Source organism: Chamaea fasciata, unplaced genomic scaffold, assembly GCF_029207755.1.
Source record: "Chamaea fasciata isolate MVZ Bird 193981 ecotype frontalis unplaced genomic scaffold, bChaFas1.0.hap1 SCAF_2, whole genome shotgun sequence".
In the NCBI taxonomy this organism is placed as follows: Eukaryota; Metazoa; Chordata; class Aves; order Passeriformes; family Sylviidae; genus Chamaea; species Chamaea fasciata.
The window spans coordinates 84,360,455-84,504,633 of record NW_027094087.1 but is presented as its reverse complement, the minus strand read 5'-3'; the positions used below and the strand labels follow the sequence as shown (position 1 = coordinate 84,504,633).

Genomic DNA, 144,179 nt, shown 5'->3' with positions numbered 1-144,179 from the left:
CTGTTGCAAAGAGAAGCACTGGGTCTTAACATGGAGGTTTAACAAGTCCACAGGCACTGTCCAGATGGAGGCTGCCTTTTCAGACCTGTGTTGAAAAGGCTGAGCAGTTCTGTATCACTTGTGTCTCATCCACTTGGTGGGTTTGCTCCCTGGACCCATGCAGTTGAAATGACTGATGAATTAATGCAGTGCACCCCCCTTGGCTGTTGGGGAAAGAAATTGAAGGGCATTGGTCCTAAAATGGAGAATTCTATGAGAGACACTATTGAAAGTTTTACTAAAATCCAAAAAGTTTTTATCAACTGGCATCCCTTGATCAATTAGGTAACCTTGTCATTAAAGGAAATTGTGTTTGTTAACTAGGAGTTTTCCCTCATGAACCTGTGCTGGCTGTTCACAAGGGGAAACTCCTGATTAACAGACTTAATTTTTGGCAATAGAGTTCCCCTCAAGGCAGTCTGAGGACTGTCCAGCACACTCTGAAAGAGATGCCTCCATCTGGTCAGTGCAACTGCTCTTCAAACGTATGAGAACCCCTAAATTTAGGTGTCTTAATCTCTGAAGTAAGCAGCTGTGGTGGAAATGGTAGAGGGCAAGTTGCTGCCATCACTCCTGCTCACAGTTCACCTGGGATGCCAGGACTCTTCCTTCACATGAGAACTGGTGCAGGTCCCTGTTTCCACTCAAAGAGGAAAATTTTTGAGCAGCCCATACTCCTGTGCTGCTGGTGTTTTCCACCTCAAAATGCCTCTGAGTATTTTTCCAGCATAATTATGCTAATACTCAAAGCTTTTTGAAGCAGAATGATGCAGCTGACTTGTCATTGCTCTTAGGATGTGAAACAAAAGGTAAGGAAATGAAATATTCAAAATATTAAGGGTTCATAGGTTTAAGGGTATTAAATGCATTTTCCCATCAATCCTTTGCTCAAAAACTTTAGACCCAGAGCTAGTTCAGCAGACCACTGGGAATATCCCAAATGAGTGAGCCTAGTAGACCAGATCTAGTAAAACAAAATGCTTTTCCAGGACTGGGAAGTGTTTTTCAGGCCATGACAGCTCTGGTCAGATAGCCAATCAAATTCCTGGCCAGTGCTGTTGTAACATGGTCTCCCCTGTCTTCTGTGTGTCCCTTGGCCATGTCCTAGAATGATTTGGGCAGTCCCTGTCTGCTCCAAAGCTCAAATACAGCTCCAGCTGCTCTGACAGCTCCTCTTGGCATGGAAGACTTGTGGGGACTAATTGGAGGAGAAATTAATGGTGTTTTCTGCCAGGGGAACCATGCACAGCAGCCTCTGGAAGGGCTGTGCTGTGCTTGTGGAGTGGGATAGCACCCCTGATTTGCTTCTGCTGACAGGATGAAGCTGAGATTTGGGTCTTCTCCTGGTACTGGGTACAATGGTAGCTCTGATTAATGCTCTTGTCAACTCATGCATTGATCCTTCCAGCTCATCTCCTCCACTTCACCTGCTTGGCCTACTTCAGGAATCACCTGCTCTGCAAGAAAGCCTCCATCTCTCTCATATGTAAAATGAGACCTGCCCAGCCATGGTCTGCCCCACAGAGTGATCTGTGTTAGCTGGAGTCTCATGACATGTTTTTCCACATTTTTCACCCCATGACTCATAGGGGCTGGTTTAGCGGTCTGCTGGGGGACCACGGGGTGTCAGTGCTCACCTCCATAAATGCTGCTGACTGCTTTCTGAAGGTGGTTATTTGCTTAATTACTATAGTCTGAATAGCAGAGCCTCCATGCCCTTTCAGCACAGGGTACAACAGGGCACACTGCCTTCCCAGTGCAGGGCTGTATTCCTTGAGGAGCAGCACAAGAGCGGTGTAGGATGTGAAAAGGCTGAGAAGAGGGGAGTCACCACACCTCCACCCTGCCAGTGCCAGAGGCAGCGAAGGTCCGCTCTACCTTTTGGTAACCTATGGAAGTTACTAAATAGGGATGCAATGGTATTACAGCTATTGGGAAATTGTGATATGGATTTGCATGCTTTTAAATGATCCAAGATTGATTCCTGACATTGCCTGCTGTTGTAGCAAGACTATGAGTGTGGTCAGACAGCTAATGACAGAGGTGATGCAGACCCAGCACGCCTCCTCCTTCTTCCCTGTCTGGGGAGAAAACATTTCCACACCTGATACCCTCCCTGTCTGGGGCCTGTGGCACACATGATGACAGGACTGTGACAGCCCAAGAGTTGCCCTGCTCACACAAGGGTTGTAAAAGCATGGCGCGAAAGTGTCTAAGCTGTGCTGTGTAACAAGAGAGAACAAACCCAAGCTATCAACAAGGGTCTGCGTACATCCTCACCAGTTTTACTAGTGTGTGTGTACTGCCCTGTAAAATGTTATCTCAATTGTTTTGTTCTTCCAGGAACAAGAGAAAAAGTTTTTAAAGTTACCCAAACATGTTCATTTTATTAAAGGTAGAATATGTTTTTAGTAGAAACTGTGACCTTAAAAGAGCAATTTTTCACCACTGGATGGCAGAGTCTTCCGCTGGTCTAACAATCTAATGGCAGAACAATTTGCTAAAATTAAAGAGAAATTGGATCTGTCATAATCAATCCAGTGTCTGATCAAAGTGGAAGGATCTACTGGAAATGTAATTCCAGAGGCAGAAGTTATATATTTTAGAAACTCCTTTCTGCCTACAACACCTGACCTTTCAATATCTGTCCTGTTCACATGAATTACTGGGCACTTGCTCTTCTGAAGATTTGTCAGTGTCCCACAACATTAGTCACCTTGTCAACATGGTGTTTATATCTACACTGAATATTTTTTCTCTTGAACTCCATATTGTGCCACAATTAAATGTCTGAATTAGGGAAATCACTACATACTTGGGAGATGTGTTTAGGAAGATGCTGCAGTTGTTAATATTATATCCTCTTAAAAACACAAACAATAGTAAGTGCAGGTGCTAAAGTTTAAGTAATATAGTGATTGGACTATCAATGGAAATATTATAAAAGAAAAAATACATGTACAATGTCTATAGGGAGGATGTGGTATTTTTAAATCTTGGAACTTTTCAGGAGTTACTTTTAAATAGGGAAAAATAAATGTATTTATTCACCACTGCTTCTTTTACTTATATTATACACTGAGCAGCTTCATTAGACCATGCCTGAGATAAAGGAGAATATGGAAATTAATTAAGACTTTACCCTTGCCAAGTGGGAAGACAAACTTCATCCTTAACCTCAGAGGGCTTGGAATTAGTTTCCATCAAGCAGAGACTATTAGTTTCTATTAGCAGAGACCATTAAGCAGTTTTGAGTATTGTTAAGAATGTAAAACTTTGATTCTTTTCTATGTTCTACTTCTATGAGCATATCCATGTGAAGGTTTACACAGAGATTTAAATAACCTTCAAAATAAATCTCACAACACCTGGCAATCCTTCTTTTGAGAGAACTTTTTAAAGTGTTCAAGTGAAAATTTTTCCCCAAATGGTTAGCCTTTATGAAGAAATCAACAAGTATGTGGATTGATAAGAAAGGAGAAACAACAAGATGTGTCATAAACTAAGTTGTTTCAGTGCATGAAACATCCACTTCATATCATTGACTTCTGCAGCATTCTGTGGCAATGAGTTCAATAGCATCATTATATACTTTGTACGGAGTATATCTTTAGAAGTCTTTGTTCATAGTATTTTTACCCTTTTCTTTACAGGTCATTTATGAATTCTAAGCTTTTTGTTGAAGGGATTTTAGCTTAAAAGAGACAAATTAGCATTTAGACTGATAGGAGATGAAACATGCATTTGAGTCACTTTCTCAGCAACAAAATGCATATGATATCCTAGAAAAAGTAAAAGAGAAAGTAAGCGGGGCAATATGAGTGCAAATAAAACAGAACTCATGTTGACATCTCTGGAGGGATTGGGGACGCCAACTTGCATTTCAGTGAACCACGAATCTCCACGTGTATGGGCAGGTGCCCTGCTGGAGCAGCATTTCAGGAGACAGCAGTAGCTCATACAGCAAACCCCAGTGAGGTGCTGAGAAGTTGCTTATTTTCCCCTTTCTGGCAACTACCTCTTGGATCAAGATTACAGCTTGCCTTGATTAAAGCAACCTCCAGGATGACCTAAGATCCACCCCACCCTCCCTCTGTGAGGAGCAGCTCTCCTAGTGTGTTCTCCAAAGAGCACCTTAACCCTGAGCACTGCAGAACCACATTTCCTATATGAAGCACTTGTCAAGTTGTGCCAGAGGGTAAGAGGGCCTTGAGAACATCTGGATTATAATTAAACAGGAATTTCCAGTAACTAGACCTAAGTGGCTTGAACAACAAATTTACTGCTGATAAAGCAAGATGAATTTACCAGTGTAATCCTCCGTGTTTTCTTCTGTCCTGAATAAAATATAACTTTGTAATTTATTGTGAGGGAACAGTGGGAAAGGTTCGTTTTCACTTGAGGGCTAATTGCAGGCCCAATAAAAGACTTTATCAATGACAATACCTAGCAGTATTACAGTTCTCCTGAGTGCCAGGCTCATCAGAGAAATGTAGAATTCGAGCTGCCGATTAAGAAATGCAAAATGAGATTCAGGGCAAAGAAACCATCACTCATGATGTTTCAAAATATCCTATTAAAACTACAGTGAAAGTATAGAAAGAGTTTGCAGCATGGCCTGTAGTTTATTTTTCTAAAGACCTCCTCATTCAGCAGAGGCATGTAAGGATAAATTCCCGCTAGTCAGACTCAACACAGAGCGTCACGGATATGCATAATGTGATACTCATAACAGGGTAGGACATTGATGTTACTTTACACCTGAATTAAACACACCTGGGGCTGCTCTCTGGCATCAGGTCAGCAGGTCTAATCCAGCCTCAACATGTTTTTCAGTCTCTTCCTTTTGGAAGAGGAAACAAGAGGGGCAGCCAGCCTGTGCACTCAGAGTGGCTGCTGGAAGTGGCTTTCCCTGACCAAGACCAGATGGACATGTAAGGGTCTCTGCTGCTCTCCGTGTGAGACCCTGCAAAGAACAGGACATGCCTCTTCTGTTCCGTTTTCTTACAAAAAACATTGTCTACTTAGTCCTTGGCCTTTTATTTTTCCCTCAGCTACCATAGGGATGGTACAGAACATCATCTACACAGGTAGAAATTCCTTGAGGTCTCCTCCTCCGATTAACATCTGTAGTATTATTAATGCAAATATAGCACTTACATTTGCCATATCTCTGCTGTGTTACAGTTAAATGTGATTTTTGATGAACAGTAGGCAAGTTTTTTCTTAATTCATGGGGAACTGCTAAAGAGGGGGTTCCCAATACACTGCTAAGAGAATGTGAGGGTCTGAGTGGCTGATTTTTAGTACAGCTCTTGTCTGACATCACACAGCTCTCAGCTGCTGTGTCCTCATCCACTGCATCACAGATTTGCTTTGGAAGGAGCCAATGAACTAATTCAGCATGTCAAAACTAATGTTGCAAAATCCTTGGGTATATCAACGTTTCCAAGCACAGTCATAAATGTCAGCAACTTCAGTGAGGGAATGAATAACAGAGAAATTATGGTTTAACCTGTCATGAAGAGTAGGCTCTGAAAAATTAGTAATCTTGCCCGTGTTTTGCAATGTATGTCTTTGGCTGAGGTCACATTGAGAAGTCACTGCTGAATGTTTAACAGAATAAATGGTACACAGCCTGGTGCTTCAAAACTATTCCTTAATTTTTGCTTGTGCTTTGAACAGTTGTTTATTTTTCCCATTTCTTTTTGCAAGGCTATCCCTGCTGTATGAATGTGCCTATGAAATGCTGCTGTCTTTCAGCATTAATGTCACAGGTACAGGGCTTTGTCTCATTGTGACTGATCCTCTACGTGAAACAACCCAGCCAACCTTGGAAGATCACGAAAAAAGCTGTTGGTCCTCCCTTTATCAGTGTCACCCAATCCATTAATGAGATGCTAATTGAAAGGTCTTCACTTATGGGCTAACTCTGATCAGTAAGGTCAGGATTAAATGCAAGGGTTTCCTTAACTGAACTCCTCAGGGTTTATTCCTTTCCACTGGCAAAAGGAGTTGTGAGATGGGATTCTCACAAGCTTGATATCTTGGATGTGAGGAAGAAGTCCCAGCACTTATTTCTGACAGCTTTTTCTTTTTCTTCCAACAGTTCAAGTCCTTCTTAAGGCCATTCTGAAGGCTTAAGGGGCCCCTTTGTTCTTGTGCCAGCTCTGTGTGGATGCAAACTATCACCTCAGGACACTAAATTTTCTGGTTTGCCAAGGTGGAAATCTGCTTCAGCTTCAGAAAATGGGGTCTGATTTGTGAGGGCATTTGGGAAAGAATGGGAGGTGCTATCTTTGTGACTCACTCTCTCAGGCAAAATGCAAAGTAGGGTAAAGACTGTATAGCAGCAACAGGGAATAAATAGGTTTCTGTTTTGCATAGCTGTTATCCAGGGAGACAGGGCTAGAGCAAACATATTCAGTGATAAGGCTCCTTTTTTTGTCTCATCGCTGGGTGTAAAAATCACTGCTCTAAGCTTGAGCAGGAAGAATCTGATGCACAGCAAGAAGTGGCCAAAAAAAATGAAGAGACATGAACACGGACCAGGGTGGGTTTGTGCTGAGAGGAGCACCTGCAGTTCTTGTGAAGAGAACTACAGGGAAGTCTGCAAATCAAGGTACTTTATTTTTTATTGTAAGAAAATAGAAAACCTGTATTGCAGCGAAATGAAACTCCCCATGTCTCTCTGGAAATGGTGGTTCACACTCCTTCGGAGTTTCTTATTCCCTTGATGGTCTTTGAAGGGTAATGAGGTGATCAGTGGAGGACTCCTTGAGCTATTAGTCTTCCCTGGACTAAGTGATACTGCAGAGAATGAAAGCTCCCAGAAGACAACAGCCATTCCCACGATCTCAATACATTTTATTTCTGTAAGTGGAAGAAAGGCTACAACAGAATTATTCACCCTTCCCCCACTCCCCATAACTTCCCTTATTGCTGCTGTATAAATTAAACCTTGCAAGGGTTTTTCTCCTGAGCAGACTCTTAGGGCAAGTGCAGAACTCATTAAATGAAAACAAATGTTCAACCCTTCCCTGTTATTTCCCTCTCCATCTGGTCTGTTAAAAAAAAAAATCCTAAAACTGAAATAGAAAAAGGTAGGAGTTTCCTGTTTTGCTCACTAAAGGGAAAGGCCAAGCTGAGCCCTGGTGCAAACAGTGAGACCATCCACCCAGTCTTCAACTGGGACTGACCAAGACAGGAAAAGCAGTCTCAGAAGTGGGTGCAGGGATGCTGGGCCCTGTGATAATAAGCTGTGCACAACAGGAATGAGGCATGTATCTCCTCTTCAAAGCACAGCCCCAGGTGCAGACTTAGGTGCAGACAATGTGTCCACCAGCAGCTTAAGTTGGCCATTTAGTGACAGGAGATGCACTCAGATTGGCACCAGCCATGGTGTGATGGAGTGAAATGCCACAGAGATACATCAGCTTCATGGAAACATGCAGTAAGTTTGCCTCTGCAGTGATTAAATGGAATTGTAAGCAATGGAACTGCAGAAGGGCTTTGAAGGGGTAAAAGCAATGCCAAACAGAGCCCTTCACTGTTTCAAGTTATGAAAACCCAGTACCAATGAAAAATACAGTGAAACCCACAATTTCCTAGAAATTTTAGGTGGACTATACTGGGGTCCATGGGTGCTGAAAATAGCCAGATTTCTGAATGGTAACTTGCCAGCAGTGTTGGTAGGGGTTTGGTAATGACACCAGAGCCCACATGGCAGTTTTACTTTGCCCTGGTGTGAACTAATGTCTTCATAACTCTCTGTCAGTGAATTGTATTAGCTGCAGTTCAGAGCAATCAGTCTCTCGGGAAGTTACCATTTGACTTTCGCACTTGCCCTTACTAAGTAATACTATAAATCTTTGAATCATCTGGCTGCCTTTGATCTAGCTGCAAGTGTGTTGAATACTTGGCGACTGGAGTGGAGGAAGGAGGGAGAGAAATACCTCATTGCTGTGCTAAAGTCATTCAGAGTGCTGAATAAAAAGAGAGATGGATATGGCTTATCTTTCCTAATGAAATTATTTTAGTTTGCAATGTTGCAATTTCTGTTATCACACTTCAAAGCTGGGGAGGAATAATTATTTTTGTAAGCATATATTTTCTGGGGGAAAAAAAAAAAGAGATGTTTAGTTGTATCTTAAAATGGCTTCAAAATAAGATTTTGTCAATAGCAGAACTTGCAGGTTGTTTGTAAATGGCACTTTGATACACTATTTTACAAAATATTTAAACAAAACAGATTTAAGAGGGATATGCTACTTGCAGGTGGAGCATCCATGTCAGAATGTGGGGAACCAGATGATCCTGTAGTGTATGCCGCACTTGCAGCATAAAACCCCCGAGTCATGAGCCCAAGTGGCTGCAATACAGAAAAAGCACTGGATTTCCCAAGGGTGGGATTTATCTCATTAAGTTCAGGTCTTGCACAGTCATCTAGAGTCCTTTTAGCAGATAACGAAGAGACTCAGCTCATTGCATGTCTGCTGGAATGCAGAGCTGACCTTGCTTTTTGTTCCTAGTTATCCGAATGCTGCTGTTTGCACTGCCCCTTCACACAGGCAAAGGGGCAGTTTCTCATCCCCTGAACATTTGTTACCTATGTTTCTGTGACATTGTGAAGTGGGAGAACAGACCCAAATCCTGTAACTGACTTAGCATGGGCTGTATCAGCATTTGTAAGAGATATCATCTGGTGGGCAGCTCTCTTGGAGTGGATCAGTCATTACTAAGGAGCAGCACAGCAAGATGTGCTGTGGGAGGTGCTTTACTGAGAGGCAGCGTGGTCTGTTGAAGCTACATTGGCCTTATTACACCACATCAATGTCACAGAGACCACATTGCCCTGAAACCTGTTCAGAAAAATGAGAATGATAGCTGTGCCAAGCAATATACTTAAAAAAAAAGTAAAAGAAGCGCATTGTATTGAATATTTCCAAGGCCACCAGTCACATCTATCAGCAATCACATCTATTAACATGATTGCTATTGATAATGTACCCTTCACTTCTGAGCTTCCTTAATTTAAACGTTCATGGAACTCAGGTAGCAGCTGATTTTTTTTCCCCCTGAATATTACTAGATGAAATTATTAGCAATGATGAGGAATCTTTAAAAAACGCCTTCCTCTGAGAATTTAATTTTGGCATCCTTTTTTGGTAATATTTAATACTCTCTGGCTGTCTGCAAACAAGAGCAGAAATGGGAGAGAAATGCATACTTGAGCACATGTTCGGTGCTCAAATTCAGCTGCAGCACCAGATTTGAATGAGACAGCAAAGCAGGACAATCACCTTTCACTCCTGAATGCTCTTGAGGTCAAAAGGAGAAATTGCACCATTCAGCTATAGAGACTTCCAGTTTCTGAAGCAATCACTTATTTTTTGCTGTTATCAGCTACTTGTGTTATGGTCTGTTATAAAAAATGACTCCCACATCCTTTATATCCTTGTATTGTGCTTGTTTATGCAGTTCTGCTGAGCCACTTATGAAACAGAGGAAGCTGGAAACTAATCTTCCTATAATAGTACACATAGACAACATGTGTGAGTGCATGTGTGAATATATATCTATTTTTCTGGAGGCTGGTATAGTCAGGCATCCCTGGATACATTTATTTATCTCCTAAGAGAAAAGGTGTATTTTAGTATAAAAAAAAGTTTATCTATATCTATACCTGCACCTATGGCATGAAATCATAGAATGACCTTAGAGATCATCTTGTTCCAGCCCTTGTTCCAACGGGCAGGGACACCTTTCACTAGACCAGGTTGATCAGAGCTTCATCCAGCTTGGCCTTGAACACTTCCAGGGATGGGGCATCCACAGCTTCTCTGGACAACCTGTCCCGGTGCCTCACCAATCTTATAGTAAAGAATTTCTTCATTTTATCTGATCTAATCCTGCTCTCTTTCAGTTTGAAGCTTGGTACTGTCACTCTTGTAAAAAGTTCCTCTCTCTGTCTTTCTTGTAGGTTCCCTTCAGGTACTGGAAGACCTCAAGCTTCTCTTTTCCAGGCTGAACAATTCCAAATCTCTCAGCCTTTCCCTGGAGGAGGGGTGCTCCATCAACTTAAGAGGAATGTTATAATCCACAAAGTAGCCCTTCTGTGGACTCGCTTTAACAGGTGGATATCCTTTCTGTGCTGGGTCATACCCCAGATATTCCCAGAGCTGGATGATATCTATCTATTTCCACAAACACTGAAAAAATATAGATAAATAAATATAGAGAAAGAAATGGACACACCCCCCCCCCCCCCCCTTAATTCCTGGGTTCGAAATTAAACCATGTATCAAGGGCTCTGACTTGGGCCATGCAAAGTAGCAGTGGGATCCTTGCCTCAGACAGTCTTACATGGGTCCAAGCCTTGTGCAGCACAGAAAAGGAAATTACGAGCCCAGTCTATCTCTGTTATCACAGACATGTCCACAAATGTGAGTTATGCAGTGCAGTTTTCTGGTTACCTGCTCCTAAAAATGTATGTTGTACATAGGTCTATGATACCATAGATGAAAAAGAGCTGTATCCCTTGTGACTAGCTATCCAGTCCCTACGGGAAATATTATTTTCTGCTTAAAATATACCAGGGTTTTGTGGTCTCGAATTTCTCATGACAGAGGAAGGCTTTTGATTTTCAGAATGGAGGTTGACTGGAAAGCAAGTTTCATTGCATTTTAAAGGAAAAAATATTGACATTTTATTATATGTCAGGACGAAAGTATCCCCTTCCCATTTTTTGTGAGCAGTAGGGATAGCATATTTTGTGAAACACACTGTATTTATGCTTTGAGGCAGGTGAGACCCAGCACACTGAAAAAATGTGTTTGGTGAAAACAACAGGCAAGAAATCCAGGTGCCAGACTAGTGAGAATCGGGCAATGAAAGCACTTTTCTCTCCTGTAACAGAATCAGAGATGTAAGTTACAAAAACCACACTGTCTGCTTTCCTCCAATATGTGGGACTCAGCTCTGAAACTGCTCCAACATGGGACATTTGGAGAGGGGAAGGGTTGCTTTTCTTTGGAAAGGCAGAGAGTAGGTGTTGTGGTGCACTTCCTATCTGCGTGCTCTGGTTAATTCCCTCTGCAATTAGGAAGTGGTCCCCACTTCCCACATTTGCAGCAGAGCACACCCCTGGTGTAAAACAAGCCAGGGAATGCAACCTTCAGGTCAGCTAGCAGGATTAGCTCACCAGCCCCGTGCCAGTGTCTGAAGACAAAATGACAGGAGGAGAATGCATGAGAAATACTAATTCCCACTAATGGTTGAGAGTAGAGGCACGTGCAACAGTTTGATTTGATGCATTTTCTTTAGTAGCGAAGCAGGTCATCTTGGATCTGCTCCAGACAGCTTATTCTTGTCTTGTAATAGAGTCAATAAATATCACTCCTTGCTTGTAAGGCCAGGTCCAAGCAGGTGACTTTCCCCTAGGGAAGCTCCATCAACCCCTCCTCAGCTCTACCAGGTTCCTTTGATTAGGTTGAGTACATTATATAGTAATAACCCTCCTCATTACTTTGGAAAACCTGTATTAGAACTAGCAAACAGGGGGTGCATGGCAGTCTGGATGGATGGATAGCCTAGGTCTGATCACAGCAGCAACATCAAAAAGAGCAGCAGGATATCATGCCTTGGCAAATGCAGTGGCAGGACAGAAGTAAAAGTGAGTGAGTTCAAGGAAACTTAAACACGTCCCTGGAGGTTGTTGCAGCTCAAGCCCTTACATCTGTAGGCACAGACCACAGAACTGAGCAGTGGGAGTGATCAAACCCTAAGAGAAATGCCACCCACCTGCTTGCCTGGGGCAGCTGCACCTGCCCTGGACCTGCCTCTGCCTTGAAACACCCCTCCAGGGTGTGGCAGCCACCACACTGGGGCACATGCAGCTATCTCAAAAGACTAGGCATTTCTGAGTGTCCTTTTCCCAAGCTTACACAGACGTTCGGATGCCCCAGCATGGACATGCTTACTCCTGCAGCTCCCAAGCACAACCAGATTGCTCTGGGCTGCTGGCCCTCACATCACTAACTTTTTAAATGAAGAGAAAAATCCCCAGAAAATACGGAGCTTTTTCTTTTAAGCTTCACTTTATCATTCTACAGGAACAGCAGAGGTTTCCTCTACACTGAATAGAGAAGCCTGAACCTCTTTCCAGTACCTGTACTGCCTGACAAGAGCAAACCACGGCTCTGCTGGAAACAGTTACATGGAGCAATTTGCACCTCCAAGAGCAAGTGGAAGCCAAACCACTGCTGTGGTGGTCTCTTGGGGGTGCAGCATTTTCCTTGAAATCCCTTCAAGCACTCCTGATGGCCCCCTGGGACAGACCTTGAGAGCACCTCACAACCAGCCCAAGGGATGTCTGCCAGCCCTGGCACGAAGCCTGTGACAATCTTGTTTCTCTAACAAGGAAATCCTCTTCAGGAAAGCCTCTGGTTTGACCATGTGGAGTAATACTCATCATTTAGATCCTCATAAAAAGGATGAAGAGCTTTAGGCCTGGGATGGATGCACTTGAAACAAGAAACCTTGGTTCTATTGGGCGCTTACCTTGGGTGTGTTCTTGGTTTCTCAGTTGGGAGGCAGAGCCAGCAGTGTCTTGGAGGCTGGACATTTTCAGCCTTTCAGGGAACTTAGGGCTGACAACCACTGTGCTGACCAACAGCTCTCCTCCCCTTGACAGAGGGCTGCCTTCTCCACCTTAAAGATAATGAAGTGAACGAAAATCTAATTGAGCTTGGTCTGCAAACAAGGCAGGTTGTGGAAGTCTGGATCGTTGCCAGAGCACCAGATGATATTCAGGTCCAGGTTTAATTTAGAGCAAGTATCTTAAGTTTAACCATGTAAAAAGCCTCTGAATTATGTCTACAAACCAAATAGGTACCAAAAGGAATTCCTGCTATACTCTTAGATGAAAGCTTTCTGCTCCTTGTTGCTAAAGTCAAATATCTCTACATCTTTGCCGGACTTGTAGCCTCAAAGATCAAGAACCAAATCTCTTAGTCATATTTTTGTCCCTCAAATCCAGTACTCTGCTTTTTTGCCTTGTACCAGCGAAAGCCTGCAGTTTCAGAATGCAGTTGGTAGTTCCTGTACCTCTCTAGGCTCAGCCCCTTTCTTCTCCTCCCTTTTGTGTATGTGTTTCTTTCAGTTTACCAGCTCCATCAAGTAAATGGGTGGTTGCTATGATTATGCTCCATGTTGAGTTAAATGTTGCTAAAAGTATTAAAGGATTGCTATAGAATAAAATGCCCCTCTGTGTGAAAAATACAGTAGTTAAATGTGGAAAACCTGGGTCTCTGCATGCAGTCAAAATACAATTTAAAGCAGCCAGGTTTCAAAAGTGCTTTAGTTGGGCAAACATAGTACATGCTTTTGTTATCAAAATATATATGGATCAATATTGCTCTTTGAAGTCACACGGGGTCTCTGCTGAAAGACAACTGAAATAAAAATTACTCGGTCTAGGATTCACATTGGGCTTTTTTTGCTTTCATACTGAGAGAGAGGTTAGAGAAATGCTAATGCTCAGGGTACTGGGCTACCTCTGAAAGTCATTCAGCTTTTCTTTGGCGTTTTCTGGTCAAGGGATACAAGGCAATGGAAGTCAGGCATAGTATTTGCTACAGGTCCTGTTAAGTTGCAAGACACAGGGTTATAAAGATGTTATTGAGCCCTAAAATCAGGGTTTTTTTTTTGAAAATAACATTCATTAATTAGGATTCTCTTCTCACCTTGAGGTACTTGTACTTGGATTTCTGTTACCATCAACATTTCAAAAATAAAAAAAAATGGAAGTGTTTAATGCTTTGACACTGTAAACTTTTAAGGCCCTTAATTTTTAATTTTTTTGTGGGAAGGGTTCTTCTGAAAGAGTGCATGGTTTGCAAAAATCTAGTTGGAACATGTGGATATTGGAAAAACCCCATGTCATTTCCAATTGTTGAAGTCCCATCTGCCTCCCTAAGATTCCAGGCCCTCTGCAGTTTCTTATCTCATCTCAGTCTTGATGCAGCTTTTTATATTATTGCCCCTGCAGGGATGAAAACAAGCCCCACTGACAAATAACTACATGCACCACAGACATGCAGCTTCTGGACCAACCTCCCCATCTGTACCTTGGGCTGAGGGCCAGATGCTGAGAGCTGGGACCAAAAAAAAACCAAAAAAACAAAAAAAAAAAACCAAAACAAAACAAAACAAAAAAAAACAAAAAAAACAAAAACAAAAACAAAAACAAAAAAAAACCCCAAAAAAACCCCCTCTGATTTATTTTTTTTTTCTGTACACCTGCACACAAGAGGGTGCAGAATATCCTTGCCATGGTGATGCAAGTGCACAGGCTCTCAGATAATTTGAAGGCTGGATAATAACTGCCTAACTGCATTTTTTAAGGAAAGTGCATATGTTTTGCAGTGCCTCCTAACAAGCTGTAGAGGAGTAGCATGGAAATCGGCATTCCCCCTGCCCCTGCTGAGCCTAGAAAATGCTTTTTAGAGCAGTTTGTTTTAATTTTAGTGGAGAGATTTGCTTTAAAAGCCTGTACTCTCTATAGTATTATGCAACATATGCCCTGAAAGGCATGTTATTTAATCTGTTTTCTTGTTTGTGTTCTCTTTAATGCTAAAAGGAAAAAAGGGAATACAGAGGTTTTCTACTGTCCTCCCCTTAGCAGCTTTTTGAGGAGGGTTGAGAAGCAATACGAAGGGACATCCTATTTCTGTTCCAGGAAATACGGCACAGGATGGATGCATTTTGGGCAAGCAAGAAAGAAGCCTGAAGGTGTGGAGCCAGTCTCTGCCTAGCTCTGCATGCAGGAGTGGAGCTTGTGCTGCTGGTTAACGTAAACAGCACAGGGCTTGTGTGGTTCGGCACTTCACAGGCACTCCAGCCATTTCAGGGCATGGCAGCCATGTGTGTGGTACACAGCAGTACAGGTTCAGCTCTGCCTCCTCACATCTCAGTGATGGGCTCAGTCCAAAACTTCTCCCAGAAACTGGTGAAACTGGTGAAAAAAAAATCTGCTTTTTTAGCACAAATTAAAGTGCAGGATTGTTTCTGTTGCTGACCTCAAGAATTAATGGCTCAATAGGCCCTGTCTGTACTATTTCATGAAGAGAATCCCAGGACAATTCTTGCCATGAATTCCTGTTCATTTTGGGGCAGTGAGATGCTGCTCCACAGAAAGCAGAGGTTTTTTTTTTCTTGGTTATGCTGCAGGATTTCTGCCTGGTGTTTGGCTTCTGGCCTCATCCTGCACTTCTCTCATGGACTGAAGTGCAATAGTTACATTCTCAGAGGGCTCTGGGGAGCACCCTCGGTCCTGTGCTCAGACATAGCTGCTGAAACTTCCCCAGGGTGGTGTTTTGGGGTTTAAAAATCTCACCCTCAGTAAAGGCAGCTCCATTTCCCCACCTTTTGCCTGCAAGAAAATACAATTCTTTTTTTCCCAGGAAAGAAAATACATTAAAGCCCTGTTGGAGATATTTTCCCAAGGAGAGATTGGGAGGGCATGGGGCTGAGAGAAGGTGAAAAGGGAAAAGACTGTATTCAGTTTCTGGGCAAGTATTATACAGAAAAATTCTTATGCCACTATTTGTCTCCTCAGCAGCTGACTCTTTGCTGAGACACAACCCAAATCTTCAGGGCAGGAGCAACCTGGGTGAAGCCCAGAGATCCAGCAAGTTTCTCCCGACCCTTTCAGGAGCCCCATCTAAGGCTGCTACTTGCATGGAAGACAAGTAACAAATTATGATATTCAGATCGTGTAGGTTTTTTTTTTTTTTTTTTTTTTTTTTTTTTTTTTTTTTTTTTTTTTTTAGGCCCTTCATGTTCAGGAGAAGGGGAGGAAAGGAAAGAGACTTTTCAGTCTGGATGTGGGAGTCTTGGCACCCTTCATTCTGCACCTGCCCAGGGTGGGCTCAGGCCCTGATTATTCCCCAGAAAGGAGATCCTTTGGAGTTTTCTCTAAGGCTGTGAAGCTGCTCTAATGTTATGGCCCATGGTAGCTTTGCAGGAGTCAAAGACTCTCACAGCCCTGGATCAAGAACATTTCACCCTCCTCGGAAGCAGAATTATTCTTGGCTGTACTGTCACAGCCATACAAAAAAAAAAAAAAAAGAAAGAAAGAAAGAAAGAAAGAAAAAAAAAAAAAGCAGTGTTTCCCACAGACTTCCCCAGCTGCATGATGTAGTTGTGATCTAAATACCCAAGGCAGCATTTTCAGAGCTTCAAGTAAGCACACCAGCTAATTAAGGGATTTTTATTAGCACAAAGGATCCTTTTCAGTCAGTGGCTGAAGGAAAATAGGAGAAACCTGGACATAAGGAGGGGCAGTGCTCCAGCTCAAGCCTCCTAAATCCTTTATCTTTTGTCAGATGATCTGACTGCCACAGGTGACCATACTTTGAAAAACCCTTCTTGTCAAAATTTCTGATAGCAAAGTCCCTCTTTGATCTATTCTGAATCAGGCCCTGCTGGACTTTTTCTGGTGCCAGGGTATCCCAAACAGTGACGTTGCCCAGGAGGATGACAGGTTCATAAGAGTAATGGCAGCTCTGGTGAGGGAATGCAAAAATGATCCTAGATTTCGTTATATGCAGAGTGCTGCCCAGACGGATCAGAATTTTCTCATGGCAAGGCTTGGACTAGAGATTCTTTCCATGAGAGGGGAGAATAAATCAGGGTCCTCATTTTTTAAGAGCATGAGAAAGGATCCACTCCTCAGGCAGTTTTCCCTCAATAACTGAGTATGAATACAGACCCCCCTGCTGCCCCTCCTCCTCCTCTTCCTCCTCCTCCTCCTCCTCCTCAAAAAAAAAAAACCAAACAAAAACAAAAGGTGCAAAAGCAAAGGGAGTGGCCGGGCTAAAAAGCAGCACTTGGGGTGTGACGCTTCATAGTCATGCACTGCCATGTTCTGAGTTCTTGATCTACCTCAGGGGTGGGTTGTGGCCAGTAACTCTGGAAGTAGCTCAGTTAGAAAATAATAATTTAAAAAATGCACAAAAATCAGCTGGCACCTTCCTAAATCAATACAGCTTACAGCAATCAAAGAAAAAGTACTTGATTTTTGTTCCTTTTTGATATCTTTTAGGGAAACAAGCACTTTAAAAACCTGATGATATTTTACTGAGTACATTAATAAGTATGTGGTGGGCTGATCCTGACTGGATACCAGGTACCCACCAAAGCTGCTCAGTCACTCTCCTCCTCAGCTGGACACAGGGGAGAAAAACAAAAAATGGAGCAAAGGTCAGGATAAAGGCAGGGAGAAATAACTCAACAGTTACCATCACAAGCAAAACAGACTCTGCTTGAGGAAATTAGGAAATTATTTATTATAATTTATTATCAATCAAATAAGAGTAAGGTAATGAGGAACAAACCCAAATTTTAAAACACCTTTCCCTCACCTGTTTCTTCTTCCCAGGCTCAACCTCAGTCTTCCATAAACTTCTCCAGCACAAGTCCCTCCCACACAAACTGCTTCAGTTTGGGTCCCTTCCATGGTGTGCAGTCCTTCAGGAGAAGGTTACTCCAGAGTAGGTCCCACGCTGGAGCAGTTTGCTGGCAGGACCTGTGACCCAATGGGGTACCCACATCACAGGTCCTGCCAGGGGCCTGCTCCAGTGTGGGCTTCCCATGGATCACAACCTCCTTTGGGTATCCTGCTCTGGCATGAGGTCCTCCATGGGCTGCAGGGGCACAGCTGCCTCACCATGGGCTGCAGGGGCATCTCAGCTCCAGTGCCCGGAGCACCTCCTCCCTGTCCTGCTTCACTGACCTCAGTTTCTGCAGGGCTGTTGCTCTCGCAAATTCTTACTCCTCTGTTTCAGCTGCTGTTGCACAGGGTTTTTTGTCCATTCTTAACTCTGTTATCCCACTGTCCCCAAAGGGCTTGGCCTTGGACAGCAGCAGGTCTTTATTGGAGCTGGATGGCACTGACTTCATTGGGCACAGGGGAAGTGCCTGGCACCTTCTCACAGAAGCCACCCCTGTAATCCCCCACTGACAAAACCTTGCCATGAAAAACACAATATAAAATAAAAAAGAAACCTGACATTCCTAGACAAGCCCAAATTAATCAATTAACTTGAGAGAACGCAAATTAAAGTGCTGGTAGTTTAATAATAAAAAACCATATCAATTTTTATGAGTTGTGGAAAGAAATTTTAGAGTGTCCCCAAGTTAAGGTAGCCTGTGGGGTAACAGGAAAAAAAAAAGGATCAAGCTTTCCACAGCTAACTATATCTTCATTGCTTAATCAATGTGCCCTCTCAGGTTGGTGGAAATAGATGGACGATTGTGAAGAGGGCTGTAAAAAGAGGGTGTGTGGGTGTGCTTCTGTCTCCACAGATGCAGAGGCTGGATGCTGAGCATAAAAACTTCACTTTTAGGGTAGTCTCAGTCTGTGTGTCTACTTCAGCCTTTTTTTTCTTTTTTAGTTGGGCCACATCTCAAGCCAACAATCAACGGCAATCAACAATCAAACCCTGCTTTGATATCAAGCTTGTTACCTTCTTGGAGCAAGCACAAGGAGGAATAAACAAGAAGGGGTTGCTGTTGTTTCTGTTGGGTGCTTCCCAAAGGAGAATTTCTGTCTGCAGAGGTGGCTGGGAGTTTTTGGCTGGGGAGGTGGGAGGTGGCATGAGAGTCAGGACAGCTGCTCTGTGCCTGCTGGGTTTCATTTCACAGTTTGAGTGGGAGTCATCAGCCAGTTTTCCTCCTGGCCCAGAGGCTGAAACAAGCAGGGAGCCTCCATCCTGGTGGTCTGATAGATGATCAGTTCAGTCTATAATTCTAACGTGGGTCTTGAGGCAATTTACTCTGGCCTGCAAATACAAGATACAGCCATGCTGGGTGCCAAAATGAGATGTCAAGTTGCGCTGCCCTTTTCAGTGAGAAGAGAAATATGCCTCGGACATGAATGCATTCATCTCAGAGACCTGGCTGCAAACCCCTCAGCTTTTTGTATAAGGGAGTAAACCTGACATCAGTACACTGAGCAGACTCAAACAGGCCTCCATGCCCAGTTCCCCTGCACCTGCACTGGGCTTTCATCTATGCATCAGGAATTTACACAGGGGTGATGGCAGCTGCCTCTGCAGGGGTGACATCTTGTCCCTGCCAGTATCCTGGAGAGCCCACGGCAGCATCTGTGGCACAAGAGCACATCTTGTACTCCACCAGGTCCTGCTGCATCCCCTGGCACTCCACAGCATCCGGTAGCATCCTGCTGAATCCCATTACGTCTGTCAACAGCCCGCTGCCCTGTCACTGAGCAGAATTCATTTACTCTTTCTGGCTGTCCTGGTTCAGGGGAAAGGTGCTGCCTTCCTGACCAGCCCTCCCTGGCTCATCTAGAGGTGGAAGCCAATGTGAGTGGAATGGTTTATTCAGTTGTGGCCTTTGACTGACTGTATGTACTGGGGTAATTTAGCGTAGGGAGATGGCTCACTCCTTGGCCAGTGTATAAACGTGTCTCCTCTTTGGTTACAAAGGACTGCAGAGAGGAATGCTGAGTGCCAAGATTTATGGAGCCACGTGTTTATCAAGGAGATGAAAAGAAAAAAACCCACCTTACTAAAACTCGGCAGCATCGTGGCATCTTTTTTCTTTTGTAATGCTAGAAAAAAAAATTAACTGTCCCCGCTATAACTCTTTTTTCTCCTGGCTTGCACATTATTTCTTTTCTGGGTCTAAAGCCTGTTTGCTTGCCCTGCACTGCCAAGGATAAGCTCTAGAACAGAGCAGCCCTGCATAGGGAAACTCTTAGTGACTAGCGTGGGGCAGCAGACAAGTCTGCCTTTGTCTGGTGGCTTGTTTTGGAGGCTTGTCTGACACAGACAGGCGCTGGCTGTGCCCAGGCACCACCCGGCCCCTGGGTGTGCCCCATGCAGAGCCCAGAGCCCCTGGGGGCCTTTGGGCTGGGGACAGCTCTCCCAGAAACCCACACCCTTAAAAAAATGCGGGGAGGGGACAAAAGTAGCAATTGGGTGTAGGGTTAGTGAGCGGTGTGTGTGCTATTTTGGGAAGCTCAATTTTCAGTGTAGTATGGCTTTTTTTCCAGATGAACAGTGGTGTAAAAATATCCTGACCTTTTAAATAGTCTTCACAAACCTGTCTCAAACAGATTTCTTGAGGATAAGCCACAATTGAATCTGAAGCAAATATAATTGAAAATATTACAGATTTTATTTAACACTTTCTTTTTTTGACTTTGTAAGGAGCAAAGTGTGCTTTTCCTGCTTGGAGACCCTTGAAGCTATGCTTTTTTCTCAAGGCACCTAGTTACAGGTTTACAATCTCCACATTGCTTTCAAATAAATATACAGGGTTTTTAAATTAGCTTTTTTACCTCTCTCTATGCAGAAGCACTTTCTCTTTGTAGATAACAAGTGGCTGGAAATGAAAGCCAAGGGTGGGAATAGGAGGATACAAGGGCTTTTTGGACTTCAAGCAGGTGATTAAAAAGAAAAGGCCACAGTGTGGTAATATACTCCCTTATATGTCTTGGGTTTTTTTCCTCCTCCAAACAAACCCCAAACACAGATAATATAAATTGCTTCTCTCTTCAGACAATGCTGAATTACCTCTAAGTAGTGCTCAAAAGTCTATTATTTAAACATGACAAAGTCTGCATGTTTCCTTCTGCTTTCTTTGAAAAACAAAAGTGTTCACCTCTTCAAAACACAGCAGTGGGCTGTGACAGCCCTTGAGCACAGAGGATGGCCAAGGATGATGAGCTGAATAGCTGTTCCTGGCACAGGGCAGGAACAAAATTCCACACTCAGAGCAGCCCTGGAGAAGAGAAGAAGATGGGATGAATTCTAATAATTTTTTAAGCAGGTTTTCTCTGCACATTCCACAGAATGGAAAATACTGGTGGTGCACCTATACCTGTAAAATTGTCTATGTGGTAAAGCACCTCATACGCAGACTTAGGACTTGTGTCCCAGAGCTGTCCGTGGTTAGTTGCCCTTCCCAAAAATGGGATATTTTGCATATTATTTTTCTAAAGGGCCCCCAGGACAAGGGAAAAACCCTGGCTGCAGTACATGGGATGAAATTGTGGTAATGCTATGTGGAGAAGTAAAATTGGCTGAGGTAAGATCCCAGGGAATGTTTATATCAGACTAGGATGAGAACAGGGAGCTGTGGGGAGGAGAACAGTCCATGGATGCTTGTTTGGAAATGTATTCGGACATGACTTTCCTCTGGTTGTGCTACTGCCTCTGGAAAGGAATGTGTGGGGCCAGAAGATGCAGATTTGCCAGGGGCTGGGACAGTCCCCCACTGTGACCCCTTCCTGGGGACAGGTAGGGGCTGAGATGTCCACTGAGACCTCCCAGCATTTGGTGTGTCCCCAAAACCTCACAACAGGAGTCACCGCTCGACTTCCGTCCCGGATGAGCAGGAGCCATTTGGCAAGGGGGCGGCTGCTGGTGGGCTACTACAGCAGCCAACTGAACGCAATAAAACCACATGGGGTATTTTTGGAAAAGCTGACATCTTTCTTTCTCTCTTTAGCTCTGAATAATCCAAGAGCCTGGCTTCCTTGCACTCTGGGCCTTGCTCAAAACAACACTCAATGGGCAGGAAATGCTGCCACCTGTTTTTGATGGTTGCAGACACCACCAGTACATTTGGATATAAATGAATTAATTCACTCTTAATCTTCAAAACTCAGAAAACTTCAGAAGAACTGCAGGTCTTGGTTCCTTAAACTGATGGATAATTTCCATGGGCCCCCAGGGGAGAGGAGTCTGCCTGCAATGCCTCCCATTATGTCATCATTTGCCCTCAGTTTCTAGATGATGCCAACTCAAACTTTCTATTTACAACATCTTCCAAGGAGCTTTTAGCTATAACGGTTTTATTGAGTTCTTGAGTGTTAAGCAAAACAATTCAACTATGAAGTTAATTGTGTCTGCAAAATGACAGGGATCTTATAAACTGCAAACACCCAGCCCACTCGGGATAAAAATGGTTCATGCAGCTCTAACAGTACACACGGTTGATTGAGAGTTTGTTGGTAATTTGGGTTTTTAGTAAATATAACCCCCACATTTTCATCAGCAATTTGATTAAAAAAAGAAGGAAGAGCTTTGCATTTTCAGGTTTTTAAATTGAAAAGCTTAACATCTCCCTTCTTGCTCTCAAGCTTTGGAGCATTTGCACAAAAAGAATAGGATAAGAGGCAGCGTCAGGCCCTATAGTGGGCAGTTGTGGGGGATGTGAAGGACGTGCCAGAGAAAACGCCTACTAAAACAAGAGGCATCTCTGCTGTTTCCATTACCACATTTCTGCTTTGTTTCCAGATGTGCAAATGGTGAGCAATATCTCTGTCGTGGTTTGGGTTTCCGAAAGTCCAAGTAGATTTTTGTGGGCATTGTGTTTTGGGAAGGAAAGTTAGGAAGGGTGAGAAGGTAGGAACTGCATCCAAGCAAGTCTGGCTGCAGGGACAATTCAGTGCCTTCATGCACGTAAAATGGGTGGTCCAGGAATAAACTGGAGACTTTAAAACCTGCAGCTTTTGGAAAATGTGATGAACAAACACCAGCAATATGCCATGGGGAATTTTAGGCCAGGGAATGCTAACTTTAGCTACAGCAGTGCTGTGTTTAGGGGTTCTGGGGCCAAAGTAAGAGGCCCCTTGGTCCAGCTCTGAGTCAACACTGCCTCTGGAAACCTACATCCTGTCCTGACTAGGGGAACTGCCCAGATAATGTGAAGAGGAATTAAAGTCCCAGAACGTCTCTCTACAGAGGGAATGGGCACTCCACCCGGTTTGAGCAGCTTTTATTTGCCTTGGCCAGCTCTTCACTGACACTTTTCCAAGTCTCTCAGAAGGCTCTTTCAAGCATTTTGTGTTCACCAACAGACTATTTCCATACATTGTGCATTTCCATGCTGCAGCAACAGCCATGAGCAAGCTAAATGCTGATGCCTTTAACCTGCTTTTAAGGTTCTTGTTTAGTCATACCTTGCACAGGACTACATCACAGTCAGGTGCTATGCAAGATGAGCTGTTGAAACAGGACTTTTAGAGCTGGCCCAACTGCTCTTCCAGCCGCAGAGCTGGCAGCAGGACCCGGCTGTCTTTGCCTCCCCTGGTGAGGATATGCTAAACCTCATCTCTGAAGGATTTATGTAGCACTGCACTTCCTGTATCAAGGGAGACATGACTGCACGGAGCAAACACCTGTACTTCAAGCTACACAGAAACTGCTGCTCAAAATAGAGATAATTCCTCATGCAGCTATATAGAAAAACATTCCTAAAAGTTCATCTTTTCTTTTAACTGCTCTTCTTCCATGTACATAAAGCATAGTCCACATGCCACATGGCACTGTTGCCATTTTCAACAGCGGCTTCTAATTCTAGATTTTGAGGTTTAGGGGTGGCCAGGCTCCCGGGAAACCACAGGAAATTTTAAAGCACACAAAGCATCATGATCCCTTTGAGTATGTGATACACTACAGGGTTTCACAGCCCAGGACAGCTGGAAAACCCTTGTCTGGATATGAGTGTCCAGACCCAGAGACACTTGTAAATCTTTCCCTGTTGAACCTCTTAAGCCTGGGCAAAACATTTTGCTATTGCTTTTTTTCAGCTGAAGATACATGGGCTGTGACAACACAGAGTCTGCTTTGGCAGAAAGGACCCTCAGTGGGAGGCACGTGGGGTGACCAATGGAGCTGTTGCTACTGGCAAAAGTGCCTGTCATCCCTGGGGCAGTGGCCTCAGTGCAGGTGCTTCAGGGGCTGTTCAGGAGGCAGCAGAGGACTCCCCATAGCATCTTCCATTGCAGGAAGTGCAACCATCCCAGGGACTTTGTGATGGCCAGGATTCATTCATACTGGAAAGCGTGGGAGAGAAACATGTAGGCTCTTATGCAATGGCACAGGAGATTCCTCATGGAGCAGGAAGTTTCTGCCATGTTGTTTGTTGCTTTCCTTCCTGGTCAATACCAGGACACTGCAGACGAATTTGTGGTCTCAGCCTAATAAGCAGGGGAGGGCACTGGGGTCCCTTTGCTATGGCTCCTGCCCTGGTTTTCAACACAGGGAGGAGCTGTGGGATCAGTAGTGGGACCCGCCTGGTCCCTGGCTTGGGAGAGCTCCTGACCAGGGCACAGACAACACGTTCCTGTTTGCAAAGCAAGTGCCGACCTACCTCCATCTGAGTCAGCATTAGTTCAGTTCCAACCCCTTATCCATTCTCAGCTGCAAGTAACAAACCAAATTCACTTGTGGTACAGCTCCAGTAAAATTTAAGCTTAATGGAGTCAGGCAGAGAGGGCAGTGTACAGAACCTTTTCAAAGGCAAAAAAAGGCAGTTGGGAACCTCTGAAGATCCCCTTATCCTCTCTACCAGCCGTGGGGCTTCTGAACAGCATCCAGCAGTGCCTTTCCTTCCCCACTTTGCTACACCTGCATGCCTGCCTTCTCATGGTTTCTGCAGTGCCTTTGACACATACTTGTTACTGTGCAATCAGAGCGCATGGCTTTATCAGCATTGTTTTCAGAACTGCCATGTGTACTCCCTTAGAAAAGCACATGGCTGCATTTACTGCTGGACTGAAAAATGCCCAAGGCATAGATCAGTCTGGATCAAGAACCAGCTGCTGCAAAAACATGAGACTTTAAAAAATGTATTTATTTAGTTCAAGTTTTGATGCAGATTTATGTTTTATAAATTGCCACTCCCAGATGATTCAAGCACACACAGTTCTGACAGTTTTTTAAGCTGAACATCTCTATTTACTGAAACCAGTATTCATGCAGAACCCTTTTATATGGCAACTTGTATGAGTAAACATCCTCAGATCTTCCATTTCTTGTGTGTGTGTGGATCAGGCAGACAGTAATGTTTAGGATGGATAAGCCTGGAGTGGTGCAAAAAGTGAGCATGACACTAGAAAGGTGGCTCAAGGCACAACAAAGCAGTGCTTGTTGATTAAGTGGGTAGAGTCTTCAGGAGATGTACTGGGAGCAAGCACAGACTGCTGCCCTGAGCAGTGAATTGGGTGTGAATAAATGGTAAGTCAAAGTTCAATGCAAGGTCATGAAGGTAGTCATGTAATAGAAACAAGAGCAGTCTGAATAATCTGAAAAGATCTGAGGAAATTTTAATCAGGGTGTATGGCTGTGGTTTCAGTGCAGGAGGGTGGCAAGCAGATTCATGACTGGGCACAGATAACAGTGATGTATAGCTGGAAAAGCCTAGAAAAAACACTGGAAGGTTGTTTTGTTCCTGTTTTGACATTTATATGCCCAATTCTAGTGCACTGGCATATGTGTGAGATATAATTTCTGAGATTAGAGAGCCATTCTGATAAAACACTTCTGTCTGTTTCTAAAAGACCTTTATACATCCAGAAGGAGTTCTTGAAATGGGTAAATCACTGAGAAGTTGGTTCACATAAATAAGACCAAGAAGTATGGAACACTGTGATGCTTAATTCATAACTCTCTTCTTCTCAGCCATTAATTTCATCCAGACTACTTCAGCCAGCGACGTCAAGCAGACACAGAAGTGCTTGCAGAAATCAGTGCAAATACTTCAATGTCCAGGGGGCTGTTGTTGGTAAAAGACCAAACATGGGTATTGTTTTAATTGCCTTGTGGAATCTTTTCATAAATAGTTGCATGCTTTTTGTGGATTAGCCTCACGCATTTAAAGCTTTGTTTTGCCTGATATAACAACTGCTCAACTGCACCAACAGGAATAACTTTACAAGTTTATTCTATTTTATTTAAATCAATGTATACAGCTTCAGAAAGAAATTAGTATTTATTTAGCTAAAATGTTTCAAATATTAATAGCAGCTTCAAAATGTTGACAAGTCCTAAAGCCCAGCAAGTAACATGCTTTGATGTGTTTGTCTTCTGGCAGCCAAAGAGAGAACTGATTTAAAATGTAAATAATTAGTTTGCTTAATATTTTCTTTCCAAATGTGAAATCTGTTTGGGATTTTTTCTCCCTCCAAACTGTGGTTTAAATTGCATTTTACTGCTATTATTTTACAGTGTATCTCCCAAAAGAAAATGGAGACAGCTTGCTTGCTGACATCCAACTGACCTGGTTCTTGCCTTCAGGTAACTCAATGTGTGGGTTTGGTGCATGTTGGCCTCTTTGTGGCACATCTTCCTACCTATCTTTAGGCACACCACCAACCCTGCTGAGGCCACTGCTCCATTCAGGTCAGCAGGATTATTTGGTTTATTTAGGATTAAATTAATGCATTTTTGAAGGGTTGCTGCCACAATAAAGATATTTAATCTTTTAGTACAAAGGGATTAATTTACACCTTAGGTATTTCAAAATAAATCTGTAAGGATTTAATTTTTATTTTGCAGCAAAATAGAGCAGTTATGGAGGCCTGATTCCCAGCTGGGGTAAGTCAGCTTGCAGATACTGGAGATGCTGTGATGGTTACAGCAGCTGAGGATTGAGATCTACAGTTTCCCTAAATATATGATGCAGATGTACAACTCACACCCACAGTGGCAACTTAACACATCTATCTGGCACTGCATGAGTCTCAGTCCCAAAGGAACCCTTTTATCCCTTACCTACAGAAATAATCTTTGAAACACTGAGAGCACAACAACGAAACCAAATCTTGTACTGCAAAGGCACGGTCAGAGAGGAATTCAGGTTCTTTTTGAAAAGAGCATAATGAAATACAGCTCTGAGCCAAAGCCCAGTGATGCTCCAGCCCTTTCTGCTGCCAGCAAATCCCACAAAAGCCTGTGGGCCACCAATCCTGCTGTGAAAAGGAGGTGACTCCAGATGCAGAGTAAGCTCAGGAGATCCTCACCTGGCTGTTAGGGCTGCTGCAGTAACTTAGAGAGGGCACACACCTGCAACATCCCTGGCAAGCTCCTGCTATCAGCCCGTGACACTCTTAGACTGAATTGAACACCCTGAAAACCTAAGAACTCTGCCCACCTGGTATCTGACACCATGTCCTTCTGTGAGATCCTGTTTTACAAGCAGATGGTTTCTAACCAGATGGATTTACACATTCAAAGTGTCATTTGACTTCTCCTCTGACATTAAAAGACACTGCATCTCCACACAGATGAGTTATTTACAATGGCAATCTCTGCACAGGATGTGTTAAATACAGCCAGCTAACCTTGCAAAAAGATTACCTGCAAAGTCACCCCAGCGGTTACTATCAAGACTGAGCAGGCTGGTAGAGCAAGCAGAGATACCTGAACAGGGAGCCGTCTCCCTCAGCTAGGGACCTTTGCTAGGAGGTTTCTAGAGCTGAACTGAGTTCTGCAGGCTCCCTTGCCAGTGAGTGGAGAGTGCTCTGAGGGCATGGCATCTGCCCTGCTTCAGAGGGGTGTGACAAGACCCACACTCCTGGCTCATGTTGGCACTGACAGGGTAGATGCCCACCTGCCCTTGTGGAAACTGAGTGGCCACTCGAACTGCCCCATTTCTATCACAATTAATATAGCCGAGGAATGCCATCACGTTTTCAGCCAGTAACAAATGAGTCAGTAGGTGTGCTTTCCTCCACTAAACCCCATACACATAAACCAATGTTCCTCTAACTCTAAAGCAAAAGAAGTTCTGCTTCGGGTTCATTTTTTTTCAAATCAATCATATGCTAAAAGCTGTTCACAGGAGACTGCAATAGTGAGTCCCTTAGTGCCTTCCCCCTGTCCCTAGTCAATTCTAATCCCAGATGCAGTTTAGTTACTTGGAGATGTGTCATGTTTCATGAGGGTAACGTATTTACAGGCTGACTGCTCCTATTTACATTGCTTTCATTTCTTCCTTTCATTGGCATTTCACAGTATCATTTTATCAATTCAGCCTTTGGAAAAGAGGCCAGTGTACATAAATCTTTGAAAAAAAAAAGATTCTGAGTGGATTAGCAAGTGACAGATGGTAGGCACTGTGTCTTACCACGCTGAGGCAATCCACAGGGCAGGCAGGTTGCCAGGCACAGAGCATGGCACGAACAAGTTGCGGCCTTAGAAAAACTGATGGCAAGCAAAACAAAGGCCATGAAAACCTGCAATGAGGAAAAGAAGTGCAGCAGATAGTTCATATGTGGTCATGATGACCAGGTGTGAAAGAACCAAGCAACATTCCAGGCTAGAGCCCCTGGGATCCATCAGCTGGCACCATGCACCAGTGGCAGTCTGGGGTTTACAGCCATGTGAGGTCGGCTCAGAGAAAACCTCAGAAAGCAATGCAGCTTCCTGCTTTTGGGGCTGGAGATAGCCTGCTTTACACCAGGCTCAAATACCTCTGCTTAGCATGTACCCTCACAGCTGGTCATTCTGCTTCACCATCCCCAAGGACTCAATTTAACCAGGCTGAAACAACAGCAAAGGTGTCTCACAAAATTCCACTCGGCCAGTCCTTCACCCCAGTAGCAAGCAGAACAGACCTCTTCACTAACAGTGGCTGTGGTAGTGCTCCAGCACCCAAGATCACAAGCTTCCCAGATCAAACCTGACAACAGACATGAGGCACCAGTTCTTTGCCACCAAATCCTTCCTTACAAACAAGCAGCAAGCTTTTTGTACAGCACGATGTAAGGCCATGCCCAGGCAAACATCAGCTACTCCAAGGGAAGGGCTGAGTTATAATTAATGCCACACTGGGAAGTCACTTTGCAATATGGATGGTAATTTATTTATTGTTTTATCAGGACAGATCAAATGCTATGGCTGCAATATCAGAACATGGTGTCATTTATAAAGTATCAGTATTATTAATGTGGTGGTAGGATACTGTTAACATTTACAGAAGGTGTATAATAATTCCATAGCTTTGCCTCAGTGACAAAATACACTGGCAAGCAGATGATGGATGGAATATAGTCACACTTTATTATCATGGTTTTTCCTTCTTGATTACTGAATGGCCTATAATGATATCAATAACTGTTGCTGAATCTAATCCTTTCGAATATGGTAGATAGAGCCTTTGCTTTTACAGTATGTGTCAGAATAAAAGAGAAGAATCTGAAAAATAAAGAAAAGGCATTTCCTTACAAAATGAGATGAAAAAATAAAACAATATAAATGGAACTTTCAAGTGTTTCTTTTTATATTTAAAGCTCTTATTTCAATAAACTGTATTTAAACATTCTTAAATAATCATTCTGTACCTTTGATTTTCTGTTTCACCTTTGGAAACAAATAGAGTAATCTCACTATAAATGTGTGCAAATAGAAAATATATATAAATATATTTATGGCCCACGTCATAAAAAGGTGGTCTCGGAATTTTCATTTTTACAATGATCAGTTGGGGTTCCTTTCATTTTGTCCTGCAAGTTATTTGAGCTCTCTTCTTTTAAGCCTTTGAAGTCCACATGCAAAGAAGAGCCAAGCACACACATACTGTCCTGTGTTTCATTTTGTAAACTGCTTGATGACACCTGTAAAACAGTCCCAATGTGACTGAACAGTGGAGTTGATGTGATCCACTTCAGCAAACTGAAGTCAGCTTGGTCGACTGCTGAGCTCCAAGGGAATGCTGTTCCCACAGGCAACGACTGCGCCTCTGAAGTGCCACAACGAACTTCATGAAACCCCTTGGACCTTTCCAGACTACTTGCTGATGAGGGGAGCTTGTTTTCCTCATACAACACAGCACCCTGGGGAGAGGCAGCCGCAGTCTGATCTGTTTCATGTTCTGCCTTTGTGTGCTCTAGGAAAAGGGACTCCTTCGTTTGAGGAGAGGTTGGCAAAGGAGTGCTTTGGTTATTAGCCTTGTAACAATCACTAGCATTCGAGCCAAGGTTCAGGGAGGAGCTGTCTGCAAAGAGTCGTGTCTGACATATTGTCTCCTTTACATTCAACTCGGTGAGAAGCCGGGTGCGAGTCTCTGGGGACAGTTTACTCAGCTGGCGTCCAAGCTGAAGCTGGGTTGGGAACAGTGTTCCCTGAAGGGTTCTGTACAGGAATCTGCAAGAGGAGAATGAGCACGTGAAAAGAAATGAATGAAGGAAATACCCAATACGTTATTAAGGGAAAATATCCAAGACAAAAGCACAACGTAGAAAAATAATGCTCAAAAGAAAGCTTGCAGATGGACAGCTCTGAATGCCGTGCTAATATTTTGATTGATAACTTAATTAGGCAGTGTAATAAATCTGTATCTGTAGCCAGTGATCCACCTTGTGATTACACAGAGTCTCTTATCTTTCCTGATGAGGAAAGGCAATGGGGATAAGTCTGCAGAGCAAGCCTCCCACATCCACAAATAGGCAAATAGGTCCACAGCATACTGTTAGAATTTGGGTACTGTGCATTTTATGTGAGGATGGACTGAATCCAGAAGCATGACAGAAAACCTCACAGGGTAGCAAACCTCTGCATGGCCAGCAGGTTTGACCAACAGACTACAATTATCCCATTCCTGTGGTCCTTGGCCAAGAGCTGTGGTCTGTTCCTGTGGCCAGGAGCACAGAATAGGTTAGACAACCTGACTTTAAATAATCGGCTGCTGAAAGAAACTGAGTTGGCTGGTAGGGAAAACAAAAGATGTGGAGTGGAAAATGTTCTTGCTCTCCTTATCATATGCATAAAGTGCCTTTACATACAAGAAAAGACGTGAGAGAAGATACAATACCTGGGCAGCAATGCAACAACTGGTGATATAATGCACGTGAAATAGAACATGGGGTCTCCCATCAGCCTTTCCATGGTCCAGTATGGATTGGATGGAGGATGGCACACTGGGCAGGAAGCATTGTAAACCAGAGCCACAAAGAAAAATAAAATGATACTGAAGATGCAAGATGACCAGTGGAGAAAAGTCTAGAACAACCACCAAAAAAAAAAAAAAAAAAAACCAAACACATTAGTATAATGATTCTTTATATTCTGCGGAATTCTGAGGAATACTCTGAGTCAATTAAATTAAAACTTCTTAATTTCTGGAGTCAAATCCATGCACAGCAAAGAGTTTAGAGCCTTGTATATTTAAAAATTCTTATTATAAATATAACACTACAAGGCTGTTTGGAGATCATATTTTAAAATCTTTTCCATGCATTTTAAAAACGTCTGTTAAAAATAGAATGTGCTGAGGCAAAGCAACTATCTTATGTTTTTGAAAGGTGGCACTAAGAGAAGAATTATATCTATGCCAGTGAGTTTCTATGTAGGCTGTAAGTACCTTACCCAAGTTTTGGTTTCAATAGCCAAATGCAGGATGATGGTGAAAAGAGCTATTGTGGTTATGGGAGTTCCCCAAGAGAAGATATCCACCTCTGAATCATAGTAAGTCTGTAAGAAAGAAGACAGGATTTAGCCCAAGCTGTGTTGCCAGTTCTCCTCCAAATGCTTGAAATAGAATGGCTTAAACCAAACACTTACAAAATAGGGGATGAAGAAGCAAACCAGGCTTTGATACATAGCATCAATCATGTTCATCCAAAACATGTGTGGTTGGTACTCCTGTGTCATTAAAAAAAAAAAGTTAAGAAAATCAAATCATAAGGAAGATCCCATCTGCCAGGACAGGTATTTTGAGGGGCATATTTCTAGGGCAGTTTTAAGTGCTTGGGAAAACAGCTTCACAACTTTGCCAATCATTTAGCTACCCTGGGGGATGAAGCATGAACAGTCGATATGCAAGTCACTCTGTTCGGTAATAAAAGTATTTTGCCTTTTTTAAAAAAATTGTTTTTATTTGTTTTGTTTTTGTTTGTTTTGTTTTGTTTTGTTTTGCTTTGTTCTGGCAGAGAGTGTAATTTGAATCTGATATTCAGGCCAGGAAACATTTATGAAGGTGACCTATTTTATGCACTACAGTCAGACCACTAATGAACGTGAATAAATGGGTTCTACATCACATAAGCACAAGCACAGGGTACTTACTGGCAGAAGAGAAAACATAAAATGCACAGGTACTTAGAGAACATCCACAACAAAGGTCTTTAGTGGCAATTCATACAGCAATATATGCTATAAATATGTATATAAAACATAGATAGATATATACACACATATTTCTAAGTATGTGCATAAAACTGCTTGCTAAAACCAATATTAAATTAACATTTTGGTTTACAGAAATATACAATTCCAGGGGTATAGATGGTCATATAAGGGGCCTAGATACAAGGAAAATAGTTTATAAATGGCATAACGTTTATATAATTTTGGAATATATTCTACATCTCCAACAACTGGGTTCATCAGGTCTTCCTCTTTTTGTGGAAAATATCATTGCAGAATAAAAATGGGAATGGAAAGATGCTTAGAAAGAATTATGGTGTTACTTGGCCTCCTGAACTAACATGGTTAATTACTGCATCAGGTTGCTCAGAGGGATTGTGGAATCTCCAGTGTTGGAGACATTCAAAACTGGACTAGTTAAAGACCTTAGAAACCTCATCCAGGTTTGAAGCTGTTTTGATCAGGGGTCTGGATCAGATGGCCTCCAGAGCCATCTAACTATTCTATAATACTATAGCCCCTTTTTGAAAGAGATCCCACCTGGAACAGGATTTTAAAGTTTTTAAAATGTCTTTTTAGGTAACTATAAAGAGAATACGATCAATAGATTTAAAAAACTCCACAACAACAACTCAGAACAATCTCTGAGCTTCTCTATGAGAAATAACTGTTCTGTGAACCTGGGAGACTTCTCAGTTTGCTAGCTGAAGACAGGCAGACATAACCTCCCAACAAGCCTTAAGGCATTACAAGATTTCTATCATCCTAAAAATGTCCAAGAGGAAGGTATTAATAGTACAGATCTTTCAAGTGTGATATACAGAAACAGAAGAAATGTAGAAAACAGAAAACAACAGATGAAAAGGACAGAGTTTGGACTAATGGACTAAAACAAGTTACACTCAAATTCTCCTTTCATCTTTCCGTGAGAGTATCTAGCAATGCTGCAACATGTGTGGGGTTCTGAATACAGGTGTACACTTGGAGGCAAAAACCACTTACTGTGTCCTCTCAGAGGACAGCTTTGTAAAACACTTCTAAGAAAGCTTTTGCCTTCAAAACAACGTCCCCATGTAGACAGTTTTGCCGAACAGCAAGATTTTCCCACAGTACACTGTACCTGTAATTACCAGGAATGGTTTGGCCCAAATTCCTCCTGCAATTCCTTCTGTTTTCATAGTGCAATTCAAGCAGATGGGGACAAGGTGTTTTCAACAGATATTCAGCTGAATCTGTCATCTGTGACTACCTCCCTCAGAGACTAAGTTTATCGTGCTTACTACCAAGGCCATCTTTCTCTTCTTTTTGTAAAGGGCTGGGAACTGAAGTTTTGAATAAGTACTGTGAGGTTATTCTGTAAAAGCCTGCACTAGCTACAAGATGCAATCTGTTTTATTTTTATAGTTATTTGTGAGCCTGGCCCATGAAGGTGTTCAGTTCAGGTTGAATTAAATCATCCAGCTTTCTCTCCTGTCACATATTAAAAATATGGCTGGTTGGGGCTTTGTTTGTTTGTGTGTCTTTTGTTTAGGTGTACTTTTGGCATTTTGACTCAGATAAGAAATATCACAAAGTAATAACACTGACATCTCAGACTGTATCTACCAGTCATCTACCCTTTGGGAGCAGGCTGGTTTTCAGATGAAACTAAAGATGTTCAGGAAAGAAATTACAGTAATCAAGAAGTTTTTACCTCCATATTCTGTCCGCTTTTATAAAGCTGAGGTACAGCAATTAACACTTCAGCTGGCACATCCTTATCCAGCACACCAGTGATCAGTTGTGGAAGAGAAGAGAAGAATAAATTAAAGAAGATCAGATACCACTGATCAATCATTGATGAGCCAGAGAATCCACAGTAGAACTGGTACCAGAAGAGAAGGGCCACAAACATCTGAAACAGAAGAAGCAATGCTGTATATATAAAGATAGGGAGGACCACCTGTGTTCTGTAACCATTCTTACATGATTAACCATACCATGATTGCAGCTAAACATGTGAGCAATCCTTGTGAGGATACCTACTCTTTAACTCACTTCCTGATGCATGGACCACTTGGCTAGGCTGAAAACATCTGGCACACCTGCAAGTCTTTGTGCTGCTGGAACCTCAAACCTCGGGCATCACACAAAATTAACTTTCAGTTCGACTGAAACACTGAGGTGCAATTTAACTAACCGTAAAAAGCTCTCCCAACCACCGCCGACCTCTAGGTAAATGAGTACTGATATCACAGCACTACTGTAAGAACAAGAATTTCCACAATAATATCCTCTGCCGGCTGGAGATGTTTTGGGAGAATTTTGTAGTCTACAACAGATAAATGCAGAGCTTTTTTGCAAGACCAACATGAGATCAGCCGCAGTAAGGAAGGTGAAACTGCAAGGTCTAGAAAAGTTAACTATTCAATCCTTGTGATTTGACATTCAGCAAATTAGCAGTGCTATAAAGATTCCTCAATCTCCCTTCTTGAGCTCTAAGAAGAAATCAGCTGCATACACAGCTGCAGAGGGGTTGTTCATCTACTTGGGTTGGAGGCACCCAAAAAGAAAAAAAACCCACACAACTCGTTTTTTCTACAATCTCTTCAGCATGGAGAATCCAGAGGGCTCAGGAAAGGTGCTGATTTCAGATGATGATGAAGGATTTGTGGCCTAGAAAAAGATGGCCAGCTTCCTAGAGAAGGAAATAAATTCCAAGACTTGGTTCTCCTAAAAGCAAAATTTTTACTATTTTTTGTAAAGTGATTAAGACCAGAAAACTGTTGGAAACTGTTTAGGGTTTTCCTCTTTTTAACAACGAAGATGGGAAATGACATGACCTCTCTTTCACTTCCTCTTTTTTTTTTGTATTTTGTTCTCAAAAAGCTTTCAGTCAGATGGAGAATGTTAACCCTTCATGAATTTTAGATACACAGAGGAAAATACAGATCTGTTCTGTGTGCCCAAATGTGGTTGAAAATTAAACACAGGAAGAAAGAAAGGCTATGGTGTGCTTAGTCAGTGAAAGCTGCTTTAAGGAGAGTAAACCTGTCTTGTAAAGGGGAATTGCCACAGAATAAGAGGTTAGTCCTGCAGTACACAAATGTACATACGTGTATGTGTATATATATATATATATATACATATATATATATATATATATACACATGTATACATAAAGGAGATAAATGCTCAGGCAAAGTTTACATACTACATTGAAGTGGCTTGTATATGAGCAGCAAATAGCTGCTGTTAGTAAGCCCATTCTATAAATTAACCTAGGAAAAGTTAAATGGTAGTATTTTTGTAAGCTCAACACCTAGAAATGTTTCTGTAGATGTATTTCAAGAAAAATATCTTCCTCTGGCCCAGACAAGACTGAGTTACCAAAGCTTACCCTCTTCAGTATAGTTATCTGGGACATGGCAGTTTCGTTCCAATTTCATTCCAACACAACACATTTTGAAAATTATTTCTTTTCCACACCCAAAACCAAACAAAATTTCTTGAGTAATTTCTCAAAAAAAATAAATATGTGCATTTATGTACTTTTTTCTCACGGTTTTAAAACAAAATGCAGCTAATCCTGGACACAGTAAATTTTCTCTCTAGAGCCTTGCTAACCTGTCTTGAAAACAGTTAGACTCCAGCAAAAATAGGTGGTTTGATGAAAATACAGTCAACTGAAAATCTTCCTACCACCTCTACTATGGGTCTTAATAGTGTTGTTGAAGAAAGCTATGCAAATAAATGAGGCTTAAATCAGATTTTTTTTTCTCCCAAAATTTTATTTTGCATTAGACAAGATTTTAATTTTATTTCTAATGTTCTCTCTTGCCTCTGTGTATTTCCTCTTTGAAAAAGACAAAACAAATTTACATAAAGATTTTTCCCTTCTTCCCCTACGAGATCAGACTGTTTTATGAATGTGGTCCCAGAGACAATTTCTCAGTGAATGAAGTATATGTCAAAAACTTTTCAGGGCTGTCTTGCAGAGACAATGTATAAATGGAAAGAAGATGTGCATGCTTATGCAGGTAAAATTTTGTTTACATGAAATCCCTTTTCATCAAGTTCAGATATTTTCAGTCATGCTATGTTGTAATTTATACTTTACTTGTATTTCTATCATCTCCATGAAGCCAAACATCTTTTTGGATAAGTCATTTATGTTTCCCAATGGCTTGTGCAGCAATGTGAGGTTTAAATTTTAAATTAGATAGGTTCTAGTGGAGAAGGGAAAATTTCACAGTATGAACAATTAGGAAAAAAACCCACGTGAAGAAACAGAAAAATTGCAGAACATCTGCAGTGAAGCTATCTTGACTCTCTGTGGAGAATCATCCAGAATTTTCTCCTTGCAAAAGGTTCAGGTGCTCCTATCTTTCCATTTTTAACAATCTTTCCTTAAGGGCAGGCACTGCATCAGACATATTCATGTCTATATGCTGGATATCCAACTACAGTTTAGAGTCAGAAGCAACAAGTATTTCAAAGAAAGCTTTGAAGACTGCCAAAACACAGCCAACAAAAAGATATGTCTTCAGTTATTTTCTAGCCTTGAGGCAGTAGCTTCTGAAAATGTCTTATTAAAAATGGCATGAGAAATAATACTTGTAATCAAGGGCAGTTGAACCAAAGAAAATGGAAGATTTTACCCAAGCTGAACAAACGCATCGATGTATAAACAGCATCTCTGGCTGCTGATTGCTGGAGTGTCTTATGTGCACTACTTTTGTGTTTATTTTTTTAATTTTTAATGTAAGATGGCTATGCATGTATCTCTTGGAAGTTCAGACTTGATACTGTCAATGGGTATCTTGGAAACACCCAGCACTGGGGGTGGAAGTACAGATGTTCACCATCATTCAGGATCAAGCCTTAAAACTGATGCATCTGAACACCACATTTCACTGCTGTACCTCAACAGGTGGCTCTCCACTCAGTACAGCATCACTTAAATCTGCTTGCTATTTCTGACTCAGGCAGCAACTCAGATCACAAAGTCCCTTCATTCTTCTGTGTCTGAAAGGGCATTTGCATGCAGTCCCTGTTCTGACCCCAGAATGTATTTTAATATGCTTGTTTTGACAAAAAGACACTTCATTAATCCTTTAGCACCCTTAGGTATTCTGGTGACGTTCAAAATTTTGAGCAAATGATGGTTTTCTTCTGATAAAAACTGAGTATTAGATTAAAATCGGAAAGCAACTTCTACAAAACTGAAAGCCACTTTTTTTTTCTGATGGACAAAATCCAGTCTCCTGCACAGAATTCATACATTGCCCTCTGAGGCAAACAGAAGTATGAGAGCTCTAGCTCTCCTCTTGCTTCTTCATATGCCTTGCCCCCAAGGTGATTTGTAGCTGTTGCAAGTGCGGAAATATATGTGCCCGCCAGTGACTCCCACCCAGCTGGTGGTATTCTTGGTTTCCTTGTTAGGCTGTTTTCAATCAATCATCTTTGTACTCCCAGATCAATGCAAAGGGCCTTTGTTGAGGCCAAGGAGTTGAGCTGTTTCTGGCTTGATGCCCAGTACTTTATTGAGTTCTGTTACATACACCAGGGAGGAAACACAGACCCGTCGTCTGGTCTTTACCACCGTGTGTTTCCTTTCTAATGAACTCTTTTGCTTAGTTGGAAATAAGATAAATCAAGAAAAAAACCTTCCCATTCTCCATATCTGAGACACAGAGAGGACTCAAATTATCTCAAGTCACTAGGAAATATGTACAGTGATTCATAAACAATGAGGAGATACAGTCAGGAAGGGAAAACACACTCAACTGCTACTTGGGACCAATGCTGGACGGCTTTGGCATTGAAGGCTCCTGTATCCAGCCAGCTAAATCCTGCAAAACTGCTCTGTAAAGAAACTTTTCTTCAGCAGTGCTTGTTATTTGTGTTACTTCATTTGCACATTCAGCAGCACACTGTAGCTGTTATGGAGTGGGTCCCGTATTTCTGCAAATGGCAGCCAGCTGTCTTTCAGCTCTGCAAATTTCTTTGCAGCTTATTTATAAACCATTTGAAGGCTGACCTAATGCTCACTTAGCACAAAATAAACCCTGGAAACATGTGGTGCCATAAAGCTGCCAAGTCAAACACTTACTGCATTTTTGTAGAAGAAATACAGCACCATGTTGGCGAGTCGGGAATAACACCAGTGGCCATGAACAAGCAAAAGCTTCTCCAAATGCCTGAACCTTGGGATTGCAAAGTCACTCGCCATCACCGCCTTTAATGAAACAAAGGTTGGAATCGTTATTGTAAAGCACCACCCTCAACACTAACAATGAATCTAGTCATCTTCTCGACTCCTACAGTCAGTGGAAGTTGTACTCATGAAGAATGAAATTCATGACAGCGCTTATGAAATGCAGCTATTGCTGCATGGATTTGAAATACCCATGAGCAAACACAGCAGCCTGGAGGACTTGCAAGGCAACCCTGTCCTCACTCAGAGGAGATTACAGCCTACATTGCAGATGGTGACAGGCAACAACAAAAAGCAAGATGTGGGAGAATGGCTGGCAGTTGCAGTTGCACGAGTATGAAGGCTCAAGGTTCGTGTGGACCTTGGTGGCTGTATCTTTCTCTGTAAAAACTACAGCATACTTACAGGGCAAAATGAATTTCCAGAGAATAAGATAAAAACAGCACAATTAAGTGGTTGCATCATAATGATTTGACTTCAAAAGACAAAACAATAAAAATACTAGTTTTAATTTAATTTGCAGACCTGGTTTATACAGTTTTCTTGGCTGTCCTGAGATATCAGCATTTTGAGGGATTTTTTAAATCACACATTTTCTGTAACTATGTATGAGAAAAAATCACATTGCATGAGAATCCTCTGGGACTGTACAGACTGTCAGATGGCATTGACAAAATGAATCACAGTTTCCCTCTAATTCTGACTGAATTTCTGGGTACTGTACATCTAGATGAGAACTACTTGTGTTATCAGGGTCGTTTCATGATTTTCCTTATCCCTAGGATCACACTAAGATTTAATTTAATATTATTTTCCATTTCATTTTTTATTTTGGTATCACCTTTTTTCTCACAATTCAGTTCAGCAATAACAGGAGGAAAGGTGAAAACCTCCAAAGGAGCAGTATCTTCCTTACATTCTGCTGGGTATATTTTGGCTGTATTTTTCAATGAGAGGCATATTTCCTTTTAAGTTTTCCTAATTCTCTTTCTTGGTAAAACATCAAAAGGGTTCAGTTTTCCCAAGTAGGTGCTTGTAAAAGCTATTAAAATAAACTCTATAACAGTATGCAAGAGAAGGTGTAAGAATGCACTGCAATTTAAGCAGTAGATATATATATAAAGACTGAGACACTTTTAATATGTTGACACATCCTAGGATTTCTCAGGTACTAAGACACACTTGTTATTACTTCCCTGCACAGAAGTCTGATTTGTCTTGCAGACATACAGCTATCTTACAGTTTGAAGAGAACACAGCTATGCTATGTCTGCTTCCTTGTCCTCCACTCCATCTCAGCCTATTCCAATGTCAAAACAAAACCGTTAGCTTCATTTGTGCTTCTAACATAGTACTTCTCAGAAGACTGTGAGAAGTGTCACGATTTTTTTCTTTTTTTATTCCATTTTTATTATGGTGAGGAACACAGAGAGAAAGATGTGTTATCCAATTACATTTGCATGTTTACTTAGGCTCAAAATACCCACTGGATTTTCACATTTTATTTTTTTTTTCTTCCAGCTCCACATGCTTCCACAGAATGTGGAAAGAAAATAAATCAGACAGTATTGCTGTCTGAGGCATCTAAATGCTCAACGCCTTCTGAGTACCTGCATGTGTACAATTCTGACAGTTGTTTATAGTAAAGAGGTCTGTGCAGTTCCTTAGGACTTGCAGTAAGGGATGGGATCTATAAACATTTTCTACTCTGCTGAACTTTCATTTAGAAATAAAACCAGATAGTTTAATGAGGTAATGAGAAAATAGCTTTCAGACCTGGATACACTGGAAAAGCCAGGGGGATTTGAGGACTGGTTATTGCAAGTGTATGAGCTCAACTGAAAGTGGCATAAAGGGGCAAGGATTCAAAAAAAAATACTATGAGAAGTCTATGTCTGCATTAGAAAAAAAAGTGATCTGAATTAACACATAGATGACAGAGCTTATTGGTAAGTTCGTAAGAGGTGGTAAGACCCCAAAAAAAGTTTGCAGCAGACTTTTTTGAATTGATAGGTTTGGAGGGGAGCCCACAAAACCAGCTTTCTCTGAGCTCTCTGGAGCTTGGACTGCCTGCAGTGATACTGCAGAAGTTATGCAGGATTTGAAGGTGCATACATATTGAAAAGTGTATGATAAGTAAGAAAAATATCTACTGACTTTCGTCCAATGACCTGTCCTAGCTTCTGCTGCTCTGGAGTTCAGAAAACGCACAGAGTTGATACCCAAGTACATAGCTCACTAAATTTTTGTTTCATAAGTTTGTGTGTTGACCCAAATAAATAACAGCATTCATGAAATCCCATGAAATAAAACTCTATAGCTAACTTGTGCACTGTGTGAAGGAGGCCTCTCTTCCCTTTTGAGCAAAACATCCAGCCAATGTTGCAAAAAATGCAATTTGGGTCAGAGAACCACCCACTGGTAACTAAGTTAAGGAGCATGCTCATCTGCTCAGGTCCTCAGGATGGAAACACTTCCCACTTTCCTTGTAGAGCTATTTGACATATACTCAGCTACTCTGTTTTCTCATGCAATCAGCCTGCCCAAATACAAGGCAGGTTGTGGAAATGAGGTATCCTCATTCTCTGTGTCTTACTGCCACGTCTGGTCCTAACACTGCAACTGATCTGTGCTAGCAGTTGAGGAGGCTGAGATAATACATACATCCTATACATATTCATCCTGTCTTCTGGGGATGAGAGAAGTGCCTCTTGCACAGTGGTAAATTCAGTAATCAAAGGTGGAATACATCTAGAACACTACAGGGCAACCACCTTAATCCTGCTATTTCTTGTGACTGGAAATGTGGCCAAACCAAATAAGGTTTGCTATAAGTTGTTAGGAGCAGTCATTCTGCTAAGGGCCACAATTACTACTTTTTTTACTGTTTTGCTGTCTGAATAAGCTGAGTGAGTGAGATGTGGGGGTGTCTGGGCAAGGGTCACCACCACACCATGCAAATAAGCTACATCAGTTGTATTGGCCTGTGCAGCCACTCCATAGAAGTATTCCCAAGTACTACTGGAGAGAGGACAGTAAAAGCCAGAACAAGATGAACCTTATTTCCTAAATAATGCATAGCTGAGCTTCTTTTCTGCTTTAAACAATTATTTAGCTAATTATTTCTTTAGTCATATTGTTTAAAGGGATCTGGTAAGTTCAATTTTCTGAGAAGGCAGAGTGTGTGTAAACCCATCACAGATCTCAGAAAAAGTGTGAGCTCAAACTCAAGCTGAAAGAACCGTTATAAGACACAACTGGCACTCCTCAGCACAACTTGCTGCTTTTCCTTTATTTGTGCTGACTGTCCAGAGAAGTGTGAACAATCTGACCTATGGAAAGTGTTTGTTTCACACTCTCGTGGGAGTGCTTTCCACTGGATGAACAACATTACCTGCATGCCTTCTTGACCAGAGATCCCCACACCAACATCTGCCACTTGGATCATGCTGACATCATTAGCACCATCACCTAAAGATGAAAAAATGCAGTTTTGTTGTCATTAGCAGACCAACAACAGTTGGCAGCAACAAAACAAAGGAAAAACAGTTATTCAATGTTGGTTGAGTATAGTAAGAGAGATATTTACAAAGCGTTGGTTGGGTATGGAAAAAGATACACCTTTAGAATATAAGGTTCAAAGCTTGCAAAATTTCCAAGACACTCTGATCTTTTTAGACCTTTTTATCACAGGAAAGTAACAATAAAACAGATCCATCTCTTTTTAATAATACCTAAAATTCAGGTGTCAGGCCTGAACTGCACCAATAGTAAAACAGTAGAAGGCTGACAATAAGCATCCCCAATACTTCTGCTTCCTGATTAAGAGTCTGCCTGCAATCAGGAATGACTAAGAATTAAATGTGCAAGAAGCCCTAAAGCAAATGAAAATGTCTACACTGTAAAAATACTTATACAAGTTAAAAAGTAGATGAATGAAAGAAAAAGTCAAAAGAGTAGGGCTGACCAGTCCAAGATTTTTAACACACCCAAGACTGGTAGATTTAGTTGGAATGGTTGCAGAGTCACCATCCCCTACTCTGCTTCCAACCATGATACCACAAGTGATAGGTGCCATAGAAAGGATATCAGAATGAGATATGTATCTAGTTCTTAAGCTCTTAATTGTACAGCCAGTGTACTAATAGAAAATGATACTGTATCAGCTTATGACAAGACACTTGGTTTCAAACTTCAGTGGCTGAGGTACACACCACAGGTTGCCAGTTTCCCTGCTGTTGGCAGGTGTAAGAGTGGTGTCCGCCCACCAGACAAAGCCGATGTCTGTGACTGTGTGATACAACCCAAGTTAGCTCACGTTGGTTAAAAGGGAGGATGCATATAGCTAGGCTTTAAACCAGAGCAGGAGCTTAAGCTCAACTCGTAGGCTCAAGATGCTCCGAAAGAATGAAAATACAAGCTGCCCAGTCTCTAGTAGTGTTTTCTGGATAATTCAAGTTAACGAGCCAGATGTTTTTTACAAGATATGCAAATGATTATGTCCACAGTCAGTTAGCCAAAGATATAAATTCAGTAGGAGGGAGGCATATTTGAGCAAGATATATTGAGCATGAAGACTGTGATAATCAGCACATACTTGGTGATGTTGATGTCACACAAGTCTGGCAATTATTATATGTACTTAGAGTTTCTCCTGGGCAGGTCCCACCCACATGTGTTCCAGCTATAATTAACCAATACAGGTAGAAAGCAAGTGTATTTCCGACAGTATGTGCTGAAATCATATCTTCTAATGAAACATGAACCTAAACTTGATAGGGAAAGAAGAGCTGGTTGACTTGTGTAAAAATCATAGAAACATGGAATATCTTGTCAAACTTAAGACAGATGGACTGCCAAAATCTCCCCTTTGCCAATTGAGTGATTAGGTGGGAAGAAGTGTAAGAGTTGGCATGATACCAGCTGTAATCCACTCCCTGTAACAACAAGGCCAAGTCACAGCCGGTGCTGTATGGCTGACTTGTGATGATAAACACAGAGCCTTGAGTTTAAGCATGATTGGATGAAGCAACACTGAGCACAGTCTTTTTGGGTGTAATACAGTGATTGCAAAATGGTGTTTTGCACAGCATAAGATAACCCAATTCTTCACAACTGTGTTCAGACATGTCAAAACCTTTCAGCATAACTGGGTCCTGATTACCTAACTTCTGTAGGAAGAAATCCCTAATACTACTCCAGAGTTCTATCCTGGATTTGAGTAAATATGTTAGAATAAATATATTAGAATTGTCCAACATGTTTTCAGACAAAACTGGAAGGCTGTTTCAGTTGTGAGTCAGCTGGGAGGGTCCTACTGCATGTCAAAAAAATCAAAACTTTCAAGACATAGTATACATCAAGGCAGTGTAGTATAAACTGAGGTATTTACCTATTGCCAAGGTCATTGCTTTGAGTTTGTCTCTGACTAGTTTCACTACCATGCTCTTTTGGAGTGGGGTAGAGCGACAACACAGTACTGAACGGCATCGCTTGGCTAGTGTAAGAAATTTATCTTCTAGCGCAGGTTCCAGGGCATAAGCTAGAGTCCTTCCATCAATGACTAGGCCCAAGCTGGAAAGCACAGAGGAAGAGGGTGGATAGAGAGGGGTGAACCCAACAGTCATGTTTCCAGTAGCTCCATCTATTGTGTTTGAAAATTTAGACTCTACGCATTGCAGACACTGTTCCAGCAAGACAGCACATGTCTCCTGAAAAAAAATTCAAAATAAAAATGCTTGAGACAAAAGAACATGTATTCAAAGGCTTCTGTTTGCTGTATGTTAAGGCATAACTAATAATGGGGAATGTATTATTTTCTGCACTGTTAAAGTTTTAATTTCTAATAATCTTCTACTTGTTCTGAATGCACTTAATTCTTGCAGAAGGTGTGACAACAGTAAAGAGTAGAAAGGCTTAAAATCTAATTCTTCCTTAACATGCACTTTTGTATCCTAAATTAATTTCTTTTAGCTCCTTCTCAGAATAACAGTGCTGGGAAATGATATATAATTGGTACCAAGTTAAGTAGGGTGATGAACACCATTATGGTGATGAACACCATGTATACGCCCACAATTCAGATCAAAGAGTTATGCATTGTTAAAGGCCAATTAAAGGTTATTTAAGCTGAAATCTCTCTCCTAGCCATACTCAACTAGAAGATGTTATTGAGAATATACGAACATTTAAAAGAAATGCTCATGGTCTTACAGCAAAGTATGACTAAAAAGAAAAACCATAGAAAATTAATTTACCAGTTCAGTTGATACACCCAAGAATTCAAAATGCTGTTATCTTTTCTTCCTTTTTGAAAGAAATCGGAGCTGAATACTGATGGCCTACCTCTCCTCTGCTGATCTGAAGTCCAATTTTATCACCCCAAAAAAGGACTATAGCACTATCAGTCTGGTTCCTTGTATGTTAGACTGTATCAGTAAACTCTCTGTGACTGCTTGCAACAAGTTGACCAGAGGAAAGATCAGTAATTCAGAAGGATTAGAAAAGGTCTGTTAGGAAGCAAGGCAGTACTGTAGGTGTGGTTTTCTGCCTCTCACTGTTAGCATCAAAATTTAAATATTGCTTCTATCTCCAGAGAGAAAGCCACCTGAGAAAACATGAATGACTGAGTTATCTAAATACTACATTTCAGTGGCATAAAATAAAGGACAAATTCTCAGTAAGTTATCAATTGCTTTCTTTCTCAACATGTATTTAAAAACAGGTTGCTCTTTAGACCCATTAGTGCCAAGAAACAGAAATAGGGATGTTTTGAGAATGCATACCAAAGAAAGTGATTTATGCTGCTATAGCATATTTTCATTCATGGTAGAGTTCACTTCACACAGTTACATGTTTTCAGTAAGGTTATGATACATGAGGCTATGGTTTAGAAGCATGATTCACTGAAAAGTATTTAAAGACATGTCCTACCTGGAAATTATAGATGAAGCAGGAAAAGAAGCAAAAAAATAAAAAAAAAAAGAGGAAAAGGAAAAAAGCCATCAAACTTTTAATTGCTTTTAATTAAAACTTTTAATCAAACTTTCCACACGTTGAAAGTAAAGCAAAACTAGTTCATTAGTCAGCTTGTATATTAGATCTGCTTACTGGTGATTCAGCATTCAAGGTGATGATTTCTTCATCGTGATCTAGTAGCTTGCAGGCATATGCAATATTAACAGCTGTTTCTTGCTTGTCTCCAGTAAGAACCCAAATCTGCAACCCAGCTTTGCGCAAGCTTGCAATGGTTTCTGGAACACCATCCTGCAAACGGTCCTCTATGCCAGTTGCACCTAAGCACATAAAAACCCCAAAATATTCCATATTAAAGGAATGCCTAAGATTGCCCTTAAATTTTAAGCTTAGATTAAAAAACAAAACAAAACAAAACCCAAAACAACCAGCAGCCACTTTTACTGGGAGACAGCTAAACTACCAATGGTTGCAAGATTTGGGCAGCTTTTTGGGGGTATTGAGGAGGAAGAAAGGAAAGTAGCTGTGGTAAACAGTTGCATCAACAATAAACAAATCCAGAATTTAAAATGTCAAAAGCAACCAGATGCCACTCCTAGTCCCAGAGGTTCACAAGGCTTATTGCCTCTACGCTCTCTATCTACGTAATTTCTGCTGAATGTTGCTAGAGAAGCTATTGGTTCTTGGAGATCATTTCAGTTCCTGAAGTTCTTAACTGCCTTTTCTCAGGAAGAAGAGAGTGGGTCACTAGAAATTCCACTTTTGAAGGGGAATAACAGCTGGACTGCAGCTTGGCAACAGCAGATTAGACTGCAAATATGAACCTTTTTGTGCCTTGTTGCTGCTCTTTGCTCTTGCAGAAAGACACTGATGTCCAAATGAGATATAGCAGAGAATAAATCATAAATCTGTTGACCATGATATGAAAGTAAAATGTTTATTTTCATGCTTTCAATGCATCTTTCTACCTGTTATAAGAGACTGGGTATCTGTTTTACGCTTACATAAATCAATTGAATGAGACAAGATTTTCATATATATGGAAAGTGGCGAAACGCCACTCAGGACCAAGCTCAGTGTCACCACTGGTGCATTAGTGCTCCACTGAATGTCAGAGAGACTTCAACGTGAGGAAATGCAAGCCCTGCCACTAGCAGATGAGGAAGTAACGGACATGCAAGTTACCTGGAACAACAGGAAAAACAGAATAAACTTTTCTTAGCTAATTGTTTCTTTTATGTTTTTGTCTTGGAAAAAAAAAAATTAACAATAGAAATCCCCTCAACTCTGAGCACCAGTCATTTACATGAAAACACATTCTTAGGGTAATTTTGGGAAAGCTACTGCTATCCAAATAAAGAAAAATATATTCCAGACTGAATTTTTATTCCCACAGCCTAATGATGATCATCGCAAGCTACAAACCACAGTATGAAGTTCTTAGGGAATGACTGAACTGATAGTTTACTATTGGCCAGAGCTCACTTATTTGTTTAGCAGCTGTATTTCATTTTTTTTTTCCTTTTTTTTTTTTTCACTTTAGACTGCAGACAGAGCCAACAGGTAAGCCCATGGTGGGATCTTGATTACTCTGGTCCAAATTAGGCAACTCATGCCCCCCTTTAAGTCATAGAAGAGAGCCAGACACTTCAAGGGCATGATTCATCTAATCCTAAAGCAGATATCTAAGTCGGACCAAATGAACTACACTTTTTTTGTCTCCCTACTGGTTTATGTTGAGGCTTAGAGATCTGTAGAAGATGCATTAAAAGTTGGGTGAGGGGGATCTGTCTCCCAGAGATAGGCATGCTGGCAATTACTGAAGGTCGTTTTCTCCCACAGCGTTATGGCTGTCCCACTTCCTTTGCCAGAGAAAGCAGTTGGATGTATGGGGTACCAGTGTATATAAATACATTTTAGTATCTCAGTGCATTCAACATCTCAACTCAAAAGGGTATGACTTAGCTCTTGCAATACTTTTTACACACTGATTTTAACTGCAAACCCTTGCCACAGAATACACAGGCCCTGAGTGCGTGTGCTGAACCTGACGTATATGGAAGTTAATGCTTCTCACAGATGTAGTTTGTGAGCTTTGCTTTAGGTGTGTCTCTGGGGCCCCTGTAATCAGGGAAGTCTCTGACTTGTTGAAGCAGCACTGAGCTAATGAAATTCTGTAGAGTGCTTGGGGCAAGTCCTCTTCTTGTTTAGAGCAGCAGCTCCCATTTATGTTATTGTGTCAAATTCATCCCTGGTATTACTCCACTTATTTCACTAGTGATAAAATGTTGGCAGGAGCAAGGAAAACAGGGTATGTCTTTTATGTTAATTATATCCCATTCCTTTGTGGTGCTGCACATGACAGCCATGATAAAGTCCCACGGAAGCCAATTTCTATACTGTCAGAAACAATTTAAGGGAAAGAACGGATTTCATAGCCAAGCTTTCAGAATTTTTATCACATTTTAATTTCATGTCCAGCTCTCATTTCATTACCTAGCAGATGCAGATTCTTCTCTATCCGCAGTGCTGACTGAAACAGCAGTTCTTCGCGATTTTCAATAGAGGATTCTGCTTCTAAATGAGTTTTTAACCAACAGCCATACTCTTCCTTGCTGAGAACCTATCACAAAGAGTATGTGAGGGCACAGTCAAGATGATGAAAAAGGCATTCATACTTTACTGAATAAAATGAAAAAGAAGTTACGAATCAAGAACAATAAAATAATAAATACCTTCAGTAATCTTTGTCAAGACTCTTCTTAAAAGCAAACTAAAAGCCTGCATTTACTTACTCTTTTTGCAATACAGAGGGTCCGCAGCCCATCTACAGCATAAAGATTAAGGTAATTCTGGGTTTTGCTTCGGATTTTTTTTTGATGTTTGCCCCGAGGGTCATCTAGATGAGGAAAAAAACATAAATTACTTGTTGAAAAATAACAGCAGCTGAATTGCCTCAGAGAATAAAAACTTGTATACAGTACTCACTGTACCAGCACTTTATAACTGATACTTTTAAAGAGGTGTTGATATTTCCTGGGAAACTCGAGTAAAACATTCCATTAAAAAAAAAAAAAAAAAGGTTTTTTGTTCTCTTTTCTGTCTTCCTTCTTCAAAGAAGTCACTGTGAATATAAGTGAGAAAGACCTTTTGTTTTACTCCTTAAGTATTTCTTTCACCTGAGTATTTTAAGAAATCATGATAATCTTCACAGCAAACATTACTGTCAGAAATAGAAGCATGATTTCAAATACACAACTAGCAAATGTTTTTCCACTTCTCCACAGCTCATCATGTGCAGAAAAACAACACTTAAAAATAGCACTCAGTCTTCCACCAAGGCTAATATCTTGAAAGAAGTGGAAACAGTGCTCCTTTTTGTATATTGAAGTGCATGAAGGTCCTTTTGTCTGTTAGTGCTGTACTGATACTTCTTATCAGCCTGAATCAAAGCAAGAAGTTCTGGGTATGACTGTGATTTCCTTTAGAGAATTTGCACTTGGAGACCTCACAGCTAGCTTCTACCTCAGATGCATTAGCAAAACTTCCACTTAGCTTTACTCTTCACTTAAAGCCATGTGTAACTACTCAAAATGAGGACTGAGCATCTGTTTCGCTCTCTTTAGCTGGGACTGGTGCAGTGTGCTCTCTCTGTGATCAACACAGAGTAATAAATATGATGGCAGCACATTTTGTTCCATCTTATTACATGAAATGATGTCTCCAAAAATTCAAAACAAGTGATAATGCATCTTTTTTAATCATCTAGGATCGAGGCAAGTTAATGAAAAATGTACAGTAGTAATAATCTTTAATAATATGAATTTCAAGGTTAACACTTAAGTAAATGTACAAGGGGGTAAATTTTTAGATTGGAACCATTGAGTGAGAATGGTTTTCCTAATCCCTGATGTGATACACTTTTTTTTACTTAAGACTGAATATTTTTGGGGGATGTAGAATCATATCAGGATATAATTCTGGAACTGGAGCTGTTCTTAAGTGCAGTATTTGAGTTACTGGTACTTGCACAGAAACCAGTCACTGAGTTAGGTGACCACTCCTCACCAGAAGTCTGGGCACCTCAAGAGACCTACTACATACTCAGCTCAGCACTGAATGTGATCACCTTTCATACTGAGAGCCTATGGGCACTATGCCATTATATTGAGCACTTAATACAGGTATATAAATAAGATGGCACAAGTATCTTACTGTTTATACTTTTGAGTGCCCATTTACCCAGTGTGCACTCATACTGAATTTGATCTTGCTATATGTTGACTGCATACATATATCCGTCTGTTTATAAAGTTGCATAGTATTCAACACTTTCACATTTATACAGCAGCAGAGTGCATAATTGGGCATTCAAATGCTCCAGCACAAACACATACATGTATTGATTTTGTAGGAATAAGCGAACTGTGAGCTAGAATCCAAATATTCTGGGTTTTGTTCCATTTGTGCCGACCACGTACCAGAATATTTTACTCACTGTACAGCTATTTCCTTTCCTCACCTTTAAAGAATTTTCTATCCTTTCTTGGTCTGCAAAGCTGGGAGCACACGTACACAGTTGTTCCTAAGGGACTCTGTGAAGATTGTGGTATTTCCTGCATATGTTCATTTCAGTTCCATCTGATTAAGGTCATGTGGTGAATACTGACTGGCAGGAATATTCTCATGGGCCTGTCCATCTACCTATTAATACTACTTATGCTATCACCATTGATTGTCTCAAAGGGACAATATAGATATATTATTCCAGAAGGACATCCTTACAAGTATTATTTGCAATTGGAAAGCCTTTTCCTAGACTATATATGGAAGTATGCATATAAGGAACCAGCAGCCTAACACAGTTTCATGTTGCTACTTTTCTATTAGTGCATTATAACCTTTTTAGCACATGTGACTGCTGTATAACATAAGATGTTTTTTTCTGGGAGAAGTACTGCAGCAAACCTCCTTTGAGATTCCTTGTATTAGTGAGGTTTGTTTTTTTTTAAACTTTAGAAAAATAAATCAGGCAAGTGTTCTTCCTAATTTATTGGGATACATTAACATTCTAGAGAAAAGTGCCATATTTTTTTGCATATCCCACATGAAAATACCTTATGGGAGTGGCTATTTCAGTGGCTCACTGACTTCAAATGATGCAAACTTCAGTAGGTGCTTAAACACATCAAAAGTTGTTTCTATCCCTTTAAGTTCTTTCTATCCCTTTAAGGCTCAGCACTTCAGATCTGTCTGAATACCATAGGTGCAAATGCAGTGATCATGCCAAATACTCATACCTCCTTCAATGAACAAAGACAGCAACTCTACAAGTAGAGATGTGTATACTATTTTCTGTGTAAGTTCTCGTTTCCAGCATATCAATGACAGCTAAAGCCTCCTATAGTTCATGTGCCTCATCAGTCCTACCCTGAGATTTATCTTTTGCTCAGAAGTTAGAAGGGGGGAAGGAATCTCTTGCAGACAAAACCCAGTCGTGGAGATTGTTTTTAGCTGGGATGCAGTGTCTGCTTTGAGCAGTGTCACTGCATGCACCATGTCAGTGAAAAACCGCAAGAAAGTCTCCTCCAGAAGAATGATAGAGAGCTAGTGGCCTTCTGCTTCTTCATTTCCTTCCATAATCTTGAGCTGCAGAAAGCAAGCACAGTCATTGTTTTCTCAATGATTTATGTTCACAGTTGTGTGAGCTGGGTATTGACTCAAACAGTAACTTTCTTATTTATGAACATGGTGACTGTTGAGATAAAGTAAAAACAATACACTCTTGGGAATCATTTCAAGGCTTTTGGAAATATCTGTTTGCTATCAGAACACACTAGGTTCCATAGTCTTAACTAGATATACAGGCAGAGCAAATGGAGTCAATTCACAGTCTTTTTAAATTTTGAAGACGATTTATATTTTTCTATGAGACACAAAGAAGATAAAACATACTACTTCTGGCTACTGATTTCAGGCTGTTTTTCTTGTCATATTCTAAAATACTCTTCCTCCCAAACAGGAATCTTTGTTTCATGCCATGTGGTGTTTGAGCTGGGAGATTACAGACATGGTGCTGCCTTGGTCCTTCAGTCTAAGGGCACAAGTCTCAAGACACATGCTTAAGTAGTGTACAGTTCACATGTCCCTGAAGCACTGAGAGAGCAAAAACCAAGCTGTGGGATTACTTGTCGTGTCCATTCACTTTTTAGTCATTTCCCTAAAATGATAAATGACTGAATTCTTGTAGCATTATATCTCCACTCACACACACGTTCCACCATCACCAGTGAACTGGACCAGTGACAGATCCCACAACTGAGATAATAGCCACAATATAAATCTTTTGAGGCTCCCTCTACATCCATTGACACTAGGATACTGCAGGCAGAGACATCAAATTCAGTTCCAGGAGTGAAAGATACTCAAGAGAAATGTCAAATGTTTTTCAGACAGATCTGCTGAAACATACAGAATTACTGAAGCCAGCAGGGCCTTAAGAGGACTAGAAAAAAACAAGGGGAACTGCTTATGATGTTCTAGTGGCTGGACTTTAGTTGCTTGCAAAAGCAAAGCACACCAGAACTCATAGTTCAATTTGGGCTAAAAACACCCCAAACAAACAAAAAACCCAAACCAAAACAAAAAACTTAACGCACAATTTCAGAACCACTTTCAATTTGCCTGTAATGATGGTGGAATCAGTATTTGCCCAGCTACAGACATTGCTCATTCCCCCAGTGACCTTCAGGAACTCTGCTTCTTTGACATATATCACCTTTGATAATGTCACGATTTTTTAATTTTCTAACTGGCCTTACTGTTTTTACCTTGGTGAGTCCTAGACCTGCCTGAAATTTCCCTGAGAATTCCTTGATCCATTGAGTCTATTGTAAATGGACATTGCAGCTTTGAACAGTGTTATATGGTGTCAAAAAAGACCTGGCATAAAATATTTTTTTCTTTTCTAAAGGCTCTGTTCTCATTCTCAGAACTCATTTCCAATCATTATTTTCTAGGTATTAGAAATTTCCAGTGCTAAAAATTCTCTGTTAGTAGTTTTGAAGGAAAGAAGTTTCCATAGATGCTCTACGTGCCCTCTGTGATATCAGATCTTTGCTAGAAAATTATTCATGAATACTTTGTTGTTAGTTAAGAACAAGTTCTTCTTAATTTTTTGGCTCAGCTTTGATTTATATGGCTGAAACCAGAAAACTAATGCCAACATTTTTCTTTGTTTCGTTAAACTAAAATTACACAGTATAAGCCTTTCACAATTGTTTACTCCAACTAATGTCAAAGTAACCGCAAAGTCAATGCATTAGTGAAACATGGGAAGTACCTCTAGCACTTTGGGGCTCTGTCCATTCATATTGGGGTAACCTTTAAACACTGGATGACATTCAGTGTTGAAAATACAGTATATTAGATGCAAACTGATTAATGCTAACTGAAACTCATGAGTCTCCTCTAACTTCTGAAAACTTACAGGATTCGTCTTGAAATCAGCTGATTACAACCAGCTATTTAATGTTGTCCCTGCTTCCTAGGACATTTGGGTGCTGGTGAATTCTCCATGCTTTAGGGAAATTCCATGTTCACAGTTACATGTCTATCGCTTGCTAGTCAACTGTGTATTTGAAGCCAGGACTTCTTGTCTGAACAGCATCTCTCCGTCTTTTGCCACAGCCTTTCTATTTTGATGGCTGATTGATTCACATTGCCCTTTAGCATCATAGTTAAAAATGAAAAAAAATGTCCTGATTAATGCAACATATTTCAGCAAAAGGATATAAGGACTTTAAAATGAAACAGAGGGAAGCAGCAATAAGAAGTACTTCATTTTCATATAAAATACTCAACTGTCCAAGCACTGCCAGGCAGGTTTTTCTGAAGAACTGTAAATTGCTTTGGCCAAGTTGCAAGAAATTCCTTTAAAATAAAGCTTGCCAGTAGAAGATCTTCTACAGGAATTATCTTCACTCATTCATGTGAGGTAAGGAACCAGTAATTTGTTACAGAAAATTTGCAATAATTACGCAGTATTATAAAAGAAGGTAATGGTTGCCATTCTACAAAATGCAAAGCAGGCAAGTCCACTTGCTAGACAAGGCAGTAAGATATGATCAGATCTTCAGCAACTAACTGCCTCCCAACTCCCCCAAAGGTAAGTAAGAGGTGTACCTGAAGAGCAGGGGAGAAGAAGATCCATAACAACTGAATCTGCTCCTTTAGTGTAAACATTTATTTCATCTGTGAGAGGATGCCTGACCACTACTGACATCCTCTTCCTGACGGAATCAAAGCCCAATGTATGTAATACTTCAAAGCTTAAGGTTCCCAGGTGAGGTAGCTCCACTGATACCTGGTCAGATAGCCTTCCAACCAGAGAACAGTTATATGCCCTTGCTGCATAGACGAGAGCAGCTTCATCTGGACTCTCTGCTTCATAACGGAGTTCTCCTTCCTCAGGTGCACCCCCCCCAGCCGTCCTGCCTTGCTGGGAGCTGTAGCCATTGTTATTCATCTGTGCAGAGTATGCCAACTTCTCTTCCAGTTTTAATAAAGTGCTATCTGTAGATGTAGATGAAAGCGTGCTCAAACCAAATCTGTGCATTGATTTGCTTGTAGCTAGACTAGAGGAACTGCTGCTGTTAGATCCAGAGGTCAAGCGACTTGGAGTGAATCTTCGTATGAAGTCTTCAATAGTTTTTACTGGAGATTTTAGTTCAAATCGGTCTCTAACCTTGAGAAGAACAAAAACCACCAATGAACAAATGCCAAAGAAAAGTTGTACAAGAATTTTGACATTGTTAGTCAGTCTAAGCATCTCCAACTAAAGAATAAAATTTCTTTGAGGGCAAAAAGTAATGGTATTTGTATTTTGAGAAAGGAAAGTAAATAGACAACACTGACTCAACAACAACAAAACACTCACTAGAACTTCAGAATCATACCTGTGTATGAAAGCACATATGTTTGCATTAAAACAGTTTTTTCTTCTTTCACCTCCTCAGATATGACTAATGGATAGTCTATCAATGTTGCACCACCACCATCAGCAGTGCATACTAAAAGCTACCATTAGTGTGAAACCTTATCATCTTTTGTGCATATTCAGTGAAGGTAATGAAAAAAAAAAGTTAATGCAGTATTTTTCTACTGAGAAGGGTGGTATCTTGTGAAAGTAAAGTTTAGTGAGAATATGCCAATGCTGAAAATAGTCTCAAAAGACACGTTGCGATAAGTAATTTCCCATCTCTTTCAGCATTGAAACATTTTGCTTCAGACTTATCATTCATCTCAGTGCACACAAATCTGTTCTAAAGATACAGCAGCATTACTAGTAATAGCATATTCATAGTAATATATAATATATTATTGTGTAACACTGTAGCATTCCTGAAACAGCAGAACTGAGCACTCTCCAAATGTTTCCTTGGCACAAAACCACATCATTTTGCAGACTAGTTCACTTTTTATTCCAATCTGGAACAGAAGCAAAGTGTAGAATTTTCTCCAGAATGGAAATTCCAGCTGCTGGCGAGCTTTAATATTACATTCCATTATAGTTTTGTCTTACAGATCATCTTGGGATTGCATTCTTGAAATTCCCATTCATCAGTGACTCTAGTTAAAGGCCAATTTAAGCACTAACGATCATTATTTCTCATAATGAGCTTAAGATGCATCTTTTACATAATTTGAAAGTTTTAAGTGATGTTTTTCAAGTGTATTTCTCTTTTTAAACTTTTAAAAAATGTTTCAGCCTTTTCTTAATTTAATCCATACATATGATACATTTATTCACTGACAGTCTACATCCCTTTCTGGTAAGTTTTGCACATTTACAAATTATTTTCCACAGATGCTTACATATTTACGCTTATTAAATGAATATGTTACAGTACAAGAAATCAGGAGAGTTTCAGAAGCATCCTGAAATTGTTGATGAAAGCGTATCTTGCCATGGAGGCAAGTGAAATAGCTGACACACTCCATTCAGCTAATGCACTATTAAACTCACTCAGTAACATAGTGGTTCTACAAGTCGTCACAACCCGCTCTAGTTGTTTCTCACTAGAACAGGAGGTTTTCATTTCCCCAGCTTACAAGATAATTGAGTGTCAAGTCAAAAGAAGCCTTGAACTCACTTTTCCTTTTTCTTTAACTTACCTTCTGTCGGGGTTGATTTGGTGCAGTAACTACAACTGTGTTACATATAGTCAAAGCTATGAAGAAGTCGAAAACGTCACACAGTTCTGGGCTCAGATGGGTTAACGGCTGTTCGTGGCTCCTCATGACCTCCAGATGCTTTGCACATTCATTCACCTTTTCTAACAACCTGGGGTCAGGTGTGATGTCCTTCTCCTAGTAACAAATGCCAGTGATTAATATCTGTGTTTCTACACATTTCCAAAGCAGCAACAAGCAATTAAAGCATCCAAAACAGTGTCAATATCAAGAGTTTTGGGGTGGCTTGCACCACATAGTAGAGGTGGAGAGAACTGTAACACAGTTATAGACAATAAACAGTTAACAATGAGCCTTCTGGTAGAAATGATGTGAAATATTTATAGCAGCAATATATCTACTTTGGAGGTAGTGGAAAGAAGAAGAGTTACATACTAATTTTCCTCCCTCTTTCCTGTTTAATTCAAGACATTTATTATCTAATACTAAAGTATGGTACACTGCAGAGACCAGAAGTGTGGAAAAAATAGACAGCAATGACATTTTAAGTTTGGCTTTACATCGGCACAAGAAAATGAAACCATCTTCAATTGCTTCTTAGATCATCCACACATTTGAAGTTAATTCATGAGGATTTTTTATATTGAAACATTGAGAGCTTTCAACTCTATTTTATCAGTATTTTCTACCCATTTAATGTAATTCTTGTCAGAGCAACCTCCAGTATTTTGTAACATGGAGGGAAGCAAGGATACAAAAGATTAAAAGATAAACTGATCTAAGCCTCTTTTCTTAGTAGAATTTTATCTCTTGATGCTCAGCAGCGGATAAATATGAGCAACCACAGAATTTCACATATAAAAACTCCAGCTTGGAATTTTATCAAAAGAGCTAACTCTTAACTGAAATCAAGAAGTTCCACCAGTGCAAACAGCATCTTCCATTGTAGCTGTAATTTGCTTTAAGGGTGAATTTGTGTCAACAGTGCAACAATGCAAATTGCCTGACCAGACACGACTTGGCTTCTCTCCCCTCTTATTACCATTCAGCTCATGTAAAACTTACACAAAATTACAACAGTATAAAATAAACCAAATGAAGTTGTAAGGACATAAAGTCACCAACATTTTGAAATGTAAAGATGTTTACTTTTTAAAATACAACACATGCGGTTGACTGATAACCACTGAAACACACTAGAAACTATGCTATGGTGTATCACAATAGTGTCTAAGAACTGTGGTGTCCACCCCAGCACTGATAGTTTTAAAATCCTCTGACAAAAGAGAAAAGGCATATGCAGAACAATTTGAATCCTTGACTTCAATGCTATTCTCAGCTTCTGTAGATGAAAGGAAAACATACATTTTCTTTCCAAAAATCAAACTGTAACTAAAACAAATGTTTCAGATTGTCTTTATCTTAAGCTTGCTCCCAAAGGCAAGGCATTTAGATAAGATCTATGCCAACACTTCACTGTTTTTGTACAAACAGCTATGACTACAAAAGTAAAAACGCCAAGATGAAATCTATAAGGTCACACAATGTGCTACAGATTTCTTTACCTTTTTCTTTCCAGGACATGGTTCTATTACAAGATACAGGACACTGTGCATTTAGTTCTCATGACTTACCATTGGGCTACTAAATGCAGTGTGCTTTGAGAGTATGCTTGCTCTTTTTGCTTCAGCTCTGCTCCCTGTGCGCCGGTGGGTTTTGGTACTCTGGCTCCTGTGTATCACTTTGATGCTCTGGTGGCTGCAGATACTGTCACGCTGAGACAGAGTTCCTCCTTTTGGGGCTACCTCTTCTTCTTCAGAATCAGGTTCTTGGTACATTGCTAAGCGTTTGGCTGTCAGTAAAAATAAAGAGGGACAAATGTTGCATATGTCAAAAGTGGCTTAGAAAGAGGGAGAGGGAAATGGTGACTTCTTTTTATGTGATCTGATTTTAATATTATGCTGTGCTTTCTCAGTAATAATGAATGATTCCATTACCAGGAGATATAGTGTAGTATTATTTGAATGGTAGTATCTAATGGAGGATGCAGATAACATAATTAGAAATGTAACACAATGCACTGCCTCCCTTATCAACACATTCTCTCTGAAAGGCAGCTAGAATCTGCAGTAATTCAGTGCATCCCAGAAGACTATTCTCCAGCTCTGCCTGATGAAATCAACCAAGTAATTTGGTCTTCACTTGAAATCTGAGTAGGAAATAAACAATCTAGAAATTTTTCCTGTCATTTCCAGCACAAATTTCAAATAAAGTATTATCCAGCAAAAATGCCACATCTAGTGAGTACCAGTTACTGACACCTGAAATGTACCCAGAACAACACATCTACAGAGCACTACTACCTTTGTTTTACACACAGAGATGAGGTAGAGAGCCTTGCTTAAGGTCAGGGCCATTTGCTGCAGAGTGGAGACATGTACCCAAATTCTTGACTGCTAGCCTAGTGTTAAAACCACCGTGGAGCCTGTCCTTTCTTCTCTGCATGATAGGAAAATGAAGCATCTAGTACGAAAACCAGGGTACCCCCACCTGCTGCAACATTTGCTCCTATCACCATCTGCGGCAGTGACCAATTCCTGGTTTACACAGAATGAAAGAGTTTTTTCAAATTATGTATTTTAGACAAATGCTTCTTCAGTGAAGAATCCAACTAAGCCAATTAATGCTAGAAAACAATCCTGGCAGTTGGATATACAGAAATCAAAAAGGAAACAGAAAGCAGAGGGTGTGAAACAGCCGTGGAATCCTGCCCCTCTAATGACAGGCTGTTTAGCTCTAACTAATGTTCAACATATTTTTTCATTCCTAAAGACCATGCGCATTTCGTAATCTGGCTGATTCGTTAGGCAGGCAAATGCCACTTTAAAAGGTATCTATTTATTTCTTCATTATGTATTCATTGAAAAGCTTTTCATTATGCTTTCAAAATAATCCACACTATACAGTACAAGTTCCATACTTGTGGCTCAGTTTGCTTTGCTTCTCCGGTATAACAAATTAAGATTTTCCTAATAACAAATGATAAATGACTAGTATGTAAGTTAATTAATCAGGCCTTTAACAAACAAAAAATTATTTCAAAATATTTCCTGAGAAAAATTTTGCATCATATGTGGTGAGTTTGGCACATGATCACTTTTAATGTAGTTAGCTTTACAAACAAAGAAAAACCTACCCTCACAATCCACTGCAATTTCCAAACATGTTTTAGCTGTCAGAAAGCAGCTGGAGGAGTTGAAACCAGACCACACACAGTACATGGTGATAGCTCTAGCACTACAGGATCACGAATCAGAAGATTTTTTCAACTCCATTTGAAACACGTATAGGCTTTGTCTGAAATGTGGGAACTGGGAGTTTCTCAGTCCTGGCTGTAACTGCACACCTGGTCACTGCTCTAACTCTGTGCCCAAGTAAGCAGTATCCTCCACTGCACTCTGGCTCCTCCTGGCAAAAACTTAAGATCATGGATGTAGAAAGGACCATAGCACATTTGGAGACACAAAGACTGCAGGACACACTGCAGATCACTTCTACCCCACAGCTTGAACAGAGCCCTGCAGCCCAGGTCTGGGGAGTTTTCTTCATTAGCATTATTTGGTGGGATACATGTACATCTATGTTATGTGGTGGAAAAAAGGTTGAGCAACAGCACGTTCACTGCCAGCTAGGCAGCTGCTCCTTGAGCCACACAGCTTCCAAGAGAACAGCACAGTACTGTTGCCTTATCCTTTCAGTACCTGCCTAATTCTCTGATTAATATTACAGAACCTATAGATCAGCTCAAAGAATTAGGGAGGTCACTGGTCTCCCTGGTCCTTCTGTTGCAAGGTAATGAGCTGCAAGTAAATGAAGTTGATTTCACCTCCAAAGGCTGCTTCCTGCAATTTCATGCATGTGCTTTGGAACAGTGCAGTTCTAACCTCTCCCATCACTCCTGCCCGCTAATTCCCACTTTCTTCTGCTCTGCAAGCTTCTCTGTGGATTTCCAATGGAAATTCAGGTATCTATAGTGTGAATTTAATTCAACTGATTATAGGTTTGTCTACATCAGAAGTAGTCTACACTGAGGGCCCAAACTGAACTGCAGCACCTACGAAGCAGAGATCCAGGCCCTGGACCGAGAGGAGAGCCAGACTGCTCCAGGTTCCTTTCAAGGGAAATCCATGAATGGATGGATGGATGGATGGATGGATGGATGGATGGATGGAAGGAAGGAAGGAAGGAAGGAAGGAAGGAAGGAAGGAAGGAAGGAAGGAAGGAAGGAAGGAAGGAAGGAAGGAAGGAAGGAAGGAAGGAGCCATGTGGATATCACAGTATGTTAATTTAAGATGATGCCCCAAGAACCAGAATGGAGGAGCACACTGAAAGGCTTCTGTCCCTCTCTCCACTGGGGAGGTATAATGGAGTGTGCATCTGGGCAGGTATGATGGAGTGCACATGCTGGGATGAGGCCTGTGTGAGGGCAGTGCCCAGTCAGACAAAGCAACCTCTGCCTTCATTATCTTCTGCAGGCTCCTTGTTACATGATGCTAACCCCAGGCTGAAAAAAACATTGCTCAAGATGACACAGCAGTAAGGTTTTCTGCACTTTATCAACATTTAAGACTGAAATCATTTTTGTGCCTCATTTTCACTAGGGCCCTCAGCAACAAAACCAGTTTCAAGCAGAGCTGGTGCAGCATGTGAACATAGCCATTTTCAGGAAAACTCTCAGGAAAGACTGGATTTGCCATAGGGATAATATGTTCACCACAGATGTTGGACATTTGAATTGTAGGTTGACAGAAATCTGTGTTGCTTCTTCTCATAACAGGTAACATCCCTTAAGAGGGAAATGATTGGCTACAATTACTTACTTCAGCTCTGCAAAATGTGCCACTCAGTTGGTCCAACTCTCTTCCAAGCAGAGGTTTTTTTTAAAAGGATATATTTTCTTTAATAATCAAAGTTATTTTAAGCTTCTGCTCTGAAAATATGTCTTGACTTATAAGACCTCAAAGATCCTGAACTGAATACAATTTTATTCCTTGTATAAAAACTCCACAGTTAAGCAAAGAATGCATTTCATGTACAAAAAAGTTATGCCTGCATACCATATCTCTGGATTCCTCATTGTTCTTTCTTCTTTCTTGCATCACATCTAAACATATTTCGTTTATTCAACATAGCAAAAGCTGTTTCCTAATGCAGCACTCAGTTTATTTATTAGCATTACACAGACAAGCATGGTTCTTTTTAGTCTATGTAATAATAGCTATCTCTTGCTCCCTATTTTTTATTATGTTTTATTGTAGCACATGCATATAATTGTCCCTGCCACTGAGAAAAAGGAGGAAAAGGGAAAGTAGGAACAAGACTAGAATCTCATTTAACCAAATAAAATGCAATTCTTTTGATAAAAATGGTGTTATTTCAGTTTATACCAAGGGAAACTTGACAACAACAACAAAAAACAAGCCTGAGCACCTTTCAACATTTTCTCAAGTGCAGTCTTACACATTATGCAACAAGAATTAAGGAGTTTAAAGAAATAATGAAACCCAGTTCAATCTTTATACTATGGCTAAGGTTCACATTGCCTCAGCTGTGCAGTGCGTGCTTCTCTGGGAACATGCTGTTCTCTCCACCCACTCAGCTCCCTCCAATTGAGAACCTTTTCCCGTGAACATTATAACCTGAAAGGCATTGTTGTGGGATACTTTTCAGTTTCAGCACTGAAAATTGATGGCCTTGATCTTTTTTTCAATCCAGTTTCTTATTAAGGGCAAAGACACAAACAACTTCAGTAACACAACAATGCAATTTATGAAAGTCAAATTTCACTATCTTGTACTTCACTTTATATTTACGGCAAAAAGAAGAAACAACAATTAATACTTATTCCATTAACCCTCTTTTATTTTTCAGAAGACAGCAGGAAGCTAATAAATAAAACTCCTATAGTAGCTGCCAAGTACTGAGAAGATAAATTCTTTATCTTCTTGAAGATAAATTCTTTTATTTTAAAACCCCTTAATTTAATTTTGATTTTTTTTTCCTGTTTTACCTTCCATGCCATGTATGTTCTATGACAAGGAGTCCATTTTGCAGGCTGACAGAGACACTGCTGCCACACACCCAGATGTTCCACTAACTTAAAATGTGGGATTAGGAACCTGTAAAGAATTTCCCTTCAAGCAGCATAACACTGCAGACCCCCTAAACCAGAATACTTAAGCTGTCAGTGTGCACTATTTCACCATGGAAAAATTCCATTTTGCATCAAACCATTCAATAAGGCTGCTTCTGAACTGTCACAAAGTAAATCTAGATGTGCAGCACTTACACCATCACACCACCTTATTTCCTTATTATTTTTAAGTGCAAGTTTATTTCACTTTGAAGTGCACTCCAGTGTCTACATAAAGATTCAGTCAAGCAGCTAGAATGCTATAAATTTGTACAAGTGTGCTGACATAGTCTTAATTTACTTTGCAAGAACTTGCCCATAAGAGCCAGTCTTGAGATAAGAAAACACCGAGATTTCCCTTCCTCTAACCTCCTGGCATCCCCAGGTGCTTAATAACCTTAAGTCCTTCATTAAGAACTCTCTACTCAGAAAAGATTCCTTTTTTCTTGAGATTTTTCAGAGAAATTGTAGGTGTAGGTATATGCTTAGAGAAAACTACTACTTGTCTCTAGGTATGAGTTATTCTGTCTTTTATAGGATTTAAAATGGGGCACTCCCTATGTACAGAGTTCTACATCTGCTCATGCTGTTTCTCTCCTTAGTTACCAACTGAAAATTTTCAAAAAGAAGTAAGAAAGGTAAAGAGAAACTACAAAACAGCTAGACAGAATGCCTGAAGCACCCAGTTCTGCTAAAGGTTTTCAGCTTTCCAGGAAAGGCTAGATGGACTGTGCTGATTTCTGAAGCTTGTCAGATTTTAAAGGTGGCAGATGAGATACCCCTTTAGAAGCAATTGATGCATTTATGAAAGAGGTTTTTTGATTTCTATGCCTTAAAAAAAAAAAATTCGCTAATATGGCTGGACTATTCAGGCTATGTTCTCATGATTACGCACAAAAAGAGTAAGAAAATTCCACTACAAAGAAGCCCCCCAAGCCAGGAAATTTTTTTTTTTTCATTACGTATTTTCCTGTGAAAATCAGCTGCTAGCCAACCTTCATCAAGAAAAACTGGACGGCATAAAGAAACCCATTCTTTCCCAGATTCAAGAAACTTCGTTAAACAAAAGAAAATTACTGAGGTTTTTATCATCTACCTTCACTTCCATAAATTTCTCTTATTCTTATGTTGTCTATAGTTTTTTTCAGTCATTGGAAGGAAGGGGAAGGAATTCAAAGAATGAAAAACTGAGATTTTTCAGACTTGAGTGGTGGTATTCATGGAGATTCAATTCATGTTTTGTCAACAGCTTCATACAATGGGTAGCTAAAACTAGAAAAACAGAGATCACATCCCATAGGCAAGAGGGTGATTAATGCAGCATTTGGAAAACAACTACGATAAATGTCAGGCCAAGACCATCTGGTTGTAGCTAAATCATGTACGGACTTTCAGAAGCACAGTTGGCTTTTGGGCACCTACTGTCTCTGGGATTAGCAGGCAGACTTGGGGCATGGCTAATCTAAGAATTGTTAGAAGCTGTCTCCTAGCCTGCATGGAAGAGTGCTGATATGGCCATGTGATTTAATATATAGGGAAACAATAAATTATTTCTTCTTTTTTGTGCTAACATTCTTTGGGCTAGAAGGTAGTATTGATTAGAAGAATAATTCTGGGATTTAACCAGAGTATAGTGCAAAGGAGTATTCTGTAAATATCCAGGACATTTATGAACAGGACAATAATTTTTCTACATGGAGTGGTCCATGACATATCCTACTCCTGAAATAACACTCTGCCGGTCAGGAAGAGCCTTTGGAGAAGATAACAGTCATACAGATGTGAGGTGGGAATTCTTTTTTGTCTGTACAGAGAATTCTACACGACAGAGAAATAGGCACTTATTAAAGAACCATCACAGATGTCTAAAAAAATCTTATAAACTACATCCCAAAAATGTTTAATTTTCTCCAGTAACTGTAAACTTACCAGATTACTATCCTACATGCAAATATCAGCAATTAGGTAACTAGTATCTGATCCTTGTCAATACAGTCTCCACAGGATCCAAATGTGCAGTGCAAACTCACATAGTTTTGATTCAAATCAGTGCATAATCCATCACCAAAATACTGTGACCTCAACAGTGATGAGTATTTCGTAGTGCTTCCATCATGGAACTAGTATTAAATAGGCTCAAAATTTCCCCTACATTCCTGGACTGCTCTTCAGTGCAAGGCTTTTGCATAGCAGTACTCATGAGTAATACTCTGTACTACCTCCAGCGGATTCTGTCCCACACTTGTGCGATTTAGTGCCCTCTATTATTCATGTTTTTGTCACCTCTTGTCTAGACTAAAAGAATGCAATACTCCTGGGCAAAGTGCCATCCACATCATAAAAAACTTAGAGCTTACAGAGAATTCTGGAGGAAAACGATTTCTCCAGAACATTCATGAAAACTTGTTTCCCATACCTAAAAACGGATTAAGTCTTGCTCAGAGTTTCAGTTTTTATGTTAAAGCATGTAAAGCTTCAACCCTGCAGAAGGTCTGCATAAAACTCTGTGATGAAAATCATAATTAACACATCCTTGTCTGATGTAAAACAGAACTCTCCTTCATAACCATAAAGCTCACCTTTCACAGGGGAATTTATACAGCTTTGTGGTATGAATTTCCAAGGAAAAAAAGGATACTTCCACCACTCAAGAAAAAGACCTGTGGCCTAAAATACGCTAAACTGAACACAACGTAGCATACACCTTCAAAGTAGCTCACAATCCCCCAAAATTGTGCACTGCATTATAGGGAGAGGAAGAAGGGGAGAGACCAATCTACATACCAGGGAACTCATGTGCATTGCTTAATGCACTCCCTGAGTGCAAGGGACTAAGATACAACAATGTCAAATGCAGTACAGTAACAATCTCAGAAGAACAGAAAAGAATGGGATAATTTCCTATAACTCCGAAAAAAATTTTAGGGAGAAGAGCTTACAAAGCAACATAGAGAAAATTTATGATGGCTATTCACAATCTGTTGGTTGAATAATTAACAGATATGCAGTAGTCCTAAATTATGCAGAAAAAAATGCTTTAAAAGAAAATAAAAGTTCAGATGTTAGGAAATTTCAGACCTCAATTTGCCAGTGTAGACATAACTCTCCTGCTCTGTGTGTCTGCATGGCTTAGCCCAAGAATACAGGGCCTCCAACTGACTGCAGTGGAAAACTTGCCAGAAAATCTTGCCATGGGAAAAAAAGTCTGCTACATCTTAGCCTTATTCTTGGATATGGCTGAATGGTTCTGTTATAACTGAAATTTCTCTCCTAAAATTTATGCCTGAGGCAAACATCTGGCATAATAAACTTGAGGCAAATAGTTAAAAGTTTTGTATGGCTATCCAAAACTGAAGACAGGATCTTATGAGCAAGGTCAAGCAACTGGAACGACAGGTACTGCTACCCCACCACAGCAGAATAACATACTTAAGTTAAAGAGCTCAGAGAAAGGTCATTTCCATCCTTAGACATCTATGTTTACAGTGGAAAATGACCTGTTATCAACAGCTTTTGCATCATGACCCATGTACAATAATTTTAAATTAATTTCCTCGTATAAACTGCGACTCAAAGTTTGATTCCATTAGGTATGAAAAAAATACTTGGATATGTGAAGATACAGTGTCATCTTTCAAAGAGATCAAAAAAGGCAAAAGCGTTTGACTTGATTTTCCAGCATATATGGCAGACTCAGATCACCCCCTAAGTGAAAGATTTTAGAATTTTCTATTTCATGAAATCTTCAACTAAACCTGATATGCAGAGCAAGATGGCATCAGTTATAACATATGCAGGAAATTCAGATACTCTGGTATAAGACATAGAAAAGTGGCTGACAAATCCTTTGCAAGTAAGCACACAGCAATGAAATGTTGTTGATGTACACACTAAAACCAGAAAGAGCTGTGATAGACATTTTATCATATCTAAACAAGAAGGCTTCAGAAGCAGAAAAGATAACAGATGGTTATAAAATCAAACTGCACAGCAGAGCTAACAAAATACTTAAATGAAAAATAGTATTTATTGTGTTGTTTATTCTGATTCTAAAGAACAAAGTAAATAGAAATTATCACAATTTATACAGAGAATTATAGGGAAAGATCTATTTTCCCTACAGGGAAAAAAACAAAACAAAAACAAAAACAAAAGAATAAAATGCTGTGTAAATATTCTGTGTCAGTTTAAAAACTATATTTGTCAGAAATTTTATACTGTCTGGAGTTACAGTGAAGCCCAAACAAAGCCATAGGTGAAAAGAATGACAGAAAAAATCAATCAGTTTATGTATCTGACACTCTTGTTTGTAGTGACATTCACTCTGTTTTCATTAACTTTTATATTGCATTATGAAATCATAAGAGGAAAGTGTGCACAAACTTAGATTTCTGTTAAATTCACTACATCTTAAGAAAAAATATCTGAACATTCAACACCAAACTCAGGGGTCTGTGTTCAGCCAACATATCATCTGATGATACCAACTTCATAAAAACACCTTTTCTGCATTATTTTAATTGGCAATAACATCATTCTTGTGAGGAACAGAATACAATCTGAAATTAGTATAAACAAGCAAACAATAAATGGCAGACAAGAAGCAAAAGGAATAAATAATCAGGGTGTCAGAAGCAGTTTTAGGATTCCAACAACATACTCTAAGTTCTAATTCTTTTCTCTTTCTTACCTACTGTACAGAGGTAGGAAGTCACAGGCTCTCCCTAAGTCCTTTCCATAACACTTACAACACTACCCAAAGATCCAGTTTCTTGAAAAAGAGTGCGTTAAATTTAAGGTCTCAGTACTACTTTAAAGGAGGAGAAAAAAAAGAACAACCCACTACTTCAAAGTATCTTTCCGATTTAAGATCTTGTCATCTTTCTAAAGCATGCATTGGAGTTCCCAGTCTATTTTGATTCCTTATCTTATTCTGTATCTTATTTGAAAGCTGAAATTCTGTAGTGTTCTTTGAGAAAACTTCCTAATCAGAGATCTTTATGTGTTGTGTAGAATAAGAAACTGATTTTTTGCAAACGGGAATACTGTGGTTATCAGTATTTTCCTGCATACAGAGTATGATTTGAAGAGTTAAGATCTGTTCTTTCAAAAAATACTGGTAACAATAATATGTTAGAGAAAAATAACACAAACTACAGACATCATGAAATAGGAAATCACTTCATAATTTTAAAAGCATGAAAAAGTAACACAGGGATGACAACTCTCACACTGCCTTGTGAGAAACAGTATTTTTTTTTTACTGTTTTAGGAGGCTGATACTTGTGAATATTCTCTCAACTGCAGTGTTCATAGAGCAGATGTACCTGACACAGACACTTTTCACACAGGAGCACTGCAAAGAATCTAACAAAGGTAACATAAAATACACAATTCTATCAGATTATGTTTCTTGTTAATGTGAAAACTGGCATCTTTGTCTGCATTTATTTCTCACTCCAAAAGGATAATCTCATTGCAGGTATTCAATCAGACACAAATCTGGCTGTATGCTTAAAAGCGTTATTTTACATTGTATACTTCAAACACACCAAACAAGTGTGAGACCAGCAGCACCATTCAATTTTCTTACATCAGCCATGCGCTCAATTGCTTTATTACATCAGGAGCAAAAGCCAAAAGCTTTGAATGTCTTGACACCATATTGTAGATATTACAGAACAATCTGGTAAGATTGTCATTGCTAGCTGAACACAGCCATTGAATTATACTCAACTGAAAACAGTTGTTAAATTTCTTTTGTTTTGCTTTTTGATTTAAGATTACAGCAACTTTTATGACTACTTCAGTTTGCCCAAAGTACAACTGTTAGATAGAAAACGTGACCATGAGCTCACCGTTATCATCATGGGAATACTCTATTCCAGAAACAGTACATCTTCGGAAAACCATCTTGTTTTCAGTAAGTGTCCCAGTCTTGTCTGAAAAGATAAACTGCACTTGACCCAAGTCTTCTGTGATATTTAAAGCACGGCACTGCAGTTGAGAGTCTGTTTCTTCATCATATAAATCTTTATCTTGATGAATGAAGTACACTTGGCAGATTTTAACTATTTCAATAGATACATACAAAGAAATTGGAATCAGAACCTAGAATACACAAAAAGAAAGAAAATTAGGACAAAACAGAAGCAAGAACACAATGAATCATTAAAGTTAGTTAACTTGGTACTGGACTGGAACATAAAGGGGTTATGTACTTTAAACATTTACTCTAAAGTTATTATCGTGTTTAAAGAGTTTATTTACTGTGTTAGATGAGGAAAACCTATGGTGAATTGCAGAGCTGGAATGCATTATTACGTCTAGAAAACTGATTATCAAAACATGGACAGAAGAAAATATTTCTTAGGCTAATACGCGGAGCTTTAAACTAGCTGCAGAAGGAAAAGAGAAAAAAGTCCCAACGCAAACCAGACCATACAATCAGAATACTGTAGATGTGAAAGGATTGAATAAATTCCTACTGCATAAATAACAGACTGTTTACAAATTCTCTTTGCAGGAATACAGGAAACAAAATGAGAAATGTTAATCTCTCCATAGGAACGGTATCTTTGGCCTTGGCTTTTGTACTGCAAATTATTTAAATGAAGATAACATTTTGTAAGTGCTGAAGAAGGAGACATGAAAAGACTTTCAACTGTTTCTTGAAGATTGTCAAAACTACATAAAATACCTAATTTGTACCTGAGTTTTTCTCTGCAGATTTTTTTTCAGGATAGAAATCCCTGACTGCATGCATTGTTTAGTTTTCTCAATTAGATACGGGGAGAAATTTTAGCATGTCTGTAAGTGGTAAATGTGGTCATTTAAACAAAAACTACAGTGAAATGTAGGTGTTTAAAGAATTCTGTGGTGAATTTACTTAACCAATATAGTGACCAAATCCCTCAGGGTAAAAATTATTTTTACAGTGTTTTTCATTCCCTCTTATAAACAAGTTGCTGCCTCCAGTAAAGCAACCTCCTCCAGTGTCCCACTAGGCAAACTTCGATGTATCTCAGTGACATGAGGTTCTTTTACTTCTCTGAACTTGACCACCTTCACCATTCAAGATATTTCTCCCTAGGACCAAGAAACTTTTAACAGAGTTTGTCACCTGGCTGACATACGGTTTTGCTAAGAGGAATGTATCTGAAAAGCCATTAAAAAGTCTAAAATTAATTTTCATACCAGAACACTATACCCAAAGTGGTATCCCCAGTCTTTCAGGTTTTGTTCCACAGTGGGTAGACAGGAACAGTAAAGCTTGTTTTCTGGTTCATGGGGTTGCTCCTCCCCAAGTGCAGGACCCTGCACTTGCCTTTGTGGAATTTCAGGCAGTCCTCCTCTGAGAATCTCTCCAACCTGCCAAGGTTCTTCTGAAGGGCTGCACAGCTCTCTGGGGTAGTGGCCACTCCTCCCAGCTTGGTGTCAGTGAACTTGCTGAGGAGGCATCTGCCCCTTCATACAAGTTATTGGTGAAAAAGTTAAACAACACTGGGCCCAGTATTGAAACTTGGGGGACATCACTAGTGACAGGCCTCCAAATAGACCCTGTGATACTGATTACAGCCCTCTATGATCTTCTTAATGCTTGATTTGCTTCTTACATGCCTTAAACGAGTAAAACGAGTTCTACACATATCACACATTTATAACTTTATTGCAGCCAACTAGGAACAGAGGTGACAGCATGTACAGCTTGATTACCTGGAACACTATGATCACCGTCAGAAATAAATACACTGAAGCTAAAACAGGTGACAAATATTTGCCATCTGGCCCTGGAACATCAAAAATTGGTTTCTTCTTCTCACCATACTGCCATACCCATAGACCATGACCTGAAGAAGAATTGGAAGAGAGAAAAAAAAGCAAATTAACTCCAAGGAAAAATGCTTATGGTATGACTTTTCTTCTTAAGAGTTATGTGGGAAATTGGTATTTGTTTTCAAATATTCTGCATGACTTCTGAAAAATGCCCCAAACCCATGGTTTTTTCTGCCTTGGGATTTGGGGTCTGAGAAGGGCTTTGGCTGTCCTTAAGCCATGCAAGACTCATTTCACGTAACTTTATCTAAATAAAGTGAGCTGGCTAGTCTAAATCAGTAGTTTAGACTGTTTCTGTAAACACCAAAGGAAAACTACACGTCTTCAGAAAAGGAGTAATTTCAATGATATGCTCTGTGTAAAAATGAAAAAACTCCACTGACTGTACTAGATATACCACCAGTCAGGTCAGCTATCAGTAAACTAGCTTTAGAAGAGACTTTAATTTTACGGTGTGAATTATATCCACCACATGCACAGAACTAATAAAACAACAGTATCAATGGAGTCAACAGCATGGAAGCTGAGGAATGAAGAACAAAAGAAATCCTAGGTCTTGCTCAAAAAAATTGATTTTAATCATTGTGCTGATAACTAAATAAAGATAAGATTGTTATTGTTTTGGGAAAATAACATTCTTGCTAAAGAGACAGAATGTTGCCTTTTTAAGTACAGCATTAAGATTTAAAGCCCTAAAATCCCTAAAATGGTATGCCTGATGTTTTTAAGGCATAAAAAACAAGGAAGAATTTTTCCACAACAAAAAGCATTCAAACTATCACTATATGTTGGAAGTAAGAAAAAAAGGACAAAGGTCCACTTTAAAAGTAATCTTCTTAAACCACCTTTGGCAAGATCATTTACATCTTGATACATAAACCCAGCAATAAAAACACATAAGTGAGCACATTATTTTGTCCCTATACTACCACTATGAGATCACACGCGTGATGTCTTTATTCATGCACGTATCTTTATTCTTGGGAGCAAAACCAGAAAGCTCCACACTGAGAATGACCTACGTGAAGGTTTGTTTTATAAATACCCTTAGACTTACAAAAGAATTAAGTGTCATATTTACAGTTATACTTCATTGATAGAAGGTGTAAAAATGGCCTGAATTCTACAGAGCACCAGGCAACTCAGAGGGCACGAGGAAATTTCTTTCCAGCTGTTTGTGGCTGTCGGCACTTCGAGCAGTTTGCTCCGGCCCTCTGCTGGCAGCTTCCAGCCTTGTAGCAGACGGGACAGAAGGGAAGGCGCACCCGTCCCCTACTGAGTGCCACCTCCTTCCGTTCAAGTTCCCACCTCGGGAAAGCCCCAGCTACCTTGAAGCCATTCACAGGGCACACCCCGCTGCTGCTGCTGCTGCTCTGGGGACATCGTGGAGGCAGTGGCAGAGGGGATGGCTGCAGGCAGTAGCTCCCTGCTATGAAGCCTCACCACGACACTTCAGCCCTGAGGACTAGGCTGCCCAACACTGAAACACTACGAAAGCGTGTGATGAACTCAGTGGAAACAAATAAGGTGGCTGATTCACAGCTGGAAATACTCATCTTTAAGCATTTAAGAATACCTGGGAAAAGGCACACAGAGATGTATTAACGTGGCATAACATTGTTATTAAACTACACCACGGTTGTTAAGAAACATTCTGGCGTTTATGCCATATGACTCACATGCAAACATTACAGAATGCACAAATATTAAGGATATGGAATTCACATGCCATATATAAAAAAATCATTCTTGGTGCCAAATGTAAAACTCAATTCTTTCTCACAAATGAGCAGAAAAAAGGCCTGAAGAGACATAACCTGAAATGCAGCATTTCCTTAAAGACTCCCAGAAGTCTAGAGAGCATTCTGCTTGGATTTATGCAGACTTTTGCTTATTTCTTCTACGTTTTAGCTGCAGCCTTAGGGACAGAGAGTCCATGTTGTGCACTGTGCCTTCAATTTAATAAGTAGGACTGGGGAATACCACTGTGCTGATTATGTTTATTCTCTGCTCATAAACTACTCTACCAACTCATTAACAACATGTTACACTCTACCTGTAATTTTGGGGGACTACATATAAACTGGGGGCTTTTTTGGGCCTGATATTTTTGGATGCTATCAAGGGTAGTATAAACTAAGCCTTCAAATCTCTGGTACTAATAGCATATATTTGAGATTAAGAAGGTTTTTAGATCAGCTTGCACATCAAGACATTTTGATTTTTGAGAAAAGTAAGTATGGAGACAGCTTCATGCATTTTATATTTTGGCAGACATATGTTTTTGATGAAGTTAAGTGCGTGAATCCCATGGCAGTGTAATACTTAAGTTTCTATTAGTAAAGAGCACTTACCAATGGCAGAAAACAAACACATGATTAGGAGTATGAGGACACACCAAAGGACATCAGCATTCATCTGTCTTTCAAGCTTACTGCGCTTGTAACGGGGTCCATTATTATTTAACAAAGCTTTGGTCTCATGCCCTGCAGAAAGAATTGCACCAAATATGTCATATGGAACTCTGCTATTATTTTGAGAAAAGTACAAAAAGGTGGTATGCCCCATAAGACAGAAAAACAGCTAGCTCTTACCTGCGTAGATTACTATTCCTGCAACTTCTTCTGTGTTTCTAATGGTACATCCACGTAACAAAAGATTCTCTTTGAACAGTCCATCCTTTTTTCCACTTTGATGAACACTACAGAAAATTTAAAAACAGAACAAAACACAGCAGGTCAAAACATTAAGCTTGTTAAATCATACTTGTAATATAACAAGCTCAGGAAACACCTTCAATGTTTAAGAAGTTTTTTTTCAATTTGATGGCAAAATATTTCATTAGATCTTCCTCCTGGGAAGGTTTTCTGTTGGACTTTGAAAACTGAGATTACTTACCCACGGATCTCTGACATGTAGCAGCCCAGCTGGAGCAGTACCAGTTGCTGTTGGACATACAAATGTCCTGGACAAATGCTCACTAGAGATCTGTGGGCCAAATTGACAGCATGTGTGCAGCCTAGCTAATGCTTGGAAAATGCACTGGACTTCCTGTGCATGTGTAAACTGACTGAGCAATCACAGTTAATCCAGTCCACCTAAAAGCAGCTGTGCAGTGGATATAATTAACCCACTATTCACATACTTAGTGCTTACTAAAGAAATCCTAGAAAGAGATACGGTGAAATTGGGAAATGACTGTGCTTCCGAAGCAGTGATACTAAGGAAGATGTGCCAGGGATAGGACACATCAGTTCAGTGAAAAGAAAAGGAAAAATATTCCATGTGTTCATCAGTGACAACAAGAGAAATTATTTTCAGAACTGTCTCACCAACTATCTAAGAATGGCCTGGACCCTGAGGATTCTTGTTGACTTACACCAAAACTCAGGAGAAAAAATTGAATGAAGCCCCAGTTCTACTACAACTTATTATCTGCTGTGCATGGACTGACTGAAATTTCAGCTAACAGAGAAATACAGAATGAGAAATAACAGGGAAATGCTAAACAATAATAGTAATTAAAAATTGTATTAGAATTTTTATGATGTAAAAAAGACAAGCCAAATAATAATTTAAAAACAACTTTCAAATTAATTAATAAAATCTCCTTTTACCAACCGAAGTACCTCAATGCCTCAGAAAAGACTAAAGCAAGTCTGGATGGTTTAAATGTTGTCCTCACTTTCAGACCACCAAAACAATCACACTTTCAATATGCTACACTAAAATTAAACTGTGCTGCTGCAACACCAGATTTTACGTCTACATGGATTTGAGCACTTAAAATCCTCTGTCCCCTGAAACCTGCAAACTGGTTTAAAACTGTCCTTTTTATGTAAAGGTGGAGCTCTTTTTATTTGCTTCCTATTTTCTAAGCCTTCACATCAGGGTTATATATTCATGCTTTTCCCTGTTAGATTCTTCTCTTTTTCTAAATGAGGACGAACATTGTAATTTAAGTACGTCTAGGATCTCAGGCCTAGGAACTTTACAAAATACCCTGAGATTTGTGAGAAGGTTCACATTGGTGAGTTCTTTGTACTTGTCCCAGTCTAGTAGGACTACTTACAGATTACTCTGTAATGCTGGTTAAGCTAAGAAACCTCAACAGTCAATGCTTTTAGTAAGCAGAATATAACTGTGTATATATGCACACACATATACAACCTTTTTCAGGTTGTAATAATATAATATTATATTGTAATATTGTAATATTGCAATATTGTAATATTGTAATATATTCTAATAATGTAATAATATATTGTTCAGCACAACATATTATACCCACCCTCTGCTCAAAAGATATACATATATATGAGAAGTACTAGTGTTTCAACAAGTATGCTTATCTTTTCTCTGCAGGGATGAAGAAAAAGCATTGGGTTTGACTGCTGAGGTAGCAGCAGCAGTGATAACATCTATCTAGAGACCGGAAACGGAGAAAGAAAGAAGTAGTTAACATCAAATTTGCAATTCTCACAGGAAAGTTGAAGGTGGTTTTTTAGTCAGGAGAGAACTTCCCCTGCTCAGCCCATCCTCCCTGCCAGTCTCAGACTGAAGAACAGAGCTTTTACTTCTGTTCTTTTCAGCAAACCTCCTTAACCCACTGTCTCACCTTTTGCCAAAGCACCATCAGTTGGGGAGGCTACCCAATATCGCTCTGGCAGAATGTCAGTAGGTGTCAATTTGTCTGTGCTTAAACTATGGGAAATAATTTCTTAATGATTCCATACTGTTGAAATTGCTACCAGGATGCTCTTATTCCTCTGATTTTTAAGGCTAAATTCTACATTAGGCTTTCTTATAAATCACGAGAATGTTTAAATTTCCAATAAAATATCCAAATGATAGTTATGATTCCTGTTAATAAATGCGACTTTTTAGAGATAAACCTACTTAAGTGATACTTGATCTGGCTTATAGTTTTATAACCTTCATCAATTTTTTACAGTTCACCATAACAGTGGACTGTGCCAGGTATATTGCATATGGCAAACTTCATATACAATTACTTACATATTTGTTCTATACAATTATATATTTTTTCTTACTATCTTAGCTTACAAAACAACTCCAAAACAATTGTGCAACATCTGAAGTGAACCTATCGGTGTTAAAACCCCAATCTACTGTCCTCACCCACAGGCCGAGCCTTCTTACCACATTACATTCATTTGATACTGCTTTTTACTTTTCCATATCCAAATGAAGTCAGAGAACTCAACTGTTGCTCACCAGACCTTTAGAAAACATGGATGAAATCAAAATCTGGAAGAAGCCAGCAGAGGCTGGAGGAAACTCATCATCTGCCTCTTGTCCACAGTCACTCCCAGTAACTCAGTAACACAACATACACATAAAACAGTTGGGCACTGATGACAAAAGGAAGAAAAAATTACAGACTAAAGGTCTGGATTAAAAAATAATGAAAACTAGAGTTAGATGAAACTGCTCACTTTGGTAACAAACCTGCCAACTGTAAACTTTGAGTCTGGGTTGAGAGACAGCCTAGTTCTCATTTCTAGCCCTGCAGAGTTATAAACCTGAAGCTTCTTACAAAGGCTGAACAGTGTGTTTTTCCCCTTTCTGGATTCTGGCCAGTGTAAGTTACAGGCAAAGAGGGAAAATTTTCTTTTTCATTCTTTAAAACAGTGTCTGGCTGAAGCCACTCAGATGCTTGGAATGCAAAGGCTAAGTCATGAGGAAACGCACTGGTAAGTGCAGGTGCAACGCTCTTTTTCTCTGCAATTTCTCACATGGATGACACTGCAAAAATGTGGTATCTTCACATCTAAAATACAAATGCACCACAAATTAGGAAAAGTGGGCAGATCATTTGCAGTTAACTACTACTATGCTACAGCATTCTGAAAGTGTTTACACAGAAGTAAGCCTCAGGTTTAAAACAGCAATGCAAAAACTACCTTAATGGTAGCTCACTTCGGCTTTCTATTATGTTTTAACTTGTTATGTGTTTACTAGCATTAAATAACAAGGTAACCAATGATAACTGTATTCAAAAGAGAGTATTTTCTTTCACTTTTTGGTTTACCGAGTGTCTTACAAGGGAAATAGTAGAGCTGGAATTACTTTCCAAGGCTTGACACTCCCAAAGAAAATATTCAACAATCTTAAACACGCTTAAACACCGTCTCAGTGAACATTATCAGTCAGAAACTTCCTGACTGACTTTCAATTGATGAAAATTAGTTTGGGTTGCTTCGGTTTTTTATTCCAGAAGTGGAGCTGTTACTATAGCATACTACAGAGACATCACTATAGATTTATATTTGTTTTTTCTTTAAAAAATTGTAACATGATTTTATATTAATTTGTGTTACCTTGTGACAACCTTTGAGATAGAAATACACACATGCATTTATCTCCTCCTTCTTACAATTCCAAACTACACTTATTTTGGTATGAGCAGATAAAATTTTATGTTGTTGTCTAAGAAAAAAATTATTATTTTCAAAAAGCTGAAAAGTCAGAATCCCAATAACTACTTCTCTTTTTCCCTTGCCCATGTACACACAAAAAGGTACAAACAAGATTTTAAAGCAAATATTGCTATTTTTGGAACCTGGAATTGGATTTTTGAATGTTTGCCATGCATACTGTACATAATCTGGCTGGACACATACAGGCGGGGGAACATTAGATTTTGCTCTATTCTTCTTACACAGAATATGTTTATAGGGGAAGTAAAAGTGAGGGGATGTACTTGGGTTATTTGGGGGTGCAGAGACTGCAAAAGAGAATTAAAGGAAGCACCTGAATAAAACTGGTAGTCTGCCTGTGCATCTGCACACCCGAAGTGTGTTGAATGCAGATTGTGGCAACATAGCTGAAGAATTCAGAAGCAGTAATGTACATGCTACACCTGACAGGACTAGGTTCTTCTCAGTGCATTCTGTGGTATCTTTTTTTTTTTTTTAAAAATATCATGTCTCCTTTTATGCTGGCCTGCCTGTGCTACATTGGCTACCTATGGTGATTTTGTTTCAGGAAAACTGGGGAACAGAGTTTTTTACATGTTTACAACATACACACACAAATATTTCTATTTTCTGGAAGATTTGTCAGCACAGATGTTAAGACCAAAGACCACATTTCGTACAGGAAAATAAAAATCTGAATTGAAACTGGAAACCTACGAAGTGGTCAAAATGTCTAGGAAACTTTGGTAGTAATGTTTCAGCACAGCTTTTACACATGGATCTATTGAAAATCTATTATTTCATGGGATTCCTATTTAAATATTTTGGTATCATTTCTTTTCAGTCAAGCTATTATTGGCTGGTAGCTATCTGATCCATTATTTCAAGCAGCAACTACTGGTAAAATTTTGAACAAGAATAAAGATCTGAGTTTGATGGGACAATGACATGTTTCAATGCAGATGTGTTAATTGCTATTCATCTTGTTAATGTATGATTTGAAATAGACTCCTGATTCCATTATACTAATGAAGGAACTCTAAAAAGTGAGGGGAAAAAGCCCTCTCCTGTGATAAATTAGGGGACTGAGAGTATACTTGTTGAGGGGTTGGTCCTCACTGTCTAACCTTAATGGCCCATGGTCCTGTAAATCTCGGAACATAGCTGATAAGAGCTGGAAATCACCTGATGCTTTCTGCCAGATTCAAAATTTGTGTCAAAACACATTCACATCATTTGTGAAACTCTAAAATATAAAGAAGATTAAATATCAATACTAAACAATAGTCATCAAAAAGGTATTACCATATTTTCTGCTATGTAATTCAGACAATTCTGTAACTTACATGGCACAGGCCTTTTCCACATGGAGTAAATAAGTAAATATATAATGGAAGAAAAATTTATGCATATTTTCTACACTATTCTGCTCAATGTTTCGAGGACTAAGATTTGCACATAAAGTGTGCTAAAAAAGCTGCCAAACTTTCCATTTCCATATCTGGAAATGGCATGTCTGCAGTAGAGCAGGCTCTCTATTACATACCCTCATGCAGTAATGTCTACTACTAAACTTTTTTTTTTTTTTTCCACATGAACTGTAGGGCTTTGTGCTGCTAAATAAAGGAATACATTTTCCCACACAACAACCTGATGTAGTTTCAAAGAAACTGTCTTGATTTACACCAGTTGACAGTAGGTCCTCCACAATCTGTGACATCTGAGAGTAGTAACTGTGGTGGTAAATGGCATCACTATAAAAAACTCCCCGAGCTCCAGCAATTTACCTTGTGACATTTACACAATTTAATACTGTTTATCACTGTTAATCAACATGGGTGATAAATCATTGTATTTGAAACAGAATTAGTGTCAGTTTAACTCCTGTCATTAAAATTTGGGCAAAAATTATGTATCCTGGGCTCTCACTCTCCACATGGTAAACAGACTGTAGAAAAATAAGTCATGCAAGAGTGCATCTCCTAAGCCACCACAACCAACATACCTTTGTACTACAGACCAGGTTACATAAGAAGCAAAGTGCTTTGCACATCCTAAAACACTGGTTTCTGAGCTGGACTGATTGGCCAGAGATGAGCACCCTGTTAATGCAGTTCTGTTTGTTTAGAATTAAGTCAAGTGGGCATAGGTGATGTGGTAATGCACACAAGCATACCCATTGTGTGAGCCAATAATTTCATTTTATCTGAATGAGAAGAAAGGAACAGTGCTATAGCTGGAGAAATATCAGTTTTGCTTTCTGACTTTCCTCCATGACACATATATTAACAGAAACAACCAACAGACCCGTCTTCATGAAAGTGTCCAACAGATTGTGTTTGTTTGTTGCCTCTCTTGGACCTGTTTTCTATTTCTTCCCATTTCCAGATGGGTTTTTTGATCCATGGAGAAGGAGAAGAGCACCCATAACTGCAGTGTTTTATACATTCATTTCTGTATGAGCTGATTGAAGTTCGCAAATAAACCCATCCTAAGGAATGGAAACATGAAGTTCCCATCTCGCCTTAAAGTGAGGATCCTCTGAAAGAGCCTCAAATATTCAGCCCTATTTAGATGTGATGATGATTCAACTAACAGAAGACAGCCCAAAGCCAACAAGCATTTCTTTTATTCAATATTAGAGAAAAAGAGTGTATACTGAAGGATACAATATGAAATACTCACATGTAACCTCGAAACCTACTTAAGTCATTGTTTGGCTTCTCACATTCAATCACACTGGTGAACTTCAAGGGGTCAAATTCTGAGTCCTGGAATAATAAGAGTGTTCATTATTTAGAGCAAAGACTTGAAAATTATATCCAAAATCAATTTATTTTCTAGTTTTTGTAATATAATAAAGTCCATTTTTTTCCAAAGGCGATGAAAGCAAAGATACAGACCACTGACACTGAAAATCAAAGGGACCTGGGAAAAAAATTCCAAATATGCCCCCCAAAATCCCCCTTACAAGGATGGCTTCTGTTTTGCAACTGGAAGATGCCAAATGAATTTGTTCTGCAGTGGAAAAATGAAATTTACCTGGAAGATCTCAAACCCTTAAATATTATCATTATCCTTCATGTTCAGTGAAGTCAGTGAAAATTTAGGACAATATAAGTCAATACACTGCTAATTTTCAAAAAGATAATATGAGCTTTTGAAATATTAGCAAGACTTCTTAATTGCTTTATGCCAACAAAGATAAATTAATCTACTACAGTAAATTACACACATAGAGCAGAATAACTTTTTCTTAATTATCACTTAAAAACCTTCTTGATTGTCTAGCTCATTACTCTGAAATTGGTATTGTTGCTGACTATTTAAGTTTATTTGTAGTTAGCACCTTGTTGTGTTTGAGGAAAAACATCATATCACAGCAGAATTACTTTATTTTGTTAAATAAAAATCAAGGTTCTCCTTTCTTTGCTAGATCAAATTACACCTTGAAAGCAGACATATCTGATCCTGGTGCTGCAGAGAATGTTGTTTATCTCCCTCAATGAGGGCTACTTTTATAAAGCTGCTTTGCATAACATTTGAATAAAAGAAATAATTGTGAATTATTATGTTATTAAGATTTCAGCAGTGACAGCACTTCATATGTTATGTTTTATAATGCTTTTGCTGAGTTGCTGGAGACCCCAACCACTACTTTTAAGCATAAACTTGTGAGAATGGTTGATTGAGAATCAGTAAGCACAGGACAGACACAATCTTATTGCCAGTTTCTCTGAAACACACAGGTGTTTCTGTGATTTTTTGATGTGCACTATACTCTGATGAAAGAAACCAGATTTTGAGTAAGAGAGAAAAGAAACTAGAGGATACGTCAGCATCAAAACCAACACCCTCCATTTTTCTACTGCTTACAGCTGGAAGAAAGACAGATATAACTATATAGGTGACAATTCAAACCACCCACGCCTGAGACTTTTGAAAACCTTTTCTGTATTTTCAAGAAACATGAGATGATAAAGAGAACTGTGAAAATGGGCTGTCACTTAGAGACAGCTACAGCCCACTGGAGGAAAGAAAAACTTTGACGTGCATAATTCAGCTTGTAAACAAGGGGGGAAAAATGGGATAAAAACAAAGGACAGCTCTGAGTAGAGACTGCTTTGCTGAGAATCAGACTCCCTAAATTACATCAAGGCTGGCAGTCAAGAACCCAAGCCTTAGCAAGAAATAACACCTGCTCTGCTGTCCCAGAAGATGGTATTTTCCTTCCTTGCCCCAGTATGTTCCTTGGCAGAAGAAAAAAAAACAAAAGGTAAAGGAAAAAAAAAATCTACAAACATTCACCACTGTAGTTTAAACTGCATTTATAAATTGGATGGAATGGCAAACATTTCTCCTTATTATAATATATATAATATATATAGTTTAGCACAAATTTTCATTCACTGGTGTTAGAAAAGAAATAAATCCTAACATCTTTCATGAATGTCATTGAGGGAATCCTACAGACACCTAATAAAAAAACCCAGTGTAATCAAATGCGGCTTTGTATGGCTGCTGAACTTAGCAGAGTAAGTGTGGTTTGATACATTATCTTCTAGAGCAGTTGAACAGCTGAATTCCCTTTCTGCAAAGAAAACCTGCCACCAAGGTTTGCATTTCACAAATAAAGATTAAACAAAGGTACTTAAATCTAGAGAATTCTAAAGTCCTCACAAAAAAAGAAAGATCTTCGCAAGATCAGAGAGGACTAAACGTACCCGACCTCTCCATTGGTACCATGCAATATCGTCTTTCTCCCTCCTTTGTTTGTTGATTTCTTTTCATTTATGACTCAGTTTTGTGTTCTGTTACAATTAACTTGAAATATGTGATTATGGTCTTTACTCAGATAATATCTGGGAGCGAAAATCCAATTAGAACAGTAGTTTACATAAGGAAAAAAAGCTGATGAATTCTGATTTATGGCAAAAGTTCTTTGGTTTATTAATAAATCACACTGCTCCCTCTCTTCCCTGTGAAATGGAAGGGCAGATATACACTGTATATTACAGCTGATTACACTGTTTTGATTTGAAAATACCTTTTGGTAAATGAAAGAACAAACATATTAAACACAGCCTCTGTGTGACTACTTTCAGTGGTTACAAAGAAGCACAAATTTAATGTAAGATTTCACAATGATCAAAGTTTTGCTCTTTTTAATGCTGATAACTCACACTTTGGCAGCAACTGAAACACAAACTGTGATGATGTTCTCATGTATTAGCAGCTAAGAGAAGCTCCAGTTAGACAGAAATTAAAGCCAAAACTGTTGCTTTTACAGTGCACAGATTTACTCCTTTTTCTTGGTAAAAGTCCATGGGAAAAAAATTCTCCACCACTACCTTTAATTTTTTTTTACACTGAACTTCTGCATCACTGTTAAGACACAAGAAACAAGATCAAAATATGGTGAAACATCGAACTGGCCCAGACCTTTGTGCAGCAGTTATCTGGTGTGTTTGATTTTGTGTATCTTACTTCCCACTTACAGAACTGCTGGGCATTAAAGCTGTCCCAGTACCAAGAGAGATGAAAAGCTCCATGCCTAGACAGACTGCAATCTGAGATGAGACTTTCCAGTACCCTAGTCTCCCTGAAATCTTGACTTCTGTGTTGTTCTCATCATTGCTCTGTGCACATCAACAAGCTTGGTCATACACAAAAAGCAGCTGGGAGCATTTTTAAAATTTTCTGAAGGTGTGTATCATTTTTTATCTGGTACCTCGGCAAGTCCCAAACTTATGCCTTGTGCACCACAGATCTGAACAACTGACTCTGGCTGATAAAAACTGGGGAGAGATTTCACTGATTGCACCTAAGTCCCCCTGAGTATTTTACAAAACTGTTGGCAAAGTTCAGGGCTAAATTCTGTTCATGTCAGTCACATTATTTCTGTTGAACAACCAGTTATACTTTTGCTACAACGTACATTTTACTTGCCATGACTATTTCTAAGGATAAGTCCCCATAAAATAAAGTAAAGCAAAACAAAACTTTCTGCTTTCACTCAAAGCAGATGTCTTGCTACTAGGTAGTGCTTAACCTGGAGCCCAGACCCATGCTCTAATAAATTTACTATGCTTCAGGAGAGTACTAAATTATGCTTGAGATACACTGGAGGAGTAAAATCCACTCCTTGCTCAGCTCTTCTGCCATATTATGTCATATCAAAATGGAAAAAAAAAAAAAAGGAAAAGAAAAAAAAGGGAAAGGGAAAGGGAAAGGGAGAAAGGGAAAGGGAAAGGGAAAGGGAAAGGGAAAGGGAAAGGGAAAGGGAAAGGGAAAGGGAAAGGCTTTGATTCAATAAGAAACTGACTTTCATCAAACCCCTAACATCACTTTTTGATTTTGCCAAGATTGCTTTAGTCCACTGCTTTTCTTGGAGAAAAAATGCTGACTTCTTAGGAAGTCAGAATATCTTTACAGGTATTTCTGAAAATTTGAAACTTGTCAAGAGGACACATGGTGACACTTACATTGGGATTTTATATACTCAGTGATTCCATGGAATGTATTTAATTTCTTCAGGACTTCTCTTGCTAGGAAAATGTTTAACATTCTCTACATAAATCCTATTTCTTCCACTTTCTTAAAAACTCGGGAAATTCATTTTCAGTCTAAATGCAGCAATGGAACAGCTTGTTTTCTTTACATAAGCAGACCTAGTCAAACTGTAAAAACCTGCTAAATATTGATTCCTTTAAAGCTGAATTTCAAATTAAAGTTAAATTGCAGATGCAAAGGGGTTTGTGACTAGCCTTTTCACAATGCACTAGCTATTAAATCTGACAAAAGGTTCCATTAAAAACAATATTTTAGGTCTGCAATAATTGGGCTGTGTCTTATACCCTAAAAGATGAAGTGTTGAGGGGAAGAAAATTACAATGCCTTTAGAGAGTGGGAAACCAACAGGTAGACAGATGAAGACAGTATAAAGATTTGTCACAAAAAAGCAGACTGAATTTAGCTGTCTCCAACATGACTTTGTAGCTTCAGCTGTAAGATTCTGAATCTCCACAGTGAAATGCCAACCTTTTCAGTTCTGCTGGCAACCTCACGAAACTGTCATAGCTCAAGAAGCAAAGCATGCCAGATGAGTCAGTTTGACAATTACACAATGTTCAAACAACATATTTCCCTTCATTAAATGCCTGTTGTATGGGTGATTTAATAGCCTGCTAGTGGTATTAATAATGCATAGTTATTAAAATGTTTTCCTTTATTCATCTGCCCTACTTTACTGCTGCAGAAACCTGATTTTGATGTTCAGTCCTTCCTTCCAATAGGACAGCAATGGGCACCCAGGATGCCCTTGGGTGACAGTGACAGTTACCCGCTTATCACATTGTGTTTACTGGCTAGGCTGGGGATCTTATCCAGACTTCTCCCTGCAGTGCAGGGCTGATGAGGGCTCTGGGATTTGTTTTGGCGTGTATGTCTGGAGGAAGCAAAAAAAGGAAAAATGGAGTCATGGGGACAACTCAAAGAAAATATTTAATAGACAAAAATCTGCCTCAGCCAGAAAAATAGCTTTTCCAGTTTAAAAGCTTTTAGGTACACTTAAGAACTTGTCCTGTTAATGCACTGGTCCATCCTGTTACTGCTTTATATAGCAGTATCCTGCCTTTACCATATAAAATTAATCTGACCTTTTATTAATGTGCAACTGTAATTACATACTGAGGTTATGTATCCAAAGCATATGATCTGGTTATATACTGAAAGAGTGAAATGTTTTCATATCTAAACTGCATTAGTCTCTACGGCACAATTTATCTGTGCCACTAATTCACAAGAAAAAGAAGAAACAGCTGGATTTATGCTGTTTAGGAACTAAGAAGATCCAGCTGTACATCAGAATTTAACTACTCTGTTTTTCACACTTAAAACAACTATAATTGGACTTTTTTCAGTATTGTTTGTTTAAAAGTAACACATGTTCAGTATTCAGATACACTGGAACAACTGAGCAAGTCAAATACATTTTAGGTGGCTGATCTTCTGGCTGACCAAAGTTTTCCTCTTTGTAGAAAATAATATGAGGGAACAGTACAATATCCAGGCTGCAGGAAAGAAATTGTATTGGTTGCAAGGCCTAGGAAGATCTCAATAATTCTGTAACAGCCAGCTGAAGAAACTGCTGTTAGTCAATCAAGGAATGAAAGTATCAAGAAATATGTCATCAACACTGAAAATACACACATGCAAGTTTTAATGTCCCTCAGGATGATGGACTTAGCAATGCACTAAAAATTATGGTGGTGTGAATAAATTCATTTATGGACTATAGTAGTGCTGGAGAATGGTTAGGGACTAGTGCATGTCAAGGCTAAAATACAGACCTATATTTGGGAAATTAAGAAAGTGGCATCTGCCTGATCCAAAAGCCAGTCACTGAAATAAATGAATGGGCACACAGTCTGTAAGGGCCAACCTCAGTATTAGCTCAGCGCTTCAACTAAACCACAAACCAAGCCTCTCAAGGACTTCCAAAACGCTGTGTACAACCCCCGCTGCTCCTGCAGAGGCTTTTCGCTTCACACTCACAGACAGATGTAACTTTCCCAGCTCTCCAGTGCTTTCTCCTCTCTGAAAAAAATTTCTAGCAGTCTTTCTGCTCCATTTCTTAAGTGCTGGAAGAAAACTTTCTGTCGTTTTAAAGTAGCAGCACAACAGCTGAGGTCAGCTTCTGAATATACCTTGTCCTGCTCTAATCCAGACTGCTGGACAGTCTGATTTCTTGTGGGATGAAGTTCTGCCAGAAGAAATGGCTATGGAAGGACTAAGATACTTCACCCAGAAGAGAGAAATGCCAAGCACTGTTCTTACATCATTCCACAAATAAAACCCAAAACATTGGAGTCCTGACAGGAAAGAGAGTGGTTGGAAATGCAGGGGTTTTCTTGTCAACAGTAAAACAGAACAGTAGCAGCTGTAGTGTCAGGATGCAGTTAAATGCACCAAAGCATAGTGACCCTACCTCAGACTGAAGACGGAATGTGGATAAAAGCAGCTTTACCTTACAAAGTATCATGTTTAAGAAATGTCTCTAGGATGTGAAGGAAACCTGTAACATACAGCAATTGCCTAAGGAACTGAGAGACTCCAGCCCCTGGCAACTGCAGGGGAGCACAGAGGGAAACAAGCAACCCTAATGAAAGGACACCTTTTATTCCAAATACTACAGGGCAGCATTTATATCAGCACCATCACAGTTTTGTCAGCCTTTCCACAAGCATCTCCAGTGTGAGAAGGTACTACGATCAAGTAAAAACTCTCCAAGCAGGACACCGGCAGGCTGTCTTTGCTCGGTTTCATATTTTTATCTACTTCTACCATCACATGGCTGCCCTACTGCAAACATGGCATTCAGAGTGAACCTTCTCTGCTAAATCCCAACTCTTTGTGCACTTGCCTCTTAGCTCTGTGGAGAGGGTGGAGGTGCAGCTGTGAAGATTAACAGTCAGTCTGAGGCCAGCAGGCATACACAGAAGGGGGGGGAAGTTGGGATGGCTGCAGAACACTTTGGCTAGCAGCTTCCTCTCTGGTCTATTTTCATCTGCTATCTCTTCTACTTAACAAGCTCCTTTGCAATCAACATATTAAAGCCACCACTAGCAAAATGAAGGACTCCTTTTCAAGGAATTCAAGGGTGTTTTATTTTTCAGATATCAGCTGATTGCATGAATCTTATGAAAGGAAACTCACAATGGCCCTGTCAGTTCCAAAACTGGCAAATGAGCTGAAGGGAATGAAAATATATCATTATGGCAGAGACTGAGGTTTGCTTCCGTTTTTAGCTCTCTAGACAGCCTCCTACTTTAGGCAAGCACAATGGCTACAAAGTTTGTGCACAGTCTTGTCTTCAGCCGTCTGTACGCTTTGTTCAGATAACTGTGTAAATCAAACATACAAGAATATGTTTGTGTATTATGAAATATGACCTGTTAAATTAGATCACAGCAGCACAGCAGAGTCTATTTCTCTTGTGCAGGCTTTCCTCACCCCCTGTCTTACCCTCTGTGTAGAAGTCAGTTACTTGGACTTCCAATTTGATATGGTTTTCTGCTTTGATTTGGCCTGTTAGATGGGTAAGGAATTGGCTGAATGGCCGCATCCAAAGAGTTATAGTCAATGGTTTGGTGTCCAGATGGAAACCAGTGATGAATGGTGACCCTCAAGGGCTTGTTTTGGGGACCAGTACTATCCATCAGTGACAGGCAGTGGGACTGAATGCACTCAGAAGTCTGCAGGTGTGGTGCTTTGTGTGGTGTGTGGTGCTGTGTGGTGCACTTGACATGCTGGAGGGAAAGGATGCCATCCAGGGAGACCTTAACAGGATTGAGAGGTGGCTCTATGCAAACCTCAGTTCAACAAGGTCATGTGCATGTAGGTTGGGGCAATTACCAACATCAATACAGACTTGAGAATGAATGAATTGACAGCAGCCCTAGGGAGTAGTGCTGGAGATACCAAAGGATGAAAAATTGGACATGACCTGGAATTGTGTACTGGGAACCCAGAAAGCCAGCTGTATCCTGGGTTGCATCAAGAAAGTGTGGCCAGCAAGTTGAGGGAGGTGATTCTTCCCTTCTACTCCACTCTCATGAGACCCCACCTGGAGTGCTGTGTCCAGCTCTGGTGTAAGACATGTAACAGGTAAGAGTGGTTTTAGAGGAGAGCCACAAAAAGGATCCAAGGGCTGGAAAGTTGCTCTTATGAAGAAAGGTTGAGAGAGTTGTGGTTGAGCCTGGAGAAGGCTCCAGGGAGACCTCACTGAGACCTTTCAATATATAAAAGCAGCTTATAAGAAAGACCAAGAGAGACTTTTTAGCAAGGTTTGCAGTGACAGCACAAGGGGCAACATTTTTAAACTGAGAGTAGATTTAGATTATACAAAAATATACTTTTTTTACTACAAAGATGGTAAGATACTGGCACAGGTTGCCTAGAGAAGCTGTGGATACCCCATCACTGAAGTGTTCAGATTCAAGTTAAACAGGGATTTGAGAACACTGATCTAATATAAGATGTCCCTGCCTTTGGCAGGAGTGTTGGATTAAATGGTCTTTAAAGGTTCCCTCAGAACCCAAATTACTCTATGATTATATGATTCTTACGCATATATTCATTATTATAAGCATTCAAAAAATGAGATGTTGAAGGGCAACCAATGAGAGCAAATGTCACACAAAACACCAGCAGGGAGAATATCAATGGATGAAATAGTTTGTTTCATTTTTCTTCCATGTCATTATGAGTTACTAGCCTAAAGATCAAAACTTCCTATGAAGTACCAGGGGACAATCCATTGCTTTTTGTTTCTTAGTAGCTGACATGACCCATCTCCATGCAGCTGGTAGCAGGACAAAGTCATTTTTACCCCACTCCTATTACACTGCAGCAGCCTGTAAGTCAGATCCCCATGATCCCAGCCAGACAGGCCACACTGCTATACAGGAATATGAGGCCATTTGGGGTATAGTTTTCAATCTGGTATTAAATCAAGTCATACGAAAAAAATATAGTAAGTAGAAAAGCTTGAAAAAATTAATTAGAGGAAGGGAAAGTGCATGAGACAACTTACATGCATTTTTGAACCACGTTGCACGTTAATCAAATTCTCTTTCTCTTGGAAGCCAAAAGGTTGTGTTCCCTGCTTTGATGTAAACCATTCCATTTTTTTGTACCTTTAGGAAAGCTGAATTAGGGTATTAGCACTGCTGTCTGTAAATCTCCATGCACTTCTGATGTTTTTATTTCAACACTTAATAGAAGTGTAAACATTATAGTGCTGTGTGGAGAACAGTATCTTGTCCAGCCATATACCTGCAGGACAACCACAGCTCTCTCTCTTATGAGTACACACATGTAATGGAAAGTATCTCACCATCACAGAGTCATAGAAGAGCTTGAAAGTATGAACCCAAGTATAACCAGTGAACAGAAATGTTCATGATTTCATTGAAATAGCAGTTTTGAGACATCCAGCCAGCCACTATCCATGTAAGTAACATTTCAATGCAAATTTCTAATGACCACCAAGGCTTATCACCACTAAACTGTGTATAAGACTTGGAGGGCAGCAGCAGGTGGAGAAAAGAGAAGTGGGATTAGAGTTCACATCCTTGATGCTGAAATAAATACAGGAGTTCCTCATACTGTTCCTCTGTCTTTTCTGGCAGAAAAGCAGACCCCTTCTCCACCTCAGTACTTTCAAAGGAAAGTGAGACCATACCAATGTAATTTGGCTTATATATGGCTTAATACTGTGAACCCTTCTGCTCTGGAAAAGAAGGTCTTTCCATCCTTTCCTAACCATTGATACTGCCATCTGGGGTTGTGGTTTCAGAGACCAGCTCGAAAATCCTGGCCCTAAAATCATGAGTTCTCAGTGTTGTATTACAAGAACTCTATTTCCAACAACATATATTCTAGGTATTTCCTGTTCTCAGGCCAATGAATGACTAAGGAATAAACAGTTCTAGAAATAAACATTTGTTCAGTAAAATTGAATTAGGCTGTATCAGAAAAGTCAAGACTAAAAAAAAAAAAAGGAAAATCTCTTCTTAACTTACTTTAAATGTAAACGTTTACTTTTCTGTAACAGGAAAGCAGAATAGCATTTTATTTTTTCTATGGACCTGAAATGCTCTTTTGTTTTCTAATACTTTTTCAGAGAAACAGCAAAATGGAGAAATCCTGGGTTGTTGATACAGAGAATGAAATTTCCTGCCTCTACAGAGCTTTGAAATAGCACAAGCACTGGCATAATACATTTCCTTACACGGATTTACCACTGTTCCACCAGTGCTGGAATGATTACCCTAGGTACTAGAGGTCCTTCACAGCCATGACATTCAAACTTAGATGCATCAATTTAGCCCCTTTAACCTACATTTAAAAACAAAACCACACAAGTAACGCCAATGGCAAAAGTCAACTACTCAGCAGTCTTCAGACTCTCAGGATCTTCCTCCACTCTCCCCTTCCCTGCTATTCCTTACATTACTATATCCAAAATTTTCTCTTACAGTTATTCAAATTCTTTGTCTCTCTAATGAAGCTCTCTCAAAATGCAAACTTGTGGCCTGGACACCTGTGCAATGGAAACTAGAAATGAGCTGATAAAGCCGTGCCCAAAGCTGACCAAGGAGGAAGTGAACCATCATTCTTGAGTTTTTTTATTTCCCCATGCCTCTCAGTGTGGCACTGCTGACTAAGTGCCACGGTTAGGTGTGGAATGAAAAATTGTTCTCAGCCTTCCTTTAGCACATTTAGCTCAGACAGAATTTGCCACAGCACTGACTTGGGTCATTCTCTGCACCAGGTTGTTCCGCACACATCTGTTATATGTTTTTTTCTCTATTAGAGACAGCAGTTGCTTCCTCTTTAACTAGATATGTCCACAGTTTCTACATAAGTCATCTCTGAACAAGATATAACCCAAAAAAGATACAACAATACAGGGATAGAGATTTTCATAACAATTCACCCCTATCAAAGCAACTTACTGAATGTTCAAGGCATTACCTCAGACAAAAGTCCTTCTCAGGGTGTGACATGCTTCCATTTTGCACTGACAAATGCAAGTCTTTTTACAAGACTTTTTTTTTCTCAAAAATCTTAAGCTAAACTGTAAAACTAAAACACATGAGGTTTTAATTTAATATTCTGGTAGTGCTTAGCAAAAAACATTGTTTACTTTTGCTTGTTTGGTTTGTTTTTTTAAACTTTATTTTCCCTTGGGAAAATTAATTTTGGCAACACCTGTGGGATGGAGCACTAATTTGATGCTTTAACATGTACATATCTGGAATTTTCAAGCCGATTTTCATCCCCTTCTGAACCTTCTCAAAATACTGCAAAAAAGAAATGCACAAGGGATAACCCCCAAAAGATGCTAGAGAGGCAGTTGCTGTTATTGTGGCCTGATTCTACCTTGTTAAAGTACTCACAGTCAAAACAGCACTGAGTCAAACAACAGTGAGTATGATGATTAACTCCCATCTACTTGATTATAATAGTGTACTATTCCCACTAATTGCAGGTGGATGATTGCCTGAAGATACTAGTAAGACAAGAAGCAACAGGGAGAATATAGCTATAGCTCTCCTGTCTTGCTTTAGAAGACCCATTCAGACTCTTTGAGGTAAGAAGCTCATACCAACAGGTAAGATGAAAACTAGTCTGCCTAGAGGTTGAGCTGGTTTAACTTCAACTGTTCCCTCAAACTGGGCTAGTTTAGACAACGCAGATTGCTGAATAAAAAAAAATCTTAGCTCAGTTTAGGATAAACTAACATTTGAAAATTGATTTTCTCTTTTTTTTTTGTTTTTTAATTTTGTTTGAGCGAGTAAAAACTGAATGCAAAAGCAACATTTACACTGAGATACCAAGGCTGTTGCATGCAACTCATTGTAAATGAGTTGTTTACATGCTATCAGCATGATCTGCCCTTGCCAAAATACCTCATACACAGAGCAGCCTGGAGCCACCAAGTCAGGGTTACAGTGCAACCCTTCTAGAAAACCATCTTCTCTTCTTCTTCCAGCTTCTGCCTGGGACTCACAGGGAAAAAAAGAAATGGTATAAATGGCTTAATTATTGGAACAGAGAGCTGTGGGACTGTTTCTCTAAGTCCAGTATTCCCATGTACCCAATGTATTTCCAGCACAATGCAGGACCAGGAAGAGCCGGAATGAAAGCTGGAACTGTCAATTTAGCCAAACTTCCAGGCTGGGACTGATGAAAAAATATGCTTGCACTAAGCATAGGCTCTACATTTATACATATTCCAGAAGTGTTCACAAACTGACTTGTGAGGAAATCAGATTCATCAGTTATTTTGGTGCTAGTCTGCATGCAAATGAACATCCCAAAGAGGCAGACACCAAATTCAGATATGCTTTTCAGATGAAGTAAATAAGCAGTCACAAAGTAGTTAGCAAGGCTTATCTAAACCTGTTTAATCATGCTAGTAATAAGTTTGTTTTGAATGAAGTTCTACTCTTAGGAGAAAATGAGAAGGAAAAAAATGCATCTCTGACCCCCACCAGCCCCCACAGGGATACACACACCTTCTCACAGGGGATGGGAGCTGCTACATTTAGCTTAGCTTTCAGCTGAACTGAAGCTTTCCACATAAACATCCAGAACAGGGGCAGTGGTTAATAAACCATTAGCTGCTCCAGAATCCACAGTGAGTCTTTGTGGATTTTGTTAAAAGACATACTGAGTAAAAACAGTGGAGCACGGAAATGTAAATGTTTTTCATGAGTCTAGATTCATACTATCAAAATATCCTAAATCAAGTTTATGAACTCTGAAAGGGAGTTTTGAGCTCTTGCAGCCTGAGCTGTAACTGCTTATCCACTCTCTGAAGAGCGACTGACATGACGTCTCAGATGGATGGAAAACATTCCATAAGCAACTGCAGAGGGTGTGGTGGCACGGCAGCTTGCAGAGTAGCACAGAAGACACATTGATTCCTCCTGCCTACTGTGTCTCCTATTAGATCCAGTGCACCAGAAATCGCTGCTGTGACTTGGCAGCACTGAGGGTGGGCTGGAAATAAGAAGGAAATGGGAATGCAGAATACCTACAAAGAGTTGGTTTGGTTTTTTTTTTTCCCAAGAGATACTTACTGGTCACAGTTAACACTGTTAGACCACATACAACAGGGTTTAGCACAGTGCTTTCTCCTAGCTGCACTTGCCAGTGAGTCATGCTACACACACAAATCTGATCTGTATTTCAGGGTGAAGACAGTCCACTATCCTGTTTGTTTTAAAGACACAGCATGCAGAAGTATGTTTCTGGCTATTTTAAACATTTCTAACACATCCTGTTGCTGTAGTAGCAGAATAACAAGAACACAGTATTTAAAGTCTCGGAGGAAAAAATGTCAAGGCCTTTGTAAAATCTCCTGTTTTCTTTTTTTCTTTTTTTTTTTTAATCTACTCACTGAGTGATTTTTGTTTTTCTTGACTATTTTGAGTCTACAACAACAAGGTATAATTCAAACTGGTGTCTTCAGACATGGAAGCCAGAGGAATATATCAGTGACTCTTCTCACAGCTTGAGCATCAGTAAGGTGTAGAATCATGTACACAAAAATACAGGTTTATGTCTGACAGATTGCATTCGTTAACAAACGTGCAAAGTTAACAAGCAGTATGTTCCCAGTCTACTATAAATTACTCAGACAATTCAAAGCAGCACTAAAATTAGTAGTATTTATGGTCACTTGCACTATAAAGGAAAACAGTTTCCTGGAATTCCCAAGTGGGGAGATGCAATCCAAGCCCACAATTGCTGATCCTGGACCTTCTGAGCATATGTGCAGAGTAGAATAATGCCTGCAAAGCATCGGAGACAAGGATATAGAAAAGCTTCTATAATTTGTTATTGCTTCTTCAAGAGTCAGGCTAAAAAGGTATCAGAATGCTACTTTTCTGAACAGAGGTTGGGAAGAGGGAGACTGTAAGGCCTACTCCTCTCTGAGACTATGGACTTTATATGCTGTTACTGCTGAAAAGAAACACACAAAGATCCTTCAGAGGATGCTGGAGGAATAGAGGCCTTTCCAGAGGACAGTTGTACCCAACATAATAGTGCTGGCCTTGCTGGCCTTTGGGGAAAATGTAGTGGCTGCAGGAGGACTGCCCAGTGCACATGCCACTTCAGTGACCCCAGATTGACAACCAGGCTCTCTCTGAGAGCTCGGCACAGATCTGAGGGGCTGGAAATTATGTGGGTGCACACAGGGCAGGAACAGAATCAAAAAAGCATAGCAGTAGCTTAAAACAACAGATCCTGCTGCCGCCCCCACTCCATTCCCATGCCCAGCTGAGTGACAGGTATAGAAATAGCTATCCTTCATTGACCTGCCTCACAGGAATGTGCTCCAAAGTTATCAGTTAGCTCATACGCGAAGCACAGACAAGCCAACCTTTGTAAAAGTTTCTTTTAAAAATTTGAGACACTGATACAGAGACATTATTCAAAGACAGCTGTTAACAGCTGATACTTTGAAAAGAACTTTCCAAAAAATCTGTTTTTTGTCCCATGATAAGCCACATGACAAGGCACATCATTCTCTAAGGGAGGTGGGGAAATTGTTTAACAGTGTGGGAAAGAGAGGGTCAGGATTACATAATTTATTTATTTGTTTTCCTGCTTGAACAACAGGGATGCAGAATGACACAGAAACAAACAGCTATAAACACAACTGAAAGCTGTTCTTCTAAGCAGTGTTAATACAAAAATATAAGAACATTCTCAGCCAATTCAATAACAGGCTGGGGTGCAGGTCTTGTAAGAGATTTGGGAAAAAGCTTCTCTGAGGCTTGGCAAAAGGAGGGTTAGCACTAGGTGCAAGAAAATTTTGGTCATCCCAAGTATTTTATAAGATCTAACAATAAGTTTCTCTCCAGTTGTGACAACTTAAGACAAATCCAGATAGGAACTGAACTTCAGTCCATCAGACAGGCAACACCTTCTTATTCCATGCTACTTGGCTGTGGTCCTTCTATTCATCCAACATTTTCCAAGCACCTCCCTCTGTCCCACTGCTGAGTGTCTCTCAGCAAGGCAATACCTTTAAGAATCAGTAAGAGCCTATCCGTACTAGTATGGAGTGTGAAAGCTAATGCTCCTGCATGAATTAACATTATGTTTAGAGAGGTTTTGGCCAGGATTTTAATGAGGATGGCAAGTATTCTGCTGGATAACGTATGGGGTACTGTTACAGAGAGGTTCTGTGATGCTGCAGCTGCTGAAGACTTCTTAGTTGCAAGAGTGCACTTTGCCTACAACTTAGTTGACATAGGAACCTGGGCTTTGCTATTTTCTGCTTTCTCAGCTATTTTAGGAGAGGGGAGGTAATCACATGTGGTTTTCTTACAAGTTCTCTTTCAATACTTGACTCCTTGAGGACCTGTTTTCATTGGAATGAATGAGCTTTTTGTCACTGACCTCTGTTTAACCCCCAACAATTTACTATGGACCTCAATGCAATTGTAGCTTGGCACCTTGTGATCTGAAATTTATTTTTAAAAAATATTTACCCACATTTTTCTGAGCACACTTCTAAGTTATAAAAGTTCCATAATCATCTTATGATTCAGAGAACTAAGATATGGAAGGAGGATGCGCTGGAAATCCAGAGTGTACTAGGTGACTGCAAGTATCAACATGGTAATTTCCTCAGTAAAGCAGGGTATGCTGAGCTAGCCATGCCACATATACTGTGATGTGCTTGACACACAGAGCTAGCTATGCTTCCCTAGGCAGGAGCTGTTTCCTCAGCCTTATTCCTACATGAGGCCCAATTCAGTCTTTTTGAGTCAGTCAGTCTTCCTCCTCTGTTTGAGGAGGAAATGGCACTGCCACTCACTTCCACACAAAAGTCTAAAGGTTACAGGTCCTTCCAAACTGTACAAAACCCAGAGCTGAAGTTTTTATTCCTGGTTTGGATAAGCAATTTAAACATCATTGAGTATGCCAAACATAATGTGGCTGGGGTACTTCCTCCTGGTTTTCCTGCTGTGTTAATGCATGTATGGGTGTTGAGGGTTAGGATTGCTGGTTGAAGGCACAGAGGTGGCTCCACAACTGATGGGCTCAGGCCCATCTCTAGGTTCCACAGCTCACAGGAGCAGGGCAGTCTGTAGGGTTGGCAGGTATCCTCTCAGCCTGACAGCTTCCAGGAATGCTGAATCATTACTCTGCTGCTGGAGAGCTGGGGATCCCAAGACAGTATAAGGGACTCCTTCAGGCAGCAAGGGTCTTGAAAGCCAGTTTTCTAATAATTTGTAGTTGGACATATCAATTCCTTTCACCATGTTTACCAACACCTAATGATGTGTGTCCAGTGGTCTCAGATCACAGAAATTCAACCATCTGCTGTGAATGAGTAGAGAACCTGGTGCCTTCCCTTTGAGCCAGAGCTGGAATGTGCCCTTAGCTTACAACTGTACCCACAAATGCTAAAACACACCTGTGTTCAGTTACCTAAATGAAATCTACAGGTTTTGTCCTACATAATGTACCTGAAGTCACATGAGAAGTCTGTCTTGGCAGAAAACTGTGATACATCATCTGAGCACCTCCCTGAAGCTCTATCCACTGGGAGAGATTTCCTCTCAGCAGGAACAGGATGGGAGGTTTGAACAGCAATTCAATTAACTTTGAAACAATAAGAGTTTTTGAAAGGTTTGGTCTGTAGCTGATTGAGGTTGTTGCCACAGTGGTAGGTGCCATGTCATGTCTAGATTCTGTGTGGAAATCACTATCATTAAACAAGTCCTTATCTCACATGTTTACAATCTATTTAGAGAAAAGGTCTACCTACCACAAACAATTATTTGGAAGGCACATTGACTTTTATCCTGTTGGCTGGATAATAACTTCATTAATGCTGATCTTTCTCAGTACAACCACAGGCTTCTGTAGTTACCTTTGATGACAGTGGCACGGGCAACAGCTCCCATTGTTTACAAAATCCCTCAAATTAGAAGTGCTACTAGGAGAACTGATGTAGCTGAGTTCTAAAAGTTTTGGTTTTGTTTTGTTTTGTTTTTTTTTCCCTGACAAATATAGGAAGCTGGAGTTAGCTGGCAAGAGGGATGGGAGAGGAGGGCATACAAATAAATACTGTTTCAATAAGATCATAAAAGCAAGCAAAACTTCAGGTAATTTCCTTTAATTCTGCTGACAGTAACTGATCTGGATTATGTTTTGTTTTAAAATAGTGCTGTTGGGGAGAGATAAGCACAGTGAGAGAGCAGTAAAACAGTTTCTGAACACACATATCTCCAGAATGAATGTCGTCTGTCCCTTTAAATCTTACAAGCTTTAATGCTCCAAGTGCTGGAGGGATATTCTGCAACACGAGTTTGAGGCAGATTACTAATTGAAACTGATCTGGTTTGCAGGCAGGAAAAGTACATGTTTATATTTAAGTATCTTCTCCTTAGGCAGTTAAAATGTGTTTTCAAGAACCAAGCTACAATACACGCCATTAAAATCTTCCAACATTTTCCAACCACACACAATTACCCTAAATAATTCCTATTCAAATGCAGGGGAAAAATGATGGTAAAACTTCTGATACTATGATGAGGTCAGTTGTTGGCAAGTGCTAGCATTTTAATGACAACCATAACAGTAGTTCATTAGCACTATTAGATCAAGCAGATTTAGCTGGTGTGGAGTGTATTGGTAACGAGCTACTTACTTGAAAGAAACTCTTATCTTAAATGAGAGTTAGGAATGAAGACTTACCAGCTCTAGGAACCTCCTCACCACCTGTCTTTGTTTTAAGTTAGTTTCACCATCCAGGTTGGCTGTTTCTATGTGGCACAGCCCATCCGGATCACTTGAGGAGAGCAGCAATATGTCAGCAGGTATAATTTCATTACAGCGAAGCTGCACAAAGTCTCCGACTTTCACTTCTTTCCAGTATCTGCTAATATATTTCTTCTCATTTCTGGAAAAAAAAATTATATAGATAGATAGATAGATAGATAGATATACAAGACTTTTAATGAAAAACTTGCACAGACTGAGATACTTCTGATAAATCTGGTTTGATTTGTAAAAAGAGTACCTGTTACAGGAGTGCCTTTCGAAGGTCCTCAGGAACTCTCAAGTTACTCTGGGAAAAGTCCGTGCAGAGTGCTAAGAGGCCATTTACCAGTGACTCAGAACCAGGTCTGAGTTACCAAGACCCTCTTTTAAGATCCAGAGGAAAACATGTTGATGTCAGACTTGATGAAGCAGAGTAAACAGGAGTTTCACACATTCTCCTTTCTCTCCCTCTGTGCTCTCAGTCACCCATATGACCCCAAGAAGGAGAGAGGGCTGGTGCCCATATTGTGTGAAAATGAGTCACTTTTAGGGAAAGAGAGAAAATGAGAACAGGTCTGGGCACAGGACACCTGCTTGGAACGGCTCCTGAATGTTCTCCCTCACATGCCACCCTCTGATAAACCCTCAGATAACTTGCCCTTGTTCTCTTTTTCCAACAGGGACAAACTCTGTATACTGCTTTACTTCATAGCTGGACAAAGATCCCTAAATGAGCAGAATTTCCACTATTCATCACTAAACCTGGAACTACAAGGACATGTTGTGTAGTAGAATGCAGTTCTAACTACACCTGGGAAAGGCCACTCTAAAGTCTTTTAAGTATTTCTGCTCCATTCCCATTCTAGCCAGAGTGTTGTCTTTTACATAGCTGATTCCTGCTTAGTTACCCTGAACCTTTCATTTTGGAGTACAAGCACTAAACATCTGTAGTTTTAAGTCATGCTAGTTTGCTATATTTTTTGATTTCTAACTTTTTCTTGAGAGCAAGAGGAAAAAGGAACAGGTGACTGCTTAACTATTTTAGCTAAAATTTCAGATTTTAGTTTTACAGCAGGCACAGACTCACCTGCTTTCTTGGCATTTGTGGAAAGTGATTTATTCTGTTGTGATTTTGAAAGAAATCAATTTCAAAACAGCCCCAATACTGACTTGTCAAAATACCTCCTGGAAATGGGAAGCTAATATGCTGACACTTTTCTAAGACATTAGAAGGCCTTCTGCTGTGTGAGAACCAAGACAATTGTCAGCGCTGGCACTGTTACCAGAGACTTGTCTCCTGGGACAGCACTTTAACTGGCAGAATGGGATTCTGATGAGGGGTGGGGAGAGGTGGTGGCAGCTGTTTTATGTTGCTTAAAGTATATTATTTTAAAAACCATCACTTTCAGCAGTAATGTGAATAGATTTGTAATGAAGTGGAAACAAGGAAGTTGGACATGTTGTTACTTTGGACTTACTGATAGTTATGCCTTCACTGGTGTTAGAGAAATTAGTAACTTAATTGGCTTTTTTTTCATATATATTCAGCCAAAATCCTGAACAATGAAGGGTCATGTATCAGACCAGGTTTTATCCCCCAGATTTTCTTCATTGTCTTTTCATAACATCCAGTTTATAAGGGGAAGAATGAGAATGATGTATCTGATTTCTATTTTGATAAAACCTGAAAAGGATTAGTACGAACCAAGTGTAAAACGTGATAATCTAACAAAGGCAGGTAATACACCTGCTAAGTGCTGAAATTATGCATTTTCTTCATAATCAGGCTGAAACAAACATTTAACTGTCTCTGCCAATGAGAATGAATTGCTTTGAAACCCAGTGTGCCATAATACAGTACAAATTACCGCACTGCAGATCTGAATGGTTTGTTAGCTCTGCAATCTGTAACTCCAAATCCCTTCACATGTGTCTGTTGTTCTTCATCCTTTTTAATTTAACTTAACTGTGAAACTGGGTGATGTACAAATGCATGTACAAGGAGCAGCAGTACAAAAGCACTATCAGGATAAAAATAGCAAGTAGTCCCATACTATGCTATAAGCACTATTATTTTTTATTTAATTTCTATTGTTTGAAAAGCACTGCTATTTTAGCATTTCCTCATCCCTCACATGCTTAGCAACTGCCACAACTATATACACGGTGGCAGGAAGGGTGGATATCAAGCAACACAAGGCCAAATGGCTCTGCTAGAATACATGAAGTTGTTCAGCCTGGAAAACAGAAGACTGCAGGGAGACCTTATTGCGGTCTTCCAGTATATAAAGGGGACTTATAGAAAAGACAATTATTACCAGTGCCAATAGCCACAGGACAGGGAGTAATGGTTTTAAACTGAAAAAGGATAGGTTTTGATGAAACATATAAGGGAGAAAATTCTTATGGTGAGTCTGTTGGGACACTGGAACAGGTTGCCCAGTGAAGCTGCAGATGCCCTATCCTTTAAAGTGTTACAGGGCTTTGAGCAACCTGATACATTGAAGAGTGTCCCTGCTCCTGGCAGGAGTATTGGACTAAGCGATCTTTAAAGGTCCTTACCAAGCCAAACCATTCTATGATTCAATAAATCTATGAATGTAAGACCTCCTGGACATGCACCAGGGCCCCAGGGCACAGCCCCCTTCATTAGGCACACAGGAACAATTTGGCCCAATATTTCACTTGATCAGCTCTTTGCTAACAAGGGTCAATAGTGGATGGAAAATTACTGTCTTCATGGAAAATTACTTCCTAATCCTCTTTAGACTGGGTTGCTCTGTGTCCTCTAGCAGAGCTCTGAACTGAGACTTGTCTCACTGCAGCCAGTGAGTGGTCACTGCAAGCCTTCTCTGCAGAGTATGGCACGATAGTCTTCACATGGGGTGGTTCAAAAACTATCTGGACATGAATACATCAGGCCTATGAAGCTTTGCTTTAACATGCTCAGCCTAGTCCTCTGAACATGCAAGTTAGCTCACCTCGAGAACCCTGAACACCTCATATTCTGCAGCCAGTACAAACACACCAAGTGACCCCATTGATTAGATTAAGCTTTTTCCATTGATTCTGCAGAGACAGGACTTTGTTGTCCAAGTTTTACATTACCTACTAAATTTTTATTCTTGATGTTATATTATGCCTGTAAAATTATATAATATAGAGAGTTAGAAAAGCCAGACTTTCTAAAAGAGAAGGAGCCCAAAAGAATGGCAGTCCTCTGCAGACTCAGTACAGGGCCTCTGTGGTGGTGCATTCCCTACCCCGCCTGGGCTCTGCTCTACCTACTCAAGCCTGTTCTACAATTTCAATAATTCTCAATTAGGCCTTGGCTTTTGTGTAATGAGTTGGGTGGTGAAATGTCCCTTGACCATACCAGGAACCCTTGCATGGCTAAGGTGGAGTGGCAATGTTCATATCAGCGACATGTGCTGTCTGACCAAGGAGGACACTGAGAAATAGTAAGTCATGCCCTAACAGCCTTGGAACATTACCCACCTGAATCATAATTCCACTGAAACTGGGCTTTTGAATAATTTCAGTAAATATACACTTAGGTTACAGTCAGAATGGAAATGGACTAATGAAAAAAATGCCAGTCATCTTGTGACCCTATAAACAGTTGTCATAAGTGAGGCCCTTTGAGTTCTACCAGATCATGGCAGGCTGTACGAGCATGTCCCTCAGAGTGAGATGACACTCAGTGCTTGCAAACTGTCAACTTGCAGTACTCAGAGGACTATCACCAAAAGCTGATGAGTTGGCCTGGGCCAACATTCCCAGTCCTTGACACTCAAGCCTTTCCCACTGAGAAATGCCAAGACATTCAATGCTAAGGAATTCACTGACCCTCCAGTGAAACAGAATGGAACTTCTGACAAAGCACCTTTGTGCATACATATATACACACATCTTTGTGTCTGTGTGCGTGCACGTGAGAATTGATTTAAACCCCTACAGATAACTGACTTACCATTTTGATTAAGGTTAATTCTATTTAATCACTTTGTAAATATTAAATTAGTCAATTATTGAGTGCTGCTAAATCCTTCAGACATAAACCATTGCCCAGGTCTGAGGCCAAGACTGAACTCAGCCACAGCCAGGCTGTGTCTGAAGTTTAGAAAGCAAGGGAGTCCATTCTGAACCTTGTGACCCAACAGCAGGATTTCCCTCTTAAATCCCTTATATTCCCACCCCATGGATGAAGTCTGAGATGAAGTTTGGATTGAGTTGCACGTCGGCTACACCAGAAGTTTGGGAAGCAAGGGGGTCCACTCCATTAACTCATGACTCAACATGGAAATCTCCCTTACCACATGCACCCTTACTGTGGCCCTTGGGTAAATCATGCAAAATTCAATATAATTCTACTTCCCTGTATGCTTCATCTCTGTAGTAATAGAGTGAACCTTGCCATCAAACACTTCTAAGTCATGCTTTCACAAATTTATATTAAAACCTGCTTTTGGTAACACCTTTAATTGTTATTCTTGAAGTGGCCTAAACTACTAATTTTGTGACAGCTACAGGCACTGTTTCCAAGGGACTTGTTAAAAAAAGGTTTTGGCAAGTTTACTTAAATCATCAAACCTCCTGGAATATTTTGCAGAAAGGCTCAGGGAATTCTGGCAGGAACACAGGAATGGAATGCAGCATCTCAGTGAGTCCAGTCCCCTACAATGGTCACAGGAAACTCTGACATGGATATCTACCCTAGAAACTGACAGCCCACAACTCTACCTCTACCTGCCCTCATTTATCATGAGCCTGAAGATACATTTTATTACTTACAATATACTTAAGGCTGATGCTACAAGAAATGAATGCTGCAAACCATGATGAACCACAGGAAGAGGTCAGAGATACTGAATTTTCAAGCTTGGAGAGTTAGATAAAAGGCCCACAAATCAATATGCTGCCATGAACTAATGCCATTCTGCAGAAGGAATAGACATTGTTGTTATTCTCTAGTTAAATCACAATGATGTACTATTAATTTCAGACAGCTATGCCCAGCTACTATAACATGTTCTGTTGAGCTCAAATATTAAAAATGTGCATCCTCCTGCACACCATGCAGTATTTATCAATACACTTGCATGCAAAGAATGTATATGTCAGCTGTGGTTTAAACCCACAGTCACGCAAATCTTCACGCTCGTCTCTGTCACAATTGGAAGTAGAACTTCCTAGTGCTTTCACTTTTCTGAGCATATTGTTACAGGTAAACACTGGCATAAATCTGAAGATGAACAGCTGAAAAGTCAGCTGATACAGCTGCATTGACATCAACACTTTTGTTAGCCAACACCAAATGTGGCCCTGGCAGGAGTCAAAATGCAATGAAAAAGAGCCATTATCCTGGCATATCTGCTCTTGAATATAAACACAAAAAGGATGAAACATCCTTTCAAGTGTATGCACACAGAGAAAACTACTTTCTTTTCTATTTAAAATTTGTATTAGTCAACCATTAGTCTATTGCATGTATTTGGCCAATGCTCTGTTTTGAAGCAGAACAGCCTGCGGGTGAGTGCCAGATTTGAGATTAACTTTGGTTAGCAGCAAAACTGCTACTTTGTTCAGCAAAAACTCAAAAACCCAAAACTATTGATGATTTTTAAAAAAAATGTCAGTTTCTAATCTAGAAACACAGAAACTCATAAATGACATTTTCTTTTCATACTAGTTATGCTTTATTTTCTTCTGGTCTCCTTTGCAACATGAGCTGATAAAGATCATGCTCATAATTTTGCTTTCTTGACATGTAGACACCACTTAGTATGTACAAAAGGCTGAAGATTTTCAAACTGTCTCCATTACAAAATTACAAAAATAATTGTTTACTTATTTTAAACGTATTTTAACTTTTTTGGCATAATAAGGAATTATGAAAATTACTTAAGATAACATACATATATGTATTTAATAATAACTTAAGATAAAATATGTCTTGCCTTTTCTCTAGAATTTCTTTTTTTAAGTTTGGGAAAATTATCATAAGCAACACCTGCCAAAGAAATGAGAAGGCCATGCAGCTGTAATCTGTTCTGCTTGTGTAAGGTCTGCATACTAGAAATTTTATACATTAAATTGAGAGGATGGGGACTACTAGGTAATTATCTCTTAATTCCTGTACTTCTCCACTGACAAAAATTACAGTTAATGAATGGAAATGGATGATGCAGATTTGCTCCATCAGATCCAGTGGTTGGGGCACCTGTGCTTCTTTGTAGCGCTGCCCCAGCTTACTCCCAGCACAGGCTCCTACATTCACCTCAGCAGGGCTTGTAAAATACACGTACCAGAAGATTGGAAGATGTTTTCTTGTACTTTTTTGGGGTGTTCAGCCTGTTTGACCTGGCTTATAGAGCATACCCTTTCCTACATATGTTCCAGCTGCAACCCCGAGGTTTTCAAGCCTCTCAAAACATCCAGATAAAATGTCGTTTCCCAGTGCAAGCCCACCCGCTGACATTCTTTTGAAGCAATAATCATCTTTACTTCAAAAGAAATCTGACTCCTTTGCCTTCCCTGCCAGCTGAGGTTGGCCAGTAGGATTTTAAAGAAACAGCAAGAAATTAAGTCCGTGGAAGAGGAAAGGCCCTCCACAAAAGACAATCAAAGAGCTGCTGTGCATGTACAAAGCATACTTTGTGTCTGTTCTTGATGTCAGCCAGGTCCTTCCTTTTCATCTCATGAGGCAGAAATAGATTGGGGTAGCACAAAAGAATGATTCAGGTACATCTCTGTGCCCAGTGATTTAAAATATGTTCCAATGAATTGCCTACAAGTGCTGTGTCAAATCTTCTGGTTAGGTACAAGCTAACTAAAAAAACTTGGGAGGTAATTGGCAGGGCCCAAACAGAGCAGCAACTTCTGAAGGAGAACCTCAAACTAATGCAAACACAGAAGTGTCACATCAGGCCTTTCTTTAGGGAGGCTCCAGCATGTAGCTGTTTCTCCACAGGTCTTTTATGTTCACACAGCTTTCCCAAATCATCTGTTCTCTTGCCTGGTCTGCAGCCTTCGCCTTCAGTCCCACACCTCTCCTCCCAACACCTGCTGGTGTGGAGAGGGTTCCCACTAAGGGAGCCCATAGCACTCTATGAACACTTCAGTGGCAAGCAGAGATGTTGCAAAATTCATCACAAGCTACAAAATAAGAGCTGGTGGACAGCACTGAAATATGTGAACATAACTGCTATGTTATAACCAGTATCAATTATGATTTGAAAACTATGGGTGTAGCAGATCTCAGAGTTTAAAAACAAGAGCTATCTGTGAGACCAAGGCATACATTGCACAAAGTCTGAACATGTCAAGTATCTATGGAAACATGTTGAGAACCATTTGGGTACAATTACAATGCTATGGCAAAATGAAGGAAAAACATGTAGCGTAAGTTAATGCCAAAGGAGGTTACATAATGCCCAGAATATGTCTCCATTCCACCACAAATGATAACATCTGTTTCTAGGAAAATAAGAAGGAGACTCTGAATCTGATACTAATCAGACAAAATAGATTAGTAGAGTGTGTTTTTGAGAAACACTGAAGAGGATGAAATCTCTCCGTAACTGAAGTTTCTAAATAGACTCCATAATCTTCATGTTACTTTAGGGGCATTATTTTTTTTTCTTTTTTGGAGGATTAGCATGTGCAAATGTACGTTACAGTTGCTAGAAACAAATCCACGCATATAGTGATGATAAGGCATAAAGGTGCCTCTTATCATATTCATACTTTCTGAAAACTGCTAATTTTTTTGCTACTAGTGAAACTTGCTATGGAAAGGTAGCCAGAAAACCTCAACGATTCAGGCTTATAATGTGGAAGTAGTAATTTTACTTCTCTTGGCAGTGGTATCTCCATTACACCTCATGTTGAAAGAAACCTCACTATTGTTAACTATAATGAAACATTTACTACCCAGAATAAATGATTTTTCAGCCAAGAAACTAGTTGTGATAACAACATGAAACACAAAAGCAGAACATGTAATGAAACTTTATACAAACTGAAGAAAGAAAAAGCTATTTTCTAGAACTTGATTTTAAAACAAGACTGTTCCAGAGAGACATCTAACATTAGGGTTTCTCTAAGTGGCATGATTCGCAACCTCTTATGTTTTCTGCCAAAAATGCTAAAATAGTCCTATCATTCTTCCAGCAAACATATATATTGGGAGAGAAAAATAACAGTTGCTTTATATATAGCAGGACAGATAGATCATGGTTAGTATTGAGACTTCCTAAATGGTATCACACAAGGAGGTGGGAGTTGAAGAACAGCCTGGATGCAACCTGGCTCACAGCCAGGTAAGATTCTCATCCTGATTTTCAGAGCCATCACAGATATTAACATTGAATATCTCCCCTAAAGTGCTGCACCAAGACACTGCAAAAAGATTCATCTCAGCTCATTGCTCTGAAAACACTGGAGAAGAAATAATGCCCTGCTGAAGGGAACCCACTGAAATAGCAGATACCTAATGACACAAACCTCCTGAATCTGTGCCTGCTGCCTACACAATTCAAGAAAAAACAGGAAATCTTCCTAGGGAGAATTTAGGTGCCAAATTTTGGTAAGACATGAGCTCTGTGCAGGAGCTTTCCAGGGTCCTTGTTCTCTGAACCAATAATTAATGGCTTGTGGAAACTTAGGAATACTTTATGAGTGCCTAAAATTCAGGTGCAAGATAGATGAACAAATCTGGTGGACTAAATCCTCCTTTTGGTGTTCCCCCACTACATTTAAGGCAGTGCAATCAGATGACCATTCCAAGGGAGCTCTTCCTATCTTTAAGGTGCATTTTAAAAGGTAAATTAAGCATGGACCTGCACAGTTACTGAGGAAAATCCCATTCTTTAAGAGTTTCAGACACTTCAATGGAAATTTTATTCCTTCTTATTCCTCTTGTTCTGCACATCTGCCTCATTTGATCTCAGGACAACTTGACCGAGGACATTAAAAAAGCATTAATATACTCACTATGTACACATAAAAAGTCATTTGTAAAGAGCTTCTAAAGATAAGCACTTCTTAAGAAGTGCAACTGTTTTTAGTTGAAAAAATTATTCCAATTCTTTTAAACAAACACATAAAAACTGAAAGAATTTTTATCAATGCTAATTACATGCACAGTCCTGATGGAGTTGTTCACTGATACTCAGATGGGGAGACTATTTTTCTGTATGTAACTGTGCCATACATCTCCCTTAAAACTCTGAAGGCCACACTTTATCTAATCACTGCAATAAAGCACTCAAGAAGTTAATGCAGTTTGGCTATTTCATGTTAAGAAGAACATTAATAACTCATCATTTTCACATTTAACAGGCAAACCCAACATCTCAGACTGTATGTAAGTGCTCAATTTTCTCCAGATCCTCCTAAAACTATGAAGTCCTACATCTTCCTTCCAGTTCTGTTCTTGTCTGGGCAACATTTATCCATGACATCCACCTCATTTGGATGTTCTCATCTGCTTTCATCTGGACAATCTAAAGTACAGCTTGAAGGCAGAAAAAATATTGAGTACTAGCTGAGATCTCAGTGGGTTCCAGGGCGCAATGCTTACATTCAGAACAACTGAGAGGATGTTTTCCATATTGTTGCCTCAGAGTTTCCTCTGGCAGCAATTCCAGAAATTAGCTTTAGCCCATATACCAGACTTTGCTATTACAGTGCCACACAAAATTAAACTGCTTAAAGAACCAGTATTGAAAAAAAAAAAAAAAAAAAGAGAGAGAGAGAGAGAGAGAGAGAAAGAAAGAAAGAAAGAAAGAAAGAAAGAAAGAAAGAAAGAAAGAAAGAAAGAAAAAGAGAGAGAAAGACCCTCTTAGCTATTAGCTGTCTTAGCTGTAATATTATTCAAAGAATCTTGCAGAAGAGAAATCTGGATGCAACAATGCTACTATACATTTGCAGAACAGTTTTTCTGCTATGAGGTGAGACTCATAGCAGAAAGGTGTGAGACTGTGTAATATGGGTAATATCAAGGATATCAGAAGCACATATTTCTCAATTCATAAGAATTATATTTAACTGTAGAGTTACTAGGGAATTCCTTTCCTCTGTCTAGTGAGGTACATCCAATGGAGACTGAATAAACAGGAAAACCTCAAACTCAGACACACTTAGGCCCACTTATGTTGACACCAAGGTGTACAAAGGGAGATTTAAGGTGATACTCTGGATAAAATTGTGATCTATCTCCACACTCATTCAGCTAGAGGCCTGCACCAAACACCTCCGGTAGGTACAACAAAGTGGGAAGTTTAACCCAGTAGTGGATACCTACTGGTTATCAGGCAGAGCAAACTGGGACCCTTCTGTGTGCTTCTAATGGTGATGGAGGAAAGGTTTGGCAGAATTTGTAGGCAAACATTGACCTTACCTTGAATGTCAACTTGCAAATGGAAGAGGCCCCAGAATAGCCAAAAGTCAGCCAAAATGTGTATCTCAATAGCATCTGGCAAACTTTTGTTGATCGGATGCTGCACACTGCTTTTAGAGCCCTGGCAGTGATATGACCAGCTGTCCTACTCCCCAAGATGAATTCCCAGTGGGGTGAGGTAAAACTTCACTTGTGAGTCAATGCTCTTGCCCCATCATACTTCTGTCCCCCTAAACAGCTATGGCTCAGCAGAAAGGAGGGCAGCAATTCTGTGGTAATTGGGTTCTCAGAAGTCTCTTCTTAATCTGGAGGAACAGAACTGATGGCTAAAGATCTGAAATATAACCATAAAGATCTTTCTTTTAAATCTTTTTAATTTTTTTTTTATTATTCACTATTATTACCTCTTTGTTTCTCCTGAAAGGAGGTTGTAGCCAGGTGGGGGGGTGGGGTCCTTACAGGCAACCAGAGACAAAACAAGAGGAAATGGCATCAAGCTGTGCCAGGGAAGCCTTCCCTTGGCTGTTCAATAAGATTGGTTCACTGAAAGGGTGGTTAGGCATTGAACAGGCTGCTCAGGGAAGTGTGGAGTCACCATCCCTGGAGGTATTTAAGACATGCAGATGTGGCACTTGGGGACATGGTTTAGTGATGGACTTGGCAGTGCTACAGTTGGACTCAACCATCTCAGAAGTCTTTTCCAACCTCAATGATTCCATGATGAATCCCTGGTCTGATGCATAAACACTGTGACCCCCTGATCTGAAGCAGAAACATCTCCAGCACCTGTACATTTGCAAGAGGGAAGGAGCAGTAAAAGGTACTACAATTCAGAAGAATCCTAATTTGTCCATGTAGCTGGCAGAGAACAGGCCTTAACTTGTACTTCAGGCTGATCTGAGAAGCACAGCTGAAGTTTTAAATGTAGTGACTTATCTTAGGCTGTATCTGGCCAATTTTTCTGTGTTCAGCTGCTCTCATAGGTTATACAGCCTGTCTTTACATTTCTGGATCACTGCTTGCCCCAACAAGATGAGAATACAAATGCAAGGAAAAGCAAACAGCCTCAGGCTCTATCTTAGTACTAAGACATGTTTAAATTAGCATATTGTTCTCAAAACAAAATTTAAAAATCTGAAAATCTCTAAAATTGTGGTATAAAATAATAACAAGCTATTTCCCAGAAATGCTTTCTTAATGACAATCATTAAAGTCACATTGTAGTGAAACCACTGAACTGGGTCCTGGGACCACTTCCCAGCACTCCTACCTGAGTACACAGACTGGGTTGGATCCTACATTAGATTGAAATCTGTGTGTGTGTAAGCCACGATTTGCTATGCTCTAGGTCCTAACACAATTTGAATTCAGTCTTATATAAGACCATCTTACACAAATTCACTGAATATAAAAATGTTCCTCACTTTCATCAAAGAAGAATTAGAAGACCAAACTCCATGCAAATCATATGCAGTGATATGAATCTTTGAAGGTTTGAGTCAAAACAAGTATGCCTAGAGATGCAAATTTTATATTCAAAATTCTTGGTGAAAGTAAATAATAGAGATATTGAAGAAGTGAGAACCAGAAAATGTAAAATCCTACTGTTTCAAGGAAATGTAGGTTACCTTTAGTAACATTTGAGTAGTTCAGATTCAAAACTAGACTGATACTGCAGGTATCGACATATAAAAAATCAGCATAAAAATTCATTTAAAGTTTTTAATGTTAAGTTGACTGTGTTTTCACTCTACCTGCTGTTTCCTCTGAATTAAAGATGATGGTCTTCATCTCATTAATATTCCAAACTTACTGTAGCCAGTCACTGAGTGTAGTTGAATGTGAAATACTAAGCTAGAATAATACTTTTCACAACAATGTTTTCACAGAGAGTAATGTAGTCCTTTCCAGTCCCACTGATTTACAATCAAAATGACTATGAATTATGTATCTCATAATTCCAATGGCATGATGAGAAACAGTCAGCTTACACAGACAGTACATCTCAACCTGTTAACATAGTTCTTCAGAGACCTTGTAATTATAGACCTCTGCAGGGAAGCACGTCATCTTTGCCACTTGTCCACAACTACTGAACCATCATCAATTAAAAAGCTAATTTATAAAGAACAACACACCATCCATATCAATTTCGATAGCCTGTTTCCATCACTTTACCAGACAATACATTTTCAAAATGAAGTGTATATTACCATAATAATTCCCACAGTAATTATCCACACTTCTAAAAAATCATTGTCAGTTGTAATTTTCAAGAGCTTGTTAGTTGACAGATGTGTACATATTCCTACATATTTAAACAAAAAAGCTCATAAATATAAACTCTTCTTCACTATTGCCCTATTACAAAGAAATAGTGTTATTTGTGAACATTGTTTCACAGGAACTCTCTTCTAATTAACTTTTAAGAATTTAAAATCTAGGCAGGCCAAATAATAGGAATGGATATCATCCTTTGTTTCTTTTTAAATGAAAGGTTACTTCATCAAGCTCAGTCTTTCTTGGAAATGACTGAATAATTTATTGGCAAATATTGTTCCCACATTTAGAAAAACATTTAAAAAAAACAATTTTCATGCATGATTTTCACTTATTGTTCACTGAACTCCAAAACCAGGCTACAAATCTTGGCCTGAATTCAGAAATGTATCTAAACAGATGTCTAAACTCAGGCAGAAAAGCATTCTTTCTGGCCAAAATCCAGAATGACAACTTCTCTGCAGTTCACATTCATACCTTCCTTTGGGGAAAAATGATAAAACACTGAAATTCAATATCCTAGAAAAAAAATTTCAAGGTCTTAATTGCAGCCAGAAGAAGAAAGTGACTGACTTTTGAAACACCCAGAAACTGAGCTTAGAGCAAGCAATTTCAAAGGGACTGTTTATTGAAAGGGTTTGAATCATGGAAAGGGAACAAGCAGCCTAAAACAGGTGCTAAAAGAGCTCCAGAGATCTGAAGCATCTCAGCAAGTGGCAACCACCCTGTTCACAGACAGAAAAAACCCCAGTAATCAGCAGCCTGGCAGACACAGACCAAAACGTTCGCGTCACAACCTCTAAGAAGAAGCTACTCTAAAGGTGAGAGTATCAGTTTTAAAACTGAACTTCAATCTGATCTTACAATAAATATAGTATTCCAAATTAAACCAGTCTAGTCCTGCAGATAAAAGTTGTGGACCTAATGAAAGAAATTTTTACTTAGAACCCTTCCCCACAAGTCTGAAAGAAAGTCAAACAAAATTAAAATATTTGAATCTCAGCTTTTTAGAGCTGGTACATGACCATTTTCATCTCTGTTAGGCAGAGCTGTAACTGAGGGTTATTTTTCACTACTAACTCCATCCGAAAAAACCCACACCTTACATGTGTGCCTTTCCTTCTCTCCCTAAAGCAAGCTCTTATCAAGACATCCAGTCTTTTCTCCATCCTTTTTCCGTAATTGTTTTGCTACACATTCCTCCTTTATCCACAGCAATTAATGGCTTTGAACACAATGGCTCCTCATTGCTACATCCATTTGAGTGCTAAATCTTCTCCAAAACACCTTCCTCCTCCTTATCTAGTGTTTTCTCTGTCTCTGTAGACAGTGATATTTCTTGTTAGCACGTCATGATTGATTATCTATCTTTTTTTAGGACTCCTCTAGTGGATAAAACACTTTTCCAGATATTAAGTGGATTGCATTTTAGCTCCATATCTGTGAGGTTAACTAAGGAAAAGCCTTTGTAAGGAAGATACCTCAGCTTGTAAAATTCCTAAAACTGAAAGTCATGGTTGCAATCCCCCTGTGATGTGGATCTTACTCATCAGAGAAAAATAATTTTTTATCTGCAGGCACTAATTCAGACCAAGCTGTTTGGTAAACACACAGCACAAATTCTGAAAATGCTTTCCCGACTACCCTCGACACAATCCATTTCTTGTGTAAACATATGTCAAGAGTTACTTCTGCCACCAGGACAGAAATCTAGTCTAGACACGTTCCAAAATATGTCAGGTCACCCTGTCAGCATGCTACTGGCTTGTGTGCTGCCTACATCTTTGTTTATGGAGACAAAAGCCATACACCACTGGCACTTTCAGAAACCCCTGACTTACATGTAAGCTGTGACATCAGAGCAAGAGTATGGGAAGAGAAAGATGTATAAATTCTTCAGGGTTAAGCTGTCTAAATTTTTTAATGTAATCAAAACAAGTGTGTTTCCTTGACATTTTTGGACTTATATTCATTTATTCTGCATAAAAAAGGCAGAATGTTTTACAAAGCACTTGAAAGAATCTTTAGTCATTTTTTGTTTAAGATGAGGAAAAAAAATTGGTTGGCCCAAAACCTTGTTTGAGAACTCTACATACAAAACGTAATTTTTCCTTCATCTTTTCAAACAAGACACAGCAGAAATAGTGACGTGATCTTAATCCGGGTGGAAAATGCTGTAGGCAGCTCTAAATTCCTCCTGTGACTACAGAGCATGCTTCAAAAAATCCGACCTGATAAATCTAAAAACAAAAGCAAACTTCTGAGTTCTGAAAGGTTAAAGGGCTTGTCACATACATATAAATTTCTAACATACAGTTCGTTAGAACATATTAATGACAGGAATATTTAGATTCTGGAGACTATCAAATGGACTATTAGAAAGGGAGGCATTCTCTAGCCAACAGGTTTTACAGCCTTTGCTACTGCCCATATGCTGCTTCACTGCAGCTAGCAACCCACTAGAGAAGATCAGATCATTGTTTGTATTGCAGGTTTAGTCTGAGGTAGCATCAAATGGGAGTCCTGCAAGAAACTCCATTCAATACTTTGCGCAAAGAAGCCACATTCGGGAAAGGTACCTGTGGAATCAAACCAGCAGTTAAAATGTAACTACTTTTCAATTCAGACTAAAAGAGGGCTTCTAACCCTACATTTAGCCCTTGACTAAGAAGAATGAAGAATTTCTCTCCTTTCTTACCATCTTTGCATCAATAAGCAGATCCCTTCCAGGACAGATGGATATCCTTCTAGGAGAACTCTGATTTTACACATATCTCTCACATACTGACGAAGAGACAGACAGCAGAAGAGTCTGCTAGATGGGAAAAGAGAAATGAGAAGTGTATGAGAATTAGGAAGAGGTACATGAGACACGCACAGAAGAGAAAAGTGCGAGGCATACATGGCGGAAAGTGTAAAGAAGGTTAAAAGCAGAGAAAGGGAACTACTGGCCACTTGAAAACATAGAGGAAGGCTTATTAAGGAAATCATTTAACTTAAGCAAGATCACAGAAGTTCTGGGTTAGGAAAAATTTAGTCCATTTTGACAGTGGGGAGAAACTAAGGCTGGTTAGTAAGAAAATATTGTATCTGTGACTCTACTTTTGCTGGGGACTTCAGAGCTTTATTGCTAAGCCTGCAAACTGTGCAGCTCTGTCCTGGATCTGCTGTTAGTTTTTGAGACCCTACCAGTTTGTGGGCCACAATGGTCTTTGGAGATGTAGACGGTGAAATATATTTACATGCTGAATATATATTGAGGGCTGCACTTTTGAAGTGACTTTCATCCAAGGTGACAGAAGACATAAAAGATAATCGCAATGGACTATTCACATTCAGTTTCATATACAGAGCATACTAGTTTAGAGAGAGAGGCTAAAGCAAAATGTACTTTAATGTCAATGTTGCAAAGATCCACCTCAGAGCAGAGAGACTTGCTCAGTTACTCCCAAGAAACACAGGAAAGTAAAAGAGATTTCTCTACTTCTGTCTTTCACAGCCAGCCTTAGTTGACTTGGTAAAGCATCTTTAGTTCTGTACATTTAATGATATATAAAAGTAAAGGAGACAGAAATATTTGTGTATGCCAAATATGTACAATAAATCCTATTACACTTTGTTATCAATCACACTTTACTTCCACATCAGTTCAACTGGGAAACATTACAGAAAATTCATAGATCCATTTTTCCTGCTTTGATTTAGAATGAATTTGAATGTATTGTTAATCAGTTTGGAAACTGAGGATGATGAGACTACAAAGTCATACCAAAGGATAGAAGTAAAAAGACATAATCCATAGATTGGGATTTTATAATTAATATGGTTTATTAGTAGACTATTTCTTACTAGAATGATTTTTTAATAAAGAATCCTGCAATCAAAACCAAGATGAAGCTGTATTTTTCCTGCTCAGCCCAAATGCAGTAGCCTGCATGTCTCCTTCAATCCTTAACAGAAATGTAAGTAAATCATGGCAGCATATGGGAAAGAAGGAATCCAGCAGGATCCCATTTTTTTTGAAAATATTTTTCACATGGACATACTGATAGCTATCTTTGAGTTAGAAAACCTCAAATGATTTAACCTTGCAGTGGAGTGAATGAACTGCACTCAGCTTATCTACCTCAAACTTCAATGCTGAGCTCAGCAGAGCTCTCTATCAGCTGACAGTTACCCAGAAAGTTATCCAGTATACAGCTGGACTCAGGTACCTTGCACTCAGGCTGGACTCAATAATTCCCCAGCAAAGCATTACAAGACATTTCAAGCCACACAAGCCCAGACGGGACCGCAAAACCTGTTTGTATTGTGATAATTTATTTGAGCTAGCATGCACTTCAACTGCTTAAGAAAGAAAGGTTTTAAATATGGGTGTGGGACTCAGGCAGTCTTATATTTGTCACAGACTGTGAATCTGTCCAGCAAAGCACTAAATCTGAGAGAGCCTTAGCAAAATTCCAGCATCCACCAGCTACAGAAGTGTCAAAGTAGTGACAGACTGTGGTTAGAACTGACTGCTCAGCCTAAACCAAAACAAGTTGTGTTTGGCACAAGGCTAAAACCATCATCATCTGAAATCCAGAGAAAATGAACAAAGATGACACCTTGTTTTCTAAAACCAGGAAATACATGAAATAGTAGAAAACAATCAGAGTTGCCAGATCATACAACACTGGAACGAAGTATTTTAAAATAATGTAATCTTACTTTAAACAAATCTGCATAAGTAGGTTTGCATATTCTCCTCAGGTGGCAGATCTCCCTGTCCAGAATAAACTGGGACATTTTAATGATCTTGCTGTCATTTTGCTTTTAATGGAAACTTGTCTTAAAGGCTTCCTGATAGACAGAATGTCTCTATTTCAATAGGGAATGAAATACCATCTCTAAGTATCACTAGATCTATTATTCCTAGTCTAATAAAACCTATTGCGCATGGCTCAGAAAATACAAAAAGGTGTTCCCCTGAGGTTAATCAATTACTTTGACCAAATCTAAGAAATTAGCTCAAGTTTAATAATAATATCTACAATCTATGAAGGTAAATTCTCTGATTTCTTTACACTAAAAACCTATGGCCCTTTTTATACACAGATATTCAATCCTTTCTTCAAGCAGAATCATATGCTATTTTTTTAATAGCTTAGTGGAAAAATGAGAAAAGATGTAATTGTCTGCAGACTGTGAGTATTTTAACTGTTAACGTCTCATTCAACTCTGAGCCTAGAGTAGATTACTTAGTAAGGTTACCATGTCTATCTTTGATTAGACTAATAAATCCCTGTGAACAAAATTACTGAATGTATTGTACTGATTATTATTTGATAGTGTCTGGCCAATTTTTAACTTAAAAAATTTTTGTTGCAAGTCTCTGAGAAACTGGAGTTTATGTAAAGAGGTGAACTATTATGGTGGTCAAAGTGATGTGTTAACTGAAGTGACATGATGAGAGATGTGAGTCTAGATTTTGTTTTCAGTAATAGAGTATACAGACACACTCAAAATCTTCACTTTTTTAATTTTGGGTTTGGTTGGGGTTTTTTTTAGTTTAAAAAAGACCTGGGTACTATGAGTTTCAAAACTTGCAATCATGTTTTTAGGGTGATGGTATAACACATGAATAAATACACTAAATGTCAGAATGAATAACAACATCAAAAGAATCACAGACTTCTCACAGAGTTTCATGTCAAAATTCTCACTGATGACAACTTCAGATTTTTGGCTGACCTCTCCAGCATTAAACAACTGCAGAAATACACCTACAAGGATGTAATTCTAAATGTGACTGCATTTCCAAAAGCTTAAAAATACAAAAAGAAAAGACAGCACATAGAAGTCTGACTAAGTGCTGTCATCAATATAGTATTTCACAAAAGCTTTCTGAAAATGTTACTTTTTAATAGCATCACGTGAAAAGAGCAGTGCAATATGGCTTATAAATTCCTGGAAGAGCTGTTGCCACAGGTTAATAATAAACGACAGCATATGCAGTAGAAAGAGAGAGAGTCACAGAGGAATGCTTGCTAACTCCAGTTTTAGCCACCATTAAAGCTAATGATCTGTAGGCAGTGCATGCATCATGGTAAACTAGACCCATCAAATACAAAGTACAGGACCTACTGAGGTAAGTTATCTTCTATCTGCCGTATTACACAGGCATAGCCATGTTAAATTAAACTGATGGTTTTATTAGCACTAAGCTGTATTGAGTCTGGTTTTAAGATAGGTCTCTCATTTCAGCTCTCTCATTTCAGAGAGGGGTTCTTAATATAGTGCTTGCAGAAAGATGCAAGATGCTCAGGTTAAAGTCCAAGACTTCCTATCACTTTAATAAACTCTGAAGAATCCCTCTCCTGAAAACCCTCTGAAAATTATGCATATGAAGGAGAAATTAAATAAGCTCCTAAATACAACACATAAGCATGGACTTGCAGGCCACGTGGGGAATCTGCTGGTCATGTAGATGACACAGAGATTAGGATATAAGAACATACCAAAGCACAAGTCCCACTCACACAAGATGAGGATGTGCATGGCAATGCTACCTTTAAACAGCAGTTGAAGGTCAGCATGATTTGTTGCTAAACACAGAGGTTATTCCATCATAACAGGGATTTCTATTCCTCTGACTGCTCTGCAGCTTGAAATATTGCCAGGGACCTCAGCAGTCCCTGGAATGAAAGGGATGAGAATCTGGGCAGAGTTCAGAGAACACAAACATGGAAAGATCTTTATTAGGAAATATAAAAATAACTAAGAATGTTGCACAGTGTATTCAAATAATTTGCAGAGGTGTGACAACCTTAAAAATACTGGGAGCTGTCAAGTGAAAGAGGGAAAGCATTTTAAGCGTGGTACAAAGAGGCACACACAGAGCAAAACAATGAAAATCCATTCAGAAGACCATCTGCTGCATCTGGGCAGCAAATACACAAATATAAACTGCCACACTGGGGCTACTAGACCAGGAGTGCTATTGTGCCCAAGCAGCACAACACCCACACGTATTGATAGAAACCTACCTTTATTCATGCTTGAGAAAGGGGAAAGCTGGATAGCCCCATGGCTCATCCCAAGCACTAGCACAACAGAGGCAGTGGAACTTCATGTTTGCCTTGTGCTGCTTTAGAAATACGTGCCTGCTCTGAGTACAGCTGCAGCAAGTTGAATGGTTACACTCTGCAGCTCACTGCAGACAGCTCACCACTGCCTTCCTGTAAGATGTGACTGATCATCACTGCATTTATTGGAACAACTGCTGCTTCTTAGGTCAGGTCAGTTAGAAATAAAAATAATCCCACTATTAGAAGTGCTGGAGTTCTTCTGGATCATTTTGATTGAACTATGCTAGGAAGAGACCTTAAGATCAGCTAAATTGAGCAGCTGAGGGAGTGGAAGGGGGTCCTGGGGGCAACCAGATCTGCAGTGCTCAGCTGCAACTAGAACAGGATGTGTAACCACACTGCTGTCCCCTGCTTTATGTCACAGAGGATGTTTTTGCTGGAGGCAAGCAATTCTTTCTTCGATCCCATGCAAGCCTTTTCGCTTGAGAAAGCATCACAGTTTCCAGTAATTGTGGTGGCCAGTCCACTGCCCACAGAGCTAGGACCACAAACTATCCAACACCTCAATTACTAGCAGCAAATATGGAGTGCTCCTTGTTGTTACTAGTCTGCACAGGATTTTAAAAAACTCTAAAACAAACCCAAACAATCAGCCTCAAATAAGAAACTCTACCATGTTTATGACACCCTCCCACGTCTAGTATTTTACCTTAACTGAATTTGACATGAGGAAAACAAAAACAACCTCCCTGACCCCACCATGTTCTCCAAGACTTATTTTTCTGGAGATTTACTTGGCACAGAGCTCAAAATGAGGTGTTGAACAGAATCTCTAAATGAGGATGTCTGTCATGGACAAGCATCTCTGAAACTGTCAGTACAACCCCAACCCTGACCAGAGTGACCAGAGTGACTTCCACTACAGCTATAGGCTTTGAGAGCTGTGACCTTTCAGTGATCCAGCTTTGCCCCTAATGCACTGCAACACACTCACAACACACTATGCTCTGCTAGGAGGATAAATGAGTTTAATGAGTAGTTCCATTTTGGGAGACTGCCCCTGCCAGTACATTCTGGGTTGTGTGGTTCATTTCTTAAAGTAAAATATTCCCTAGGAAATAAAAAAAAAATAAAATAAAAAAAAAGACAATTCTTGGCTGCAGGATGGATACAGAAAGGTAGTTTTCCTAAATAATAAATTAGGTCAGTCTTAAAATAAGTCATCCCTTTCTGCCTGGATAAATATTTACTCCTCCCAAACTAATATTAGGCTTCTGTGTCTCCCAAAAAACTTCACTCTTTTCTGGTTTTCATTAGGAGCTCTGGAGTCAGCCACAACAGAAATTAACTAGATGGCTTCAGGGGATGAAAAAAAAAGAACACCAAAATAACAAAAAACCCCACTTGGGCATCTAGTTTTCAAACCAGCCACTGTTCATTCAGCACACAGATAAGTTATTTCCCCAACAAAAATGAAAAATGGATCAAATTAAACCCAAGATTCTCCAAATGGAATTTAAACACTGGAAAGCTGAAGTTTGCATTTTCAAAAACAGCTGATAATTTACTAGAAATTGAATATTAGAGAGGCCCTATCCTTCCAAAGTCCAGTGCTCCAAAAGCTGTTGTGTCAAAGACAGGTAGAGAAGCAATATTTTGAGGGTAGAAGGCCCTGCTGTATATACACAGGGCTCAGGGGATAGGGGGAGAAAGGCAGTCAGCAAAAAACTAGCATTAGAGAGTCCAGAGAAGAGGCATGAAATTACTAGAGAAGAAAAACAGTGATTATCTTAGAAGGAAAAATTCAAGAAAAGGCTATTTCAGAGTATGCTGTGAGCCTTAAAGATGCCTGATGGCAGATAAATTGTCATTTTCACAAGTTGGATGCTTTTCTGGTTTACAACAATTTTTGTTTCAAATTGCTGTTCCCTAATGATTTTAGTTCCTCACAGAATCAGAAAATGATTTGGGTTGGAAGGCACCTTAAAGATCATCTAGTTCCAAGCCCCCTGCCATGGGCAGGGGTGCCATTCATTAAATCAGGTTGCTCAGGGCCCCATCCAACTCGTACTTGAATGAACCTGGCCTTCAACCAGAAGGAAGAACAACTTCAAGATTTTTAGCGATCATTTTGTGTTCATTAGAAAGCTTCTAGTTTCATTTTGACCTTTTAAAATGATCTAAAAGTAAACCAAAGAAACATTTATTTTCCACTAACTATGTTTTTCTTGGGGAACAAAGGGAAGCCAAGGGAGTTGCTCGATTACTCCCATCAGAGCAAACTTGAGAGGAAGAGAATGGGTGTTTAACCAAGAGGGGCTAAATCCTTGGAGAAGATCAAGTAAGCATAGAGTGTCCATGAAAAAACTAAGGCTGGAAAGATTCTGAGACTGGGGAATGGTACAGGAGGCCCCCTCCTCCTAGCAGTGGGTGCACAGGCACTTCAAGGCAGAGTGTGTTGCACTCATGAAGAAGGTTATTTGACAGATAGCATGGACAGGGTGTCATGAGCCGCATGACATGACATGTTCATCTCAGCCCCACAGTAACAGTTTCTGAAAATGAAGACCCTGACATAATAGTGAACCTCAGACAGCCCTGGGCTTCTACTGGCAGGCAAGTTCTCGTCCTTACTGAGCTCAGTAATGCATTGACACCTAAGTCTTTCCAGTACCTTATTTTCCAATATGCTGGGCACCAGCAGTTTTAAAATGCTCAGCTAAAAGAATACACAGGAGCTTATCACCAGGCATTGCTGCAATTCACAACTCCTCCCTCTACAGAACAAAGCCTAACAAAAACCTGAGGAATGTAAATTTGATCACTTACCCTTGAAGTTTAGGCCAAACAAGAGAATTTACTAATCTCTATATATTCTTCCCTAAAACTGGGACCTATAGGGGCAAATAGGCCTGGTATCAGAAAGCCTTACATACAAGAAAAGCCAAGCTAGAGCAACCTAAGACAGGTTAAGCTCTCAGTGGCTTTTATGAAAACAGTTCTGAATATAAGTTTTGTTGTTCTGGAACAAGTACAAAGCTGTACTTGTTTATCCTTTCTGCTATAGAGTGTGTGCATAGTTGAAGCAGAACAATCAGCTTGAGGAAACATTCCTAAAAAAAAAAAAAAAAAAAAGGTCTAATTTTTTATTATTCAAAAGAGGGGAGAAAAACAAACATGTAATTTCAGTATACGCCCAAGAGCTTTTTTTCCAAAAACATTTGTATTTGTTATTAGATCAGTAAGTATGCTTTGCTGGCCACATCAAAGCTCTTTAATTTATCTGTGATCAATCAGGGGTAAGCTTGTAAGAGAATTTTTTCTTTTCTATCAACTAAGAAGAGTAAGCAGGAAAAAAATATCCTAGACATCAAACTAATCAAATTATACATGTTCTTGGTCTCTAGCAGCTCCTTAAAAGTGATTTTGAAGAACAAAGTGGTCTGCTTTAAACTTACTTACAATTAGAAATATTTGCGATTTATTTTCCTTTCAGGAAATTCCAGTGCTTTATTCCAAACTCACTGATGTCACTGAGGTTTTTAACAGTGATTTCTGTGTGCTTTGGACCAGATCTCTGCTGCATTCAGACTTCTGTCAAGCAAAAGTCTCTGAACTAACCCCTATGCTCTTATCCTAGGATGGGTGGGAATGTGCTCAGAATATCGTGCACAATGTCTGACACTGCAAGTTTTCCCCTACCATTAATAGATGACTGGCTATTAGCAAAATATACTAGTGAAAAACAGAACATGTGCAAAGTAATGTGTAATCTGTGGTCTTCAAACATGACAAATAGAATAATTTAACTGTTTGCATTACTTCTGATGCTTACAATTTTACAATGCAAAAAGAGGAAACTAATCCTGCATCCATTAGGAATACTGAGACTTGTGCTATTCAGTCCAAGCAGGACAAGCCTCTAGATTTTTTTGGTACTATTCATAACTTGGGTTGTCAAGAATAGATTAACAGTTAAATGAAGAACTTTGCAATCTCAACAGATAATATGCAGCTATGTAGGAGGAAAATCTAACCACACCTTGACCTTGTGCATAATGAGGATAATGCCAAGTTTCTGTCCCACAGGACAATTCAATTAATTAATTAAGGACAAGAATTTACTTGATCAAAACTTCTTAAGAACTGCTCAGCACAAGACTTTCTGAGGGAGGTGATGAGGCAAGGGAAGAACAAGGTACATTGGTTCTAAACAATGTTCAGACAGAAAACAATGTGCAAGTTTTTCATTGCACCATTAGGATGATCTCAAAAGGATTTGCATTCACTTGTAATCTTTAAGACAAAATTTTCTGCATCAAACAGCAAATGATGCAGAAATCTTTTTCAAAAGTTGAATCCTGTGTCTTGAAGCCAACACAATTATCAGACAACAAGTATCTTGCTATCACTAACTGTAATCTGTTTTCCATGGTGCACTGCCTTTATATTCTTTTGGCTTTGATCAAAGCATAGGTTTTTGTACCTGGCGTGAACATCAATGCTAGCAACATGCTATGCTTCAGCACGGAGGTCTTGAAACTGCATGTAAATGACTATTTCTAGTAAGAGATCAGAAATAGGAAACTGCTAATTCATAGGAGAATGTCCTTCAAAATTCAGATTCCTTACACCATTTTCCCTCTTCATTAGGAAAGCAGTAGTGAAATTAGGCATTTGTTGATTGTGATTTTTAGAATTACTGGGATGCCTCTGCAATGTGAAAGGTTAAAGCAGCTTTCTTTCAAAACACCTGCTGTGTTATTACTGGAAATAGTGCTTTTCTACAGCAATTCACACTCTAATCACTTCCCATCCGAGGAATCTCTGACTACCAATATTACTCCTCAAAAATTGTAATGAGATTGAAGCACAGTGTGAAAACAAAACTTCTACAGATAGTTGGAACACTTCCATTTTCTGTTTATTTGTTTGTTTGGCAATTTTTTTTTCTCCCAGGAGAGAACAACTAAGTACTCTCTGGAGTAAAGAGGCTTAACTCATCACCCTTACCTGCTGAGTAAAGATGTCTCCATTTGAGGCATGCTACACAGCCCTCCTTAAAGAAAATGTGCAAGTCAGCTTAGGTTGCACTTATAGAATAAACTTACAGCTTCTCAACCCGAAGAAACACCAAAATCCTCTTTTGTTCAACACTGCCCTATCAGGAAATAAACAATGGCATGACAGCAGAAGATGTGATAACAGAATGATTTGGTACAGGGTTTTGTTTTTTTTTTTTCCAGTAGAATGCCCTAAATTAGATTCTATCCACTTGTTATATTTTCAGTGTTCCAAAATTGCGCAAAAGGGTGCTGGGGCAGCAACTTAGCTGAGATAAATCAAAATAGCTGAACTGGATAGGATCAAATAAGGCGACTGTATCATAGTCTTTGCAGTGCTCAGCCCCCACACTGGAAGCAGTTGCAGTCCCAAACACAACACAGCACGAAATTTGCCCTCTTACTTGGCATAAGCGATAGCAGAGGTTTTTGTGATTTCTCTTATTTTTTATGCACAAGCATTTTTCTCGTGAAGTACAAATCCAGCACTTTAAGTCTACTGATAATAAGCTTGTTTTTGTTTTTCACGGAACCTATGCGTAATGCCTCCCGCATCTCCTGGGATTTGTGTAGATGCAGGTGGAAAATTACTGCTAGGTGCATTTCAGGAGATGTCCAAGAGCTCACAGGCCAACTGTCAGAGCTGGGAAAAGGAAATAGACTCTAACTCTGCTGAGTCCCAGCATTCGAGTACTTCTACACCTGCACTGCTACAGTCCAAAGCCCTTCTCTAGGCATGGTAGGACTCAGATATGCTCACAGCTTTTGAAAGCCTGTGTTTCTTCCGTGAGAATGGTGGCAGAGCTACACAGGCAGAAAGGCTCCATCCACTAGTAAAATGAGGTTGACATTGGAGGGCTCTCTTGGCCCCAGGCTGATGCAGGCTGGGTGTGGACTTGCTGCTTGGTTTGCTAGCTTCAATCACACTTGATGGGAAAAGTAAGGTGTCTCCAGTGAAAAATAAAGCATGACAACTGCCAGAAAAATGGTAGGTGCAGTAACAAAAAACAGCAGTTTTGAAAAAAATTGACTTATAATGGAGCAGTACAAGGATTTAGTACTAAAAAGCACCTGATACTTGCAGCTACTTGAGAAGACCTGCACATCCCAGCCTGTATAAATGAATAGGACACCACTAATTAGGCCTAAAACTTGCTAGTATTTAGGTTAAAACTGGTAACAAAGTTTGATATTTACAACAAACATCCCATGGGTCTGTTAGTATGATTCAATATTCTCATCATCAGTATAAAGCCTGTCCTATATAAAGACACCCACATCTACCCTGCTGGTGACATAAAGTTTTCATTCCACCTTATGCAAATTGTCCAGATGTGAAGGAGCTCATCTGCCCTACTTGCTTGTCTCCATAGCAGGAGGGGGAGGGCACCTTTGGTGGGTGATTCTTCTTAGCAGAAGATGCACAGGACCAGCAGCTTTCTGGAGATGCTGATCTTTTTGCTCAGAATAGTGTGTGGGGACTATGAGTTTAGTAGGACGGGATTCTTAATATCCAAATAGCTTAAGACTTGGAAGAAAAATCTCATGTTGATCTAGATGCTTTCAGAGAACAACAAGAAATTTCAACTGTATAAACAACCTCTCTCTAGTCAGCCATGGGCAGGGATGTCTTCAACTGAACTAGGTTGCTCAAAGCCCAATCTGACCTGGCCTTGAATACTTCCAGGGATAGGGCAACCACAGCTTCTCTGGGCAACCTGTTCCACTGCCTCACCATCCTTAAAGAACCTCTTCCTAAAATCCAATCTAATCTTTGGGTTTAAAACTGTTGCATAATCCAACCCTAGGGAAGGTAAGTGAACACTGAATTTGGTATAACATTTCCCTCACTTACCAGCATCTTCTTCAAACAAGTCTTCCAAAACCACACCCCCTTGTTTTCAGTCTCATGACATAAGTGATCCTCATGCCCAAGTGTTTGCAGACCTCCTCGCTACCTAGAGTTAAAACCTGTAAGACTACTGCATGAGAAAAGTTTCTCAGCTCCTGAAATATTTTCAGAATAAACTTTCTAGAGATAGTTTCAGTATTACCCTTTTTGCTTTGAAGTCTTTTTTTATTTGACCTTTGGAACAAATATTTCACGGGATTATTTGTAGCTAAGGAACATGATGGAGAACTTGAAATATTCTCTCTGCCTATAATTTGTTACTGTACATACATTTTTATTCTGAATTGCACCTCTACTTCCAAAGCGTTCCATCTCAACCAGCTGGCAACTTATTGTGCAGTAACATTTCTTCAGTGAAGAGGCATTTCTGAAGTAGTTATTTCTGCACATGGCACCTCCAAATGTTTTGCTTTGTCTTAACTAAATGCCCACTTTTAATTCTGGGGTGCCTGACAATGCCCTTTTAAATTTTTTATTTCAGTTTCCCTAAGGATTGTGGGAGAAGTACAGTAATGATAATCCATTTACCACAGTAGTGTTGGGACTCATCTGGCCCTTACAGATGGTAGATATAGATTTCTTTTAACTGAAACTGTAATTTTCCCATAATCTATTTGCTACTTCATTTGAAAAGATTGTAAAATTAGATCATTAATAACACAAAAATCCAAGAAAAAAAAATTAGACATTTTCACGTAAGATAGCTGATTTGAATATTGCTGAAATGAGAAAATCAAAACACTTAACTCCCATTCAGCTTTGAGGGGAATCAAATCACAACAAAGACCTCTTTTAAAAGTCCTGGCTCAAATGGCAAAAACTATGAAAAAAACCAAAATTTTGCCATTTTGAGGACTGTGACTTTGACACACAGAAAAGGTCATGCAACTTGCCTTTTGAAGACCTGGTGACTCCCTGTAAGTGTCTTTAAGATTCAACACTGTCCTCTTTCCCAAAACTACTGCCAAATCCTTTCAGCACTTCAGCAAGACACTAGACCAAACAAGAAAAGGAAAAAAGGGGCAGGAGGGAACACATCTCTTGCACAAATGGGTTACTTAACAGGAAGAAAACAGTAAGCACATCTTCACTCACTGATGCCCTTGAGGCTCTGACTTGGGGGGATGATACTTGCCTTGGGACTGCTGATTTTCGCATACAGGTGACACTCCCACCTTGCTGCAAGGAGAGTTCATGTGCTTGTGAGGTGAAATTAGTTTGTCATGATATAGTAAAGTGTCCATCAAAAAAGAAATCAAGGGTTGGATGTGAATCAAAACCCCAGAGCCCAAGTTTACTTCTATGGCTCCTTTCAAGACCCAGTTAGAAAGCACTAAGAATTAATTTTACTGATATATATTAGAGGCTGGAACCACATTTGTCTTTTCCTTATTTTTCAGCTTAACATCATTCTTAAGTGCCCTTGTAATAATCAAATTTTGCTTATTTTTCTTCAACTTCCACAGCTGATCTCTACAGTACTAACTAAAAAGCCACTGGTTTTTTGATCTTGCAGACACAATGTTTTCTCCACAGCAGCTGGGAAGAAGTCTTCTGTTTGTGAAAACATGCAAGCAGAAAATAAACGCAAGAATTCTGATGCAAAAAATAACTTGTTTTGTCAAGTTCAAGTATTTTGTGCGTGTGTATCTGCAAGGTGTTGGTAGCAAAGCTAATTTCTATTTCATCCTAAATACTGTAGAAGAATAACCAAAACAAAATACAAAACCCCTCAAATACCAGTACTTGCCAAGTGGAGGAAAAACAAAACAAAACAAATCTGCTAGTAGCAAAAAATATTTACTTCTCAGCATCTAAAATTGTCATGGGCATTAGAAAGCATTTAGGAAAATGCCTTTTAAAAAACCACTCTAGTGTTATTTTAATAACTTGAAACAGGAGACAGAGTCAGTGCTACTGTTGCACGAAGCTTAGCTCTATTCTTCCTTCTCCTAGCAGGTTGAATTAAGGACTGCCTGTACCACCCTTGCAGACTGATTTCTTTGTTAACCATCAGCCCTCTCTGTGCCAAGAGAGTTCAAAACACAAGTTCAGAAGTGCCCCTCTTGGAAATGTAAAACCAGGACCAAAAGTCTGAGCTGGCCAAAGAATAATCCCAGGACATGACAAAAATACTGGATTTCCAATTTCTTGGCTATTGTGTGTTCCCTAATTTCAGTACCATGAAAACGCTGGTTATTTCAGCACAGGACTCTGAAGGCCTGCAGAAAAAGACCTACCTCTGCTATTTTATCATGGCTCCCCAAAAGTGGCTGTTTGCTGTCTATTGCTCAGAGATTTCTTGATACAGCACAGCTCTGCAAAAAGACAGCTGTCCCAGCATACAAACTGCTAACTTGCTATGTGTGAAGCCACAGCTTCTCTTGACAAGACAGCAAAACTGTCACCCTGGCCATTTTCTCTTGTACCTACCCTGTTGTAAAGAACCTGACTCATGTTTACAAAACACCCTCTGCTTCCTTGCAAAGAAACAGCTATGACTCTGTTTATATCCATTTAAAGACTTATTAAACTCGCAATCATGTTTTTAATACTTTCTCAGTCCAAGGACTGTTGATTTCATGGTGCCATATACAGCTGTAAACATTGTAATCTCAGTATTTCTTCTTGATTGGAGTATGTAAACCAGACTCGGAGAGTCTTCTGAGATGCAAAATAATCTTCAAACTCAAGTTGGAGACTTTTGAACCAAGTGCTGTACAGCGAGTTTTCCTCTCCAAGCAGTGTGACTGTGCCAAGGCGTGACGTGGCTCACGCAGGATGTCAATGCTCACCGAGCAGCTCAGAGATGCTCATCAGAGGTATTCTGTGCAGGGTTGTGCCCACACCAGCACAGCAGCCTGCTGCAGCACCCATACACACCCTGCAGTGGAATGAAGCTGCCTCTGAGTTCCCCACACAAATGACCAGGGACTGCCCTTACAACAGAGGCAGATGCACACGTCAAGTGTGAAAGCCAGTGATGTTTAAGGCATGGGAGGTGATCCTGTAAATCATAAGGAAGGTCTGACTTGCAAAAAGTGTTTCATTTCTGAAAGCCAGGTGAAAACTCATGGCTCAAATAGAGTTCTCCGGCAGGCTTCTTGCAGGGTAAACTTACTCTGGAACATGAACTGCCTACGCTGCTGTAACACACACAGGCTTTTTTGAAGCTTTGTAAAATTCCTAAGAATGTTCTGCTCCCTTCCTAAGAATTCAATAGCAGCTTTTTCACTTAAGTTCTCAGTAAAAATGAATTCAGATGGCAGAAATATGATACAAGGATAACAACTTGCAGTAGCACTTGCTTACATCTGCTTCCCTTGAATATCTTAAGCTTAAATCCAGCTTGTTTCTTTTGCTTCACAACCCTTAATCATCAGTCTCCTGATAATTTGATATGTGCTGATGTGGAAAATCACACTCACCTGTATGTGTCTTTAAAAAAAAGGAGTGTTTGACAGGATTTTATTTCATAAAATTTACTTTCTGATCCGAAGTTATTAAGGAAACCGTGCTGCATTAACTGCCAGAGTCATGGTTTACTATCCCCATTTGGTCACAGTTAAACTGAAATAACCCCCCCAAATTAAGCACAGTCATGTAATTTGTATATGCATTTACTGAACATTTTTTTCTTACTGGGTTTTATCAGTTTAAGGACAATAAATTAGAGGAGGGTGCAAGGTTGCCCCCACCAGCTGTGCCCCATCCACACAAAGAAATGGTCAGTCATGTGAACTTGGCCATGTTTGAGCTGACAAACCTTGCTAAGAGACAGGACAGCAGTAATGACCCAAACTGCTTCCAGAGCACAAGCACCTCTGCATGGGGCTCTGAGGGTCTTGAGATACGCCAGCTGGGACAGCTGTGATTCATGCTGAATGCGTGCTGCATAAACACACCTCTCACAGCTGAGAGTTTTAAGAACTGGCATTCATGTAACCAACTGCATAGGAAGTGACACTTAAAAAAACTAAACAAACCCCTTTTTCTGGGTTTTGCCTCTTATTTGAGTTAGACTTGGGCAAAGAGATGCAAAGACTAAGCTTTCTAAATACCTGGTGTATATTGCATACCACCTTAGAGCTCCCATTAACCATGTACAGGTTTGTAGCACAGTAATAAAAGTTACCGAAAACACTGACTGGGAACCTCTCCTTCACAGACTGTATTTTCTTGTTGTCTGTGCTCCCAGGGGAACGAGATGCTGTGGAATCTAATTGGAACTCATGAGTTATAAGAACAGGTCAGAAAGAAGTTAGACATCAGTGAGGACACATCTCAAAGATGCCTTGGGCATCTGGGATGTATGTTCAGTAACTGGAAAAATAAGAACTGTGCTCCCAAATGCTCAGCAATCAGATTTGCATCAAATTTGAATACTGCTCGACCAGTGGGGATGATGCATCACAGATCTTTACCACTTCTGTGTCTACATTTGGTTGTCTTTCAATACTTCCTACCAGTGGTAAAGAATATGCCTTGCAGTTTTCTTGCTTAAAATTTTTTGGTAGGGTGCAGCACCGTCAACTCAGGCATGCTTTCTGCAAATGCAAACAGTGGTTAAAAAACAAAACAAACCACCCAAACTTGAAAACTTTTCTAGAAGTTGTCAGATAGGACAGCTGAAGGGAATGTTATTATGACTAAGAGGTTGGATTCCATGCACAAAACAGCTATTTCTAGTGATAAAGCATAAAGGTTAAACAACTGAGGACAAGACTGCCAGATATAAAATGGAAAGTTTCCAATTTAGGAGCAGAGGAAGAACATGAATTAATATGGAAGGACCAAATTAGCATTATAAAAATCCTCCGAGCCAAACCAAATGCCATTGAAAATAAACTCAGGAACTCTCCCCCTTTTCTGCTCCCTGCATTCCAAAGAGGACTGAATTTAGAATAACCATAGGGAATTTAAGAGAAATCTTACACTTAAATGCAGAGCAAAGGCTTTAAAAGTTAGAGACTGTCTGTGCTTCAAAAACACTATAAATCAGGCTAGATTATTTTTCAGTACTGCTGTTTAAAAGGAGGTAAGTATTTAGGACATAAGGTTTCTCATTAGTTTTATCTTTAGTAAAATTGGTAAATATCAGACTGATTCTTGAACAGTTTTGAAACTGGGGTATTAAATGAGAATTTCTACCTTTTTATTAACTGGAAGAAAAAACAAATACAAACACACAAAACCAACAAAATAAAAACCACATAAAGAACCAAACACTTTGTAAATACAAAAAAAAAAAAATCCACTAGCTTTGTTAGCTCTTCATGCAGAGATACACTGTCAGTCTGGGGGTCCTATACTGCAATACTCTTTGCAGATGGCTCTTACTGGTCTCACACATTTTTGTGGCATGAGCTGGCAGATATGAGTACACTGTGGTATTCCTCAAACTGAAGATACATCATGGATTGTTCAGGCCCTGAAAGACTATTTACAGACTTTAAACTGGACTCTTGGAACATGGGTGCAGCAGATTAAACATCAGCGCTACTAGACTGATTGGTTGGCTCGGCTCTGATATACCTTTACTGTTGAGCCTGAATTTAAGAAAGCTCCCACAGGATCTGACAGTAAGAAGAGCTTCCACACACAGCCAGGATCCACAAAAAGCAGACATGCAGGGAACTACACTGAAAATAAATGAGAGATATATGTAAGAAAAACCTGTTAGGATTCAGTACATTTAGGCCTAAAAGGATCAGGAAGAGCAGAGTGTCAAATGCTGCAATTAGATGAACAGATTTCAAGATTCTGAAGATAGCCAACAGTGGCATGATGTCTTATGATGCTGCACCTCTTATACGGTTATATGGAATATCTGCAAGACCCTGTGCCCCCATATGGATGGACACTAAAATTCCAGCCTAGAAATTGGTAACCACAGGTAAATCAGCAGTATTGAAAATCAGCAGAATAATTTTGCCATTGATCCCTCTGATTCAATCCCTGGTCACCTAGCAGTATCACCTGCAAGTCTGAACATCTGAACCTACTGGGCAAAACCCAGAAGCCCGATCTGATATTTAGGAGACACCTGACAGTGAAGCTCCACTTTCATTCCTGTAACATCCATGATTATGTCTAACACACAACTGCTCTCTGCATTTCAGACACACAGCTCGCAAAGCGGTTTCAGTTGACCTAAAATTTAGGTTCATCCAGGCAAATAGAAGAAAGAACGAGGAACCTCTTACCTTATGTTTCAACACCCATCTCCAAAAGCTGCAAAAGAACAAATGAGATCCTCAAAATATCAAGATTCCCTACATTATGTGGACAGTCTGGAAAACTCCACAGAAATGCAAATGTAATCAGTCATTCAGAGAAGAAAATTATTAGTTGGAAACAATTAACCTCTTGTTTCTCAACACTGCAACAGATGATAAGAATACATTTCACGACTATGAGCAATAAGTTAATGGCTATTGCTGAAGGCAGAATGTGGCAGAAGATTAAACAGTGGGTACTAGGTTATCCCCTTCACCTGAGAGGTGAGTGTACTCATATCTGTGACTCTCAAATAATAGTTTTTAAATAAAGCATTAAGTATATTGAGCAGAATAAGCTACTTACTCAAGTCAAAAAATCATATGGAGTGCAAACTGACAGGAAGTAAAATTTATGCCCTTTAAGTTAACTAATGGGATTCATGTCATCTGAACTTAGCTGTTTAAGTAACCATCTGGTTCAGCTTCACCTGTATCATCACTGGAGAGAGGTAAGGACCTCTTGATTCAAACTTACCTAAGGCAGGTGTCTCAAATAAGCTGGAAAGATTTCCCCTTCCTCCCCCAAACCATTCAATGCTCTCCACTGATTTTGGCATGAGTGTAGATAATTGGTCAGACTGGACATGTACCTTTTAGCTAAAAGACATGTGAAATAAATCTCACCTCATGTTCCAGAAAGAATATTACAAATTTCATTAGGAAAGACCCTTGTCAGGTCAGAGAGAACCTAATTAGCACTGAAGAGGTCTTCCTGCAAGGGAGCTGCAATCATTGGCTCGCAGCTGTTCACAGGGAAAGCAACTAATGGCACTTGCAAAAGAGTCAAGACCCAGATCAGTGGCTATGTCGGGAGATAGGTACCCCAGTCTGTGCTTCTCTGATAAAACTGGAACCTAGGACAGTGAAGGAAGGATGATCTACACGCTCTCAAACATGTGGATAAAGGCAGTATATGTCTTTATTCTGGTAAATGGTACAAGATCAAGCTTTAGCTTCACAGCTCTGCAGTTATACAGCAGAGGGAAGTACAGCAAGGAGAAGCTGACAATGAGAACATGGGAATCCTAAAAAGGGAGAAAAAGAAAATACAAGAATCATCCAAACCTCCAAATGCAAGTGTAGGCCCATGCAAAAATAATGCACTATAACTGTGTGATCAAACTTAGGTGGATTATACTTGATTTCTTATAATCTACTTTCACCCAAAACAGATTACATCTTTCTAACATAATTAATCAACTTTCTGCATCTCTAATCTACCTGCTAAAATTTCAAAATTTGTTCACTGGCAAATTTTCTGAGGCATCTTATTCCATGTCTAGATATTGAGAACATACTCACAGATCTATTAAGGTGAATGCTGTTCCGACCTTCATAGCGTCAGTGTTTTGGGAGATTTCACAACAACTTTCCCATTAACTTGCTTGTGAACACATAAAATCAGCTAACATGACCAAAACAGGCATATTCAGCTTGCTACTGGAAGGTGGGAAGGTGAACAGACAGGAGCTGAGGATATAGTTAAATGACTGTGAGACCCAGAAAAAGCCCAGGAAGCATAAGATAATACACAAAGATAAAAGACCTCTGCTTACAAAAGCTGTCACTTCATAGTGGACTTTCTCTTTTTATTCAAAAAGTCAAAACTAAAATATCCATGAAAAATACAGAAATACCAAATATTCTGCAATAGTTTTCACACCCTCAGTGTTGATGTAGCAGCACAGACATACAAGAGCTGAAGTCAGTTTTCAGTCAAGGAGTTAAACTCTTCCTTGAAGTAGGTCAGCATTTCCAGACAACCAGAACACAAAAACAAAACAAGTGACCTCCATGCCTGGTAAAATGAATCTCCAGCAGAGCCTGGGTTTACGAAATGACTGGGCATGATGCAAATGTTGGCCACTGAACTGAAGACAGTGGCCTACTTGTCACTCTTGAGAAATTGTGGTCAGACAAGAATAAAAGTGTAACAAAATAGCACTGGAGATGGAAGATGTTTCCCACCCTTGGAAACGCTTGCCTCGCCAGTTCAGGACTGTTCTTTAACCAGTGTGGCCTGAAGGATGTGGGCTGACCATGGCAGAGATGTTCACCTGCAACAGTTCTGGAACAGAGTTAAAATATTGCTCCTGTTGGAGCAAAAAACTAGACTGTAGTCTGCCAGCTCCATAGGGTTAGATTATCCCCAGCAGCCCACAGGACAGAACACCCAATTAGTTGGGTGGCTAACCTGTTTGTGGACAGGCTGTGTATCTGTATCCTTGACAGAGTAAAAAAGAGAAAGATGCTCCTCTCAGCTCACATCTGACAGGCACTGGAAGCTGTTACTTTGAAGCCCCCTAACTCCCACTTCCTGTACACACAGAAAAGATTAAACCAAGTCACTCAGAAACACGCAGGTCATCTCCAACTAAGTCTGACATTTGCTTTACCTAACTTTTCAGAACCAAAGATACATTTAGAAATGCACATTTTCTCAGTTGATCTCAATATTAGGGCCATTCAAGCTCCTCCTCTGCATTTTTCCTCCCCTGCACACCACCACTAGCACCTGCTTAGGAGGAACTATGAGCTGCATCTTTCACAAGTATGCATTGTGGCTGAATTTAGAAAGCAAGTCAACTTTAGTGTTTGATGTGCAACAGAGGAAGCTGCTGCCCATAACTACACAAATTTACCCATGAGAGGCAAGTGCCCTGGTTTTTCAAGTGCTCCTCACTTTATGCCATTCACTGAAATTCACTCTCCTTGGCCCAGTCCATAGGGAATCTCTCTTGGTTCCACATTCTGGTGAGACAAAGTGAGGCAGTGCTGGTGGGTACAAATCAAGTTTCTGCTGTGGATCTCCTCTGGATACAAACATGACTGGCTGCTTCAACAGCTGCATTAGTGACAACCCCCAAAATGGGAACACTGAGGCTGAAAGTAAGCCATGGAAACTGGTTCACCCAGACAACTATGTGAAGTGAAACAAACTGTTCTGCTTTTCATGAACTTAATTGCTTTCAATATATGCAATTGCTAAAACCAAGCCTGCACAGCATAAATCTTGCAAACTGGGTGTAATCCTGAAGCTGTGCATTTGGCTTCCCAGTTGCATTGACCTTACTGTGTCCGTACACAAAAGTACCACATTCCAAAAGGCCTGGTGCTGCAGGGAAAGAGGAGAGGTACCCCTGAGACTGCTCTTGCACAGAGTAACTAAGAGCAACTATCCCACAAATTGGAAGCATGCTGGATTACACAGCAGGGAGATGGGGCACTTGGACTTCTCCTGGTGCTCTGTCAAGGAAAGCAACCTGCCCATCCGTGAGGGGAGGGGATACCTGTGAAAGTCCAGCCCACTGACAGAGACCCTTCTTTTCCTAATTAGCACTTCTGGAAAACTGATCTGCTTGTGAGAGGAATGTCCTGGCTAAGTTATGCCATGCTAGCTAGTAAGCAGTTCCATAAATATTGATTTTTGCATGGCTGTCATGGGTTTCAGTTCTGGTTTTCAGTTCTGCTGACTACGTGACACATGGAAGGTGGAATCACAGTAACAGGCGGAGTTGAACAATACATGCGGCAATTCTTTTCTCTTGTGTATTTTCTTTGGAAATGCACTCTGACAGAATCAAATAGAGCTGTTATTCTTTTGGCCACCTCTTAACAATAATCATGGTCTCAAGTTAATAAAGACACACAACAACAGCAAGATCTGCACTCAATGTGGCCACCTATAATTCTAGGCTGTGGACTGCTTAGCACAAGAGATTATGCTGTCTCTCTGGAGGGCAGCATGTAAAAGCAAAAATTGATTTGGGGAGATCACCAGGTCTTTCAGTGGAGATTTAACAGCATCTTCTTTGGCAGTCAGCCAGAGGCATGTGAAACAGCCTACAACGGCTCTCATGACATCTAATACAAATGAAAGAGCTTAGTAACAAGAGTCAAGCATTTTTCTTTTCCAATAAAGCAGCTCAGGCACTTAGAAAATTTACCCTACACTGAATAGCAAATAGACTGCCTACATACAGTTGGACAGAGAGATGGGTTCTCCTGTGCATTCCAGTTGGCTACATCTCAGAAGATTAGCACAGACATCCCTTGCTGCTTGGATAAACCCTACTGCAGAACAAAACTGCTCCCTATCAGTCTAACAGAGGAGCCTCTACTACACTGCTCACGGAGTTTACTCACTGCCATCCTGGTTCAAACTGAAGGACAGAGGGACAGTAAGCTGCACAGAGATGCATCTTTCTGAAACCCAAGGAAGGAACACTGACTTCACCAACAGATTCAGACCACTACTTCCTGCTTTCAGCTTGTTGTGCACCAAATCCACTCACAGAGGAAACTGAGTAATCCCAGGTAGTTTCCTTTTGAATCGCATCTAGTGACATTTATCATCTGGAAGGGGGACAAGCTTGTTTCTCCTAGTGAGAAATGTCTTACCTGCCAGCACGTTTTGAGACAAGAAGCTGCTCTTGACTATGGAGGTAGTGGGAGATACAATCTAATTTCTCAGAGACTGGTGCTGCCAACAAAATCAGGCACCTAAGAAGTGAAATGGTTACAAGCAAGTAATCATCTGGCTATTTTCGAGGCCATGAGTGGGATCTACTGTGCCTTTGTAAGGATTTGGTAGCACTGCTATATCTTTCTCCTCCAAGGCTGGAATTGCTTTCACAGGTGGGTTGACAAAGGGAAGAAGGGAGTGTATTTTTGGAATTATAGGAAACGTTGCCCACATCAAACTCTCTTCTCTCTGCCTCTTCAGTTTTACAGAAAGAAATTAACATTTAATGTAAAACAGTCTGCTTTGATAGCTGTCTGAATGCCCCATTAAACATTTTCCACACCTCAGGGGTGACAAGTATCCGGTCATAAATTGCAATTTGTCATGGAATTTCTAAGTCACAGGTTGACACAAGAAGCAGTTATCAGTCTCCGATCAGTATGCACAGGCATTACACCCTTCAGCAATACTCTTGGACACAGCAAGAGTTAGAGAGTAGATTAAAAAAGTGAAGCCCTTTGGTTTTGAACATATGGCTCCTAGAAAAATATTAGTAGAGGTTATTTCACCAGCACAGCCCTGAGACAGCAATAAAATGCAATTCCCTGATGGACAAGTGCCATTATTTGTTGTGACTGTAGTTATCACTATTCATCTTCTATTTACATGTCATGTAAACATATACCATATTTTGTAATAGCACACTGAAATCAAAGCTTCTGCCCCAGTGACAAATTTAGTTCTATCAAATATTTAACAACAGACATTTACATGTGCCATCTACAACTCCAACGAGGGCTGGCGAGCACTGGAGGACAGTAACTGCAAAGAAAAAAGTCACCCTTCCATCCTCTCAAGTCCAAGAAAGTAACACAGATTTCACTGTTAGGATTGCAGATTTGTAATCCCCAATCTCAAACCCTGGGTGATAGAAATGAGGAAGAGGAACATAGAGAGGAGAATAAGATAATCACAGGTTTGCAAAAACAACTTTCTGCAGGCTAGGCTCTAACGCCTTTGTAACTTCCCTCCATTTAAATCAACTAAGAATTTTGGCTGTCATCCAGCATTCCTAACTTAAGCACCTGTACAGAATTGAAATTCTAGGTGACCTGTGAAGCTGTCCTCCTAAAGTGCCTCATTTCCTCTGTATTGCCAAATGAGAGAGGTGCCCTAAAGGCCTCTGGAGAAAGGCCCTATTAGCTCCTCTTGGCTGAGAAATCTTCCTCAAGACGCTGCCTGCTCTTATAGACAGACCTGCAAAGTCCATCACAGAGCAACACAAGTCTGCAATTCTCCTGTGTGTTTCACTCCTTGACATAAGCTGCCAATTCAAACTCAACAGCTTCTTTCAATTTATTCAGAGAATCAGGTCTATTCCCTTTCCATCTGACTCTAGAAAGCAATAATCTTCTGAGGTACTTTCCACTCTCCGCAACATCCAGGATTTCTAAATGAAAACTCTCTTCTTTCTGTCAAAACAAACTGCATCTCTCTTCAACTTCTTACTTTAGGTTGCATCATCCTTTGCTGCTTTGTTGTCTCATAAGTTTTGCCAACTCTGAGCCACACAGTCATTGATTCCACTGTGGCCGTTTGAGAATGGGTCATCTGAGTCCACTGAGCAGGCAGGAAGAAGGCCAGCCTGTCAAGCAGTCAGCGTAGCAGGAGAATAGTATTTTCCCCCAGACCAGTTCTTGACATGATCTGCCTGTGTAGGCTGTGCCAGAGCACCAGGCAGTGGACGCTGCTGGAGTTGTGCAGAACCTCCTCCTGATGAGCCCCTCTAGGCTCTGCCTGCCCCTGCATTCTCTCTGTCCTGGAGCTTTTGCACCACTAAATGCTGCTTGTATCTAACAGAGGACAGGTACTTCAGCAGCCAGGAAAGCATGTATGGATTATACATAAAAAGCATACATGACAGAACACTGTCATGAAAGACATGAAAGAGGGCTTTTCTCTACTACTGAAGCAAAAGCCCCTGTCTCCTTTTGCTGACTGTTATAATTCAAGGTTATTTTGTTGTAGTGTGTTTGAACGCTGCAGTCTGTGTTTAAGGTGGCTCTAGCAGCTGTGTGGAAGGCTGGCAGGAAAGGGAGCCCACCACAGCACAGTCCTGGAACTCAGATACATCCCACGGTGCAGAAGGCCTCTTTCCAAGCTATAAACAAGTGACCAGCAAGAGAAGTGCTACTGCTCCCTGACAGTCCTAGGGGAACACAGGACTGCAGCAATACTCATTAACCTACAGCAGCATTTCTATCGAGGACAGCATTTGCATCAAATTCTGCCCCTACCACAAGGAAGTGGCAAGTAGGTGGAGGATGAGACAGTCTGGTTTGCTCAAAAGGTAGTAAAACTGATAAGGGACAAGCATTAAATCCATGTAAGGAGAAAGCTGTCATTTATTACTTCCTTATGTGACATGCTTCAACATTTTTCCAGAAACAAAGAGACTAAGGAAACAAAGTAAAAGTCAGGATCAATCCCTTGTGTTTCTCCTGGCATGACACCTCTCTAGGAAAACAGCTTTTCTGAACTCACGCCCAGCAACTTCAATGACCTTGATACAAATCTCTCAATCTTGGTACCCGGTCACTCGAGTTAGCAAGAATCTTAGCTCTTATCTGCAGAAGTAGCAAGTTTCTAGTCCCCTCTTGCTCACTGGAGCTGGAGGGTGTTTAAAAAGGTGACTTGGTGAAGTTTAAAAAAAGCTACAAAAGAAGAAAAAGTGGGCAGATTAAAAACATGTGAGCAAATTAATTTAACCGCATGTTTTGACTGTATTTTTTAATTGTGGGAGGGAAGCTTTCCCAAGGGACTGCTGGAAGGTGAAAAGAGCTGAGCTGCTGCTGGGGACCACGCTTCTATTGTGGGTTGTAAACACACACCGTTCAGCTGTGCATCCAGCCAGAAAGCTGTGTCTGAATAGGTGACAGAGTTGTCACACTTCCACGTTTGCTGCCCCACAGGGATTTGGGTGACATGTGCCTTTGATGCCAATGCAAAGGAAAACCACTCCCAAATTAATCTGTGTAAGAGTCACTCAACAGCAATCTAAATTCTGCAGTAAAAGGAACAATTCTGATTTACTCTGCAAAAGATAAGCATGACAAAGGGTAGTGCACTTAGCTGGGACTCACAAAAGACCGCCAAGTGATATTAACATCAAAGGTACATCTTTTCTCATAGTCATGTCTACATTTTTGGCAGCAGAGAGGGATATGGAAAATTGCTGGGGGAAAAAACGTTCCAGAATTAATATCCCAGTACTGGTATTTGTTAACATTTTGAACATCTTCCACACCGGGCACTTAGTGCTTTTCAACCCAGGAGACAACAAGAGCTTATTTGTAAACTGATTTTGTTTGGAAAAGGTTAGATTAACCTAACCATGTTTTACTTTCTGCATGAACAGCCCCTCATGTGATCCCCTTATAAGACCTCATGTGATCCACCTTCCTCAACACCAGAAGTGGTCAGAATTCTACAAGCAAGCAAGGCACTGTGCACAGGCACAGGTTAGCAGTAACTGTGTGTGTGACTTGACTGGCTCATTTTTCCTTTAGTTTACAGAAGTAAGGCCATTTTACTTAAGTTTTCATGCATGCGTATCTACTCATGGAGAAATATCCCTGGGTGAGATTTCTTACACGCTATCAGTTCATGAAATAACAAGCTGAGTCTGCTGATGTTGGAAATGCAGCCTTTCCCGAGTTCTTTTTCAGTGCATTTTTTTCTCTCGTGCCTTTCTTGCAATAGGAAAGTTGCTCTGTCTCGTGCTTACGTCAGCCCAGAAGACCCTCCCAGACAGTCTGTGGAATCAGAGTGTAAGTTTCTTGACACGTGTTTCATTTCTTTTAGACTTAGAAGCATCAGAAATGAAACTAAAATCTGTTTTCTCAGCAAATACATTCTTCACTCATTCCCCAGGAAGCCTTAGCCTTATACTACTCAGAGATGACTGGCACTCAGAGGAAAAGAAACCAAAAATTTTGTAAAGCTGGCTTCTAAGCACATAAATGTTGACGCAAAAGTCATTTCAGTCTCATATACAAATACCAAGTCAGTGCTCTAAATGTATTGCCCAGATCATTAGAAAAACTAATTCTGAGCGACATAAACGACCTAATCCTCCATCACAAGCACTGAGAAATAGCAAAGTCACAGGAAATGATGACACTTGAGATGCTAAATAAAAAGCATTCGCTTAAAAGTAGATGTTCAATGGAAAAATTTTAGAAAGGCAAACTTTGGACTCACAAATTTCATATCATGAAACTTCACACACCTAACTTCAGGTGTGAGAAATTCAGAAGCCTCTGGCCTCTATCCTTCCTTCACTCATTGAAGATTTAATAGCAGATTGCACGAGTGCTCATATTATTATAATGAAATTAATGCCTGAAACCATACACGAGTGTAATTTATTGCACACACTGGGAAGTGTTTGCATAAAGTGATTTACTGCGGGACTCCACCGGTCAGAGCGCATCCACTTTCACCTGCAGGTACAGGACTGTATGAACTCCAGTTCGGAGTTAAGAGCTGGGAGACACCAGTTCCACATTCCACGGGCAACTGGAAGTTTCTCTGCACTTGAAGTGGAAACTGACCCGCTGATTGCCCTGCGTCCTCACCTCCGCTGGCTGAGTCCTGGTGCCAGGCGGGCCCCTGTGCTGTCTGCCACCAGCCCCTGCCCTCGCCCGCCCTGCCTCACCTGCTGTACACCAGGCACTCCATGTGGTTGATCTCCTTGTCGGAGCGGTAGCGGCTGTAATCCTCCCAGAGGTCCTTGATGGCGGTGACCGCCAAGATGAAGAGCACGGGGGCCAAGGCTAGCTCCGGCTGGAAGGCATTGACGGCTGGCACGAAGTTGAGGAGGGCGATGAACACAAAGTAGACATTGGCCAGACGGTGGAACTGCTCAAAGAGGTTCTTGGGCAGGAAGGACAGTGCCGTGTACTTGGTGGTCTTGAGCCGGTTGCAGGCCAGGACCGTCCTCTTGGACTTGTCCGGCTCGGCCTCAGGTAACAGCAGGCTGGAGCGCACCAGCCGCGTCTTACTCTCCTTCTTCTTCCTCCGCCTCCTCTTTCTCTGCCTCTCCTTTCCCTCCGGCAGCATCTGGGGCGCTCCCTCTCCTCCTGCCGTGCCCTGGGACATCGCTGCCACCCCGGTGTCCTGGCCCGGGCAGGGCGGGCAGCTCCCACGGGCAGGCACGGCCCTAAGTTATCATCCTCCGCCGCCCGCCACGGCTCTCCTTTCCTCTTCCCCTCCGGGGGCGGGCGGGGGGGAGGAGGGCCCTCTCGAACTCGCTCCTAGCCGCTCTGCCGGGACCTCTCTCGCTTTCTCCTCCTCCTCCTGGCCGGGGAGGGGACGTGGGCAGGCGGGGAGCCGAGCCCTCCTCCCGCGGGCCTCTCCCCGTCCCAGGCGCGGGGGATGCGGGGCCGCCGTCCCGCGGCCCTGCCCGCCCCCGGCCGCGGGAGCGGGAAACGGGAGCGGCCCTTCCGCGCACAGCCTGCCCCGAGCGCCGTCCCGTCCCGTCCCGTCCCGGCGTACAGACCCGGCCGGACACTTCATCGGCGGCTTTTGACTTTGAGTTACGTGTGGGACGGGGAAGGAGGTTCGAGCGAGGAAAGAAAAAATTCCCACTGAAGCACTGCGCTGCGCACCGGCCTTTCTCCACGGTGCCCCAGCAGCAGCTGATGGGAGTTTTTACCAGCTGACTGACGGAGAAACACTGCACTTTCTGCCTGAATCCGTGGGCCACGTTTATACCCATCCCCGTGCGTAGCCTGGGAGTTAGAGCACAACATCTCCCGGCTCCTCACGTCTGTGGTGTGCCAGCTCTGTTGCTGGTGGCCGTGGTGCCTGGGACAGCCCCAAGGTGGGAAGCAGAAAAATGAGGTTTCCGATGGAAAGCATTAGGCACTCCTACCCCCGCACACGCCCTGGCACTGGTGTGCTGCAACGCACGTTCGCCTCTGTGGATTTTTCTATTCCCTTGTCGTAGGGTAGGTCTTACCGGCAAGGATTGGAAAATGCCAATCTCTCGCTCCGTGGTTTACGCTCTGCACTTTCTGGAGAAAGATACAGTTATGGGTCATGATGGATAGGCAAGAAATATAGAAGAGAAGATAACTTAGAATGAAAGATGTAGTCTAAAAATCACAAGTAAACAAGTGTAGTAAATAAATGCAGGGATTTAAAAAAAAAATAAGAGAATAATTAAATTACTGCTACTGGGTGTGACATGAGGCTTTACAGCACCGCTTTAGGTTGGGATTTATGAGCAGACCCTTTGGATATGGGATTCTGCAGGCAGCGTGAAAGGAAGGCTGTGTCTAACCTGTAGCACAGATAACATTTTATGGTGGGACCCTTGGTCCTGATCCCGTGATATCCCAAGGTGGGATCATACTCAGTACAAAAGCAAGCCCTTCATACCTGTCAGCATGTTTCTTGTCACAGAAAATAGGCATAGAGTATAAACATTTAGTCTTGATACGAGGTCAGGACAGGAGTAGGGCATTTTCTGGGAATGTACCTAGTCCAGCAGCTCAGATGCTTCCATGGCAAATTCCAATGAAGACCAAGAAGGGAAAGCCATTACCTGAGCCTCACAGATTGTATGTGCTGCTGTGTTTTCATCTTTTCTCCTCTCATTTGCAGTATGTCTGTAATTGTTCTTTAAAGTGACCAGTTAATTATGAGCCCTTTTCAGGCCCTGAGGCACTATGTGAGTGCTAGTTCAGTGCATTACCTGATCCTGGTACTGTGTGAAGCCACAAGCCCTTTACGAATCCTGCTGTCTACTCTTGTGGTGCTACTTCAAACTTAGCAGGGATTTCCTGGGTGTCTTGGATCTTGGAATATAGAAACAGTAATATTTTAGTTAGTTGAAGGGAAAAAGGGAAAATTCGCCTGGGTTGTTTTTTTTTTTGGTGGGGGGGTGTAGTAGTTTGAAGGCAAAACAAATGAGAGGCTCCAAGTCAGAGATACAATTTAATAGGGAAAAAAAGGAAAGAAAGTAAAATAAAATCGATGCAATAATACAAAAGACCACTGACAGAGTCAGAATACAACCTGAGCGTAGTGATGGAAGCAGTCCAGATGAGGTGGTCTTCCTGAAGCAGTGATCCTGTAGAAAGGTCTGGTAGCTCGGGTCCTCTGGGAATCCAGTGGGTAAGCGCCCCTCTGTTGTTCAGAGTCTCAGCTTATATCCAGGCTGGAATGCTTGATTTCTCCCTCTGGGCGGAGCATCTCACAATGGGATGGTGAGTCATGTGATAAGGCCTGATGGGCCCATTAACAGGAGGTAGTCCAGGAGGGGGTTATCTGTCAGCTGTGTAGCAAAGGTGCTGATGGGCCCATTAACAGAAGATAAGCCAGGGTGGAGGAGGCAGCGAGCACTGCCTCACCTGGTTTCAACAGTTCTTGAAGATGGTGATAGAATATACTTCAACCCAGGACAGGGGGGTTGTTTGTTAGTTTGGGTTTTTGTTTGGTTATTTTTTTGTGTTTGTTTGTTTTTTGTGTTTTTGTTTTTGGGGTTTTTGTTTGGTTTTTTGTTGTTGTTGGTTTTTTTTGTGTAGTCTGCTCCTTTATTGATAAGGGGAAAGTACAAAATGTTAAGAGAAAAAAAACATAAGACAAATTTAAAAATCCCAGCCAATGTCAATTTTCTGTGGGTCTTGTTTGTTTGTTTGTTTGCTTACACTAGGGGTTAACTTAAAGGGGAAGCTGGAATGAATATATCCTTTTTCTGTCCTTTGGAAATGCTGAAATGGGATGAGGAGGGCATTTTATCGTTGTGCAATATTCCCATAAACTGAGCTTCACCCATCCAAAGACTCCTTGCAGGCAGCAGCGGATACTCCAAAAAGTGAATTGCTGGACTTTCTGCCGCTGGCCTGCCAGCCTCTACAACCCACTATTCTGTGGGGCTCTGGTTCACCCCAGGCCTCCTGGAGCTGTTCAGGCTTCGTTTTTCCTCTAGACAGCCCTCCAACTTGTTTGCACAGATTAGAGGAGAAGCAACAGTAGTATTTGTTCCTTTCTCTTGTCAAAGCACATCATATCTTAGAATAAACTGTTAATATCTTTATCACTGCCAGGTGACTCACAAAGGGCTTGATTATAGCACATCTGAGTGGAAAGATGGTGCATGCACCAATGTTGAGGAGTAGTGACAGCCTGTGCTGGGAGAAGTAAGCCAGTTACTCAGTCACTGAGTCCACCACATAAAAATGGTGTGTAAATCATCCAAAAATGGTGTCTAGATAGGTTTAGCACTGCATATTCAGCAAACTTTCAGTAACTGAAAGTAAATTAAGGATTAGATATGTAGTAGCATTTAACTGTCAAACAGAATGCTCAAGGCAAGGTAAGAAAAGACAATTCTCACATTGCCCTTAAACTACTTGTTTAAGGAAAACACCTGTGCAAGTTTGAAGAGCCTAACCTGGGATGAATTGTGCTTACAGCTAGTGGTGTTGGCCAAACCTGTGACACCAGATATCCCAAAATTGTTGGTTACAATCCCACAATTATAAGAAATGGTCTATAAGTCAGTGGGCTATACTTTAAAACCTGTTTTACTTGCATAGTTTTGGAGTGCTCGGGATTCACATTAACAAAATTTCTTCTGCAAAGGAGTAACAGGAGAGAAACTTTAAGATACTGAACAGAAGCTGAAAGTTTCTATGTAATTCCCATGAGCTGAGTGTTATAAACAGATATAGAAGCAGAAAGATAGTAAACAGTTGGGTGGGAGCCTCTGAAGAATTATGCATTTGTTTGCTAAATCGTTTATTTAAAAGCAGTTTAAAGCCTCTGTATTTGAGTATGCATTGGCAGAGTTAAGTGCCACCCTTGGAAAGTTTAACTGTAAAAAAAAGTAGAAAGTATGCCACACCCCACTGGTCAAGAGCTAAAAAGCTCTTCTCATATCATTGACAGGGACTTTCTCAGTTGTTAATAAATTGCTTTCTAACTGATACAGGCAAGCTAACGGATTGCAAGGCAGTGCCATAAGGAAGGGGTGTGGCACCCCTCTGCTTTCTGTGCTGTCACATGAGGAATCCAAAATTCTGGATATTTATACTAAAACCTGACAAAATGTAATCCATGATAGATAAAAACAAGAATTAACCTTACTTTAAAAAGCCATTAAAACCTAGTGTTTGTTAGACTTTTCTAGCCAAAAATTTTGTCAATGTAGACACTCCCAAGAATTTAGTCCTTCCTTTCCATTTGCAAATAAAACTGTGCACAAAGGGCTTGAGACAGCACGAATATTTGTATCTAAACTCATATCTGACCTCTCCCTGCCCACACAGTCCAAGTCTGCGAGGTTGGAAATAAGAGGCAAGCAGGTAGCAAATTCAGCTTTCAACTGCTACAAAATACACATGCACAAGTCTGGCTCTAGCTTTTGAGTACAAAAGGACAGGTATGTTGCTTTTGTTGTCAACTGCAGTACACCTGCATCTCCTTTTTATGGAGTCTTCTGGAGGTGAAAGGAAATTGGCTTTAAATCACTCTGGATGATGCATGGATCCTACAAAGTATCACCCTCAAGAAAAAGAAGCAAACTGATTTGAAAAGCTGGAGGAGCCAGGAGCCAAAGACTAGATTTACCAGATAACCTGAACTAAAATGTGGACTCTTTACTAAACTCAGTGTGGACTGTTTTTCAGGGTCGTTGGAGGAAAGCACTAAACCCAGGTGATATCTGTGGATTGCTCTGTGCTCTAATTGCTCCCTGCACCCATTGATGTCTCCTTCCCATCCAGAGCTCTTCCTTTGTTGTCACATGGCTTTTTCTGAGAGTCCTTCATCTCACTGCATTTTGCTTGCTATCTGCTCTCTTATTTCTCCTGCCATTAATGTGAATCCAGCCTCTGATGCCCAATATCTCTTGAATTTCAAGCTCTCTCCAGAGCCTTTCCCAGTGCCTGACTTTTTTTTTCAACTGCGCACATTTTCTTCAGGTCAAAGACAAAAATTGAAAAAGGAGAGATGTTCTAAGAATCACTTATGCTGATAATATGCCTAGTGAGCTCTTTGATAATCTGGGCCACTAAAAGCTGAGCCTTAAGGTATGACACTGCCTTTAAGGCTAGAAGGAACAACAAGATTTTCTGGCCCAAGATACTGTATTAAATTGGCCTTTTAGATGCCACACGTGGTAGAGATTGAAATCATTATTGAACTGTTATGTGAACAGGCTGGTTGCTTAGAAATCAGATAACCAGTTTTATTCCTCTTCTCAGGGTTATCAGCCCTGATTACATTTGAACTATTTTTTATGGCACGAGGTTTTGTCAGTATGCAAGAGTCATAACATCAACCAAAAAATGCCTTTAGCCTGATGGTTGTGTGAAACAGTTGGAAATTGGCATCCACCTGAATGCTAAGGATGAAAACACCATAGACATAGAGATAAGATCACATATACATTGCTGATAGAATAACTCCTGATTTGACTT

At 40.2% G+C, this 144,179-nt stretch overlaps 1 protein-coding gene and 1 long non-coding RNA gene across 2 annotated transcripts; both read right to left on the bottom strand.

Annotated features, from left to right (window-relative positions):
* Nucleotides 1-28,698: 28,698 nt before the first annotated feature.
* Nucleotides 28,699-139,036, bottom strand: ATP10A (ATPase phospholipid transporting 10A (putative)). Its single transcript, XM_066176535.1, has 21 exons — nucleotides 138,407-139,036; nucleotides 96,145-96,349; nucleotides 78,532-78,617; nucleotides 71,998-72,104; nucleotides 71,758-71,889; nucleotides 69,284-69,417; nucleotides 67,426-67,678; nucleotides 57,009-57,226; nucleotides 55,357-55,551; nucleotides 53,365-53,926; nucleotides 47,976-48,079; nucleotides 47,677-47,803; nucleotides 45,316-45,500; nucleotides 43,598-43,916; nucleotides 41,600-41,676; nucleotides 38,101-38,226; nucleotides 33,700-33,900; nucleotides 31,422-31,502; nucleotides 31,227-31,331; nucleotides 30,673-30,860; nucleotides 28,699-30,005 (listed from the first exon to the last, which is right to left on the bottom strand). Exons 1-21 carry the CDS (start codon nucleotides 138,847-138,849, stop codon nucleotides 29,300-29,302), a joined length of 4,554 nt encoding a protein of 1,517 aa, XP_066032632.1. The 5' UTR covers nucleotides 138,850-139,036; the 3' UTR covers nucleotides 28,699-29,299.
* On the bottom strand, nucleotides 110,741-129,590 carry LOC136285413 (uncharacterized). Its single transcript, XR_010719452.1, has 4 exons — nucleotides 129,526-129,590; nucleotides 129,147-129,174; nucleotides 111,594-111,707; nucleotides 110,741-111,474 (listed from the first exon to the last, which is right to left on the bottom strand). It is a non-coding gene; the product is annotated as an uncharacterized lncRNA (long non-coding RNA).
* Nucleotides 139,037-144,179: the final 5,143 nt, after the last annotated feature.

Bases quoted from the DNA above. Each gene is read 5' to 3' on its own strand.
- ATP10A (XM_066176535.1), bottom strand. From the start codon at position 138,849: ATGTCCCAGGGCACGGCAGGAGGAGAGGGAGCGCCCCAGATGCTGCCG. The intron at 69,418-71,757 runs GTAAGTGCTCTT...ATTCTTCTTCAG, and splicing joins GTGTTTGTTTTCTGCCATTG to GTCATGGTCTATGGGTATGG. The intron at 31,332-31,421 runs GTAAGTGTTTGG...TCTTTCTTACAG, and splicing joins GCTTCTTCATCCCCTATTTT to ACTTACTATGATTCAGAGGT.